A 144,179-nucleotide genomic window follows, 5' to 3' on the forward strand; every position below is an offset into this window, starting at 1 on the left:
AGATTTGAGTATGCTTTACGCTTAAAATTTCAAGCCTCTAACAATGAGGCAGAATATGAAGCCCTGCTAGCCGGCATTCGCATGTGTAAGGCGGCAGGGGCCATGAAAATTGACGCCTACTCTGATTCTTAATTGGTTGTTAGCCAGTATGAGGGAAGCTACGAGGCTACTCATCCGGCTATGATTAAATATCTTCAGGTAGTCAAAGAAGAGACCAAGGCACTTGAGGAATTCCGGCTGAGTCAAGTGCCCAGGTCGGAAAACAATCAGGCGGATGTATTGTCAAAACTGGCGTCTTCCGCCTGCCATGATACGCCTCGATCAGTCTTTTGGGAAGTTCTTGAAAAGAGAAGAATCTATGAAGATCCCATTGGAATTCTGGACCGAAGCTCTACCTGGATGGATGGCATCCGGGCCTACCTCTCATACGGTACACTTCCTGATTCGCCACAGGAAGCAGCCGTCCTGAAAAAGCGAGCTACAAGCTTCGAGTTGAAAAATGGAGAACTCTTCAAGGCGGGGTTTCTGAAGCCCTTGTTGAAGTGTGTCACCCCACAAAAGGGGAAAGAAGTTCTCGAAGACTTGCACTCGGGATTCTGCGCCTCTCACATAGGCGGCAGGTCCCTAGCCGTCAGAGCCAGACGACATTATTTTTGGCCCACTCTTGAGGCAGACGCCAAGGAGTTGGTAAAGAAATTTGATCTGACGGCCATCAACACCCCAATCCCGTTTGCGAAATGGGGCATGGAAATTCTAGGTCCTTACACGCCTGCTCCAGGCGAAAAGCGCTACATCTTGGTGGCTGTGGATTATTTCACCAAGTGGGTGGAGGCTGAGGCGGTTAAAAACATCAAGACCTCAGACGTAATTTCCTTCATTTGGAAGCACATTATCACCCGGTATGGGGTACCTATGTCTATGGTGTTTGATAATGGTCCTCAGTTTGAGATGCCTCAGTTAAAAACTTGATTGGGAGATCAGGGGATCTTAACCTATTTTGCATTTGTTGGCCGGCCCTAAGCAAACAGCCAAGTTGAAGCCTTCAATAAACTCATCTCAGACGACATTAAGAAGAAAATAGAAAGAGCCGGTGGCTTATGGGCAGAAGAGTTAATCCATGTCCTATGGGACATCCGGACAACAGCAAAAGGGGCAACCGGTGAAACCCCATTTCTCATGGTTTACGGTGTTGTAGCCGTCTTGCCTATCGAATAAACTGGGAAGCAATGCGCCTGGCATTGGATTCACTCCTAGAGCGCAGGGGCAATGCCGCCTTACGTCATGAGATTTACCGTCTATGAATGACTAGATCCTACAACAAGAAAGTACACAAGCGTCCTTTGAAAGTTGACGACTTAGTGTTACGAAAAATGGAGGCAACCGATAGGGCCAATGAGCTGGGGAAGCTAACTCCAAATTGAGAAGGCCCCTACCGTATCTATGAAGAAGTAAGAGATGGCACCTACCGCCTGGAAACTCCAGACGGCAGGCGCCTGCCTAGAACTTGGAATGTAGACAATCTGAAAAAGTACTACTTCTGAGAATGTAAAGTTTTTGTAAACAGTGTCAGTTAATAAAAATTCATACTTTGTTTGCAAAATTGTTTTGTTGCTTTTTATTATCCGCCTGGGTAATACTCAGACGGATTCTTCACCTACCTAACTAAGCCTGATACTTAGTTGGTTTGCTTGACCGCCTAGGTAATACTTAGATGGATCCTTTGTTTATTTACTTAAGTTTAAAACTTGGTATGATTTAATAAATGCCCGTCCATTTGGGTAATACCCAAACAGGCTTTTTGGTTTAACCGACTAAGTTCGACACTTAGTGTAAATTAACTCATTAAAAGCTAAGCACAAATACACTTGGCGGCTATACAACCGGTCCTAAACAAGACCAAAGGCTAAAATGGCCGGATGATTGCTCATTTTATAAAATCGCCTGTCCCAACATGGACAAAGGCGTCCGGCGACACCCCTCCGGGTGTAATCGTCGCAGAGAACAGAGACGTCTGACCGAAATGATCTATGAAGAATGATAAAGTTCTCAGATACCGGATGCCCAGAGGCATCAGTCGGTCACTGGCTGAAATTCTCACATGTTATTTATGCCAAAATTGCACTTCCCACCCCAATTGGGGCAAAAGAGTTGTTCAATGGCTATGAAATCTCTACCAAGACGGACAAACGCCGTCTAGGTAGTGACTGGAACGCCTGTTGGTGTACGGCTGTGCACTTGGTTTAAGGCAATCACTACTGTGATTGATTGACTTACAAACATATCATGCTCTTTGCAGCATCAGACGTTTTCAAGTCAATCAACCAACTCCACTTGAAACCAATCACACAGCCGTCCAGGGGCAAGGACAGTCGGACTATTGATTAGTTAGGCAAAAAATAGCCGCATGCTTTTGATAAGTTGGGCAAAAATGAAAAATTAAAATTCGCAAAAATTAAAATTCAAACGCAAACACAAAATGATCAAAACCGACTCAGTCGGTGCATTCATAGAAGTGTACCCAACCAAACGGTTGTAGTGGATTAAATGTTAACCAGACCCCGTCCGAGAGAAAGAGAAATTGTTACTTAACCCGGCTCCTTAGCCGGTAAATACAAATATACTCGGCACGCAGGCCGGAAAAAACAAGTTTTGACATACTGCCGCTGAATAAATAAAAGAAAAAACAAAAACAGAGATTGGCATGCTGCCGCTGAAAATTCACTTCTGGCCTGCAGGCGGCTCCTCCTGGTCCTCTTCCTCATCGTCTGAGGGAATCTCTTGCGCTTCACCCGGACCAGGTAGCTGAGGCACGAGAGACACATTGTTGGCCTTAACCCAGGCGTCGAAGGACGCAGACTCTGGCTCACCTCTCTCTCTCAAGTACACCACGTTCTCGGCGTACCTGTGAGCTAGTGCCTAGACGCCATAATCCGCGTCTGGGTACAAGGCAGTCCAGGCGATCTTCATTCGGGCGTCATTGTCAGCGTCACTTTCAGCAACTAGGCGGTTTTGCTCCGCCTCCAGGGTTGCTGCAAAGTTCTTCTGAGCCTAAGCAGCCTCCTTTTCCAGTTTCTGAACCTTGGCCTTCATTTTGGTGTTCTCTTCAGAAACACCCTGAAGTGTGCCAAGGTCCATCTAGGCCTTCTTAAGCGCCTCATCAGCCTTTTTGGCGCTTTCATCCGCCTTCTTCTAGGCCTCCTTCGCCTCCTTTCGGGCCGTCTCAGCATCAGTCGCCCGTTGTTTGGCCGTCTCTAGATCCGCCTCCAGCTGCTGGATTTTAGACGCCTGTGTCATAATGATTTCTTTAGTTTCAAGTTCATTTACGATAGTCGAGTGTAAAGCAATATTGTCAGCGTCTATGGCGGACTTCTTGGCCCTTTTTACCTCTTCCCGTTTGCGGGAATAAGGACGTTTGAGTCCGTCCACCCGCAGCATGGACTGCAAAAAAGCAGGCGATATAAGTATAGCAGGCGGGATAAAACACTTGGAAAAAATAAAATTGAATTGACAAGTGTCTTTCCTCAGCCAGAAGGGATAGAATGCGTTCAAGATTGAACGTCTCTATCCCAGGGATACTGTCTTTATCCCTCTTCCGGACGGCTTCCAGCATGGCCTTGGCATGCTTCTGGACGTCTGGCCAGCGGGGAGATTGATCTGCACCACAATCAATACGTGATGAGTGCAAAACTAAGGCAGCACCTATTTGTTGCCGGCCGTCTGAAGATGACGTCTGTTGAGAGTGGAATTTCACCCGCAAAGGCCACCTCAGCTCAAGCGGGGATTTAAAAGGGTTCTTACCTTAAGAGCCAACCAAGCGGGAACCACTTGCAGGCGTAGAGAACCCCCCGGTCGATGTTACGGGGTTAACGAGGCTGAGGCCCAGGCTGCTGCCTACCTTCTCGTTTCGCCCCACTATCCGCATCTGCTGATGCCCGGCTGAGGCGCCAGGAGTGGACGCGGAGGTGGATTTTTTTTATTTTGTTGAGAACGGAGGGGGTCTCCTCCCTAGGCCATTTGAGTTGTTTCTCAAACGTCTTTCCAACCTCACCCCCCCTGCGAAAATAACCAAGTCAAAGATAGCATCCGGGAAAAATAGTTTTAAAGATCAATTTAAGAAAGGGTCAGGCGTTTATTACCTTGGCCTTGACCTCAGCCGCAGATTTTTCCGCAAGCTGCTTGCGGATGAGTGTAGAGGACCGCTTGGGAGTTTTCTTCGTCTACAACATGTTTAATGCTTCCTCTACAAAAAGAAAGAAATTGGTCAATATCATAAATCAATTTCGATAAAAAAATATTATAGACGGATATAAACTCAGGCGCATACGTTTGGTAAACATGTGCCCTAGCCCGCAGGCGGCTAGAAAACACTCGTCCCTGAACCAGGCGCTCTTGGGGATCCAGTTCTTGGGAACTTTTATTGTTTCCTCGGTTGACAAGGTCGCGTTTGTGAGGCCGAAAAAGTCTGCCTCAATGATCTTGTCAAAATCTTCCTCTGGGATCCGGGGAAGAGCGCACATCCGACCCATCAAGTCGGGCTTCTTATTATACAGACGGAATTCATAATTCTCCCGTCTGGTTGGAGCTGACATCATATATTGGGGATGCGTGGTTAGAGTGTACCACGCCCTCCAGCCGCCTGGGCTTCTGCTAAGATAGTGCATACTAGCAAAAGCCTCCCAACCGGGGTTAAGCCCCTGGAACTCGTAGGCGACAACATACCCCAGAATGTTTGTCCAAGAGTTGGGGGTAAGTTGCTAGACTCCGAGGCCGTAGCCTCTTAAAATTGCCTTCACCGCCTGGTGAAGGGGGAAGCGAAGGCCAGACTTGAACGCCGCCTCATAACAGCCGAAATAGCTGTTGGCGTTCTCTTGCTCGTCCTCCCAGGCGATGGTGCCATTCTCAGGCTGCACCCGAATTCTATACCCGTCTCCTAGCAGGTGCATTTGAGTAAAATTCATTAAGTTTTCTTCCATTTGGATCCGATCCTTGGAGGAGACGTGGATATTGAAGGGATCGTCCTTCTCGTTCCACTTTTTCCTTCCCTCCTCCTCGCTATCCTGAAGCGTGGGTAAATCATCACTGCTCTCAGAGGTAGAGGCGGAGCTGTCGCTCTCCGTCTCTTCCTCATCTTGGGTTAAGGGGGCAGAGACGACCTTGTCGCTGCCTTGGTCACACTCTTCCAAAGCCGTCTGGTCTCCCTGAACAAACGTTTCTCCCTCAGGCGTTTGGCCGCCTGAGCCTTCGCTCTTGTATTTTGGATCAGTCGCTGTCTGCATTATCCGAGCCATTGTGTCCTGCACAGACACGTAACTGGTCGAAATCCAAGGCAAAGGGTGGTCCCAACACCCCGAGACGGCACTCCCAGTCCTAGACTCAGCCGTCCCTGGTGACCGGCTGGACTCTAACCTAGGCTGTGCCGTGTGTGTTGGTGATGCATCCATTTATTGCAAGAAATATGTACAAACGGTGAAAAAAGAAAAAGAGCTGAGAGAGGAAGAGACGGTACCTTTTGATATAATATCTGGAAACTAAGTGGGTCCGGCTGGGTCGATGGAAAACGAGCTTGCTTGCTTGCGCTTGACTCAAACGGATGACTTCTGCTCTCTCAAAGTTCTCTCTAGAAATTTTTTTGTAAATGTACCAGATTATGAGGGTAAAACGGCTATATATAGAGGGTAAATACGGGGGCATTTCTGTAACTTACCCGGAAGGTGAACGGTTACTCTTTAATGGTAAAATTACCGCCAATCAGAGCGTGACGCATGTCACAAATGCCACGTGGCGTGCCACGTCACATTTGTGAGGGGCAAATGTTTAGGGTAATTTTACCCCGCCACATGGTCCAATCAGAGGATGACACGTGTTAGCCTCAAGATGGCCCAAAGTGGACCAATCCCTGCTTGACACGTGTCACTCCAGAAATTAAGGGAAAAAGGCGGCCTTCAGGCCCAAATCCCGAGAAAGCCGCAAAGCGGCGCAGCCCACCAATGATTAGGGTTCAATGACCTAATTAGGGGCACAAATCCCAAAGACCCTATAAATAGGGAAATGTCCCTCTTTTTGATGGCACGTTTTACCATTTATTACACATTTACTCTTTGATAGAGACATCCTGAGCTTGGAATCCGAAAAGAACCCCACCTAAATTTCCGCACCTTTTTCTCCCTTCAAGTTTCTAACTTGTGCGTCGGAGGCGGAGCACCACCGAACCGGTGTCTCCGTTTGTTTTGCAGGTACAGCTCACTCCGGATCAGTCTTTGTGTTGTAACTCTCCCGAGGGACAAAAACACCCAAAACATGCCGGATGGCTTTTCTTGTGCTCGTTTCTGGGAAACGAAGCCTGGTGAGGTCAAATTGGGGCTGAGCCTTCTCAGGGTGTGGATTCGGCTGTCAGTCCCTGATCGACTTCTGTTTGCCAGCTTGGGCTGACTTCTTGGCCGACTGCTCCTTTCTAGGAGTAGACGACTTCTTAGAGGCGAGTTGTTTGATTTCACCCCTGAGACAGCTTACAAGTCTCATGAGTTCATCTCGAGTGACGGGAGTCGATCCTACCGCCTGGGAAGGATCACCCGGCCGCCCCGAAGGCTTCTTTGGCTGACCAACAGTTTTGCTTGGCCCTGCATGGTCAGTGTGACGCTCTCGCTTTTCCTTACTGCGGATGCGTCTACAAATGAGGGATCCGTTTGGATCCACATAGGTTTCGACATCAGCGTCGTCACCTGAGTCATGGTTCGTTTGAACCAGTATGTCTTCTGGAGGCCGAATGGCCTCTGGATTCGGTATAGGGACTTGCGAAGCCATCTCAGAGGTACTCTCCCCACAGACGGCGCCAAATGTTTCGGGGGTTTTTGTCCCTTGGGAGAGTTACAACACTGAAATTGGGTTCAGCTACGAACACCTGTACCTGCAAAGCAAACGGACCGCCGGATGGTCGGTGGTCCGCCTCCGAAGATTAAGTTAGTAAATGTTCGGTAATAAAACGTGCGGAAGTAAAGTTATCTGGTCGGATTCCAAGCTCAGGTAAAGTGTTGTCTGTTCCTTGAAAACGACAGCTCTGTAATAAATGCGAAAAGTGACGTGTTGTCTTGTATTGCATGTATATTCTCCTCCGTCATAAATGTAAGAATGGAAAGTGTGCCCTCCCTAGGATCTGGTGACCTAGGATTAGGTCACGCCGTAAAACGGCGCCTCAAGGTTTGGGCCCTTAAAGGCCGTCATTCCAGAGGCAATGCCTGAGTGACACGTGTCACTGAGCCCAAAAGGCCTTTGGGCATCTTTTTGGGTGACACGCGTCACCTTCCGATTGGTCCATGCTAGATCATCAGTTTGTTTAGGGCAGAGGAATGTCTGCCCTCCACGTATCATCATCTCAAAGGTCCAATTGACACCTTTACTGAGGACACGTGGCATTTTCTGATTGGGCCAGCTGGCCGGATAAAAATACCCAAATCAGTTTCCATAAGTATATGATGTGTTTATTGCTTTAATTATTTCATCATATTATGCTTGTGAGACTAACGCAAAGATTTTTAAATTTGTTTGGTTTGATAAGGGCCTACAATGGTTCCGAGTTGTAGGTTGACTTCGTTTGACTTTGGTTTGATTTTTTTTTTTTTTTTTACTTTCATTTGGTAGACTTTTCAAGTTGAATTGTTTCAAATTTTTTTAAAGATAGCCTTCCACTGTGTGTCATTAGTAGTTGCCTTAGTCGTTTTCACGGTGGCGGTAATTCATTTGATTTTCCTATTTCAAGTTTTTAAAAGAGCAAAACATGAATTTGAAAAGAAAGAAATTTCTAGGGTGTTACATTGAAGGCCGCCAAATCCTAATGCGTTATACCAGACGAAAAGTGATAGCAAAGTTAAAGTTGGAATTATTAAAAATAAGTCGCCCAAAATTTGGGATTATTAAAAGTGATATGTATATAGGATAGCTCCTGCTGAACTATCGCCCAGCTCCCAGGGTGCGCACTCATTGTCGAGAGGACAACTAAGGGGCTCACCAGCCCGGTAGAGTCAGCTCGTAGACCTGACCAAGCAAAACTCTCCACAAAGGATATCGTACACCTATAAATAGAGGGCAAAGTACAGCGGAAAAGAGGTTAGACACACAAGTTATTACACACCCTACATCTCTCTTTGTACTCTTTCTCTCTCTAAACACTCTCTAACTAAGGCATCGGAGGGGGGTTCCTCAAGCCACGCATGAGGGAAGTTTATGTGTGTTGTCTTGTGTAGATTGTCAACGAGACCCAGCTCACCCAGGAAAACCCTTGGATCCATACCTGGAACAATTGGCGCTAAAAGGAGGGGAATGATCATCCAACCTGGGGTTCACCAACTGAGTGAGGGACTAGTTGATAAACCACCATAGCCAGAGAGGAAGCTGTACAAGCACCCATACCTAAGGCCAATGATGCCAATCAAACACCACAAAAAACATCACCACTAGCCATCGATCCTAAAGGATCTGCCGAGAAACCCAAGTCCACCATCTCACAAAAATTCAATCCCATTGGATCAACATCTACTGCAGTTAAAGCAGCGTCCGAAAACAGTCGACCCGATAGGATCTAGTTTTGTTTTCAAGTACAGTATGCCATTGATAGGCGCGAACAATGAACACATTATTTCCACACCCATAACCTAGAAACCGCAACCCGTAAACATGCTAGCCAATCTGCAGAACCTCTCTAAGTGCAGTAAGGAGCAGTTGGCAGCGATGACAGCAGTCCTTGCTAACTTTGGTAAGGGAGCGAGCTCGTCACCAATAGCAACAACTATGGAACCAGCGGTGAAGAAGGCAACACCCGCAACCCTCACTACCGAGCAAAAGGAGCTCATGAATAAATCAAGAGGGGCAAGGTCAGCTGCGACCTCACCGGAATTATTTGGGGTAGAAAGAGAAGACTCAACAAGAGAGTTAGGATTGGACTCTATAGCAGAAAGAGGGTCGGCCTCAGACCCTAAGGACTCGTCTACAGACTCGGACTCAGACCCGGACTCAGACCCAGACGACTCAGACTCATCAAACATAGGACCTTCGCCAGCGGTTATTTCCAACTTCTCTCAGCTTGGTGCAGTGATTCTCAATGTCTTGCGCCATGCCTTTGAAATATCATCAGCCTGGACGATTAACTCGGAGGGGTCAAAATCCTTGTTTGATATAACAACTTGAATGAGCTCGGAATCATCAGTGCAGGTAGACTTGGATTCATTCTTTTCTAGTCCTAAAAGAAGGTTAATGTTTAGATCATCAGAGCTTGGACTAGCTGGTTTCTCAGTTGTGAAGAGTTCTTCACCTTCATCGACAAAGTCACAATCGAGGAACATCTCGAATCCTGGTTCACGCTTCCCATCGTGGACAAAAGGCTCAGGGAATTCATAGCATGGGAAGTCTTCCCCTTCTTTGATGTACTGGCCATTAAGGGTGAATGGATATGGATCCATGGCCAATTCTGTCTTCATGATTCGAGCGTTATTGTGAGCCTTCATTTTCAAGAGGGCTTGTTTCACATCTTCTTTTGTTGGCTTGAATCTCAAGCCAAAGGTATCTTTCTTGAGTGCACCAGGATGGCCCCAAAGTTCAGCCATTTTCTTTTTGAGCCCGAGGGTCGTTCCAGGGAAATTCCCTTGCTTCTTCATAATGGCATTAATCTTGGTGTTTGAATAAGGATCGAAGTCGAGATGACACTTCTCCTCTTCTTCAATCATGAGAACATCATCGAGTGAAAACCCCGAAAGATCTTCATCTTCTTCGTCATGTTCAACATGGACGATAGGAGTGTCGATAACTTGAATGCGCATGGGAGAGGCATCAATGGTAATTGGAACCCCTCCAAATATGGCCTTCACTTTCTAGTGCAACGACGATGGGATCGCCTTTAGCTCATGAAGCCAAGGACGTCCTAACGACAGATTGAAAGAAGCCTTAATGTCCACCACCTGAAACTTGGTGCGACGTTTAATGGATCAATTAGTTATGTTTAGTATGATAGTATCCACATCTTGACGGCGAGTATTATCATAAGCGCGAATCCGTTGAGTAGAGGGAGTTAGTTCTTCATTCTTAATGCCCAACTTCTTTGTAGTGCGGAGTGGGCATACGTTGATTGCAGAGCTGTTATCAACCAGGCTCATAGGAACATTCATCTGCCTACACACCACAGTGAGGTGTAAGGCCTTGTTATGTTGGTCCCCTTCCGGGGGTAGATCCTTGTAAGAAAAGGAAATCAAATTGTTAGTACTTGGCAACTTAGTAGTGAGAAAGTTGACCAGTCCTTAAGGAGTCATATCATCATCAACTTTTATTTTCACCAGGTGAAAATAGGCCTTTCGATGCTCGTGAGAGGTGGCCAAAAGCTTCCATACATTAATTTCCACCATGGTCTTTTGTAATTGTGTGACCACATCGTTGTTCACATTGTCGATGGGATCAACTATTGGATGTGATTTCGGTGGAGGTGGAGGTGGACTAGGTTGTTGCAACCGTCCACTTCTGGTGAGAACCTTGACCTCAAGGTCTCCCCAAAACTCTTCACTTGTGCCAAGGGACGAACATGCTATATCCTTGAGATAGACGTCTTCAACATCACTAACCCAAATTCCATTCACTTCTTCATAGCTTGAGACAAATACCACTTCCGGCAAAGGTTCATTCATAGGTTGAATGAGTATTGAAGGATCAAAGGAGACTTTATCTCCGATGATAGCCAAAGCATCAGAAAGAGGACATGTTTGAATGTTAGGCTTCTTGCCCCCTGGAGGGACAGGACGTTGATTAGCATCAATTAGGTCTTGGATCGCATCCTTCAACCTCCAACACTTCTTAGTATTATGACCTTTGCCTTGATGAAACTTGCAATAAGCATTGGGGTCATAGCTAGTGGTTCTATTCTCTGGTCAAGGTTCTTGAAATGGTCCAATTGGCATAATCAGTCTTTGACCATGCAAACGGTCAAAAGCAGCATCATAAGTCATTCCCAAAGGCGTGTAAACCCTCCTTTGCCTTTGGAGTCTTTGTGGAGGATCGTTAAGGGCCAGCACATCATTGATATTGATATTTTTGGTAGCATTATTTGGCTTGGAAGACAAAGAAGAAGGAGTGTCATTCTTCTTGTTTTTCCAAGTGTTGTTATTATTGTTGCTACCAGCAGTCTTCATCAGTTGGTCCTCGATATTGATTCCAATATCGTATACAGCTCCGAAGGTACTCAGAGGTAGAAACTTTAAGTGTTTCTTGTACTTATGAGTCAAATTGGCAATGAACAAGCAAACCATCTCTTTTTCCTTGGGGGGATCCACTAAAAGCGCAACTGTTTCCCTCCATCTGCTTAAGTAAATGGTGAAGCCTTCATTCTCTTTTGTTTGAGAATGGAGAGTTCACGTTCAGAAGTCTTAGCCTGAATGTTACACTTGTAACGATTCATGAAGCTTTCAGCAACATTATCCCAGGTCGCAACATGCTTGGATTCCAAAGAGTAGAACCATTGTTGACATGCGTGCTCTAAGGAAAGAGGGAACATTGTAAGGAAGACTGTCACATGTACTCCCTTAAGAGCCATGGTTGCAGAAAAAGCCTTCAAATGGAAAAGCGGATTATCAGTAGGCTTGAACTTGGGAATGTCAGCAGTGGAAAACTTCAAAGGAAGCTTGTCCCTTACGGACGAAGAGGCGACAGGTTGTTCCACAAAAGTGAATTCTTCAGAAATCTTACTCATCTGTTCCTTAATCTTGTCCATTGCAGCGACAGTGACACTTTTCTTATTGTCTTGCTCTAATGTGTTGACTCTAGTAGTGAGTGTTTGCATCATGTTAGACAACATTTCAATTGTCCTGTTGATGTTCTCGATATCTTCCTTAGTAGCCATTGATTAAAAATAGACTGGAGATGGATCTTGTGGAGATGATTGTGGTGGTTTCCTTGTATGCCTATTTGGTATAAGAGGTTGTTGAGGTATTGACCCGAACCGTAACAATCTCCCCCTGCTCCTTGATCAAATGCTATGACACCGAAACAAACACACCTTTAATGACCAAACTAAACCTTAACCCATCCGGATAAAAAAAAATTGAATTTTAAAAATCTATAATTTTGAAATTCTATTCATTTTTTGTTTTTTTTTAAAAAAAAAATATATGGGGAGGATACTATCCGACTTACTCCGAAAAAAAACGACGCAAAATTCTACCCTAAAATACGGTCATGAAATGGTGCACGACTAACGGAATAAAGTGTGTGAACACGACATGTGAGTGATTAAGTGAGGTTATGGACGCGTGTTATGACCGTACAGCTAGGCATGACACAAAACTGGACACATAAACCACATACGTACGCTAAAAACCAAAAAAAAAACTAACAGGACAATTCCCCTGGGCACCGCGTCACGGTACTGACTGTCATGACATTCCTCCTCTCATTCTCACTCCTTCACACCGACAACAAACCCACCAAGTAACCCCCACCAAAACCGAATCACCGAGAAACCCCAACCCACCATAGCAAACCACGACCGTACGTGCGTCGCCAAGCAACAACAACACCGATTTTGACCCTTAAAGCCCAAAATTTAAGCGTCCTTTTTTGGGGTTTTCATGAAATTTAATGTATGTTCCTTTTTTCTTTCTTGGGTTTTTTTTTAGCTATGCCCCTAAGGTAGTCGAGTTTCTAAGGTGTACCCATGCTTTTTCAAATTTCTAAGTTGTGCCCCTCAACTCACTACCATTAATAAATGGTATCCTCCTTGGGACTTCCACGTCACCTAAAGTTAACTATAAATTTGATAAAAAGATGATAAAAGGTAAGGAAATGATACGAGAAAGAAATCTTAACCACAACAACCCTAATAACGAAAACTAAAGCCACGAAATCACACTCTCAATAAACTTTTAAATAACTAACAAGGGTACATTTTAGTATTGATAAGAAGTTGAAGGGCACGGCTTAGAAACTTGAAAAAGCATGGGTACACCTTAGAATCTCAACTACCTTAGGGGTATAGCTTAGAAAAACCCTTCTTTCTTTTTATTTTGTTTTTTTTTTTTGAGGCTTTTTTTAATTGTAATTTTGATATCGATTTTGTGGGTTTTGATTTTGGGGTTCAGATTTTTGGGATTTTGATGCAGTTTTTTGGAGTTCGATTTCGTGAGTTCATATTGGGGTTTTGATGTAGATATTTAGAGGTCGATTTCATGGGTTTGGGTTCAGAATTTCATGAGGTTGTCCAATTGTAGTGGTAAGCACCACCAACACCAACGAGCACCACCAACACCGACAACAACAAGAACACTTCCTGTATTTAGATCTAGTTTTTTTTTTAGTCAAATTTCAGATTTTAATCTTTTGTATTTTTTTATATAATTGTAATTTTTAATTATATTGAGCGTATAATTTTTGCTGTTAGATTTTTGTGCTTTTTGATGCAGTTAAAGATTTTTTTAATTATTATTAATTTTTTTTATAAAAATGTAATATTATAACAATTGATTAATGAAAATATTTATGTTATTATGTATGTTTAGTATTTATATTTCAATTTAAGTAAAAAAAACCAAAAATAAAAAAGAATTATTTTTTATAGCCATAATGGGCAGTGGTTTGGCGCTAAAACTATTGCCCTTTTACTACAAATGGCAAGCGGTTCTGAACCGCTTGCCATTTAAAAGGCCAATGGCAATCCCCCCAAGGGCTTGCGATTCAAAACCGCTTCCCATTTGGGGGTTTGAACTGCTTGCCATTAAATATTTTCTACTAGTGTGTTGATGGAGAAAAATCTTCGTACCTTACCCCCAACATCCTCGTAGTTCGTAATGGGAAAACATTAATTGCTGGCCCATTATCTACAAGAGTCATTGGGACATTCATCCTCTTGCAGACTACTTTGAGGTTCAAGGCTTTGTTGTGTTTATCACCTTCTGGAGGTAAGTCTTTGTCAGAAAAGGTGATTAAGTTGATGGGACTTGGAAGGTCACTCGTGAGGAAATTAGCTAATCCCTCAGGAGTGGTTTCTGAATCTATCCGTACTTTAGCCAAGGCATCCATTACCGCGATTGTATGTTCACGCGATGTGGCCAATAGCTTCCATACATTCAATTCGACCTTAGTATTCTTTAGTTGTTTGACAACGTCATTGTCTTCTATGATCGGTATGGGAACTTGCTGAGTGGTAGGGATAGGTTGTGTAGCGATAGGAGGTTGCACTCTCCCTGATCTCTTGAGGACATCTATGGATGGATCCTCTTCACCCGAAATATCATCTACTGGGTATATTGTGGAAAGTGGAGTTTCCTCCATATCTTTGAGGTAGACATCCTCATCATCACTTCCCCAGACTTCGTTGATGCTAACATCCCTTTCTACTCGGATTTGGACCAACTTCTTATTGTTGATTAGTTTCGGGATGAGATCTTTGAATTTAAAACAGTGCTCTATAGTATGTCCTCCTGATTGATGGTATGGACAATAGAACATGTCTGTTCTCTTCAATGATTCAAATGGTCTTGGCTCGAGAGGCATGATCTTCCCACTCTAAAAGAGCATTTGGAACATGTTAGCGTAAAAGGTCCCAATTGGAGTGTACGACTTTCACTCCTTTTATGTATTTCGAGCACTTGTAGAGAAAATGGTTTTCTCTTGATGGCCTTTGGTGTCGCCTTTTGAGTTGTCTTCATGTAATCAAGGGCTTTGCTACAGACGACCATCACTTTATTCATCAGTTGATTAAGGGCCCTTACTTCCACTTTTGTGCCGAGTTGTTGAGTTAAAGGAAGGTCACTCGTGGCGTCGAAGAAGGTTCCTCCTCTTCTTCAAGGACATGAGTTTCTTTGATTGGTTTGATGAGGGATGATGGGTCAATGTCATTTTCCTCATTGGAAATAGCCTAGGAATCTGAAAGTGGAGCATTATTAATACTTTGCTTCTTGCTTGCAAGAGGTAGTGGAAGCTTGTTGCTATCAATTAGATCTTGAATAGCTTCCTTTAACTTCAAACAGTTTTTAAAAAGGTGACCCCTACCTTGATGGTACTTACAATGTGCATTGGGGTTCTAGTTAGCCGTCCTCCTTTCGACCGGTGGATCCCAAAATGGTCCAATGGGAGCTATAAGACCTTTTGCATGAAGGCGATAAAATGCGGTGTCATAACTCATGCCAATAGGAGTAAAATTCTTCCTAAATGGCTTCTTTTATCCTTGATTATTCATAGCAAGGAATTCATTCAGATTGAATGTGCTAACATTGTTTGAGTAGGTGGTTTTGGAAGAAGAAGGATTGTCGTTCTTATTTCCTTTCCAACCACTGTTGGAGTTGATAGCAGCTTTCTCCTTTGCAAGTTCGTCTTCAATGTTGATTCCTACGTAAACGGCCTTTAAAGTACTCAAATTACTTTGGTACTTGAGATGCTTTGAATACTTTTCCTGGAGATTCTTGATGAACATCCTTACAAATTCTTTTTTGCTAGGCACCTCAACCATTTTGGCAGAAGTTTCCCTCCACTTATTAAAGAAGGAGGTGAAACCTTTGTTCTCTTTTTTCTTTAACATCTCAAGTTCTCTATGACCAGTCTCAACTTGAATGTTACTCTTGTATCTATCATTGAAAGCGTTCACTATCCCATCCCAAGTAGATATCATTTCTTTGTCAAGGGAAAAGAACCATTGATGGCAAACGATTTCAAGAGATAGAGAGAACAAAGAATGGAAGACTTTCCTATCTATCCCCTTAATATTCATTATAGTTTCGTAAGCTCTTAAGTGGAAGTATGGATTGTCGGTAGGTTTGAACCTAGGGATTTCATTGGAATTGAACTTCTGCGGAAGAGGCTCCTTATCCACCGAGACCCCTTGTGAGCTAATGCCCTGGAACTTGTAGTCATTGGAGAGAGTTGACTCAAACTTTCATCCATTTTTTGCATTTGTAGTTGTCTCGCAGGGTCATTGACTTGAAGAGCCATAGTCTTCATCATTTCACTCGCGTTAGCCAAGTCTTGCCTAAGCTGATCGACTTCTTCTTGAGTTGCTATTATCCTCTTAGCCTTTCTCTTTTGACGGATCGGTTTATCAAAAAGTAGTACTTGGATGAAAGTGTTGTCCTTGATTAGCCGGCCTTCTCTTCTGGCCTATGTTCTGTAAATTAAATCATTTATTTTAATGACTTAACTCAAATTGACCTTGATTTTATTGGTTTTTTTTAAAAAAAAAAAAAGAATCAAAAATAGGGTGTATACTTTAGGGAATCAAGTTTAAGGTTCCACAAGTATGGTTTAATTGGAGGATTAATATCCAACTTACCCCCAAAAAAAAGACGAAAACACACGCACACAAGACTCTCTTGACATGGTCAATGTGAAACATAAGGTGTGTGCTTTTAATAGTGAGTGAGAGTGGCATGATTTGACACTTGTGTAAGACCATGGGACTATATGCTTAGAATCAATTAAGGACTAAATAAATATTCTTATTTTTAATAAATCGATTAATTAGACTCAACGTGAGGACTAGAGCAAGATACTGGACTGTTGTTGAAGCCCATGGGACTACACGCTAAGAGCCAGCGACATGCGACAGAGTTGTCGCATAGCGCTAGACACTAGCGTATCGTGCCACAGTCAAAACTTCTACGCCATTACTGGAGCAGTCGTCTGGGTCTGTTTCCAGTATTTTACTCTAAAGGGACAGCCTATAGTCGTAATAAGTCCGATTTAATCAGTTTATTTAGACTCGTATTAATTAATTAATTAAGAAAAGTCCTTTAGTCATCAATTAATTTTATTATACTCATTCACAATCAAACAAATGGTTAGTGTAAGCACACATAGGCTATGCACAAGTAAGAATGCACAAGTAGTCAAGTAAGCACAATATGATGCAATGAGTTCGCAACCTAACCATGGCTCTAGTTCTCTAAAATTCGAGATATGGGTTAGTCAAAGAGGGTCCATGGTTATGAGTCCGAATGCATCGCGCGGAAGTCTTACCTTTGGAAGGGTTGGCGCGAGAGGATGGGACCCCGCGAGTTAAACTTGCTTCCACGGTTAGGTGAATTCAACAAACTCAGATGAACCCTTCATTGCCATGAGCGTGCGGTTGGGTAGATGGATCGTGAATTCCCAAGGGTTATGGCCATATGTAGAGCACATATGGGTTTAGTAAAGTGAGAAAAACTCAATAAGGAAGTAGAACCGAGCGAACAGTACTAGAATCGGTCGAAACAAAGAAGGTAGATTTTTGGCTCAGTATTGGAAGAACATGGCGCGAGACAACAGAGTCTGGCGCCAAGAGATAGCTCTGTCGCCAAACGAAATTTCTGTCGTGTAGCGATAGAGCAATCGCAAGGCGCTGGCTCTGTTTTCTTGGCACTAGTTCCTACATGCCTCAATAGCTTTCTGTCCTTTGAATTTTTCGATTTTTCGTAGCGTTTTTTTATCCTAGTTGTCAAAGATATTTCCCAAATTTCCTACGTGTAAAAATCCTATCTTTTTGACGCATTATGGATGGTATATCCAATGCGGACCTTTTTTATGCATATGTCAATAATGTCAATCAAAATTACGCACATACTTATAATGTTTCGAGTCTCATCCACTCATTCTAAATTATTGCCAAAATAAATTTTAGGAATTAATATAGAAATCCTCCCTAGTGGAGTCGCCAAAAAACTGTAGGGAATATTTCAAGCTTCCCACACTTGAGCCCCACTATTATCATACACTTAAGCATGGTGGCGTCCAAAGGGAAGGAAGCTAGAGCAAAAGAGTCGCCAACAAGATTTAGGAACTTGTAAACCGTTCATAGGCTAAAGGTTACACCCCTTCACGACCCATGAGATCGCTAACTCCATAGTGGTCTGTAACCATGACTGGATATTCGGGGATGAAGGTACAAATCCAACCTAAAAGAGATTGAACCTGCCCAAAAAATAGGCCTCTACTTTATTCTTCTCATATTCACGTGCGCTTTTTGACTAACATACAATCATTAGATTAACCCTAAACCTGTTTAATTTATGTTGGTTAAATATTAATGCACAAACAAATCTATTATTGGCGATCACTTGAATTATAATCAAATTAACCTAAACAAGATTTAATTATCTTATTAAGCGTGGTTACAAGTACAAATTCCCTTAAAACATGCATAAAAGGCTTGATCAAGCAATAAATAATAATATATATCAAGCAACATATAAATAATCATCATCATAATAATATCAATAAAGCATAATAATAACAGCAAGATCCTAGGAATGATACTGAAAAGATTAATAACAAATCCTAGCATGTCACTAAACATTAAAGATCAAAGCTTTAACCCTAACATGATACTAATCATGATAGAATGAAATAGGAAACATCCTAAACATGATACTAGAAAGAAATAAATAACATCCTAACATGATACTAGGAATTAATAAAGACATCCTAACATGATACTAGGAATTAATATAAAATTATAAACACGTATATCAAAAGAATAATTAAAGTAATTAAATTACTTAATAGGATTCCTCGTATCTTTTTCTTTCACGTCTAGGGCGAAGGCAACTTCGAACTTGGCTAGGTGTGTATAGAACTCGTGAATGTGGAATTTTGTAAGAGGGAAGGTTTAGAAAAAGAATAGAGAGAGAATAAGCTTCTAGATTTTTAGAGAGAGAATAGAGATTAGTTGGTGATTGTGAATGATTGTTTATGATTAAAGACAGGGAGATACGACCCCTATTTATAAGAAAATAGTCTAGAATTGATAGAAACAAACCAGAATTTGAATCGGAAAACTGCTCCTTGTCACGAGCGACAAAGCTCGTCGCCATATGCATGCGACAGAAATCACGCATGGCGATAAGCCCTGTCGTTTGGCGACAGGCTTGTCGTTACGCGACAATTTAAAAGATAAAGGCGCTTGTACGAAATCATTTTCTTAATATAATCAAGCAATTTAAACTCCGTTTAATCAATTTTAAATTAGATTTATCATAATAAAATACTTGTTTTATTTCAAACCAAATTCATTATATTTCCTAAAATATTAATTATCAATCCTAATGCTATTAGAATTCAAAATAATCTTCTAGAATATTCTAGAAGACTAGAATCAATCCTAATAATTTTAAGAATAATAATTAATAGGCCCTCCACTAGATCATTGGGCCATAAAACCATTAAATTAGTATTTGGACCATAACTTCCTCATTATTCATCGGAATCGGGCTTATGATATATCATTGGAAAGCTCTTTGCGAGCCCGACCCAAATACACTATTAATGGAACCTTATAATAGAGTTATTTTTCAAAAAAAAAAAAGAAAGATTTTTTTTTAAAACAAACACATCACAAGACTTTTCACACTTTGACCTTATTCGATAATCAAGTGACGTGAAAAGTATTCATCACTGGGTTTGGTTTTTGGGGAGACACAATTAGGTGTCTACTGGAACATACATGATAATTATGATCCATATGAGTCTGACATACGGTAGGGAGATTTGGATAAAGATGATAGTTACTTTAGTAGGCTATACAAGAATGGTGAATTTGTAAGTGAGGTTGAATTTGGGAACATTGTGCTTAAGCCTTGGATGATATTCAGGGACAAGGCACATTTTATGTCTATTCTGAGAGATTACTGCATACAATGTGGATTTGCACTAGTTGTTGATATGAGTAGTCTAAGGAGGTTCACAGTATCTTGCCTTGACTTACATTGTTTGTGGAGAATTCATTCAAGTTTGTTACCAGATGGAGTAACTTGGGCAATTAAGAGAATAAAGAACTCTAAGCATACTTGTATGGATCTTGATGAAAAGAATCCTTTAGTCAATGTCAAGTGGGCTGCAGAAAAGTTAATGGATGATATTAGAGCCAATAATGATATCTTTGGAAAGTCATTAAATGAACTCCTTTGGATTAGATATGGAGTTAAAATGGCAACAAGTACATTATACAAGATGAGAGGGGTTTCTTTGAGGGAAATAAATGGAGGTAATGACAATTCATATGGACACTTACCCAAATACTGTGAGAGGGTCAAGGAAACCAATCTAAAATTAACAACATACTATGCATGGAAATAAATCAATCATCTAGAACCTGTCTTGACATTCTCAAGCATTTTTATCTCCTTTAAGGGAGCAATTGATGGTGTTATTACAGGATGTAGGAGTCTAGTTGGAGTTAACGGTGCTCACTTGAAGGGAAATTATGCTGGAGTACTCTTGTTTGTTGTAGCTATAGATAGAAACAATTAATTATTTCCTTTTGCTTGGGCCATAGTATCTGCGGAGGATGGAGAGAATTGGAAGTTTTTCATCTGGCACTTAAAATCTATATTGAGAGAAAGTATAAGGGGTGATAATTGGTGTATCATCTTAGATAGAAAGAAATTAAGATACATTAATCTTTATGTTTGAAAAAGTTGTTATTGCTTATTGTATTACTAAATCTATAATTAATCTAATTAATATGCAGGGAATTGATCTTGCATTGACGGAGTTGTGGCCAAAGAAATGAAGGAGATATTGTTGTAAGCATTTGGCTAAAAATTAGAAGACTACATTCCCTAGACCATTAATGCATTCCCTTTTTTGGTTAGCTTGCAATGCTACCTCCCTTTTTACATTTAAAAAAGCTATAGATAAAAATGTGAATCCATTGGCTTGCATATGATTGTTAAAGTTAGGGGACCAAAGTAGGTGGACAAGGCATAAATGTGATCCAAAGATATGTAATGATGAGAATAAGACAAATTTTGTTGAAAGTTTCAATGCCACACCAGGAGTAGATAGATGTAGGCATGTACTGACTCTATTGGAAGGTATGATCTACATCTTTTTCATCCATATTTATGATTCATATTAACATTTAGCTTAATTAATCAAAAATATTTTGTCATTGAAAGGTATAAGAAGAATGTGCATGGTAAGAATGTCAACAAGAAGACAAAAATGCAAGGATTGGAATAAGAATGAGCCATGCCCTTAAATAGTGAAGAGGATACAAAATCTGAGCTTTGAATCCAGAACTTGCAAGGCTTTTCAAAGTAAGGAGGGTGAGTATGAAGTGAGAGATGGAAAATCCATGCTTCCTGTTTCCCTGAAAAAAAGAACATGCATATGTGGGCATGGCAACTTTCAGGAATCCCTAGCATGCAAACATGCATTAAGAGCAATTATGTCTGCTGGACTTGAGTACAGGCTTATAAACAAGTATATGGGAATTCAATCAACTCTATTCCTGATTTTGAGAATTGGCCAAAGATTGACCAACCCACCATACTACCACCACAAGTCAAAAGGGGTATAGGAAGGCCATCTAGGCAAAGGAAAAGGATAGCAGATGAACTAGAGAAAGGCAAGAAATTAACAACTGTCCAATGTCAAAAATGCAAGTGTTATGGTCATAATTCACATACCTGCAAATGAGGGCTTACAGCAAATGAACAAAGTGATACCGATGGCATCAATATTGCAAAATCAAGAGCAAAGGAAATGAAAAAGCTTGCTGAATCCTCATCACAATCTGCATCCAAATCCCAAGATGCACCAAACCTTATCAGAGGCCAATGAAAAACTCAAAGTAGAAGGTTCACAAGAAGCTTATTGTTGTCTGCTTCTCAATCAAAACCTACTGTCTGGACAACTCAAATGTCACAAAATGTTGTCCAAGGTTCAATGAGACAACCAATTACTGCTGCAAAGAGGGGTGGTAAAGGGAAGAACAAAGTCTAGGATGTTCTGAATTTTTCTTCTACAAGTTCAAGCTTTTTTTGTGTAATTTTTTGCTGAAACAATGTATAGCAGCTTTACTTAGTTGCTTTATTTTGAAAATTTATATAAAAAAACAAAAAAAAACAACAACAACAACAGTTTGAACATGAGTATGTGCTCAATTGGTTTGTAGACAAGGAGCAATTTATTTGAGAACACGGAGTTGTTCTTTTTTTTACAGTATTTTGTCAACAACTATGTGCTCATTACTCTAATTAGTGCTCAAATGCTTCTAGATTATGTACTTTAATATTTGCATAATTGTACAACTATTATTAAAAGCAAAATGTCATGACTGACTTTTATTTATACATAATCAAATTATACAAATTCAAATACATCCTACATTAAACAACATCTCATCTAACGTTGCTAATCTCCACCATAATTACATCTGCGTTTTTTGCGGGGGTGTAGTAGCAGTGCTTCATATTCACCCAATTGAAACTTTCATTGAATGCGCACATCTTACCTGCAGCAACATCATGAAAATTCATTTTCAAATTGCTTGGAGATTACCAGAAACGAACCCTAAGCAGTAGATGATAAACCCTAAGTCAGAAAATGGAAGAGGGCTACAATATACAATGAGGAACTAAGCAGCCTTTCTGGAAATAGATGATAAAATAATATGGAAGGATTATTTTAAGGGTAGGTTAGTCTTTTTATTAATTTAGGTTAGCAAATGGACAATTTAAGTTCTGGTTATTCGATTTAATGATAATTAGACCACTTAAATGAATTTAGTAAGTATATAGTACCATTTTATAGAATTAAAAAAGGGTTAGTCTTCCACGTAGAATTTTTACTTCTATGAGGCCACCAAGTAGAATTTCCCTAATTAATTTGAGGAAAAATGGAAATGAAAAGTCCAACCTTTGGGCAGTCTGACAATAAAAATCCAACCTTTCATTAATCTCATAAAAATCCAACCTTTATACCCCATCTTCTTTGGCAGATCCATTACCTGTTGATGACCGATTTTTATAAGTTATGTGCCACGTGTCAATCATTAATTGGTCAATTATTTTTTTAATCTTTAAAAAACAAAAAAAATAAAAAATCATAATAGCTAACCCCACCTCCTTCCCTGATCCCCACCGTACCTAACCACCCCATCCCCATCCCCACCGTACCTGACCACCCCATCCCCAACGTAACCCAGAGACAACAACAACCACCGACTCCAAACTGCCCAGCCCCGGCATCCCGAAATCCCAAACCAACCACCAGTCGCAGCACCTGCTCCAACCCACACTCAACCAAATTAGTCGTTGTTGCAGCCACCTCCTCACTTAACCCGTACCAAACAACTCCACCATCGCAACTCCTCTCTTGCACACTCCATTTGGCGGTGCTGCTCCACTATCGCACCACCAATTTCCGGCCCCAATTTACATATTATTTTCGGCCCCAAGTTCGAAACCCTTTAGATGTCGTTGTCGGGGTTGGGTGAGGGAGATGCTGGGGTGATGGTTATGATGGGCATAGAAAAGGGATAGGGAGGTAAGAGAAGGATGCGTGGGAGAGAGGGTTGTGTGGCTTGTGGTTGGGCGTTGGTTTTGAGAGGAGGCTGCGTGGCTTGTGGTGGCAAAGGTGGTGGACTAGTTGTTGTGTAGAGAGGAGAGAGAAGGAAAGTGGTGGCAGAGGTGGTGGTGTGGAAAGGAGAGAGAAAGAAGAGGAGTGGGAAGGAAAGTGAGAATTTTTTTTTAAAAAAAATTAACCTATTTAATAGGTTAAAAGTCAAATGGATCTGTCAAAGAAGGTGGGGTATAAAGGTTGGATTTTTATGATATTAATGGAAGGTTGGATTTTTATGAGATTAATGGAAGGTTGGATTTTTATAGTCAGACCGCCCAAAGGTTGGATTTTTCTTTTCCATTTTTCCTTAATTTGATCATTAAATATGGTGTGAATGTCTACACTCCAAATTTCTTCATGGCATTTAATGTAGTAGCCAACCTTGTTGCCACCCTCTATGTTAGTATCCCACAATGTAATAGTAGTTTTCACTACTATCAATACCCATGCAAGTTGACTTGTATGAAAAATACAAAAATATTACCAAGAGTAATATAGTACAAGTAGTAATTCCACCTCCCTTACCTTCTTCTCTTAATCCTTTAATTTCTGTATATTTCATAACATCTTGTCACCACCATCTTTAATCAGGTAAACTTATATAGATTATCCAATTTTAGAAAGATTTCACGATTTTTTCACCACATACCCCTGTATTTTATTTATTTTCAAATTCACCATATAACCTTAAGTTGTTACAAAAATTCACCATATACCCTTAATGACAACAAGATGAGTGAAATTTGATTAATTATGCATCGACACCACCTTATATCTCTCCTTTCATCCCTGAAACCACTCCTCTCCTTTGTCCAATCCCTGAATTCACTCCAAATCTCAAAAATCATATATGTATAATCGATTTTCAGGAAGAGAAAAAGAAGTTAGGGGTGGTTTTGGAGGTGAGAAAAAGAAACGTGGGTGATTTTGAAGGTGGAGGAATGTATTTAGGGTAGTTTTGGGTCATAATTGATAAAGTTAATAACCATTAGTCATCAAGGTTATATGATATATTTTTTAGAAAACTCGAGGGTATATGATGAAGTTTATAAACTTCATGGGTATATGGTGAATAAACAAAAAACTCAAGGGTATATGGTGAAAAACCCGAAGATTTCAATTTCTTTCACAAGATATATTTTGAGAAGTATGCTCTATAGTTTCCCATACGGATCCCCTATACCAGAAACTCACAATATATTTACCTACAAAATTAGTCATCTTGGTAAATATGAGGAAATCATACATATTATATTAATGATATTTAGTTTGGTTACTCTCATGCATGGTTATAGAAAGTAACATATAATTACTTTTACATGTAGAGGTATTTGTTGCATGCATGTTAATAGAATAAATTTTCATGGTCACACAATTCATGTTCATACTTACATTATTAATAAAGTGAAATAAATATATAAATGATGCAAACTTTATATTTATTTATTTTTAGATTACACACTTTTTATGTTTCTTTCAGTTTTTTGAACCCTTGACCTCTTGAATAGATTAGGGTTCTCGGACCACTATGGCTTGCATCCCAGTGTGATACTTATTTACGTTTATAAATATTAATAGTTTAAATATAATTTTACCAGCAATCCATTAGAATACTATATGATATTTTAACAGTTGTGTAAAACTGCAATGGATAATTCACCCTCTATAAAAGAGGATTGCACCCCCCCCCCCCTTATTTAATCATACAATTCTTATCCCCTCTCACTTTTACCCAAATTATTTCCTCTACTTCTACTTCCTTCATTCATTCCCGACCACGCACCATGTTCCGTGCCTACAACCGACAACCGCCACACTCCTTTACCTTTGAAGAAGATTATTTAAGGAAATAAAATCTATACTTAATTTTAATTATAGCCCTAGTAGTTTTATTAATGGCAATGATGATTTTCATCATTTTACATAAGTAGAGTTCGGTTTTCGACAAAGGGAATTAATGCATGTGATCTCCGTAGTGTAAGACTTTAGATACTATAAGCGGAATTATATAAATCATATTCATAGGCAACTAAACACCAAGATCAATGCATAACACATAAAGAACAAATAAATACCTTTGAAGCGTGAATCCACGTGCAATCGAGCAAGAACTATGGCAGATAAAGAACCTCAAGCGTGATTCCTCTACTTGGTCCACGGGCAAAGATTAAACCTCCACTAATGTTAGTTAGTCGTGATTGAACCCTTTCGATCAACCTTCTACGGAGAGGAGAAGAACAAACCAACAAGAACCACCACCACGAACACCACGCGCCACCCTAGGGTGGCCGGCCGTAAGGAGGGAGGTGAGAGGGGAGGGGCGTGCGTGAGAGTGAGAGAGAAAGAGAGCTTAGGGTTTTTTGGGATTTGGTTGCTTGTTTCTCAATTTACTGACTTGTAAATTATAACTTAATTCAACTTATTGTCATGAACTTTATTTATAGATCATATCTAATATAAGAGTCAATGTCAAGCCAAAAATCCTAACTCTAATCCAACTACTCTAGCCTAACACTAATCATGATCTGTTATATCCTCATAAGGCCCATTAATGGGCCTCTAACTTGTTTAACCTAATACCCTTGTTGTGTGACCTCATAGAATCCATTTTATTGGGCTTTGGACTATTTAACTAGCCTAAAGTTCATTTTTCATATCTAACAACAGACAATGGCGACCCAAAAGAATGAACTTATTATCTCTAGAATAGTGATCTTTAATGTATCTAGTAATTGCACTTATCGAAGGCATAATTCCTTCACATAGTACTTCGAGTTTTTTGTCTTCTAGTTAGATTATAAGTGCGTTTTGTTATAATAAATGTTCATTTTGTCTTATCATTGATGCATATCATTATTATTATTATTGTTATTGTTATTGTTATTGTTATTGTTATTGTTGTTGTTGTTGTTATTGTTGTTATTGTTATTATTATTATTATTATTATTATTATTATTATTATTATTATTATTATTAGGCTAAATTAGAAAATAACACTTGTTAAAAGACCTAATTTTGTTTTTAACACCTTAAGATTTCGAAGTTTAATTATAACACCTGTTAAAAAATAAAAATTTTGCTTTCACCACCAGATAACAGAAACTGTGACGGAATTTTTTAGTGGGGCCCACATAGTCGTTTACCCTCCAAATTCCATCCCCTTCAATTCGAATTTATCTTCTCTGTCATTTATTACCACCAACTAATTTTGCTTCATTGAATTTCGTCTGCAAATCTTGAACAACCAAAATTACTGCGAACATTCAAACCCTATACTGATTGTTGTGATTGAGAAATTGAGTTGGAAGAGGAGGTGTCAATATTGGAGCGAAACAAGTCAGCGAGATTCCGTCAGCCATTTCCAACATCCAAAAAGCTTGGACTTTTTCGTGGATTCTGACAGCAACAGGAGTAAGATTCCAATACAGGTACCTTTCGAACCCTTTAAAGTAGTTTTCAACAAGTACTGTGTGCTGCATTATGCCATTTGTGTGGGTGTAGTAGGGTAATTTGGGAAAAAAAATTAGGAACCCTAAGAACAGTAAAATGGGTTAATTTGTAATTAAAGTTGAATTTGATTAAATTAAGTATGATTTGGTGTAATGTGTGAATTATTTAGTTTAAATCATTGATTTTATTGACTGTTGACTGGTTTGTCATTGTGTTGGTTTAAATATGTTTGATTTTGTTGATTAAAGTATTGCGGTTGACTGTGTAATGGGGTTAGCTATGTTGGGTTTTATTGATTTGCTTTGCATTTGTTTATTAGGTAGAAAAATGGCCGACAACGAAGATGGATTAATTGATATAGTATTTAGAGTAGGGGGTGCTTTTGTTACTAAACAAGTGTCAAAATCAAAGCATTTGCTTTGTTGGTGTGGTGGGTTATGTTATAGGAGGAGGGATGTGGTAGTGGATAAGATAGATTTTCATTATTTGAGGGTAGCTGCTGTGCATGGGTTTATGAACTTTAATGTCCATGTCCCACCTAACTACAGACTTTGGTATAAAGAAAGAGGTAGGACCTTTAACACAGGGAGAAGGGAGTTAGTAAATGAAGAGGAAGTGAAGGGGCTGCTGGAGACAGTGAATGGGGAAGGGTATGTTGAAGTATTTGAGACTGCTAATGAAACATTAAGGCCCATACATGAGATCCAGGCCCAGTCCACTCCAGTAAAGGCTGAGAGAAAGGGGAAGAAAAGTTCAGGTAAGCCTGCTGTAGTTAGGAAGAGCCCAAGAATTAACAAAAATGAGCCTAAGGTGAGGGAGGGTGAAGAATCTCCTAAAACTAGATCTAGACAGGGGATAGAAAGGGTTGAAGGGGTTTCTGCTGAGATTAAGGGGGTTCCTGGTAAAGGGAAGTTGTTGAGTAAGGGGAAACAAAAGGGTAAAGCTAAGCTTGAAAGGGGTTCTGGCAGTGTGAAGGTGTTGGATAAGGGAAAGGGAAAAAAAAATCTGTAGGCAAAGGATTATTCTTTCATGATAATGTTCCTGTTGTGGTTGTAGGTTGAGTTTCAGATAGCCATGCAACAGATTAGGGAGCTTGATGAGGATGCTTACAATTATTTGGAGAACATCCCCACTCATCACTGGTGCAGACATGCATTCAGTGACAGTTGCAGGTCCAACATGTTACTAAACAACATGTGTGAGACTTTCAACTCTGTTATCAGAGATGCAAGAGACAAACCTATCCTCACCCAAATGGAATGGATGAGGAGGTACATGATGAGGAGAAATAATGAGAAGTGGGAGGACTCCAAGGAAATCACAACCAACATCACTCCATATGTGCATAAGCTATTTCAGAGGATGAGCTATGTGGCTAGGAATTGCATAATTGAAGCTGCCAGGGATGACACTTATGAAGTGCAGCTGAATGATGACCAGGTTCTAGTTGACTTGCCCAATTGGTCTTGTTCCTGCAATCACTGGCAATTAACAGGCATCCCATGTATTCATGCATTTGCATGCATAATGGATCAGAGGGTTGATGTTGAGCAGTTTGTCCACCCCTATTACGCTATGGACACTTACAGAGCAGCATATGAGCCTGCAATTCAACCTATGCCAGGCCCAAAGCATTGGGAGAGAGTGAACATGAGAGAGCCTCATCCACCAGCATTCAAACAGCAGCCTGGAAGACCTAAACAGAAGAAGAGGAAGCTGGAACCTGGGGAGGGAACATCTGCAACAGGAGGAGAGCAGGGAAGAAAGAGGAGGAAAAGTCAGTGTAGGATTTGTGGTGGATTTGGCCACTATCCCAAGACTTGCAAGGGCCCACATGAACCTGAACCAACTGAGCAGAGAACTGCAGGAAGGCCTCCTTTAAATTCACCTTGGGTAGTTGAGCAAAGGAAGAAGAGGGAGATCAAAGCTGCTAAGAAGGTATGCTGTTGGATTTGTAACTTTTCTTTTAAAATTTGTGATGAAATTGGATGTTGATACTTGTTTATTGGTATTTGTGTTTTATAAACAGAGTGCAATAGGGGCTGGTCCAAACAGCATTGGGAATAGGACTTTTCCCCAAGAACAACAAGGGCAGCCACAAGCCAAGCATCACACCACCCCCTCTTCCAGCCAACCTGAACCCAATGCTACTGGAGTGCAGACAAGGAGGGCTAAGCTGCTGACTTCCAGACAAGGAGGGCTGACACAATGATGTTTGAATTGTTTTTCTGAACTTTAGTTGTTGGTTGTATTTTCTGAACAATCAGTTGCAATATTTGTAGCTTTACTTTTGGGTTTAGGACAAGGATCCTGTTTTGTTAAATTAATACTTTGCTTTAAGGCTTTACCAGCCAATTTTGTTAGGCACTGCAACAACAAATTTGATCAACAACTTAAATGCAATATCAACTACTTAGGTACTTACTTAATTCATTGCTTTCATAATTGTGTACATTAGTTTGCTTGCAATAGTGGTTCACTGCCACTTATAAATCATTACATTACCATATTACTGTTTCATGCAATTACTAGCATTAAAAGTTATACTTAATGCATTACAAACCCCCTAATAAGAAGGATCACTAATATGACCAAACTAATCCCAACGGCAAGACTAAGAACAGAGTGATCTGATCTAGCATTCCTTCCATGCATCTCTCTGTTCATCTTGTTCCTGTCAGAGTTTAAAGCCTTGCATTTCATTTTCAGCCTGTCCACTTCATTCAGCAAACACCTCAACTATCCACCAAGATCATCAACTTCCCTCTTGTAATCACTAATTTCCCCCTTCAACAGTTTCTTATCAAACAACAAATTGTTGATCACCTCTGTTTGCCAGGCTGTCCCATCTTGTTCATCCACCCATTCAAATGCTTTACAACCTCTGCTCTCAGTTACAGGATCGTAGAACTTGCATGTTCTGAACTTACGACCAGGGTTCTCCCTTGTCCAACTGGTAAGCTTTGCAAAGGGAACACCACATTTGCACTTCTTCTCCTTTGAAGGTGAGAAACTTGTAGAAGACATTTCCTGCACCAATTTGCCATCCATAATAAGCAAAACCATTCGTACTATGAAAAAAATACAATTGAACCAAGGGAATTAAATAGTCACTCCTACAAATCAAAACCCCCAAATTATTTCTACAATGAACCCTAATTTCATTTTCTCGCAAATTACAGCACAATTAACACACAATGAACCCTAACTATTTACGAATTACATGACTATTGCCAGATACGACCTGAATTATGCATTTAAGTCAACAACATATAGATTAATTTACGCCTTATTTTTGAAAGATAAATTAGGGTTTCTAAAGTGCTATTGACGCAATTACCTGATTTGATATCTACGTCCCCCAAACAATGATGGTAAAATCAAACAATTTCGCCAATTTGTTAGTCAGAATTCGCAAAATGTGAAGCAGTTTTGTGTAATCAGCTCAACAATTCTACATTAGTGAAGGATGTCGTAACTATATAAAGCAGTTTGGAAAAAATAGTCGTTATTGTGGGCCCAGCTAACAGATCCTCTAACGTTGTTCCAATTTAGGTGGTGAAAGCAAAATTTTTATTTTTTAACAGGTGTTATAATTAAACTTCGAAATCTTAAGGTGTTAAAAACAAAATTAGGTCTTTTAACAGGTGTTTTTTTCTAATTTAGCCTTATTATTATTATTAGGAAAATTTGTCTGGAAGGGACTTATATTTTCACTCTTTTGTCTAGAAGGACTTTATATGTTCAAAGTGGTCTAAAAAGACCTTATAAATATGTTTTGTTGTCTAGAGGGACCTTGACGTCATATTCCGATGTTTGACTTTTTTACTCCGGCGTTGACCAGTTATGTGACTAGCTGTCACATGACTTAAGAAAATCACCCTCCCTCTTTCTTTTTTCACCTTTTCCCTCCAATTCACATTATATGCTCAAAATTTTCCCCCAAATTGTTTCTCTCCTCACGAAACACATAACTTCACCACAATCAAACTACAAAGAATAGACAAGATCACACAAATCAATATCAATCCCCAATTTTCAGTCCTGATCAAAGTTTTATGAACACCTTCCTTGCTCCTCATCATCTTGTTCTTCAAGTTCTCATGTTCATCAATCAACCTTATCTTCTCATTTTCCATACAAGCCACCACAATTGCACTTTGATAACTTCCTTTTAGTCGAAAACATCCTTAAACAACCAAAAAAAACATGATTTTAGAACCAATTGAGTTATAAACCCTAATTTTCCAAACAACTAAACATAAGAATAAAACATTGGGATTGGGGAAAAATATTGTACGAATTGTTCTCACCTGATGCGAAAAGGACTTAATCGAACGCTCCTTGCTTGAATTTCTTCGAAAATTAAGGAAATCCAATTGATTTGATTTAGTCAACTTGTTTCGTTAGGAGAGAGAAACAATTTGGGGAAAAAATTTGGGGAGTAGAAGAGAGAGAATGTGATTTGGAGGGAAAAGGAAAAATAAATAAGAGGGAGGGTGATTTTTTTAAGTCACGTGACATGTCAACGCGGGAGTAAAAAAGTCAAACACCGAAATCCGGCGTCAAGGTCCCTCTAGACAACAACACATACTTATAAGGTCCTTTTAGACCACTTTGAATGTATAAGGTCCTTCCAGAGAAAAGAGTGAAGATATAAGTCCCTTCCAGACAAATTTTCCTTATTATTATTATTATTATTATTATTATTGTTATTATTATTATTATTATTATTAGTATTATTATTATTATTATTATTATTAGTATTATTATTATTATTATGTTATTATTATTATTATATTATTATTAGTATTATTATTAGTATTAGTATTAGTATTGTAAACACCCATTTGTGTCTCCCCAAAAATTAGACCCGGTGATGAATACCTTTCGCGTCGAATCATAATCGAACAAAGTGAAAGTGTGTAAAGTCTAGTGCTGCGGTTAGTTTTTATTAAATTCTCTTCTTTCTGTTTTCAAAAACCTATTCTATTTTATGAAAATAGCCAATCCAGTTCAGTTTGGTCCATAACAAGGGTCCAATAATAGTGTAGTTTGATAGAGTTCAAAAAGAGCTTTCCAACGATATATTATAAGCCCAATTCCGATGAATAATGAGGAAGTTATGACCAAATTACTAAAATGGGTCTGTTTTGATCTTTATATGCGGCACAATGATCTAGAGGAGGGCCTATTCTGAATTATCATTCCTAATGCAATTAGGATTGATCATAGTCTTCTATAATCTTCTAGAAGGTTCTTTTGAACCCCTCGTACGGGCTTTTACGATTTAATTTTATCAAAAAATAGAAAATGTGTGGAAAAATCACCAGCAGCGCTGAACGTCGTCAGGCTGTCGCCTCGCGACAGGCGCAGTTGTATAGACAGCGACGTGTTTTATTCCTTATCAAACTCCGATTCTTTTTTATCATATCCGGACTGTTTTCATTATAAATAGCGTCCTTAGACCTTCATCAACCTCACCAACTCTCATCAAGAAATTCTTGGTATTCTTTCTCTCTTTTTCTAAACCAACCTTTTTACAAACAAAATTCCGCATTCACAAGATCTAGACACACCTAACCAAGTTCAAAGTTGTCTTCGCCCTAGACGTGAAAGGTTTGATATTTCTGGGGTTTTGGTCCCAAATCTCTAATTCAATTATTTAATTTAATTGTTTTGATTTTATTATTTTCCTTGAATCTACTAACGTGTGTATTTTGTTATTAGAAAGAGATACGAGGCATCCAAGTAAGTGCTTTAATTGTTTTACTGATATTTTAGTATAGAAATCATGTTTAGGTTGTTATTTTGATTCCTAGTATCATGTTAGGATGTTTTTTCTGGCCTAGTATCATGTTAGGATGCTTTTCTTAGTATGATGTTTAGGGTAAGAATAAGTTTCTTAATTATATCTATTATGATTGCTATGATGCTTCCTATTTTATTTCCTAATATCATGTTAGTAATCATGTTAGGGCTAAAGCTTTGATTTTTATTGTTTAGTTACATGCTAGGGTTTGTTATTAATCTTGTTAGTATCATACCTAGGATCTTGCTATTAATATGCTTTAACATAATTATTTTCATCATGATTATCATGATTATTATTGTTATAATTTTATGATTGTTATTATGATTATTATTATGTTGCTTTATATTTTATTGTTATTGCTTGATCACACCTTTTATGCATGTTTAAAGGGAATTTGTACTTGTAATCACGCTTAATAAGATAATTAATAATCTTGTTTAGGGTTAATATGATTATAATTCAAGTGATCACCAATAATAGACTTATTTGTGCATTCATATTCTACCAATATATATTAAACATGTTTAGGGTAAACCTAATGATTGCATGTTAGTCAGAAAGCGCACATGAATACGAGAAGAATAAAGTAGATGCCTATTTTTAGGGAAGGTTCTTTCTCCTTTAGATTGGATTTGTACCTTCATTCCCGAACTTCCAGTCATGGTTCCAGAACTATTGGAGTTGACGATCTCTTGGATCGTTAACGGGTGTAACCTTCACCCTGTGAACGGTTTACAAGTTCCTAAAACTTGTTGGCGACTCTTTTACTCTATCTTCCTTTCCTTTGGACTATAACACCCCGTCTAAAATAAAAGGCTAGACGTTAGCAGAAATAACGTCGAGACGGAATGCCACTCTAAGGGATACTAAAAAAACTAAATAAAATAAATAAATAACTGAAATAAAATTTATGAAGAGAAAGAAATCTCAAATGATCAAAGAAAACTTTTAACGAGGCAGAACAACCTCAAATTCGACTATCTCATAAAGAGAGGTAAAAACATCAAAAGATAGCCGATGAAACTACTAGGGGACAAACTAAACACTCTGCTCTCAGCCCAGACTCAACAGACGCTATTCTTCACCTAAAAATAACATTTAGGTTCCACAATCAGTGGGGAGTAACTAGCATTTCTCCCAAAACTTGTAGAAATACAATGCTAAGCATAGTGTAAAGCATAGAAGCATACATATAAATAATACAACATATATACATGTCAAACAACCACTTCATAATATAGACAAGATAAACATGATAAGATACATAGACAGGATTACCAGTTAAAACATGATTACAATACAAAACACAACGAACATGTATATTGAACAAAGTAAAATATATTACCACATGATTATAGAGTAAGAATAACTAGCATCCAAAACACAACAATAAACTCATAAAAACAACAATTAACACTTTTTAAAGATTCTTTAAAAATATTAAGAAAAATCCATGACTTGACTTAAGAAGACTTACTCAAAAGTATAATAATATTAAAATAGAGAATTTTAACTTTTCGAAAACTGATCCATAGTGAGGCAAGCATATAAAATATGAACGCCTATGAATGCCGCAGCCCACCACAAAAGGTTTGTCAGGGCGAACCTACAGACGATTCTGCAGCCGTCTGCGTCTGAGAATGGCCAAACTCCCAGTTTTCCTACTCGAATTCCGCAGCCCGAGTAATTCCGGACAACAACAATTAACCTAGGAAATTACATCTCGAATTTCGCAGCCCAAGATGTTGGCATGTTCCAACCATTGAATTATGCAGCCCAATGGTTGTCTTACAATCACGAATCATATAAAACATTAAAAATACTTCTTCAAAATCATCCAAACACATTTAGGGATCATCAACCCTAATTTAAAATACTGCGGGTCTTTACTTTTAAGACCAAATTTCAACAAAAATCCTTCAAAAGAGTTTAACTTCAAAATTTATCAAAATATACAAAATAGCTCATATATCATAACAAGGTGTCACTCTTATTGTCTGGATTTGAGTACGAAGCTAGTTATAATAAAATATCACAATACACTCCGTACACAACCCTTGGCGAAGCGGTGCTAAAAACAATGTTATTCTACTTTAAAACACAACGACGTCGACAACTTACTTATTAACCAAAAAGAGCAGCAACCATACCACTTCGTCACACTTCATAAACACACTCAAATAATGCCAAAATGATAAAATAAAACTATGAAATATTAATCCACATAAAGATAAGCTTAAATTCATGACTTTAACATGGTAAAAACAACATGAAAATGCAGCAGCCACTAACAAGAATTTCAGCAGCATATAGCACAACAAATTCACACAAAAACAACCTTAAACTCACAATTAACCTTAGCCCATTACTATACACACTCTAAATACATAATAGGTCAGGTTAGGCATAATATTAGGCACAAAAATTAAGCATTTTATCACTTAAAAACTACTCGATTCACACAGTTCACAAACTAATCTGCAGCAGCACCTTTGCTTAGTTTTAGGCATATAATCACAACAAAACTTACCCAAAAACATGATAATTAAATTTTGGGATATACCTAACATGATGCTATACCATATTAGGAACAAAAACAAGCTAAATCAAAGGGAAATAAGGATGAAAACGTACTGCACAAGGTCAGCAATTACAGCAGCAATATTGTGAGCCATAGTGTACATATCATGTATAAAAACCACCAAAACATAACAACAATTTATGGAACCAATCCTTAATATATATACTACTTCTAGGGATGATTATATAGCATAAAAAACAGCAATAAAACATGAATAAGATACCCTCATTTCTCACGCACAAAACAGCAAACAAACATGAAACTCTAGCACCTTGAATTACAACGAATTTCTAATCTAACCAACTCTAATTTGCACCTAGCCTTAACCTATCCTAGCCATGATTTCTAAAGCTTGGAATAGTGCTAGTTACCTCTTGATTTATAGGCAATCGAAACTCAAAGAAAGGGACAAACCACGCACAAACAGCAGGAACCAATACGAACAACACCCACCCAAGTAGCCTTGTGCCTTGCTTCGTTTCCGTGTCTTTTTTATAGGGGAAATGGAGCACGATATTTGCAGAGATTATGGAAGTAGGTTAGTCTTTGATTTCCCTTTGATTCCCACCTTTAATCCCACGAAAAAGATGGGGAGAAGAGAAGTGAGTTGCTGCATCTTTTGGGTGGAGAAAACTGATGAAAGTTAGCCTTGTTTTGTACGTTATAAGAGAAGGACAAGGAGAGGAGTTGGGCAGCCATAATTAGGTGTTATTACCATTGATTAGAGGAGGTTACTTAGGGTAAATCAGTCTAAATTGGGATAAAATGAAGCGCATAAACAAGCCCCATAATACCTAGGTTCAAGGCTTTTCTTTTGGGCTTGATTAAATGATTACTTTAGGCTTAAGAATGGGATTAAGGAATCTAATAAACAAGCATGTCCTAATCTATACAGTCGTGGAAGTTTTGAGGAAAAACCCGACCTATAGATAAATGCTAGTTGGCCCGAAAATAGACTAGAAAAGAAATGTAAAGGAAGGCATTTTAAAACGCATTCAAAAACTACAATATATATTTTATTATTGATATCTCATTAATAATATCAATAATAATAATGAAAATAATAATTTAAATCACAACACTGAAAATATATATAAAGTTCATAAGTACCGGAAGCGACATAAAAAAAAACGAAATGTGAAATCAGCAATATTATTCATTTATAATGACCTAATTAATAAAAGGACATTATAATGAGTTTTATAAAATAAAAGAATTAAAGAACACATTATAAACAATACCAAATTGATAAACGAGTTGACGGAATCACCCAATACAACTTCATTTATCGATATTGACACGATAGCACGTAAAACGTTTTTAAAACTCCAAAAATCATTTTTTATACCTATTAGATTGGTACTTCAGACAAGGAATCACCCATGATGACCCGTATTAATCGCAATAGGTTAAATATCAAAATTATATATATAATTTAGTAACACTTACTGAATTAATGCTTAAGCTTAAGGAATAATCCTTTAAGGCTAATATCAATTCAGACAAGTCAAATACAGTTGAAATGGTTAAAACTTAAACATAAAACCTTTTAAATAACTTTCTATCATTTCGTTAATACATTTTAATAAGGATATCAAAAGCTTGGGATGACCCTTAAATCAAATAACGATTTTAATACTTAAATTAACATTTCAATTTAGAAATTTATATTTAAATTTGAATTTAGGATTTATAGGTTGAAACACACAAAAATAATGGTTCGAAAATACAGGGTGTTACAATCTCCCCTCCTTATAAAAGTTTCGTCCTCGAAACTTGGAAACAACCTAGAAACCCTAGATACCCTATCATGTACACAAATTAAGATAGACGACATATTCTACCTAAAATCCAACAGATAGAGACGCATCCTTTCTTCCTACCTAAGTAACTCTCACTAAGGTCAAGGCTTTTCAAAATCAAGTTTATTGACACAACTACATATTTCTTAAGAAATTGTAGCAACTCTGTGAGAGTTTTTGGACCGTTTGCTCTGATACCAACTGTAACACCCCATCTAAAATAGAAGGCTAGACGTTAGCGGAAATAACGTCGAGACGGAATGCCACTCTAAGGGTTACTAAAAAACTAAACAAAATAAATAAATAACTTAAATAAAAATTATGAAGAGAAAGAAATCTCAAATTCGACTATCTCATAAAGAGAGGTAAAAATATCAAAAGATAGCCAATGAAACTACTAGGGGACAAACTAAACACTCTGCTCTCAACCCAGACTCAACAGACGCTATTCTTCACCTAAAAATAACATTTAGGTTCCACAATCAGTGGGGAGTAACTAGCAATTCTCCCAAAACTTGTAGAAATACAAAGCTAAGCATAGTGTAAAGCATAGAAGCATACATATAAATAATACAACATACATACATGTCAAACAACCACTTCATAATATAGACAAGATAAACATGATAAGATACATAGACAGGATTACCAGTTAAAACATGATTACAATACAAAACACAACGAACATGTATATTGAACAAGTAAAATATATTACCACATGATTATAGAGTAAGAATAACTAGCATCCAAAATACAACAATAAACTCATAAAAACAATAATTAACACTTTTTAAAGATTCTTTAAAAATATTAAGAAAAAATCATGACTTGACTTAAGAAGACTTACTCAAAAGTATAATAATATTAAAATAGAGAATTTTAACTTTTCGAAAAATGATCCATAGTGAGGCAAGCATATAAAATATGAACGCTGGTGAATGTCGCAACCCACCACCAAAGGTTTGTCAGTGCGAACCTACAGACGATTCCGCAGCCGTCTGCGTCTGAGAATGGCCAAACTCCCAGTTTTCCTACTCAAATTCCGCAGCCCGAGTAGTTCCGGACAACAACAATTAACCTAGGAAATACATCTCGAATTCCGCAGCCCAAGATGTTGGCATGTTCCAACCATTGAATTCCGCAACCCAATGGTTGTCTTACATTCACGAATCATATAAAACATTAAAAATACATCTTCAAAATCATCCAAACACATTTAGGGATCATCAACCCTAATTTAAAATACTACCGGTCTTTACTTCTAAGACCAAATTTCAACAAAAATCCTTCAAAAGAGTTTAACTGCAAAATTTATCAAAATATACAAAATAGCTCATATATCATAACAAGGTGTCACTCTTATTGTCTAGATTTAGGTACGAAGCTAGTTATAATAAAATATCACAATACACTTTGTACACAACCCTTGGCGAAGCGGTGCTTAAAAACAGTGTTATTCTACTTCAAAACACAACGACGTCGACAACTTACTTATTAACCGAAAAGGGCAACAACCATACCACTTCGTCACACTTCATAAACACACTCAAATAATGCCAAAATAATAAAATAAAACTATGACATATTAATCCACATATTAAGAAATATAAACATACAAGATAAGCTTAAATTCATGACTTTAACATGGTAAAAACAACATGAAAATGCAGCAGCCCCTAACAAGAATTTCAGCAGCATATAGCACAACAAATTCACACAAAACCAACCTTAAACTCACAATTAACCTTAGCAGATTGGCTCATTCTTTTCAATGGTTGGCTCATTCTTCTTACCAGGTTGGCTCATTCTTTTCAATTTTTCCAAATAAAAAATGCAACAGTTATTGCAAAATAATTTATGTAAGCAGTTATTAGTAAAAATTTTGGCAGTCTCCTTTGTAAATTGAAGAATTCCCTCCTATAGGGTATGGCTTCAAAATAAACCTGTTTCAATCACATTGTGCCATACCACATTAATCATATAATTAATGCCGGCAAATCATTCTCATCATCTAACTCAATTACACAAACAAACAAACAATCTATAATATCTCCAAACATTAACTACCATATATATTTTTTGTAATCTTAGCAAAATATAGAAGTATACTCATACCATGACTTTTTGAGACTTGTCACCCATCGATTCAACTTCATCATTTCCCACACAAAAAGAATGAGTGCTCTCATAAACTTCAGCAGCAGTTGGTAAAATTCCATCCTTTTTCTTTGCCTTGTATTAGAAGAAGTTGTTAGCACTAAAAAAATACAACAAAAAATAGGGGACATAGACTACCGAGCAATTGTAATAAAGACCAGTTATTGTCATCTCTTAGTGGCTAAAAATTTTCTACTTGCTTCAATCTTATATAAAATCATAAGTTTGCTGCTAAAATCATACACTTACCAATTTTTTAACCACTTGTGGAGTAGATACACTACCTTGGCGATGGCCAGGGTCAAACTTCTCTAATGTTTGGCCAGATAATCGATTATCTCTTGCTTGGTTAGAACGTTTCACAAAATCAAGATGCTTACGCTTATTTATGAATTCAGATCAAATAGTGTCTGCCATAAAACTAACTTGCTTATGGAAAGGCATTTTGTAAACTTGGTTCAATGTACCTCTAAGTCGGTCCCCAGCTTTTTTGTCAAATTCTCTCCTAGCCTTAATATCAAACTCAGGTCTCCAAGTATATGTACGCTCCACATAATTAACATGTAAAGCTTATAATTTTAACTCAAATAGCATATTATACATAAATAATTTCTAATTTTTTTTACAAGTACTATCATTACTGCAATTAAGGATTGTATTACCTTTTGTAGTATGCTTGTATATATAATGAAATAGGACATAAGAACCTTTTATTTTTTATTTATTTAACAAAAAGCAGCCCAACTTCAGACTGTTTTCATAGTATATCATTAAATCTGAACAGACAATAGTTGATATTTGCAGCATCATTTATTTATTAGTTAACGAAAATTTTCAAATAACTTTGCCTCAGCTAACAAGCAACAATTATACTCAATTGTTGTAACACCTACATTTGCTAAAGAATACGAAGAGGCAAGCATCTTTGTGACTTAGCACAGAAAATTTGAAGCTATGGGGGTATTCTTTCAAGCTGATTAATTGGTGGAGGACATAATTACCCCAATCCATAGCTGTAGATGAGTTAATATTAGAAGCACAAAAAGTCAGTACATTTGCAAAGAAATGCTCTTGCTGCAAGCCTGTTTTTGCAGCATTATTGAGAAAATAATGGGCTCTAGCATTTTTAATTTAATTGGGTGGATTCAATTAGGATGATAAAGCCAAATATCCTTATGATACATAACTGGTGATGACATAGTCACTTACGTGAATGCTTAAGGTATTGGTGTGTCTTATAGTACGTGACCTGGACTACTATTGGTGTATCCATGGTGTGTTTTCCCTCCCTTAGCTCAACCCTATTATTATTCACCAAATTCCCACCCTTCCTCTACCCTACAAATCCTGCTATCTTAGCACCAGAGAGAGAGAGAGGGCTGACTACTGTTGGAATGACACTAATCTGCACCAAATTAGTAGGACACACAGGCATAGGGATGTTTCCTCATATGGAACTTGTTGTGCCAGGGCATCAGGGAAATTGTTAGCATGTGACAACCTACTCTTTAAAACAGCTTACTATTTCTTCGCCTCCAATGTCTTGATACAAATCGTTTAGGCAGCATTATTATATAGAATTGTCTTTAGAAGTTAGGAGATTTGGGTTTTTTTTTTTTTTGTTTAATTTTTTTTCCCAACAGAAACAACCTAACCTAGTTCAGGGTTTGAGAAGGTTTATTTGGTATGTGTCAAAAAAGAGAAGGTTTATTTGGTAGGGCATGCGAACTCAGGGGATTTGGCTATGGTTGGTGACACAATATCTAGGATTTGTTGGTGTACCTGGCTGTCTTAATAAGGATTATTAACTACCAAGATGATGTTTCTTGGTTTCACTTGTTTTGATTTTTTGTTGCGTAACTTATATATGACTGTGTAATAGCAACTTAAATGGTTTTTCATTTCGTAGAAAATTAAATGGTTCTTGATTTGTAAGAGTAACTCATGTTCAGTTGATTCTTTTGTAGAATACCGTGCTCACATTGTATGTGTTTCTAGTTTGTAAATGAATTATTAACGTGCTCACAGAGCAAGAGACAGTTGTTCAAGTAGAGATCATGTTTAGCATTCAGTACTTTTTAAGGCCATAACAAAAATACAACGATGACAGTTGTTCTGTTGCTGAAGGCTCAAACCTAAGTCTTCTAGGACTAATAGAATTACGAAGTTCATTAAGTCAATGCACAGGACAGAAATTAGTAATCAATCAAGCTTTCCTCTAAATTCTTAGTTAATTTGAGCATAATTGCATTGATATTATCGGTCCTTGATAGAGAGCAAAAGGAACAGCATACAAAACACAATATCAAGGATAATCTAATCTAAGAACCAGATTAAGGCTAATTCAAAGGTCAAAAATAGAACAATAAACGATCATGATCATCAATCATCTAGAGTAACTCACTTCATCTAGATTAAGTACAACTTGTCAATTGGCATTTACTCTGATCTGATTGGTTCATAATACCAGTGCAAGAGGTAAAAAACAGTTAAATCTACTTTGCACTAATATGAAATGCTTTCCACAGAGAATAGGCCATGCTTTCCACAAAGAATTAGAGACTCAAACATGCAACTTCACTAGTTTAAGAGTAATGAATACAAGAAAATGTCTCAAATTCTAAACATACCTTAAACTCAGTGAACCAACGATCCCTAACCATTAGTGGCACCTCAGTCCAATTCATATATGGGTGGTTGTAGTGTGCCTTCCTAAATTTCGTGACATTTCCACTAACGGTATGGTCATCAAACTTGATGCAAGAAAGATTAAGCACAAGCATAAAAAATGATAATAAGCTACTGAGGGAATGATAACCTTATTTCAAATTCAATCCATGGCAAGTGCTCGAATCACTTTATCAATATCATTAGATTCGATAACCTAATTTCAAATTCAATCCATTAATTAATAAAATATATAACCTTAGTTATATTTAGGGAATGATATATTAAAATTAAACTTGATTGTAAAAACTTACAAAATCCTGAAGCCATTTGGAAATTTCATGTGAAAACTTGCTCCAAATATCATTTAGGTCAATGCCAGGATATTTTTGCATCATCGACTCTTCAAACTTCCTATAAACCTTAACACGTTAATTATCTAGAAAATTTCATAAAATAACTACCAATTATATAAATTTGTACCTTTCATATTCTCCTAACACCTCAAAATTAGAAAGAACATAGTGGTGTGCATGCTTGATTTCTTTAAAATCTAAAAACCTTGTTTAGACACCTTTGCCATGACCTTTGCTAAATTGGAATAATTCTGGTATAGTTGAATCTACATCATCATCATCAACAACATTGCATCCTAGATCTCTAGATTTCGTATCAACATGAGGTTGAAATTAATCAGAACAAAAGTTAGAAATCTCTTCTACAAGATAAGCCTTGCAAATTGAGCCTTCAACACGTCCTTATTACCAATTTTCTTCTTCAGATGATTAAGAAATCTTAATCTACAAAATAAAATTGACTCATTAACATATAAAATTATAAATAATATAGAAGAAACTTGAAAATAATGGAGTGACTTGGGAAAATGTATATTACCTTTCAAATGGATACATCCATCTATACTGCACAGGACCACCCACTTTTACTTCATGTGGCAAATGAATAGGTAAATGCTCCATTGAATTGAAAAATGCAGGTGGGAATATTTTCTCCAACTTGCATAAGATTTCTGGAATGTTTTTTTCTAAACGAGTCACATCATCAACTTTAATAGTGTAAAAGCATAGATCGCGAAAAAATTGGCTGATTTCAGTGACTGCTTTCCAAACATTATCCGGAAGAAGTTCTCTCATTGCAACAGGCAACAACCTTTCCATGAACACATGACAATCATGGATTTTTATTCCATGTATCTTACAGGCTTGCAAATCCACACATCTACCAAAATCAGAAGCATATCCATCTGGAAACTTAAGATCTTCTATCCATTCACACAACACTCTACGTTGTGCTTTATCAAGAGTGTATGGTGCTTTTGGGAAGATCAAGCTCCCATCATCAGATTCAATAGGCTCTAAGCTACTCCGCTTACAATATCGCTGAACATCTAGGCGAGCCTTATCTGTATCAACTGCGGTATCTTTCACATTCATTATTGTGTGGATAAGTTGATCAAAAAAACTCTTTTCAATGTGCATAACATCTAAATTATGTCGAATAAACAAATCTTTCCAATAAGGAAGATCCTAAAAGATGCTTTGCTTATGCCACCTTGTCTTAACCTTTTTTTATTTTGTCGAACGGATTTTTGGGTCAATGGACTTTGGAATCTCCTTACCTGCTCCCATAGTTAATGGCCCGTCAATATTGGAGGAGGCAATCGAGTTTCCGCTCTTTTTTTTAAAAAAGCAGTGCAGTGTTTTCTTTAAGGATGTGTAGGTGGGAGAAATTGACGATGACTATCAAACCATGATACTTTTTAGAGCCGTTGTCTAGCAAAAAAATCTATGTTTGTCCATGCAGTATGGACAAGCCATCTTTCCCGATGTAGTCCAACCAGATAGAAATTAAAGCCACTAACCGTCCATAAAAGGGCAGCTCGTAACTTGAAATTTTGCTTTGTGGATACATCATATGTCATTGTACCTACTTCCCATAAAGATTTCAATTCGTCAATCAAGGGTTGCATGTACACATCCAAGTTCCCTTTTGGATTTTTAGGACCCAGAATGAGAAAGGATAAAAACATAAATGGCTTCTCCATACATAACCATGGAGGCAAGTTATACGGGGTAACAATAACTGGCTAACAAGAATAGTGCCTTCCAAATTTGAAACCATCTATGCATAGACCCAATCTAACATTACGGGGCTCACTTGCAAAATCCTTGTATGTGTTATCAAGATGTTTCCATGCTTCACTATCACTTGGATGGGCGAGTGTTCCACTTACCCTAGGACTTTATGAATGCCACTGCAATTCATGAGCAAGGTATTTGGTCTCATAGAGCCTTTGTAACCTTGGCGCGATCGGAAAGTAGAATAACACTTTGGCCGGCACACATTTTCCACGAGAAGTCTTCTTATAACGCCCCCCCCCCCCCCCCCGAAATTTCGAACACTTTTCAAGGTGAGCTTTATCCTTCCAAAATAACATGCATCCTTTAGGGCATGCATGTATCTTCTCATGAGGAAGTTCAAGGCCCTTTACCACCTTTTTAGTGTCATAGTATGTCTTGGACATTGAATTCTCATCAGGAATTACTTCACTAATGAGCGATGAAATACTATCAACACATCTATGGGGCAAGTTGTATTCACACTTCAAGCTCGTAATCCTTGAAGCTATCTCTAAAACAGATAATCGACTTCCTTCATACAATGGTTTTTGTGCGGCCACTAACATCTCAAAAAACTTCTTCACTTGAGGATTAGGTTCTTCTTCAACATCCGAATATCTTCATGCATTGGATCACCATCAACTTGACCAAATGCATCAATAATCATGTCAACATAAGGATTCGATGGCTCATCTGATGCTTTTAAAGAATCAAAATCCTCTCCATGACAAACCCATTCATAGTAGTCATCAAGAAATCCTTTTTTATACAAATGCTCTCTTACACTTTCAACATCTAAAAAAAGAACATTTTTACACTTTGAACAAGGGCATTTTATCTTTGAAGATTCTTGAAAATCACGGTGTTGTTTAGCAAACTCAATAAACCCTCGCACGCCAATTGTGAACTCTTTTCTTAGTAGTCGACCTTCTAATCTCTCATACATCCATTTTCGATTCAATTTATCCATGATCCTAACTATTAAACAACATTGTTAATCATACACACATATGTAATATAGTCTTCTTATATTTGTAATTTATTCTCGTTATATACGTTACTTAGTTATTTAGGCAATTACTTAGAAGACAAAAGAAAGATAAGCAAGAAAAGGTGCAACAGTTAAGCCATATAGTGTATACACAATCCTTTTTCTTTATTTTTGAAACAATGGAAAAAGAAGTGTTCAATATTCATTAGGTAGGACAACATAAATAGAGAGAAAACCAAAAAAGAAACTTAATAGGAACAAAAAAAATGAAACTTAATGCATCTGTGTATGATATCCACGATTTGCATATGCTTATAGTGAAACAAGTAGAACAAAACTATGATAGGTACAACTCAATATATTTTACCAACTCAGGGAACAAAATTTCAGAACAACGGAAACTACATATATCAGAATATGAAGCATCATAAATATGAGAATAGGATATCTAGTGTTAAGGAAAAATATTAGAAAAATAATCTAAAAATATTATATAGGGTCTTAAGTCAGTTTTTGTCAAGTGGTACAGCTGGAATATCTTTAAAACATGGTATGCTAGTAAGGAGTTGACAGTGTCTTTTCTAGTTACATTTTTTAGTTTCAACATGTTTCTATATAGGTCTACTCTTTTAAATAAAAATCATGAGAAATATATATGTTCCAATAACTATTATACTACGTACTTACACCTCATTTTTTGTTGATCTCTCTTTCTCACTCTAAAAAAAAAATCTCCAATGGAGAATTTGGTAACATGGGCACGCTAAAATCACTTGATATGATAAATTATTATCTGAGAAACACATATTTAAACTGATGCCCCGTTTGTTTTGCTAGTGATATAATTTGAATATGTGAAGCACTACAATCAAAGGTGGACATTTCATTTACAACCTCACACTTATATCTATGGTGTAGGACCATTAATTATGAGAAAATTCAAGTCGAATTCATATACAATTACATAGAAAACTAAAGCAACGGACCATGAACACAAATTACAAATCGTATGATTTATAGCTTTGCATACAAAGATTATCAGCATAACTTATCAGTCACACACAACAAATTTAGCAATGAAATACCCACCCTAATTCGCAGACCAATTACAAAATTTCATCCAACAAATTCGTATTTACAAAAGAATTAGCAGCAGGGCCGATATTTAGATTGTTAAGGGTTTGGTTATTGTTGACAAAAATCAAAATATATTCCCAAATTCCCAAATAAAATTGGGAAAATTGCAGAAAAATAATTTCTATTTCACGAGAAGGAACACAATTCCATAATTTGCATAATCATTAACCAAATTTCACGAAAACAGGTTAGTCCAATTGCGCAAAAAACCAACCACACATGATTCTGCCATTCGTTACCAAGAAAAACTAAAGTAGCTCGATTGAAATTTCAGAACAGGATCCAAATAAGCCTTAATCAAGCACACATAATTGAACCCAATCTCGACAAAATAGAATTCTAGCACCACAAATTCACTAATCAAAAGCACGAGTAAAAACCTAATATATCAAAAGCAAAATTCATCTTATGAATTAGAAAACAAACCTTTAATTGATGATCAGTGGAGCACGTAAACTGCACAATAATAGAGATTCAGCGCACGAAATAGCAATGTTATTAGGGTAAATTTGATATTTTTTATGAAGAGAAGTAAAGAGAAGAGTATGTACTGAACCGCCGAACATATTTTCAATAAAGGAATAAGGAGTGATAGTTCTTGTTTTTTGGCGGCAACAACTTTATTATACTAATGGTTTTTTTTTAATTCTTTCTTAATAAATCCTTAACTATTATAAAAGTGGGAAATGCATCTACTGTTCTTAGTAACAGTGACTTATGGGGATATTACATTACCACCCCCAAAATTAATGAATTCCCGAATTTGCCCTTCTTGGGGTTTGATTGAAATTTTGTGTGCCACGTGTAAAGCAGAACCCCCAACATTAATGGTTTTCCTTTCCATTGAATTGAATTTGGTGTGCCATGTGTAGAGCTCTGTACAAATGTTCTACTATTCGAAGTAAATGCCCAAATCGGCACCAACAAATCCTCAAATCTCAACCACACTTCAAATGACCTCCTATAATGAACAGTTAGACCTTCATTGGCTGATGAGGTTTGGTTTGGGGTCTTGTCTTTTGGCGGCTGATGAGGTGTTTGGAAGGAAATTTCCTTTGGCTGACTCTATGTCTGAAAATGGTTGGTATGGTTCAATTCTTTCTTTGTATTTGTGATTTCCATTAGTAGCTTGGGATTTCGTATTTTGGATTATATAACTGGGTGTTGGTTTTTTTTTAAAAAAAAAAAAATTGATTTAAGGCAAAGAGCAGCTTAATTAATTAGACCAGTTTGGGATTTGCTATTTGGGATTATTTGGTGTTGTTAGTTTCTTAGGAGTAGAATTAGTTTGCTTGGTTTGTTGTATTGTATTGCATTGCACTATTGCAGGTCTAGTTCGTTGTTCTCTTTCTGATTAATAGGTTAGGAGTACAATTAGTTTTGGATGTTCTTTAGATTAGAATAGATTAGATTTGTGTGTCTTACTGATGAAGTACAAACTAATTTGTTTATCGTTTTCCCCTTTTTGCATCACCCTACCCTTCGTCAGACCCACAATAGTAACCATACCCCTCTTTGTATTTGTGGTCTCAATCCTTTCCGTGGCTGACTGTTTGTCTGAAAAAGAGTATTTTTTTAAAAAAAAAAACAAAAATGTGATTAATTTGTATTTCTTTTTCTTTTTTTGAAGGGTTATTAATTTAGGTAAAGATTAATTTGCAATTTTTTTATTTTTCTTTTTTGAGGGAGATTAGTTTGTTTACTTAACTATAGTTTACTTTGTACATTGGAGTAGTCCCCAAGGCTTTGTACAATGCCTTAACTTTGAAGAGAAAAAAGGCAAGTCAAAGCCTTGGGCATTACTCCAGTGTCCTTTAGTAGTAAGAAAAGACTTGGAGGCTACTTTGTTGTACTTATTCCTTTGTCACAGTAAATCTTTTAGGGTTACCTTTGTGGGTGTAGTTGTCTATATATAGAGAGAGATGGTGCTAGGTTTTTATTAGACATACCAAGACCTTCATGCCCAATGACAATAATTATTTGAGTTGGGCTAACAAAGGTATTCATTTTAGTTATGTTACTTTGGTTCCAATGACATTAAATTACTCAGTGTACATCCTGCCTCCATGTATGTATTTTGGACAACATTAACAAATCGAACATTGAATTAATCACTGCTTCATATCGCAATTTAGTTATTTGGATTTCATGACAAGTTGAACATTGCACAATTAATTCACACCATTATTTTGATTTCCTGACAAATCGAACATCCGTGTAGATACTTTTGGTTGCGTTGTTGTGTGTTATTGTGCCTTTGTGAATTTTGTTGCGGTGATTAGAACCGTACATTATAGGTTAGAAAAATCTGATGCCATTGGAAGGTTTTGTCTTCTAGACCATTTGGGTTTTTTGAGAGTTGGAAACAAAATTATACAGTGTTAGTTTATTTTACATGTCTTACATTCAGCCACCTTCTGTATTACAGGTTTGCTGATAGTATTTTGCGTTCTGTTTCTACTCGAGTCCAGTTTATTGTGTTGAATGTACAGTGCTTGTTGAGGTAATTCCTTTGACCTTGTTTATACACTATGTGTGTCATGTTCTCCTTATCATGCTTTAAAGATGTTGGTGTGCTGCTGCTTACAGCTTACGATGTCCTGTTCCTTGCAAGTTTCTTGTTTCCTATGTGCATTGACATTTTGTGTAAGCATGAAGCCAATAAATTATCCTATTTTTTTACTTGTTTATATTGAAAGTATTTGTTCAGCCTCAGCTGAAGCTTAATCTTCTAATTGCTGTGGAAGTTCCTATAGATTAGATGTAGAGGTGTTGTTTGGAAGAGAAGCACCTTCCCTGGTCTGAATATTTTTTTCCTTGAATATCGGTTTTGCCATTACAGGTTATGGCTAGACGATCAAACAAAGTCTGTGTTCCTTTTCAGCCTCTTTTGGAAAAGGTTGTTGCTTGGCTGCAGTTTCCACCTCCAGTTTATGGATTCATAGATACTTCTAAGAATAATGTTTTTGTGCTGATTAACCGACCAAATTCCCTTGCAAAGTTCCTTTTCTATGGTGGAGATGCCACTTCAGTCGAAGAATCTCGGGAGAAAGCGGCTCACAAGGCTGTGAAGAGATTGATTTGTCGGTTTAATGTCCGAGTATCTGATTTCACGCATGAACGACTTAAGATGTACCGTTTGTGTGTAAAGCTATATAAGAATAGATGTGCTGAGTTAGTTCAAGATAGAGAAGACTTGAATCGCACACGAGCAGAATGCAGTTCAAGAGAGGATGTATCATTCCATGATGTCCATGTTACAATGGATTTTGCACAGTTTTTGGGCGTTTTGGTGAGAAAAACTGGTGTTACTGCAACTGCCATAGAAACTACTAGGGTAGAAGGACACGGTTATATTCCGCGGTTAATGGTAACCTGTCCTCATAATAACATTGGCATGGAATGCATTTTCAGTGACCCATGTGCTGAAGCAACTGTAGTTGAGCAAAAAGTTGCAAAGAAAGCATCTTTTTTCATCGCTTCTCAGTTTAATCTGGAAATAGTTTATGCTAACTATGGTAGTGAAGCAAACATGGGTGCAGAATGTTCCTTGATAAGAGAAAAGTTTCTGATTCTGAAAGGCCATATTGAATGTTTAGAAAGGAGTTCTAAACAATCTGATTCTGTTAATGCCTCAAGGACTGACACTGACTGCTGTGTTACACCAACTGCTGAAGAATCACAAATTCCGGTTCTCGCTCTTCCACCAAATCGCTCATTTAATCGTAGAGTTGTTGTGCAAGAATGCCCTATGAATGTTGTAGAAGCAGAAACTTCTGCACGCCTTGTCATTGGTCTATCATATTTAGAAACTGTTTTTAAGCGCGCTAAGGTGGATTAGCTATGTGTTATTACACTATCTTTATTTTGGGTCCAGGGGTTTAATGACTTGTACTTGGTTATTAGGGTTGTTTTATGTAGTAGTAAGCTTAGCATCCAGCTTTTGCCTATTGGTTGTTGATGTCTCAAAGACAAGTCCTAGATGGTGTATACCCTATTTATGTATTCCTTTTGATGAAATGAATCTTCTATTTTGAGTATGTTAAATAGCATGAGTTTTATTTACATAGTTCTATATTATGCATACTTTTTGTATTGTATTAGTTAAGTATCTTTATATTTAGTATTTTCTTTTGCCTTGAAATAGTGTACCGTGTTCATTATTTTACTATGGTTTTTTGTTTTTGTTTTTACAGTTTCTATATATCTAAGTTAAGGCAGGCTTTGGGAGATTTGATTGTAATCCAACCATAACAGGCAATCCAATTAGAGCAGGTTTTTCCTTGAGTTGTTACAATGGGTACTATCTGAATTTGAATCATACATAGCTTAATGCATTTTGCATCCTGTCTTTTATGACCTAGGGCTACTTTTATCTGCTATATGATAGATTGTCGTTATGGTCTACCTCAGCTATCCCGCAAGAGTTGTAGTAGGTTGAATCAGGCCACACAAAGGTCGTCCCAATCAGCATTTGCTAGGTACGTATATTTGGTAACCTTATATTAGTTAATAAAACCACTGTCTTGTTTAGAATGAAACTGAAAGTATCTTCAATGCACCCCATCAACACCAGATAACCAGTATCAAGATGTTCAATTTTGTCAAATTCGGACAACAAAAAAACGCAAGTGTATACAGGAACTAGCTACAACACATGAAAATGGGTACAATGTGACAACTTTTAAGACTGTTCCTATATGTATTGTTACTTTTACTAGCTTCTGGGTATTGATTAGATGTCTGTCCTATTTAATTGTACATCTTTACAATTATTTTTGCCAGAGTTTCTTGCTGCTTGGAATTGATTTGCATCCTTAGAATCACATGTGAAACCATACTAAATCAATGCCTTGTTTGTTAGTAGTCAGTGTCACGGTGTTGGTTCAAGGCAGTCACGAGTCACTAGAAAGGTCTGTTGCCCTTAAGGGTTGGCTCAGTCACGTGTGAATAGGTACAAGACTCAGAATTTAAGCTTATTACCACTGATATGAATGGCAATCTAACAAACATGTGTTCCACGCAGTGAATTGGAGTCAAGAATGTCTAGCTCTTGTAAAAAAGCTACTACACAGCGTCATGCAGAAAGTAAGTGGTTATAAAAACGATATACGTTTTAGAAATGACAGTTATCATAGGCGGCAATTAGCTTATATGTTTATGCGCCTTCTTTGGGGTTTCCAGATCTTCTTGGTGCAGCTACAGATCATGAGCTACCGACAGCGCCTTTCAGACTTTTGCCGCCTAGTCACTGTCCTAAATGCGGTGCAAAAACATTTATGTCTGAGCCCCTGCACTTCTACTGTGGGAATGGAGATATTGAAATAGCTTCAAATGAGTACCCTCCGGAACTTGTGTACTTATTCACTTCTAAGGACGAAATTGCTGTCCACTTTCGAACATATGCTAGATTATACAACAATCTATTTGCATACAGTTCTCTTGGGGGTCTTTTTGATGCACACAGCTACAAAGGCATTTCTGTGTTCAAATTGCATGGACAAATGTATCACTATGTTCCAAATTTATTTCCGACTGATGATAGTCCTAAATACCTGCAGCTATACTTCTATGATGGACAACGTGAAGCAAAAAAGAGGTTGGGTTTTTTTCCAGAAGTAAGAGATCGAAGACGTGATAAACATCCTTATGTATGTATCACAACAAAATCCATATGCTGTGTTTTTTCGGTCTCTAAGAGAAAGAGCAATTAATGCGGGCACAAAAATTGTTCTTAATAAAAACCCAATACTAGATCAGCGTGTTTATAATGCTCTTGCTGTTGATGATGTTACTGTAATATGGCCAGAGAATGCTTCATCTAGCCAAAGCTCAGGCCCTCATATAATGGTAACTGGAAGATCTAATAAATCTTACAGAATCTATCATAATTATGGTTGATATGACCCACTTCAGTACCGATTGTTATTTCCTCGAGGAGAATGTGGCTGGACCCAAGGTCTTAAAAAAGTGTCTCACAAAAGCAGGCGAGCAGCAGATTCAATTCCAGATCCTATAATGTCCTGTGCTATTCATACGGCTGAAGACTTTTTGAATCAAGAAGAAACACGTACACTTTTCAGACCCTATATGTCTTATTACCTGTTTTTTCCATGTACCATAGATTCTTTGCAGCTGTGACATAGTTATGTTTTTTCTTATACAGGTGCAAAGAGAAAGAAAGCAGACAAGTTTATTTCTCCTAGAGAATATTATGCTTATAAGTTGCAAATTCGCCCTAACAACATGTTACTGCGAGCAGGTCGATGTTTTCAGCAATACATAGTCGATATGTATGTGAAGATTGAAAATACGAGACTTGATTATTTTCGAAACAATCAGGAAACAATTAGGGCTGATCTATATAAAGTAATTTTGGATTCACTTGATTCTGGAGAAACTGTTGCGTATAATGTTGGTCGTAGAGTGGTTCTACCTACGACTTATATTGGGGGTCCTCGAGATATGAAGAAGCGGTACTTAAATGCTATGGCTTTAGTACAAAGATTTGGTAAGCTAGATTTTTTTGTGACAGTTACATGTAATGTTAATTGGCCGGAGATAAAAGCCGAGCTAGCTTCTGGTGAGACACCACAAGACAGACCTGATTTAGTTGCTAGAATTTTAATTTTAGAGCAAAATTACTTGCCCTGAAAAAAGAAATCATGGAAAAAAAAGGTATTTTTTGAGAAGTTGCTGCCATGGTATATGCAGTTGAGTTTCAGAAAAGAGATTTACCACATGCTCATTTTTTAATTATTCTAAAACCTGAATACAAAATGAAATGTCCGGGTGACTATGATCGGTTTGTTTGTGCTAAAATACCTCCTAAAACTAATGTAAATCTAAGAAGAATTGAGTTAGCGCATATGATGCATGGCCCTTGTGGTTTATTGAATCCAGAATGTCCATGTATGCGAACAAATGGCCTAAAACAAAGTTGCAAAAATAAGTATCCAAAATTTTTTTGCAATGAGACTACTAATAGTAAAGATGGTTATCCTATATATCGTAGGAGAGAAACTGGGGAAAAGGTACCTATAAGGAATGCAGAGCTAGATAATCAGTGGGTTATTCCTTATAATCCATATCTTTCTTTGCTATTTGATTGTCATTTGAATGTTGAAGTATGTTCGACAATTAAAGCAGTAAAGTACCTATATAAGTATGTGTATAAGGTTCATGATAGAATTTCATACAATGTAGTGTCTTCTAATAGTGAGGTTGTAGATGAAATCAAACAATACCAATCAGGGAGATGGGTATCCCCTTGCGAAGCTGCATGGAGAATATTCAGTTATGATCTGTTTAAAATGTATCCTCCGGTTCTACCTTTACAAGTTCATTTACCTAATATGCAAACTATTCACGTTCGCCCTCATGAAAGGCTACGTTCTATTGTTTCGAATTCTAAACGGTCAAGGACTCAGTTGACTGAGTTTTTTTCAATGAATGCTGCTTCTGAAGGTGGGTTAGGATACTTGTATGGTGAATTTTGTGAGCATTACACATGGGATCAGAATGCTAAAGAATGGAATCAAAGGGTTTAGAACAGGATTTCAGTTGGGAGATTAGCATTCGTTTTTCCTGCAGAGGGTGAACGTTTTTTCCTTAGGCTTTTATTTCTAAATGTGAGAAGTCCTACGTCATTTGAAGATTTGCGCACTGTCAATGGCTGTGTTTATCCAACTTTTCAGGAAGCTGCTCTAAAGCTTGGACTTATAGAAGATGATGATGCAGCTGGTTTAACATTGTTTGAAGCTTGTGAGACTCACATGCCCGCTGCCTTACGTTGTTTATTTGAAACAGTTCTTATGTTTTGTCAACCAAGTGATCCTTGTGCTCTATGGGTTAAATATTATCCTTTTCTTGCTGAAGACTTTTCTCACAGATTTCCAGATCGCTTGGACAAAGTACAGCAGCTTACTGTCAGAGAAGTTGAGCAACACCTTGAATCAATGGGGAAATCTCTTGCTTTCTTTGGGTTAGAACATTTAAATTCCCAAGTTGATGATGATTTTAGGCGTACAAAAGACATTCTAGATTCCCTTGATGCACCAATCCCAGATGAATGCTTAAGTTGTCGTTCTAAGTTGAATTCTGCACAGAATGCTGCTTTTGTGCGTATAATGGAACATGTTATGCAGCAAAAGGGCGGAGCTTTTTTTTATTGATGGTCCTGGTGGCATAGGGAAAATTTTTCTTTACAATGCTTTGTATGCAGAAATACGGTTAATGAACAAAATCGTTTTACCAACGGCTACATCAGGAATTGCCGCAGCAAACATCCCTTCCGATAGAACTGCTCATTCACGCTTTAAATTCCAATAGATAGTGAGGCTTCTTTAGCGTGTGATGTTCCGAAACAAGGTAGTTTAGCGGCACTGTTAAGGGAAACTACATTGATAATATGGGATGAGGCTTCAATGGCTAAAAAGAAAAATCTTGAATCTTTAGATCTTTTGCTACAAGATATATGTGGGAATAAGATAACATTTGGAGGCAAGGTTATTGTTTTTGGAGGGGATTTCAGGCAGGTTTTACCAGTAGTGCCTCATAAAACTATGAAGGAAGCAGTAGAAACAAGCATTGTTACTTCTTAGCTATGGCCAAAGTTTATCAAATTTAGGCTGACAAAAAACATTAAAGCAAGAGAAGATCCTGTATATTCTGGTTTTCTACTTGATTTGGGCAACGGCAAATTACAAGAAACAGAAAATGCCTTTATTGAGTTACTAGAAAAGATTGTTCACTGCACCAACAACTTAACAGATTTAGTATCTACTCTTACAGAACCAACATTTCCAGAAATTGTAGAAGGTCAATTTTATAGTCAGGTTTTCACCAAAAAAGCAATTTTGACACCCATGAATGAAGACGTGGATTATATTAACACATTTATGATTGATAAGTTCCCTGGACAGGCTATTACATACAAGATTTTTGATGCCATACTGAATGATACATGTAGTATATATCCTACAGAATTTATCAACAAACTATGCCCCGGTGGAATGAGTCCTCACGAGCTTATCTTGAAGGAAAATTGTCCTGTTATACTGTTAAGAAATTTGCTTCCTTCTTCAGGTTTATGCAATGGCACAAGGCTGATTTGCAAGAAATTTTTTCCAAATGTCATTCAGGGTATTATAGCAGTTCGCCATTATAAAGGAGAAGAGGTATTCATACATAGAGTCAACCTAAGGCCTTCTAACTCTGTCAACTATCCATTTCAGTTTGAAAGGAAACAATTCCCTATCAAGTTGAGCTTTGCAATGACAATCAACAAGTCTCAAGGGCAAACTCTTAGCCAAGTATCCATTTATCTTCCACGACCATGCTTTTCACATGGACAACTTTACCTTGCATTATCACGAGCTAAGAAAGCAAAAGATGTGTGTGTTTTTACAACAAAAGCTACATACTAGAGTTCTGCAAATGCTGTTAAAAATGTAGTGTCTTATGATCTTTTACAGCTAGCAGGTATTATTGAAAATGATACACAGCAGTGCACATAATTAGTTATCTTCCTAGAACGTCAGGAAAATGCATAGAGATTCGTTCAAGTAAATCTGTACAGGTAGGTTATGATCTTGCTTTATGCATTCTTCTAAAATTAATACAAGATTTGATATTATTAACAGGTGCATCCTATTTTATGCAGGCAGCACAACCTTCAGGTGAGGCATCTGCTTTACAAGTGAACAATGTAGGTAAAGTTTAAAGTTCTACTCTGAATTAACGACCTTGATATCTAATACTTTCTATATTGTTTGTCATCTTACTACAGAACGGCCACCATATAGATGTGCATGTGCCTCTGATCATATCAGCCACGATTTGCTGCGCACTCTTTATGAACAAGATATGAGGCATAATACTCAGTTTCTGCGGAATACTTTGCATTGGACCTTATAATGGATGATGCAGGCAAGATACTGTCAAAATAATTTCTTTTATGCTGATTTTAGTTTCAATATTAAGTATGGCTCAATGGAATTGACTTCAGCAAAAATATAACATACTTTCCTGGAGAATTATCCTTCTGGATGATAAGCTTGAATAGATAAGAGTGCTCTTGTTGAGACTATGAGCTTGCAGCTAAATGAATAAAAACCTGTAATTTATTGAAATATCCTTCTAACATGTTGTCAAGTTTAATGTGTGCTATCACTTTGCAATTTGTGATTGAACAAATTAAACGATCATCATCTCCTTTTTGTTATATTTATCTTGTGGCCACAACATTTAATAGCCTTTTATTCCTCTTTTTTGTGGCAAATCTTTCTGATTTTGGATATTATGCTTAGGTTCTTACGAAGGTGTACTTGCTTTTAATATGGAAAATGGGACGTTGCCTAAATTCCGTTCCAAATGAAAAATATTGGTTACTGAGGTAGCTTTATCTTATCAATTTACAAAAACATTCCTCGTTTTGCATAACACCATGTCCATTGAATTTTTTTTTAAACAATCAATTCACTTCTCCTTTTCCTTTATTTAGGGATAGGGATGAGCATATTTCTATGCAACTTCTGCACACACATTACTGGAGATGGAAATGCAATAGTGACACATGATGGACTTCTATTGGAGGTAATATTCCTTGCCAACCTTAGCATCATTTTCCTATTCATTTTTTAAAATAAAATTATAGATTGGTTGGCGTTATGTTGTCTTCCTGGGAATCTTTTGTATAAAGAACGTTATATTTTTAGGTTTTGTCTTTCCTACTTAATCTACAATTGTTTATGATATTCTCACGTGGTTTGGCTTTTGGTTTCATTGCAGGAAATCACTGACACTGATACTTATGACTTTCCAAGGGTGCCACAATAATACAGGTATATATTCTTATATTTTCATTCTTGGTTTATCTTTAAATGGATTATAACATATGTATCCAGAATTAGCTCAGCATATCCTAAATTGGAAATACGGAATAAGCCCCATTGTCCCAAAAGGGTGCATAATAATTTGTCGTTCTGCTATTTTGGTTGTTGATCAAGAATATGTTTGTAGGTCAAGGAACATCACCTTTTGTGTTTTGGAACATGTTTTGATATTATATTATACAAGACTACCAGTTTGATGTATCTGAATGTTTGCAGTTTTGGTCATATTCTGGTTACCAGTGCGACTGTGCGAGGCATAAGATTCTTTTCAAAACAATCCAAACCCTCACCGATTTTAGTTTCATAATGACTATAGCTTCTGCTTAAAGCAAAGATGGATGGTTCATGGATTATGAGTAAATACCCAGCTTATTTACTTAGTAATGAATTTTCAGGGTTTATGATGCCCTTCTAGATATACTTGTGATTTACCAGTCTTTCATGTCAAGGATGTGTATGGGCAGGAAATTCAAGATGAAGGACTTATTGACCATTTATGCCAGGCAAGATTCTAAACATTCAATTTTTGCTACAAATTTGCTTCTTAAAACTAATATAATAATGATCTGACCTTTTGCCATTTCTTAGTGTTGTAAGAACAAATCAATTGCTGAAGAATAATAGCGTCATATTTATTGTTGCTAGATGATTGTCATAGTTGATTCTTTCCTATTTAATTTAAATTTATTTAATATTATTTTTTTACACTTCCTTGTTATCTGACAAGTTTCTTGTGTTTTTTGGCATCCGTTCCTTTTGGGTTCTTTTATGGATATGGAAAGAAATTCCGGTTCTATCATTGATTTGGTTGACTTAGGTTTTTAAAAGGTATTGCCTTAAATATTTTTTTGTGATTGGTAAAATTCAGATTTTTTTATTTCGAGTTATAAAATTTTTTATATTTTTGTTCTTGACTTGATTGGTTGGATACACTGAGTTCAAATTAGTTTAATGACAAGTGTTGCGTACTTGAGGTCATGCTCTAAAGTTATTTAGTGTTTTTGATACTGTGTTTTGTCATATGCAATGTTCCTAAGGTTGGATGTGGTGCTGCTAAGGCTCTTTAGAGATATAAGGTTTACTAATTTGAATTCCATTATTATTTACATTAAGCAAGAAAAGTTTGTGTTTATAAGACTACTCTATCTAGGAAATTAGGTAATCATTTGTTTAGTTTAGTTTTTTTTTTCGAAATTTCCTTGGTCTTTTGTACGATTTTTCCCGTTCTTAGTTATGCCTCTAACACCGCACAAGGTATAAAATCCTATTCAGCCCCTTTTGGGCAAGACATATAACTAATTGCCTTAAGTTTCCTAAACCAAGATATGGTTTATTAGATGCTGCCAGGAACAATGCTTTGATCCGTGTTATTTGTGCTAATAATCCGGATGGATTTTTTTATTTAGAGACATGGCTAATTTAATAGAGGTCTTTTGTGAAAGGGTAGCACAAAAAGGTGTACACAAAATGATTTCTTGGTTTGGTGTTTAGATCGCTCATATATTCAAAATGTATTAACTCAGTGAATGGCTCAACAGACATAAGTGTGTTGAATTCTGAAAGAAAAGGGCATATAGTAAACCAGCTTCAGTAGATAGTGTGAGGAAAATTTTAGTATTGACCATGCACATTGTTTCTGTTGGTTATGTTCATTTTTTAGGTGTTTTAATAACTGGTATTGAAATTATCTGGATCAAAGGTGTTGGCTATATTTCTTGGGTCATGGTAACTTGCTCTCATAAAAATATGGGTATGGAATGCATCTTTAGTGACCTGTGTTCTGAAGCCTGGAAAAAAACTTTTTTAAAAAAAAATAGCAAGCCTATACAGTTTAGGGATAGCTAATGCAAACTATAGTGCTGCAGCAAAGAAAAGTAGACCTTGTTATTCATAAGGGAGAAGTATTTAGCTTGTCTGCCTCCTACAAATGAAGATTCAAGCATTCTTGCTGCTGTTATTCCTCCCAGTGCACCAATAGACGCAGAAACAGTCCACAGATAGCTAATTCAATTCCTTTGGTGTTACCTACCTCAGAACAGTCAGCTACTGCGGTGTCAGAATTAGAAGTGGTTTCACAGTGGCCCAAATTCGCTTAGCTACGGGAGCTAAATATGAAAATCAGAATTAAGACCATTGTATGTTATGTCTGCATGATCTTGCGCTTGCATGGATTAGTCAAGTATGATGCCACTTGAGACATTAGCTTGTGCGTATATAATCCTGTCATGAGAGTATAGATTATTACATGGATTAGACATTAGCATGATGCCACTTTAGACATTAGCTTCTCATGTTTTACACAGAGATAGACAACCCATTCAACTCTACTAACCAAATTTTGTGAAGACATAGCCTGGCTTCCTATCATGAAAGAAGATATGGAGGAATCCCTTTCCTTGCGTAAAGTTCTATTTTAGGTTATAGCCCTTCAAATTTGGATGTTAGTACCTCACCGGTGTGACCTTAAACATGTAACCACCATCTGCTTTCCAAAGATCTTGCTCAAATCACTTGATGTTAATTCTATATGTAAGTCACTTCATGTGAGCATGTTAAAGCTTCACTTTGATTTGAAGAGGTTCAGAATCTAATCACCATAATCTCTGATGCTATCTCACCTAACGCAGGACACCTCATTGCTGGGCCAAAGAAACCACTCTTCATCTAATGCAGGGCACCATTTTTCTACTCCTAATAGTCAGATTACAAAGAGATGGATACACATTCAATTATAGTTGTTCAAGGTTTATATATGATTTCTATTTAAAGTTAGTGCAATTATCTTTGCCCGTCTACTAATTCATAGTCTATTGCATAATATTAAGCCTAGGATACATATAGTATAATTAATCTAACATATATACCTAACAACAATAAAATTTCGTGTGGATTTTTTAACTTGAGGTTTTGGACTGTGTTTCTTATGATAAATGGGCTTCGTAGAGTCTAGCCCACACAATCACCATTAACATTCATATTTTACAATGAAATCATCTTTGCTAATATTTAAATAGTAGTACACGTTGCTTCATAGGAACAGCTACACATTACAAGTCAAGTTACTGTTTACAATAAACTTATTATTTAATAATCTTAGTTGTTGTACTTGATTACTGCTTTAACCATAAAAAAGTATTTGGTTTTTTTTATAAAAAGTATTTCATTATTGCTTTAACCACAGAAACTATTTCCTTTTTGCTTAATTCCCAAGAAAAAAAATACTTAGTCACAACTCTTACCCAAAGTGCTTTCTAGATGTACGAATACAAGGATAGTTAAAGTAATTTCACTGTTCACAACAGTAAAAATGTTAAAAGGTTTAGGTTAACTTCTACACAGACTTTGGCTATAAATACCCAATCATAATCTTCTTTATGGAGCATCAATTCATTCTCTGCATTCCATTCTTTTTAAGGTATACTTTCTCCTTTGTCTGAGAATTCATTCGTTGGTTTTGCAACTGTAATTGTTACTATCACTGAAATGCTTAGCTTTATTTTCCTATGAAAAAAGTTTTATTTAAAAACACTTTTACCGGTATTCTTGCTTTATTTGTTTGTTAAACTAGGCCCTTGTATTTAACATTATCCCATTTTCTTCGACTATTACCTACACTTTTTGTAATCTGTCAATTTCTGCATTTATTAAACTTTACCCCAACTATTGTGCATACATTATTTATACGATTTTATTTAGAATGTGTACCATAATTACAGTTGCATGCTATTTATGAAAACTTTCCTAAAAAAGATTGTGTGCTAAAAAAGAAATTCCTAAGCTAAATCTGAGTACAATATGAACTTTTCTTTGTCTGCCTTTTCCCTGATTCTTTCATGCAACTTGACAGTTATAATATTTTTGTTTTAACATAACTTTCCTTATTAGATCTTTTGATAGACTATACTCTATATCATAATTGGATGCAATTGCTTATTACTTTTTACGGCATGTATTATGTAGCCAAGTCTTAACTTGTCAGTCTATTAACTATTTCATATTTCTGAACAAATCTGTACAGACAATGAATACACCTCCAAAAATGAAGTTGTAACCTCTTTACTTAGACGAAGTTAACAATCAAAGTAAAGACTACAAGGTCAAAGTGACTATGGTTGAAAAAGGCAGAGCTTAACCTTCACCCAAAAAACCTGGTGTGACATTTCAAACAATCATTTTTGGGGATGAAAAGGTAACTATTCTTTGTTAAAGTTTTGTTTTACAAAATTATATGCAGTCTGTCATTACCTTCTGTTTAGTTTGATTACCTGTTAGGCACAAATCATTTTATAACTATGTTTACTGTTATTAGTACCAGAAGAAAAAGGATTCACGTTAAAAGTAATGGATATATTAAGTTTGATAGCAGACTTATATCACAAACTAAGTCACTCTTGTGTTTCAATAGTATGCTCATTGTAGTTTGCCTTTCATTTTATTACAAAGACATATTTTAACACTTTATAAAGAATCATGTGATTATTAATTAAACTACAAACTTAAACAGAAAAACAAGATGCAGTGTGCTCTTTTTGGAGACCAAATTCAAGCATATGAAGAAATTCTAAAGCCAACTGGCCAGTACGAATATCTAAGGCTCCTATAAATGCTGTAGAAGATCAGTATAAAATCAACCTTGAAGAACTTGCATACCAAATGATTGTTGGGCATCAGACTATTATCCAGCGTTTAAATCCAGAAATTGTTCCGATTGAGCCTAAATATCAGCCTTTGTCAACTATTCCAAGATCACCTGATCCAAATGGCAGATATGGTAATGATTTGTATTCATCTGTTAAGGGAAATTTATGTTGCTGTTTGCGGCTTTTACGTTTATACTATAGTTTATGCTATTTCAAGTCATTCTTTTTTATAAAACAGACATAGTTGGTGACGGTGTGGTTCTGTTTGTTGAAGAGGATCCACGACTAATACCTAACATCTGTGGTCGTGATAGTTCAGTTCGTGAAATCTCTATCACTGACACAAGGTACAACTAACTACAACTTCAAAAGATACTAGCATATTTTACCTTTTACACACACACACACACACACACAAAAAAAAAAAAAAAAAAAAAAAAAAAAAAAAAAAAAAGAGAGATTGAAAAGCTAACAATATGTAATGTATGGTGAATCAGCCAAGACCATGCTATCATAATTTCAGCATGGAATGATCTTACTGGTAAACCTTGTGACGCTATGAAAAATTGGGCTGAAAAATTCAATGTTGTGGGATTCACTGCACTCAAGACCCGCCATACAAGGGGTAAAGTTATTAGTTATCCTTTACGGTATAATTAATATCAAAAACCAAATATCTAATCACTCTTACACTTGCTTACAGGATTCACTCTGAGTACAACTATGTCCACTCGAATTATTATAAATCCTAAAGGACCAAGAGCAGACATGCTTCGAGAATGGTAATTAGTGCATAGAGTTTATTGTCAATATTAAATCATACCTTGTCAAAATATTCACCTAACTCAGGCTTGCTTTCTGTTTCAGGGTCACATTGTATCGGCATGTCCTGCTAGACAGACAAGAAAGGATTTTGAATGTTAGATACCCGAGCACTGAAAAAAAAATTGTGACAATAGCTGAACTGAGAAGCAAAAAGGTTCTCACTTTATTACTTACACTCAGAGTGATTGAGAAATATGTCGTGCTCACAAATTAGCAATTTTCATTGGACGTGTTTTAAGCAGCCAACAATGCAATTTCAGCCTCAGTGAAAAAAAAAAAAAAAAAAAAAAAAAAACTGAACCAGGATAACTTCAGTATATGCTGACTAAATAAACAATGTGATTATCAAACTACTATGATTGAAATAGGGCATGTTGCTTTTTCATAAATTCACCTACATGATTAAAGTGCATGTTTTTGGGATTGAATTTTTAATGATTTGTACATTTTACTTTATTGATATACACTTAATTTGAATTCATTTTCATTCTTAAATTCAGTGCATTTTTGCTGATTTTAGACGTCATATTGCTATTAAAATTGCATTTTTGGTGCTTTTTAAATCCAATTGGGTATAAGTCTTTGACTCTAACTCCATGTTTTGATAGAGATCTTACCGATAATATACTTGAGTGTAATTTACATTTCTTACTAACATATTATTTATTTTCCACATACCCTAATATAGTAGTTACAGGATGTCTAATACACGTTTGTTTAAATTAATGCAGGCAGCAAATGCAACTCCCGATGAAATAGCTTGGATTCGAGTTACTATACCAGAACCTGACTTGCAAAAGGTTAATGCATACACTGGTTGCCTTGGTTGTGCAAAGAGAACACATCTCCCTATTGGAACTCACTTTCCTTGCATTTCTTGCAAAAAAGGAGACACTGTGTCTTCTCACAAGTAGATTACTAAACCTTATCCATGTATTATCCTTGACATTGTAAATGTATCCAGCAATTCCGACTTACTCTAATGTATACTTTTACAGAGTCACATTCAATTTTGATGCTGCTGATGAAAGTGGGACAATGTCATTTACAACCTTCAACGATGATACAAAAAAGCTTTTCTAAGTACTAGCAACTCAAATCTACCATATCAAAACCACTGTAAGAATAAATATCAATGTTGTGCTCACGAGTTGTTTGCAACTTTATTTGAAATGTAGATAATTTTATTTACACTACAATAGTTTGATTCAGTATACATGTCACAGTAAGATAAGCTGATTAATGGTATAACAAAGCTTTTACTGCATAATTCACCCTTTGTTATTTTATTTATTTATTTATTTTAAAGTTTATTTGCTGTTTCATATAAACAGTTTGAATGGTATGCTAATCAACTATCCTTGACTTACTATCTGTATGCTACTTTAACATTTTAGGGGAATTGGGAAGCTTTCAAAGCAATACAAGAAACACTTTCCACTAAACCTTTCTACATCCAAGTGACCCCTACTCACGAATTAGCTATAAACAGTGTGCTACTTGGAACTCTCAAAAGCATTGAATTAGAGGATACAGAAACACATACTCAGATTCCAGGTTCATCATCTACTGATCAGATCACAAGTCTGCAACAGGAATTCAGGACCAAAACTAGGGCTCATGGCAAAGCACCTGTTGTTTCTGAACCTCAGCTCAATGTTGATGTTAGCCAAAACACTACATCAGCAAATGATGCAGTTCTTGCTGAAATAGCTCAGTTCCAAGAGTTCAGGTTAGCTTCTCAAGAATTCGACAGAGATTGCTTTGATGCTCCAATACAGCCATCAAGCAAAGGAATTACAATTTCAGAACCAACGGAACCAAGCACTAACCTTCCTACATGGACCAAACTTGCTCGCACACGAACCAATGTCAAGAACAAGAACAAAGAGGCAACGTCTGCTGATCTGCACCAAGAAACAGGTGATGAGGACCATGTTCCTAGGAAGAAACTCCGAACATCCCTTTCTGAAGAGACTACTGATATGGAAATTTCTGAGAACAAATAGTCCTCTACAAGCATCCTCAATTACCCATGAAACAGCTTAAAGTATATAGATATGCAACATCTTCTGTTTCTAAAATGTTACCCTTAATCACTTATGGTATGCTAATTTGCTAGATACGAAATATCTTTTGGGTGTTTAAAAGGAACATTTTGCGCATCCTATGTTCCCTATAAACATCAAGCACGTATATAGTGATGTGGCTATGTAGTAAAAACTGGTATGCAGTAGCTGTAGTGTCTTAGACACCGTATTTCAAGACAGCTTAAATCTTTTGCAATGTACATAGTAATGGTGGGAGGTAGAGCCTTATGAGATGACTATGATGTATGAACTTGTATCCTTAAATCAGGTTACCCACTTATAATATAAAGTATGTTATTATATTTTCTGGTCCAAGTTCAAAGTTATTGTTACTTAAAAAACTTTTATTCTTTCAATCTGTTATAAAGACTACATCAGTTCATTACTTATCTATATTACTTGTTTCTTTTTTGTATATATTTCACTTCACTTTTGTCTGTCTATCATAAAGTTAGCATTATGCTTTCGGGTTCATGTATTTTCCCTCTTATTAAATTTGATACACTATTTCCCCTTTGCTAGCCTTTTTTTTTTAAAGCAATATGAGAACCATTATTAAACATCACAGCCATATTACAAAAGATAAATTTCCGTCAAGTCAACTAATCCTTGAAAGGAGTACAGAAAGACCTGCTCAACCCTATTACATGGATTTAATCTAGCTAACAGATGCGCTACAACGTTCTTATTTCTCTTCACATGATGTTAGAAATCCAGAATATTCTATACTATTCTGTAATGTTCTGTAAATCTCTCCTCTTTCTATACTTAGGATAATTAAATCAAATCACTCTGATTCTTAGAGTGATTACAGGCTGTGATTAAGGAGTGATTACAGACCGCAATTGTAGCCCAATTAGGCAAGTAGAACTTGTATAAATGTTGTAACCCGAGCATTTTTGAATACATAGAAAACCATTGAAAACCTTAAAACAGTGTAGTTTATTTTTAAGTTGGTATCAGAGCCAGGTTCGTTTTTCCGGTAATCGGAGACGATCAGGCAACATCATCTACCATGGAAACAGACAGCAAAGAGGTTGTACAACAACCAGTGACCATGGAAGCTTTAATGCAACTTTTATCAAAGTTAAACACCACTAAAACAACCACAGACATTCCAAATCAACCCATCCAAATCCCAGAAAAACTAAACCATAAAAATTTTATGAAATGGTCCAAACTGATGCAGTTGGAACTCGAAGGCAGGGGGAGGCTCAGTCATATCACAGCCTCACCACCGCTGCCTGAGGACCCAGAATACACCAGATGGACTCAGCGGGACTCGTTGGTAAGGTCATGGATTATCGTAAACATTGATCCAGAACTGCAAAATCAGTTTTTGGATTACCCAACCGCAAGAGACTTGTGGAAGGGGATTGAAACTTTGTACGGAGGCAGCAAAGACGGACTCCAAATCTTCGACCTTACGGTCCGGGCAAACAAGATGCAGCAAGGGATAGACCCAGTAGAGGTCTATTATAGCAAGTTTACAGCAATATGGAAGGAAATTGATAGAAGAGTTCCTAATCCAATGACTAGCCCAAATGACAAAAATACCTTTAATCGAATAACCCAGAACAACAGGTTATACCAATTTCTTGCCGGACTTGATGACTCATTCGACAAAGATCGGAGGGACATCCTCAACAGAGAACCCCTTCCAACCCCTGAAGAGGTGTTCGCCACCATCAGAAGAGAAGTGGCTCGCCGCGGAATCATGAAATCAACCGGAACAACCACCCCGATTTCCTCATCTACCCAATCATCGGAGATCGGCAGTGGTTTTGCGGCCAAAGGAAGGGCAGAGAAACCGGTTTTCCGGCGAGAAGATGAAAAATCGGGACTCAAGTGTACTCATTGCGGCGGTACTCGCCACACCAAGGATGGGTGCTTCAAAATAATAGGGTACCCGGAGTGGTGGACTGAACGAAAGAAGAAAGGAGGAAGAGGTAGTACCGGTAAGGCAGCTCTGAGCACCGGCGAAGCAGGTGAAGGAGGAGTAACGGCAGCAACAGCCACCACTGCTACAAAATCAGGTTTGAAAGAAAATAAAGAAGAAGGTATGAAGGATGAAACCTTAGACTCCTATTTATATGACTACAAAAATCAGGAGAGTATACCTCTTAAAAATTCATTTCAGCCCATTTGTGTTAAGCCCAAAACCGTGTACCTAGAACAACAGATTGAGCATGTGGACTTAGAACAGAAATTTAGTGAACCTACCCATTCAAACTCTCATAAAAAATCTGTTGGCTTAATGTGCAAACCCAATAAAAATAATAGGTGGATTTTCGATTGTGGAGCAACAGACACTATGACTTTTGATATCAACGATCTCGAAAAAATCCATACATCAAAAAAGGACCATATACAAACAGCCAACGGAGAGGTAATTAAAACAAAGGGGTCGGGTGTTGTCAAAATTTCTGATAACATCAAACTACCTAATTGCCTCTTTATACCGGACTTATCCCATAAATTACTTTCTATTAGCCAATTGACAAAGGACTTAAACTGTACTATTCTTATGAATTCTCGTGGATGTACTGTTCAGGATTCTCGGACAAGGAAGATTATTGGGCATGGTACTGAAGAAGGCGGACTGTATTATGTTACTCGGATGCCTCAACATGGTAAAGCAGCGCTTGTTCGCGGGACGGTTGAACAACAGCTTTGGACTTGGCATAGGCGTTTAGGTCATCCGTCTCTTGGGTATTTAAAAAAACTCTTCCCTTCCCTTTCGAGTTCGAATTTTGTTTTTGATTGTGAGGCTTGTATTGTTGCAAAGAGTCATAAACATTTTTATCCAACGAGTCGAACTGATAAACCGTTTATTTTAATCCATTCAGATGTATGGGGTCCAGCTCCAGAGTTTAATAAACATGGTTTTCTATATTATGTTACCTTTATCGATGATTGCACTAGGATGAGTTGGGTTTATTTTCTTAGAAATAAGTCTGATGTCTTTAACACCTTTGTCTCCTTCTACAAAATGGCCCAAACACAATTTCAAACCCAAATTAGAATTCTCAGGTCTGATAATGGAACCGAGTATAAAAACATTGATATGGAAACCTTCATCCAAACAAATGGCCTTATTCACCAAACCACATGTCCTGACACTCCACAACAAAATGGAGTAGCAGAAAGAAAAAACCGAACTCTCCTGGAAATGACTCGGGCCATGATGATAGAATCTTCTGTTCCTGCTTATTACTGGCCTGAGGCCATTTCCACAGCCAATTACCTCACCAACCGCCTACCTACAAAAAGCCTACATTTTTCTACTCCATTAGACACCCTTAAAAACCATGTCAGTGTTCCTACTGCCCACTCATTACCACCTAGAGTCTTCGGTTGTGTTGTGTATGTACATCTACCCAAACGGAATAGAAATAAGCTAGAACCACGGGCTGTCAAGTGTGTCTTTGTGGGGTATGGAACTAACCAAAAAGGATACCGCTGTTACGACCCAGTTGCAAACCGATTGTATACTACTATGGATTGTGACTTTGTCGAAACAGAATTTTATTATCACCACCTTCGATCTCAGGGGGAGAGCCCTAGTGAGGATCTAAGCTGGTTGGTCTATCCAGAACTGAATGTTCCTGACCCAAAAGAACAGGTAGGCGATACCGCCGAGGCAACTGATAACACTATACAGCTCGATCTTCCTAATATCATGCCTACTAATCCAAACATGTCTGAGTCTCCAGTTTAAAATGAAATAGAGGTATGTACACCAGAATCGAGCCATATTTCTGAGTCTAGGTCACCTGAATCTACTAATGTACCTTCTGAAAGTGAAAATGTAGTACCAGGTGCAAGGGAAGATCAGTCGTTGAGTCCTGTACATGGCAGGTATGAGTTGCCACCAAGGAGCACAAGAGGTGTTCCTCCCAAGAGGTATGATCCAGAATTTGAAGCCCAAAGATCAAAATATCCTGTGAGCAAGCCAGGAGAGGGAAATCTATCCCAAGGAGTAAAGAGCTACAGTGCAGCCTTATACTCTGAAAGCACTCCCGCCACAACAGAAGAAGCTCTTAGAAGTAAAAACTGGAAATCAGCTATGGAGGAAGAAATAAATGCACTGGTCCGAAATAAGACTTGGGAAAAGTGTACCCTACCTACTGGGAAAAAACCCGTAGGCTGCAAATGGGTCTTTACAATAAAACGTAAAGCAGATGGCAGCATTGAAAGATATAAAGCAAGGCTGGTAGCTAAAGGGTACACGCAAACTTATGGGATAGATTATGATGAAACTTTCTCTCCAGTAGCGAACTTCAACACTATCAGAGTGCTTTTTTCAGTTGCAGCGAACAAAGATTGACCCCTGTATCAGTTCGATGTAAAAAACGCATTCCTTCATGGAGATCTTTCTGAAGAAGTCTATATGGAAGCTCCACCAGGGTTCTCACATGGCTTTGGTAAAGGTGAAGGTTGTAGACTGAAGAAAGCCTTGTATGGACTGAAACAGTCACCAAGGGCGTGGTTTGGAAGATTCACTGTGGCAATGAAGAAGTTCGGATACAAACAAAGCAATGCAGATCATACCTTGTTTCTCAAAAGAAGAGGTACTGCAATTACTTGTCTTATCATATATGTTGATGATATGATAATAACAGGAGATGATACAGAAGAAATAGAGCAATTGAAGGAGAAACTTTTCAAGGAATTCGAAATGAAGGATCTTGGAAATCTTAAGTATTTCCTGGGAATAGAGGTACTCAGGTCAAAAAGGGGTATCTTTATATCTCAAAGGAAGTATATCCTGGATTTCTTGACAGAGACAGGTATGATAGACTGTAAACCAGCCGACACTCCTATGGTTATGAACCATGGGCTCCAGATTATTGAAAGAGCTAAATTAGTAAATCAGACGCAGTACCAGAGACTCGTTGGAAAGCTAATATATTTGTCTCATACTCGGCCTGATTTAGCTTATGTAGTTGGAGTTGTTAGCAGATTCATGCATAAACCACAGAAGCAGCATCTTGAGGCAGTTTACCAGATTCTGAGGTATTTAAAAGGGACTCCTGGAAAGGGAGTTATTTATGAGAACCATGGCCATTTAGATCTTCACGCCTTTACAGATGCAGATTGGGGAGCAGATCGTGACAGTCGAAAATCGACTTCTGGTTATTTGACTTTTGTGGGTGGAAATTTGGTTTCGTGGAAGAGTAAGCGACAAAAGGTAGTTGCTATGTCGAGTGCTGAAGCAGAATTTAGGGGAATTGCAAAAGGAATTACTGAAGTGCTATGGATCATAAAACTCCTAAAGGAGCTTGGGTATGCACCAAAGAAAAGTTGTAAGTTGTACTGCGACAATATGGCTGCCATACGCATATTTGAAAACCCGGTCCAGCATGATCGAACAAAGCACGTGGAAATTGACAGACACTTCATCAAAGACCATCTAGATGGAAAAGTGATAACTCTACCTTTTGTTCGATCAGAAGATCAACTAGCAGATATCTTAACTAAAGCTGTTTCTACACAGGCGTTTGGGCAAGCATTGAGCAAGTTGGGTGTTAGAGATCCTACCATCCAACTTGAGGGGGAGTGTTAGAAATCCAGAATATTCTATACTATTCTGTAATGTTCTGTAAATCTCTCCTCTTTCTATACTTAGGATAATTAAATCAAATCACTCTGATTCTTAGAGTGATTACAGGCTGTGATTACAGACCGCAATTGTAGCCCAATTAGGCAAGTAGAACTTGTATAAATGCTGTAACCCGAGCATTTTTGAATACATAGAAAACCATTGGAAACCTTAAAACAGTGTAGTTTATTTTTAAGTCATGACAACAAGCAGAAAAGAAAAAAATCATTCATAAGAAAATTAATATCTTCCACCACCAAATCAAGAGGATTTCTACCATACTTCTTCGAGCAGATAGCCTTCACAAGCTCCAAAGCATCACATTCTAACTCTATATGCGTCTGACCCAGTTGTTCAACAAGCAAGCTAAGATACCAAGTCTTGCAGCAAGAGCCTCAACCAACACTACACTTCCACCCCCTATAACCCGTCAGACATCAACAACAATCAAGACACCCTTGTCATCACGAACTGCAACCCCATCACCCCTCCACTTAGCATAGCCGCATCAGAGTATGCTAACATTTCTTTTAGCATTATCTGATAATTCTGTTTTTTAATTTTTTTATTCTGCATAGGCAGAACAAGAATGTTATTGACCAATACTACTCAGACTTGCAACTTATACAATTTATGATGCCTTTTGTAGAATGGTGAACCTAAACCTGCAATTTCAGAAGAAAAAAAAAAAAAGGAACAACAATAATTGGTAATCATTTTTTCGTTCTGGTAAACCAACTTGAATTCACCTATTTATAATAAAGTGAGCACCTACCTTGACATAATTTCTTAAACATATATCAAATTCATTCTATCCAATACAGTACACACCTGAAACTTTAATGTTTAATACTATTCCTACCAATTACTTAGAAATTTGTGTATCCAAGCTATAACAAAACTTAAACCAACCACGAATATTGCAAATCCCAAGCACATCCACGAAATTTACTTATCCTACCGTCAGGGGCACGCGCGTAGCGCGTGCTTCAACGACTAGTTTTTTTAAAAAAAATAGTAGCGACTACAGTGTTAGTTGCAATAGTAGTGCAATTTTTTAAAAAAAAAATTATTTCAAAATTATTAACACTGGCAACTACAATTTAGTCGCAAATTATTATAAGAGCGTCGCAAATTAGCGACCGCATAGCAACTATTATAAAATCGGTTGCAATTTTTGCGACTACTCATCTATTTCAGTTGCAAAAATTCTTTTAGCGGCTGATTATTATGGTAGTCGCAAAAATCATTCGCTAATTAGTGACCGCATAGCAACTACTGCAAAATCGGTTGCAAAATTTGCAACTATTTGTCTTTTTCAGTCGCAAAAATATTTTTTGCGACTAATTATTATGGTAGTCGCAAAAATCAGTTGCTAATTCCCCTTTTTCTTGTAGTGAATAATCCTTACTAAAAAAAGTATAAAGTAAGGTAAATTATATAAAGTCATAAAACTATATATATATATATATATATAGTTGACATGGTTTAGAGTAAAAATTATTCCCTTAATCGGGTAACCTTGAAAAGTATAAAAATATAAACTTTTAAACTATCTTACCCTATTAAATTAAAACACAAATTTACACTTATAACGGTCGTATTATTTCACTATTGGCGATTAAAAAAATTGATAAAAAGATACAAAACTAGATCAAAACAACTAAAAAGCGAATAAAATAGAGATCTAAATTCACGTCAGTGACAAAACTAATCATAATGGTGAATACAGTGTTTTAAAAAGTGTCAAATAGGGTTTGAATGGTATAAATAGTGTTTGAATAGTAATATGCAATATGTAATGCATACGAAATCCAACCGTTTCAAATAGCGTCAGAAAAATATTGATACAATTGGTTCCATTTTGAAATTTATTGGATACAATATTAATCATGGGAGATAATAAAAGGTAGCAATATTTCACTATTGACGATTGTACATCAAAATTGACGAAAGAATACAAAAACTAGACTAAAATAAGCAAGACTAAATAAAATAAAAAAAATTGGAAAAGAAAAAATGAAAAAAAAAAACAAATGACAAAGATGAAGAACATATCATGCTGCAACGAAACAAAAGAAAAAACAAAACAAAACAAAATAAATAAAGATAAAAATGAAGTAAAAGTATGACAGAAATTCGGATTTTTTCCCAAATTGAGCTTTATTGGTAAATTATTTACCAAATTAGTCTCGTGGGAAAAGTATTTCCCAAACTAAGCTTCTGGGGTTAAATGATGTCTCGGACAGCGTTTTACACCCAGTTTTTTTTTAAAAAAAAATTTAAGAAGTAAAACGCTGTCCGAGACAGCGTTTTACCTTGTTGACCTGTTGGTATGTATTTTGGCAAAATATACTAGTATATTTTGCCAAATTATACTGGAATATGTATATGGGCTTTAAAACACTGCCTGAGGCAGCGTTTTATGTTGAAGCATAAAACGCAGCCTGAGGCAGCGTTTTAATTGAAGCATAAAACGCTGCCTCAGGCAGCGTTTTTCTGCTGGACTGCATAACCAGCAGCATCTGCTACACTACATCAGCAGCAGTTTCTGCAATCTGTTGCTGCCCCTACACATAACCCTCACCCAGCAGCATCAGCTCAGCCCCACCATGAACCACCACCCCCACCACCATCCACCACCATCAACCACCTCCCCCACCACCACCGGCCGCCACTCTCGACCACCCCTATGCAATGCAAAACACCCTAAACAACGCAAGGACATTCCCACCACCCCCATCATTAACCACCACCCCCACCACCATCAACCACCTCCCCCACCACCACCGCCCGCCACTCTCAACCACCCATAAACTACCATAAAACACCCTAAACAACGCAAGAGCATTCCCACCACCAGCCCCAACCTTTCCACCACCATCGACCACCACCGACAACCATCAAACACTGGAAACAACCCCAATAGCATGATAACCATCGTGAAACAGCACTTTAAGTGCAGGAGACCAAATATATGCTGCTTGATACATATAACGGATATAAAAGATATAGTTTCACTAACAAAAATCAAATTCGGACAAATAAGGGAAATAAACTTCAAATTGTACAGAGAGACATTTAGAAAACATTTCTTGTATTAATAATGTAAGCGTTATATACAACATTGTTAAATATCTGAGTACCACAAAAGGATCAACTAACTAATACTATCCGGACTCATGTATTGGAGTTAACTGATCTCCATCCTGTGTGTCCTCCGTCCGTCTACGAACACACCTCGGACGCCTCGTGTAATGCTGAATGGTGGTGAATGGGCCTCGGGACGATGGAGGAGTCAGCTGGCGAGACGATGAGTCACCCTAGATGTGGCCGGGAGCGGTGTTATAGATGAAGTAATCCTCTGCCTGTGTAGAGCCCGAAGTATGACCTCCACCACTACTCTGTCCGAAGTCGAACTGTGAATGGAAGGAGTTGGGGTCATGATCGTCCCTGGGGTGGACGAGATGGCCATGGCCATATCTCTGCAAGCTATGTATGCTCATATCTCGCACCCGCTCAACCTGGGCTCTGGTGGGTACGGCTGCTAAGGCATCTGAAAGTGCATCAACCATCGCACCCATATCCCCCGCCTGCAGTAATCATCCATGAATTAGTAATATGATATAGAATTTCAAATAATTTTGGAAAACAAGAAACTGAAAAAACTCACAAGTCCGCTGATAACATCATAAGCTGGATGGTAGTGCGTGGACGGTGGGGTGTAGGTAGGGTTGATGAAAAGGCGTGTAATCTGCCTGTACCATACCATGTAAGGATCACGCGGATCCATAACACCCTAAAACAGGTGACCGTCAACGATGGACTCCAACCGCTGGTCCCAAAGCTCAATGAATTGATGATGCTCCAGTGCCCAGTTTGTCTCCAACTTTCCACGACGGTCAATGCCGTGGAGGCGAATACTAGTGTCACAGGGCATGGGGATAGGCTGCTGAAGTCCGAACTGTCGCAACACTCGGTCTGGTAGGTGGCTCTCCACGACCTCAAAACAGATCATGGGGGTCCTGGCAAGCCACTCAGCACGATACTCGAGCAAGTGTTCCGGCATGGCCTCTACCAACACAGCAGAATAGGGATCCCATGTCATCTGCAACAAGGATATATCGTGAAAAGGTTAGGGCAATGCCAATAAACAGTATAAAGAGTAAACAAACGATTACAAATGTAGTGAAAGATTCCACCTGTTCATCCGAGAGTCGATCGAGGGCGTCACGGTAGTAGAGAAGACCTCTCGCTGTATGCGCATGTGTTAGTCTGGGAACCACCCACCTGTGGCAACAAATTATTTAAGAAGTTGTACTAGCTAATTATAACAAAATTTTAGTACACAAGTATAATGTTACGAACCTACAACCGTATGCCTGATCGGGTTCAGGGAGCGGGGGAGCATCGTATGCTGCGTACTGATCGTCCTGGTCCAGCTGCCCTGGACGGTGTACAACAGGCCTACCTGGTCTCCCTACATGGATGTGCTCCCAAGCCCATAGCTGTTTTAAAAATCAAATAAAAGGTAAAGCATAAATAACGTCAAGTCATTATCAGACTAGGCTTAAGGATAATGATGAGGTTTACCTGTAGCACAACCAAAGGACCTCCAATCAGCTGTGCTCCACGTTGTGATGCTCTACACAGATGGCGATACAAGACCGCCAAACAAGCACTACCCCAACTGTATTCACGGATCTCATCCCAGTCGTGGTCTAACAGCTGCAGGTAATAATCTGAAGAGGGCTTCCGCTCTTGTTTCCAAATAGCACGCCCGAGATGAGCAGGAACAAGTAAGCTCGGGCGTATCTCTGCATTGTGGCGTCGTCAGCGTCCTGAGGTAAATGTCCAAAAGTGTCGCGTAGCCAACCGGTCCTCAGCGCGCTGCCCCTGATCTCGTTTGGCTCTGGCTGAACCCCTAAAACCCGACCTACTAAACCTGAGGGGTCAAGTACCACACCCCCTGTCACCGCATTCCCATGGATGGGAAGGCGTGTGAGTATCGCGACGTCCCGCAGCGTGACTGTCGCCTCCCCCACAGGAAGATGGAAGGAGTGTGTCTCCTGCCTCCATCTCTCAACTAATGCTGTGATAAGCCCTCGATCTATTTCTCTGTAGCCCACGCGATGAATACCACCAAAGCCAACCCAGTCGACGTACTGAAGAACGCGTGGATCGACTGCCCAGCCGGACCTCAAGTGCCTGCACCCCAACATTTCCGCTATGTCCACCTGGTAATTCATTTAAAAACTGTAAATAAGGGTCAAGTATACAAAAAAAACAAGACAAATCTGTATATGAAATGGCACGTGAGAAATTACCGTCTGCTCCCATATATCCTGCAGTGTAAGGACAGAAGGGTCAAGTGGTCCTGGTATCCTATCGTGTCCGACCATGATATCTGTTCATTCAAAACAATATGGCCAAACCAATTAAAAAACAGAATTACTAGTCAATGAAATTGACATGACTGTCACAAGTAAAAGACAAGTACGAAATATAAGTCACCAAATCTCAAATATAATCCAAGCGTTACAAATGTTACATAACGTCATTAATCAACTACTACATGAATCTACTGTTCTACTACTATAGCTAAACAATTACAAGCTTATGTTTCGGTTGATCTAGCTGGGCACGTTTTGCGATTGTGACCTTGTTGGTGACAGCGGCTGCATTTAGTCCTAGGTCGGTTAGTGTCATCCATTTCATTGCGTATGCGCTTTGACTTTGGCCGACCTTTTCCTCTTACCATGCTGGCGTCCGGGATGAGTCTAGGTCCTATGTACTGCGTCCAAGTGGTCTCACATGGAATAGGCCAGAACTGTGGTGCATACGTGTTCATATACGCATCCGATTGTAGGAAAGGGTCCACCCACGGCCTCTCGGACAGTGAATAAGTCGCACACACTGCTAGAACATGAGATCATGGAAGGTGGAATATCAGGGGTTTGTTGCATGTACAGGTTCTCAACTGGAAGTTAACAGTGTGTCTATGGCCTCCCTTTCTACCAACTCGCTCCCCCTTATGTGTCGTCACTTGGTAAATGTGCAGCCGACGGTTATAGGCATCCACCTTGTGGTATCTTGCTTTTGCTGTGTTCTTCTCCAAAATAGCAGTGACTTTTGGGGGATATGCAAGTCCCTGTTCGGCCCTGGTCTCAGCAGATTCTCTTCTTAAGGTGAAGTACCTGTTAACTCTGTGGAAAGTTAACTCAACAAGGGACATAACTGGCATGAACCGAGCACCTTTCAAAACATTGTTAAATGTCTCAGAGAAGTTTGTTGTACATATCCCATGTCTGCGACCACCGTCGTGAAACAAAGACCACGTAGGAAACGGCACTTGGGCAATATACTGTAACGATTTCGTACATGTCTGACCAATCGAAAACAAGTCAGCTTGCAGTTTTCTTTCTTGTCTTTGGTACGCAGCAGCCTTGAACGTATCTCTCATGATGGTTCTTCGCACGTGAGATTTTAAGTTTGAAGCCAAGTGACGAACACAAAACCTGTGGTAGGCTCGGGGTTGAGTGAATCCAATGTTAGGATCATTCATTGCTGCAATAATCCCTGCATGTCGATAAGATATAACACACAAGCCATCTCGTGTAACTCTATCCCGAAGACAGCTCATAAACCAAGACCAGCTGGAAATGTTTTCCCCCTCAACCAACGCAAATGCTAGTGGAAATACTTGGAAGTTTCCATCCACACCTGTAGCAACCAAAAGTGTTCCTTTATACTTCCCGTACAAGTGCGTCCCATCGATACAGATGACAGGCATAAAATGTTTGAAACCATCGATACAAGGACCAAATGCCCAAAACACTCGTTCAAATACTTCCATGTTGCTGGTATACCTACCCTCCACTAGAGCTTTGTGTTTCCATATGACTACAGTTCCCTGGTTTGACTGTTGCAGTGCTTGCATGAACTGAGGAAGTCTGCTGTAAGAACTCTCCCAATCACCAAAAATTTGAGTGATGGCTTTGTCCTTGGCATACCATGCTCTTTTATACGGAACTTCAAAATGGAATTGCTTGGAGATGAGTTCCTGAATGAATTCAACTTTTAGAGTCGGATCTTTCTGCACAAAGGACTTCACAAACTCAGATATTATGGACGAATCCAAGTGTGGGTGATCATTAGATAGTAATTCGGTAACACAGTTCTCCCGATGCGGGCCTTTGTATGTGACTATGGTGAAGCCACGCGAGTGCTCACTTGTCCTGGTACCCCTTAGAGACCATCCACATTTCTTCTTGCAACGCAGATGAAGGACACTCTCATTTGAGGTCACTGTGGTGTAGAATTGATTTCTCTGTATAGAATACATCTTCACCATTTCTTGAAGCGTTTTCTTACTGTCAAAGTACATCCCCTTCTCGAATTCTCCCCCTGGAACAAATGATGTATGACTCCCTGAATTGGCCCAATACTCATCAACTTCATAATTCTCATTAATCTGACTAAACCAGGGTACTGCATTTTTAACCAAGGGCTCATCAATTTCCATCTGCCCATCTTGAAGATCCATGTCATCAAGCCTATCATACTCCTCCCCATTATCATCCTCATCATCTGTATCCGCATACACATCGTACATCGACAATTCGTTATTCACAATATTATCAAAATGACTTGGGTCTTCTTGAGACGGTGATTCTTGAACCTCATCTCGCATCGGTGACGGAGCCACGGTGTTTGATGTTGAAGGACCGGATTGGCCGAACATTGTCACACAGCCCCCCGCATGTGCAGGTGATGCTATATGAGGACCAAACGGCATCTGAAATTGATCATCATGCAGCAAGCGACTGAAAGTTCCCATCCCATATTCATTCGATGGAATGTGGTTTGAAGGGCCTTGGAAGGACGCGGTGTTGTAATCGGAGACATATGTAGGATGTTGTTCTGCCCAAGTACTTTGTTGGGTACATATAGGCACTGTTTCTACATATATCTCATTGGGAACACCCTTCATTGTAACAATGCTTCTCAAAGCTTTTAAATGTTTGTTTGTGGAGACAGGTAACACTTGAACCCCATGCCCAGTCTCACACCTCATTTTAAGGTTCAGTTCAGCATTCATTGGGTTTGAGCCGATACTACTGTGAACCTCATTCATCAGATCATTCACAGTCATGCTCGGTTCAAGTGTTATAAGTTCCATATTCCCTCCACTGTACTCAACATTTGATCCATCGCACATAATTTCACCTCCCCACCGGCATAACAACACTACATTTTGTGAAGCCATATTCTACATACCAACCAAAACACATTTAAGGATAATCGAATTCTAAAACAACGTCAAAAAACCCTAATTTAACAATACATAACATACATAGCTTCGATAATGGAAAGTTATATCAAATTTCGAGAACCTACATGTGTAGCTAATATGACAACAATGAAACAAGTCCATTCTCATTATCAACATTTTCATCACCAATTTCATAAACTCTTAGTACCGCATACAACTATCAACATACTAATACCGCATTACCATCAACAATTTTATCATTTTTTTCACAATAATAGACCACATTACCATCAACAATTTCATCAAGAATTTCATCAAAAACAAACCACATTATCATTGACAATTTCATCAACAATTTCGTCGACAATTTAATCAACAATTTCGTCTATATTTTTCCTCAACAATGTACCACATTATCATCAATAATTATCAACAATTTATCACATTTCATTACTAATTAGCAACAAATTAATACAATTTACATCACAATTTGCTACAACATACAACAACTATCTACTACCAACTATTCAATGTAAAATTCAACAATGTACTACGAATTTAGGGTTTACCCGGATTTAAAGAGTGAGTGAGACAATGTCGGCAACAACTTCCGTTCACTTTGGCGGCGACAGGGGCGGCGGCACGGCAGGGGAGGCGTTGGCAACGCCTGTGGTTCTTTGTTGCTGACAATGAGAGTTAGTGAGAGAGAAAGTGTAAATTGTGTGAAAGAGAGGAAAGAGATTGAGAAAAAAAGGCCTGGAATTCGTTATAATTCCCGCAAGAAAAGGCAGCGTTTAATGTACAGATAAAAACGTTGCCTCAGGCTGCGTTTTATGCTTGTACATTAAACGCTGCCTCAGGCAGCGTTTCATTTAAAGATATAAACGCTGCCTCAGGCAGCGTTTATTTGTATAAAACAGGTATGAAATACGAAGTTTATGAAAAAGTCAAACTACCATAAAACGCTGCCTGAGGCAGCGTTTTATGTCTTGATTTTTTTTTTAAAAACTGAGTGTAAAACGCTGTCCGAGACAGCGTTTCACCTCAGAAGCTTAGTTTGGGAAATACTTTTGCCACGAGACCAGTTTCGTAAATAATTTCCGTATAAAGCTTAATTTGGGAAAAAATCCCAGAAATTCAAGAGTAAGGCACAAGATCCGAACTTTGCGCCAATATCATTATTCTTATATAATTAGGACTATTTATCAGCGCGTTGTATTCATACATCCCAGAAGTATCTCTTTAACTCTCGTCCATACAGCAACACTCAATTATCCTTAGACAAATATTGATGGGTTTGGTCCGAACTTATATTTATCGGATCAAGTATTAATTGCGGGACAAAAAGTGTATATCAAAAGAGATCCCTTTAGTACTATGTCGTGTAGTATTTTTTTTTTAGGTGTGGACAGGAAAGGGAATATTTGTCATTTCCCTACCTTTGTTGTGCATGAGTCTTTGGATTAGTGGACTTTATAAGTAAGCTAGCCAAATAATTGAGTATTGTACAAGTCGTAAAAATCACTAGACAAAATAAAAAGTACTCTAATACTCTAAATGAACATACCAATATACTTATTATATTTTAAAGGGTTAAACAATACTTGTTTATTACGAAAATGACAAATTCCCCTGGCGAGACAAAAAAACATTGTACTTTTATACTATACGATTGTTATACTGATGCAAAAAATACGATATAAAATACCCACTTTTACTATAAAAATAAGATTACCCTTATCCAAGTCTTCATTCACCACTTATTTCTTATGTTTTATCTCCCTCCTTACCCAAAAAAACAAGCAAAACCACAATTAATTTCGACCATCTTGTTTCAAGATAACCAGGAAGATCATCTTGTCTTCTCCTTCGAGAAAGACATGAGGATGATACGGGTGTACTTCATGTATACAGTGAGTCTAGTGGTCCTTCTAATGGTTGCATTAATTTACTTGCTAATTAACAAGTGAAGCCCGAAATTACTTTGGTGGAGCAGGATAAAAATACATATGGTATTACCTGTACTTCAAAGTTTTGTAATTTAGTAGTTTAGAAGTACAAATTGTAACATGTATTTTGGAATTTATGAAATAAATTATTATTATTAATCGTTTTTTCCATTTTAAATGGTCTTTATAAATTATTATTAATTTTATAAAAATATTTTAGCATATACTTTTGTTATTACCACATAATGATAAAAAAAGGAAAAATAATGATAATTGTTGCAAAAATAACAATAATAATAATAATAATGATAATAATAATAATAATAATAAAGATAATAATAATGATAATGATAATGATAATGATAATAATAATAATAATAATAATAAGGAAAAATGGAAAAGAAAAATCCAACCTTTGCAATTTTTTCTCCTAAAAATCCAACCTTTAATTTATTCCTCAAAAATCCAACCTTTATACCCGACCTTCTCCAACAGATCCATTTGACCTTTAACCTGCTAAACAGGTTAAAAAGATTTTTTTTTTTAATTCTCTCAATTTCCTTTCTCTCTCCTCTCTCCTAAAAAATGGAAACAACCCAACAATCCACCAATGACACCGCCAGCACACCACCAACACCAACACCAGTTAACCACCGTACCACCAGAACACCGCCAGTACACCACCAACACTAGTCTCTCTCCTCTTCTCTTTCTCCTGCTTTGTTTCACCCAATTTCCCAAATCTCTCTCCTTTCTTCTTCCTCCTCCCCCCATTAATCCAAACCCCAGTTGAAGGAGGAAGATCACCATTAATGGTGGGGGCTTCTAGAAGGTTATGAGACCTTCAATCACAAACAGGGAACAAAACTTGTGTTGATTGTTCCCATAAAAACCCATTATGAGCATTTGTTTCTTACGGGATTTTCATGTGTTTGGAGTGTTATGGGAAGCATCGAGGTCTCGGTGTTCATATTAGTTTTGTCAGATTTGTTACCATGGATTCATGGTCTGAGATCCAGCTTAAGAAGATGGAGGTTTGTGGTAATGATAAGCTTAATATGTTCTTACAACACCACCACCCCAAACAACTGCACCAACACCACCATCCGTAACCACCGATGGTCAGAGAAGAGAGAAGAAAGAGAAGCAATGTTTGGGTTCGGGGTGGGTTGTCAGAGGTTTTCTGGTCAGACTTTCAAGGGAGATGGACATCGCCGGCGATTGGGGGACGACTGGGCGCGGACATGGGAGCTTTGCCGTGCGCCGGCAACGAAGGGGAAGGGGGAAAAGGTGGCTGGCTGGTGGAGGGGTGGTGTTTGGCTGGTTTTCTTTTTTTATTATTATTATTGTTTTTAACAATTAAAATTTTAATTGACCAATTAATAGCTAACACGTGGCATATGACTTAAAAAAACCGGTCATCAACAGGTAATGGATCTGTCGGAGAAGGTGGGGTATAAAGGTTGGATTTTTGAGGAATAAATTAAAGGTTGGATTTTTAGGAGAAAAAAGTGCAAAGGTTGGATTTTTCTTTTCCATTTTTCCTAATAATAATAATAATAATAATAATAATAATAAATCACAACAATAAGATCAAAATTTGGTAACTACATGTTGATGACTTGAATATCATTGGAACTCCAAATGAAATTGAAAGAACTGCAAAATACTTGAAGAAAGAATTTGAGATGAAAGGTCTTGGACAAACTAAATTTTGTCTTGGGTTGCAAATTGTGCACTTAAATAATGGTAGTTTTGTCCACCAGTCTAACTACACAGAAAAAGTGTTAAAACGTTTTTTCATGGACAAATCAACCCCAATGAGCACCCTGATGATTTTTTAGTCTTTTAACATGAAAAATGATCCATTTAGACCTTGAGAAAAAATGAGGAAGTTCTTGGTCCTAAAGTACCATATTTAAGTGCAATTGGCGCTTTAATGTATCTTGCTAACAATACTATACCCGGCATAGATTTTTTTGTGAATTTGTTAGCCAAGCATAGTGATACGTCCATTTAATATAGTGATTTACCCCCGTCCCTTGGTCATAATTAGGAGTATTAAGAGCCACTTTTATTACTAATATGTGTTTTCTACTGTTTTCGTAGTTGTGGTATTGTTTTATAAGAAATTGCGAATTTTGAGCATTTTCCTGGAATTAATTGGAGCCACTACGAGCATTAGAGAAGCATGACCGTATTTCATAGCCCAATACCGGTTAGAGTCATCAAACCGGTGATTAAAGACTTGTCATAAAAGAAACCGAGGCAATGGACCGAGTAATCAAGCCCCGAAGAGTTATGGACTTGGGCCAAGAAGTAGCCCAAGTCGGAAGTCCAATCCTTGCCCAAGAAGGTCTGCCCGACCGGGCGAGGCGGAAGAAGAAGAAGCACCCTTTGCCAGAAGGCGTGCCTGTTCGGAGTGTACTAGACAAAAAGGCGGGCCCGGTCGGGCGAAGCTCCGCCCGATCGGGCGCGTGTTTTAAAGAAGTATTTCGGAGATTTTTTTTACTTAGATTTTAATTAGGATTTTTAGCTTTGTATAAATATGTTTTGCTTAGCTTGATACAATATCTATCTTCATTAGTTAAATTCTCATACTTAGTTTTAAGCTTTGGATTTTTTTTTTCTCTTGTTTTCTCTCTCTACACTTTTGGTTTATGCAATTCATTATTTTCATTTACTTTGGTAACAATTTCTTCCCTTTTCATTTCCAGTAATTTAATTGCTTTGATTTATCATGACTTGTTTACTTGCTTTGTTTAGTATAGATTATAATATGTGTGAGTAGATTTATTTCTAGGGTTGTGGGATCCATAAATAATATAAAGGGATAATTTATTATTGTTGATTATCAATGCTTGATTAATTTCCTATTGATTGATTTAATGCTATGCAATTAGATTAGGCCTGGTTTAATTGTATGAATTTTGCAATATTGATTCGAGAGAGGAAAACTGATTTTAGGCTTATTTTCAATAGGCACATTAATTTATAAATGGATAAGTCAAGATTCGAGATATGTGATTTAATAATATCGGTAGATTAATCTTGTGATTGTAATACCCAGCGAAAGCCCTTTATGATCTGATTAATTATTGTATTGGTGATTGATTATATTTTACCCAGGAATATAATATTATTTATTGGTGAACCTATACCCTAGACTTTGTTTAATTGTTATTTCTATAATTCTTAATCGCTTTAGTTTATTTATTTTCATTAGTTTATTCTTTATAGAAAATAATTTGGTTACTTAATAATTTAAATTATATTAATTTTTTAGGATTAGAAAGATTTGTTTCCCTGGGGATTCGACCTTACTTCCCTACGTATTTTAGTTAGAGGACTTTGGTAATATTTCTGATTAGGTGATACGACTTTATCCTGTCATATAGCAACGCACCAACGAACATACACTGAATAGGAGTAAGACACTTAACTACGATATGTACGAGTAACGAAAGATCTTAGTTTGTTTTATCAATCAAGGCAAGATGCCAACCTCATCGGATATGCGGATGCTGGATATCTATCAAGCCCATAAAATACCATGTTACAAACTGGATATCTATTCACCTATGGTGGAACTGCAATTTCTTGGAAATCAACGAAGCAAACCTTGACTGCAAGGTCTGCAGCATCATCAAATCATGTTGAGCTGATTGCCCTTTATGAAGCAGGACGTGAGTGTGTATGGCTAAGGTCAATTATCGGCAATATCCAAGAAGAATGTGGGATGAGAGGAGTAATTGAGAATCCAACCATCATCTACGAAAACAATACTGCATGCATCACATAAGTAACCGAAGGATACATCAAAGGTGATAGGACTAAACATCTACCCCAAAAATTGTTCTTTACAACGATTTGCAAAAGGAAGGGAAGATAAATGTCCAACAAATCCAATCATGTGATAATCTCGCAGACTTGTTTACAAAGTCCCTACCTTCGAAGAGTTTTGAGCGGTTGGTCCACAAGATTGGGATGCGTCGTATTCGTGAGCTACGTTAAGATTCAGGGGAGTATTATATGCACTGCACTCTTTTTCCCTTCGATTAGGTTTTTATCTTAATGAGTTTTTCCAGACAAGGTTTTCAATGAGACTATACACTAAAGCACATAATAAAAATATTGTTTTACTCTTTTCCCTTAGCTATGGCTTTTATCCCGAAGGAGTTTACCTTACAAGGTTTTAATGAGGCAACAAATACCATATTTTGTATGGACATTCAAGTGGGAGCGTTAAGAGTTAATTAATTTAATCATTAAGTATGGTGTGAATTTTCCACACTCCAAATTTCTTCATGGAATTTAATGTAGTAGCCAACCTTGTTTTCACCGTTTGTAGCCCACAATGTAATAGACTAATAGCAAGTTCACTTGTAGGAAGCACGAAAAAATTACCAAGAGTAATATATACAAATAATAATTCTACCCCTTTTACCTTCTTATCTTAATCCTCTAATTTCTTCCTATTTCATAACAGTAATTACTAATTAGATTTTTATTTTTATTTTTATTTTTTATTTTTAACTAAGAAAAGAACATTTTGAAGGAAAACAAAAGTCAACACTCAAAAGACCAGTCTCCAGTAGTCCAGTGCAAATGTTATGGCTTTATCAACAGTAGTAGCCACTGGTCTAACTAACTCCCTTCTCTATTCATCTCGTCTCAGCCATTCTCTTTCTTCACTCACTTTCTTCAACTTCGCTCGCACTCCTCTCACTCGTCAACGCCGTGTCACCACTCTGTTTTCCACTACCTCTCGCCGAAGCTTGATAACAATGGTGGCGAAGAATACGACGCCTTACGGCTCTTGGAAATCGCCGATCACCGCCGATGTTATTGCCGGCGGTGAGAAGCGTCTCGGTGGAGTCGCCGTTGACGGTCATGGCCGCCTTATTTTGCTTGAATCTCGTCCTACTGAAGGAGGGTAATTCCTCTTGCCTTTTATCATAATTTAATCTGTATTGCATTTTTTTTTTAATTCTAATTGTGATTTTAATGCTTAAACCCTAAATTTTGGTGTGTTTAGGATTAGTGAGACAGATATTGATGTTATTTTATATGATCATGTAGCTCTATTACTTGGAATTCGTGAATTGATAATCTATGAAGTTTACAATGTTCTGGAATTGATTCTAAGGAATGAAATTAGTAGAACAAGGAGTTTAGTTATAATTACATCATACGATGTGATTTAGAGCCGTTTCGGTTAATTCTGTAAACTCTAATGTACTGCCTTTATTTTTAATTAGATTCAAATGAGCCATACTTATGAAATTATTCTTCATAGATGAAGTCGAAGCTCGTTATTTTCTTTTCTCATCATAGCTTATGATTTTTTTTTTTTTTTCGGAGGAAAATAGCTTATGATTTCTTTAGTGTAGCTAGTGAACTCAGAATGATTTTAACTCCATGTGATGTTAATGGGACACCACTGTGTTGTGATGAATCGATATCCTGTTGTTTCTACCCCGTCTAGAACTCTAATAATTTACAAGCACTGATTAAAGGTTGTAGAAATTTCTTCAATTTCTACCCCGTAGAATATTTTGTGGAAATTGTTTCTTTTGCTAAGCTCTTGGATGATTATTTGGTGCTGCATTTCCATCCTTCTGCTTGAGGCTCGTTAGGACGTCAATGAATTCAATCAGCATTTTGGTCATTAGAATTGGGATGGAGAAGTGAGCTAAGGGGGTAAGTGTATTATAAAATGTGAGATCCATTTCCTACTTTGAGGGCCTAACATATTGCTTTATAAGCTTCTACTAAGTTTTGTTTGCCAACTTGCAACTCCCTAGCGCTCCTTTTGGGCGATGTGTTCATTAGCTGTTTTATTCCCATTAATCAGATTATCTGCCCCAGTGATTCAACAAAATTCATCAGCCAATGACTTTAATATGATTTATCTTTGATTACATATAGGAAGAACAAATTTTATTTAAATAGGATGAGCTATCATCTATGTAAGCTCGGCATTACAGTTACACTCAGTCCCTTCACCAAAGCACTGCACCTTCACTGTAACCTGTTTCTTATCTCCTATACACGTAACATGTTGATGCTTGGATTAGCCCTTTAGTTGCTATCTGACCTGTGCTTTCACATTGTTTTCCAAATGTAAATTGTAAGGTATTGTAAGATGGTTATATAACGGCATGGAAATATGGGGAAATTAAGGGTATTTTATATGATAAAGGTAAAAAAATAGGTGTACTATGGTAAAATTACGTGAATAAAAAAAGGCTTATTGGAAATAGGCATAACATTTTAGGACATCTGGAAATGAATACACGCACTGTACTACGGGACGGGAGTTAGTAATTTAAATGTCGAAGTTTATCTCTTTCACATCTTGAAATCTGTAGCATTGAAATTATGGTTTTAAGGGTTGCCTTTGACAAAAACAACTTTATACTCCCTCGGTCCACAATTAATCTTCTTTTTAGGTTTGGACACGCAGATTAAGGAGTTTGAAAGGGGGGTTAGAATATGAGAGAAAGAAAGGTAGTGGAGGGGTCCACATCACCTGGGCTGAGTGTAACAATTATCCAATTTATGTAACATGAAATTTTTTTTGGACATTCTAAAAAGGAATAGGAAGATCATTTTTGGACAGAGGGATTACTTGCTATCTATTTATGCAAATGAGAAAGAAGATTATTCCATGTTTCTCTGTCGAACGGTTTTCCTTTGTTACTTAAATAATAATGCCTTACATGTCCCTAATAGATTGCGTTTAGTGGCATCACCAGCATGTATGGCAATTGTTCAATCTTTGATAATAATTTTAATTTTGGTGTTAGACGAGGTGTCCTCATTAGAGAAGCTGACAGTGACGAAATGGCGTCAGTTGACATCACTCCCAAAGAGTTTTCTGTTCGCTCGCGTGCTCAGGAATATGGAGGTGGTGCCTTTGCAGTTTCTGGAAATAAAGTAGTATTCTCGAATAATAAGGATCAAAGACTCTATCTGCAGTCAATTGGTCCTGGAGGTAATGTGCTTATGTAGTTACGTGAACATCTTTTAATTTGTTTTTTTTTTCCCCATGCATTGAGGTTACAACTTATAACAAGTTAGATGGAAATAGTTATTTTCTTAATGTGAAGATTATTTTAGATGCATCAGTAAGGATGTAATGGGGAGTGAGGCGAGTGAAACATGGAGAAGTACCTTGTGATTGTTTTGGGCTTTAGGAATTGTATAGATATGCTCCTATCACACTGTAATAGATCAACCTAAGGGAAAACTAGGTCGTTATCTAATCTTCCCTCGATCAAACTAAATTTATAAACACTTAACAAACCCTAATACGAGTATAGAGGCAAGTCAAGGGTCGAACCCAAAGGAACGATAATGTTCAAGCACTTTCAATTATGCGCCTAAGCTAGGTCGAAGACGAAGGTAAGAGAGAATACTAACAACTAACAAAACAAGTAACCAAGGAAATAAAACACTAGGAACGGGGATCAACAAGTAATCATGTCAATTGCCACAACTTGGGAAGAGCATGCCAATCAAAGGTTGTGAGGACTAATGATAAGAGTAATCAATAGGAATCAAAGAGCTATCTCCTAATTGTTAAGCTAGGGTTCACTATGAATAGCAAACTAAGAGAATCACAATCAAAACCAATCGATAATTGCAATTCCTAAATCAATTGTTCATGTCATTAGCAATTACAATGCAATCTAGCATAATTCTCAAGGCCTAATTGAATTACACACATGCAAACCTTCACTAATCACTTTAATCTCAACAATCAATCAACACAATTCCCAAATTAATCACAATTAATCAATCATACAAGTTTCACCCAATTCCTAGCCAAACAACTATTCAAGAATCATCATCTATCAACTTACAACTATGGAAATCAAGAATCAACAAAATACCAAGAACAATTACACTAATCAAGAATCAAACATCAAAATTAAACCAAACAAACATGAAATTAAACTAAGCAATAAGGTGAGATAGAGTTAAGAATGCTCATTGATAATAGAGAAGATCTTGAACACAATTGTCACCCTTGTATCTTCAATCTCTCAATCACCATTGAAATCCTTCACTTTCTCTCTCTAAAACTACTCCTAATCTAGCCTAATCTAGAGAGAGAATCTCTCAACCTAAGAGAGAGAACTATTCTAAGACTAAGAATTATGTGAATGAATGATAATAAAAACCCCCAAAAACAATATATAAACAAAAGGAGAAAAGAAACTTAAAATCGTAAAGACCCAGAAGTCCGCGCACTCGGAGAAATCGGCCGCGCCCGCGGAGAGTTACTGCCCAAAATCGGCAGAAGTGGGTTACGGCAGATTTGCAGGGCCAACTTTGGAAGGATGTAACTCACGATCTAGGAATTGTATGAAAACGTGCGACCTATCATTGTAAAGCTCTTCAAGTCTAGTTTCCAACCCAACTTGAATCACCTCAATCCGATCTGTAGAACTCGAGATATGGCCGAAACAATGCACAAAGGTCCTTTTTGATACTTTGTAAGCCTTCATTTTTCTTTGTTTCTTAGATTGGCTTGACATGCGTGCTTGGATTGCCTAACTTGGCTCCGTTAAATTCCTTGAATGCACTTGAGCTCCCTCCTTGATGATTAAATCTCGGGAAGCTCGACACACCTACAAAACAAGTCAAATAAACGGAGAAGCGAGGGAAATAGCCGAGAAATGAATAAAATAATAAGAAAACCACTAAAAGCACGCATTTCTCTAAACTAACACACAAACACGCAAATCAAGCATTATTCCCTAAAAACACGACATAAACGACTAAAAACGAGCATAAAAATATAAAGAAAACATAGCCTAAGGGTGCCATAAATGGCACGGATCAAATTCCCCCAAGCTAAACTTTTGCTCGTCCTCGAGCAAAATAAAATCCAACCCAAGGGAAAAATGATGAATTTATTCAAGCAAATAAAGAAACAAGAAAGATAGAGGATGAGAATATACACTAACTCACTTTCGTAGGAATCACGGTCAATTTTAGCAACTAAAGACAAGCCATTTAAACCCCTAGATCGCCCTAGAGGACGAGTGATGCTCTCGTAAAGGTTTCCTAAGAGATTAACCCATAACTCTCATAATAATACAAACAAGGCAAAGCATAAAGAAGGAAATCAAAAGAAAAGAAGAGCAAACACATGTTCATGAAAGGACTTTTTAAAATGTACGTGCACAAATGAATGCAAATCTTTCTAAATAAGTAAGGGAGTGCACGCTCCAAAATACCTAAGGTTGATTGAAACATAAATATGCTAAGTATAGGAACTAGTTATCACACTCCACTTTCATCCCAAACGGTCTTACCGCGTTCCCCCCTACTAATCTCATATTTCCCCTTAGTGAGCGTCTCATAGATTCCACGAAGGAACCGGAAAAAGATCAAATTTTTGGCTTACTCGACATCTTGACTTCGCATCCCCTTTCCTTAGGCTATAACCCATGATTCCCTCCACCGATGAATGACTCAACCCCTAGGTCAAAAGGTCTTCCCAAAGGTTGTAACGTAAAGCAAAAAGGGTTAAGGTAGGCTAAATTTAAAATTTGGTGGTTAACCTAAATTGTGAAGCAAAGATTGCGCATTTCTTTACACCATAACCAAGTAATCACCAAACAAAAATACCAACACCCCCAAGCTTATTCAAAGCTAAGATCACAAACATATACACAAAAAGCATGAGAACGCTTCCCCCCAAGCTTAAATGGAGCATTGTCCTCAATGCTCAAAAAGGAAGAATACTCACATAAAAATATTTTTGCATTTTTCACTTTTTTTTTCATATTTCTTTATTAGTGCTTTGTCCTCGCCTCTTTTAACTTTGGACGACTTTTTCAAATTTGCACTTGCTTTGTCCTTGCCTTTTTTTTACTTTGGATGGCTTTTTCATTTATTCATTTGCCATTATTCACAAAATATACACAACACAAACTTGCTTTCAAGAGAACCAAATATCCAAACTCCTCCACCACAAACTCCAACAATAATGAACAATTGCTTCACAAAAACCAAGAATGGAAACGAAAATGAAACAAAAGGCTCAAGATCTAGAGATGTGGCTTGAAAAGAAGGGAAAAAGGCTCAAAGGGTTAGCAAGTAGGCAAATGTAAACCCAAAAACCGAAGAAAATGAAAACTATCCTAGAAAAGAAAAATTACCACCCCGAAAAGATGCCTTTGTCCTCCTTAGGGGGTTCGGTCTCGGTCTTGGGAACCATAAGTCAAGATTCTAGATTAGGTCCGCAATAGTCAAGGATCCATGCCGCTCATGCAAGTAAATGTTGAAGGCTTGAAAAATAATGAACCTCACACGGATGTAGCCAAAAACTCAATATGGGTGTCAAATCGACTATAGGGAGCAACTACCAATCATGCCACAAACAAGTAGAATCCGGCTTCATGATCCCCCTAGTTCTAGACAACTACCTTAGCATGCTTTATCCTAGTAATCAACCAAACGTAATCTCAAACCGTGCACACCACTACCATTTAGGAAGAAAAGCATTCAAGTATACAAGTCCAATTGTTATTATGTCCAAAGCAAGAACAAAACAAAACACATTGAAAATTTGCCTTGACAAAAACAAAAATCTTTTTGGAGTTTTTCGAAATATGAGAACATGGAAAAGCATATACAAAGGTGCATGACATATATGAATCAACATTCCACCAAACATGATAGAATACCCTCCCCCAAGCTTGAATGAGACAACATGCTCAAACATAAATCAAATATTCCACGGGAGAGGAAAAACAAGGAGATTAATCCAATCAAACCAACATATGTCCAACAAGTCATCATCCACTAGAGAAAGAGGAAGGAAGGATATTACCGGATATTAGGTGGGTGTAAATACCCGCAAATGACCCAATTTTAACCTTTCAAAGCTAACAACCTCTAATATTGAATCTTGCCTTCTATATGCTAGCAAATGTGGGGCCAATCTTCCTTGATTCTTGATCCAAATAGAAGCACCAAAGTATATCAAGTCATGTACCTAGCAAAAGGAACACAAACATTTCCATGAGAGAAAATCTATTCTAAAAAGAAAAGAAAATGAAAGCAATAAAACACGGGTTACTTCCAGAGAAAGGCTTGCTTAAGGTCCAAGCTTGACCGCTCTAGAAAATAATAATTCAACGCGCGCAAGAGCTTGTCAAATGCACTACTACACATTTCATAGGAGAGAAGGTAGGCAAATGACGCGAAGAGTACGTGCAACAAGGATAGTGCACGCAAATGAGGAGAGAGATGCCAAGAAAAGGAAGAGGAAGAATCAAAAGAAAATTCTACAAAATATGAAGAAAAAGAAAAAGAAGAACAAGAAGAAAAAGAAGGCAAACTCTCCTCAAAATATTTTTGGGTGGCAACATCACCCTTTTCCTCAATTGGGGATAAATGAGCTACATACAAATCATCATAGACAAGAGGGTCCCCAATACCACACTAATACCGTACTGCTCTGATACCATTTGTCATGTACCGACATGGCTAGGTATTAAACAGTAACTAATGGCAGAAAATTGCAGATTAAAGAAGGAATAATAAAAGCTAAATGTGAAATAATATAATTGATGAGATGAAATGACACACACTAACACACTAAACAAACTACTCGTAAGATAGATTATCAAGCTTTCGAGAGGCTTGATTCTCTCCCAATCGGTAACTTTAGGTTACCACTCTCCAAGTGACTTGAGGTCACAACTCTCAACAAGTTTCATCCAATTTTTGCCTACCCATTTCCTTTCCTTCCCTCTCTATTTATACTAAGGACTATTAACCTAGTGAGCTAATATTAGTAGAATACCTATACTACCCTTCCTTAGGTTGATCTATTACACACACATAGGTCCCTAATGGTGGGGCATAAACTCTTGTATATATTTCCAGTTCTAGTTGATAATCGAAAGCTTTATGCTATAGGTAATTAGGTGTTGGTTTCTTTTGTATTCTTGCTGTACAAAATTATGTTATAATATGTCAAAAAAAATTGGTATCAGGCAATTAGAGGGGATGCCATTTCCTTTGTATTATGAATTATGGTTGGATGTAATGATGACTTTTGCTTGTGTTACTTTCTGATGGACTGGGATCTAGTAAGGTGATTGGTAGCATTTGCTTCTGTAGATTCTTCTCCGTCTCCAATTACTCCAGATTATGGTGGGCCAACAATTTGCTATGCTGATGGAGTGTTTGATCCTCGTTTCCCTCGTTTTATCAGTGTAATGGAAGGTATGTTATAATTTTTTGTGTCTACAATATTTGCTTTTTAAAAAAAAAAATATATATTTTTCGTAGGTTTCTTTATTTCTTTTTATTTTTATAAGGGGTGGGGGGGGGTCTTAGATCATGATTTACCCAAATATAATTATTTTCCTTCCATATATTGTCAGATCAACGTCTAAGTCACTCAAATCCAGTCACCACAATTGCAGCAATTACCCTTAGAGATCATGACGTTCAAGGTAAGAAAGGAAGGAACATACTCTTTTGAAGTTTTGGTGGATTAATCATGGTCTCTCTTTCTGTATGTGTGTGTGCATGCACAGGTTGCGCGCACTATACATTCATTTACTGCATGTATTATTAGGTTGTTTATTCCAGAACCTAAAATTATCCCATATCCTGTGCCATGTTCTGTTTCTGGTCCGCCTTTTCAGTCATTTAATATTTTTTTTATTGAAATCAAGAACCATGTTGGATATTGAGTCATTGACTATCATTCTACTGGGCTGTCATTTTCAGAACCTAAAATATTAGTTAGTGGGAATGATTTCTATGCTTTCCCACGTGTGGATTCCAAGGGGGAGCGAATAGCTTGGATTGAGTGGGGCCATCCCAACATGCCGTGGGACAGATCAGAGCTTTGGGTTGGCTACATATCTGAAAATGGGTGAGTAAGATGCCACTTTGTTACCTCTTTTTTTAGTAGCACATACTCAAGCTTGTTTTTTGCACATTGATTGTAAATGACTGTTACTCAGAAACATGAAATTACTTTTTAATTTTGATAGATGTCGACATATGAACATTTGTGCAATTATGGTCAAAATATTTTTATATAAATCTTGATAATGATGTCTACATGCTGTGGTGGATCAAAGATTTTATGGATAGTGGGTTACTATTAATGGTGAGATTTCCATAAATTCAAATTTGGCAAGATATCGTCCTGTAATATTTCCTATTGACGACACCATATTCCCTTAATATTATTGGTTAATATAAAAATAACTTGAGACTTATAACAATGTCATAACAATGTCTCTATCTTGTTGTTGGTTACATCTAGCTAGCTAATGTGCTTTTAACTAAAGTTTATTAGTTTTGCTCATTTGATGAACATTAAATGAGGAGAAAAAAATGATATGGTAAAAATTTGTATACTTATGATGATTATTATTAACGTAATCTTATATTTATTGTAAATAGATGAAAACTTAGTGCATAAGACAATTTGATTGGTTACATATAATTAAATGTAACATCAATCAATCAATCAAAGCCTTAATCCCATATAAGTGGGGTCGGCTAACATGAAACATATTTGATTATTCCGTGTAGTCATCAACATAAATCTTCCTCCTCAATCCCTTATGATCCAATGCTTCATCCTTATGCAAATCCATATACTTCATATCCTTCCAATCTCCTTCTAACCAAGTCATTTTCGGTCTCCCTCTCCCTCGTTTAACCCTTCCATGGTCCTACTCTTCCACTCTTCAAATTGGTGCACCCTCGGGTCTCTGTCTTACATGCCCAAACTAACGTTTACGATTTTCCCTTAGTTTATCTACAATGTCTGCCACACCTACTTACTTGCGAATAACCTCATTTATGATTCTATCTCTTAGAGTGTTCCTACACATCCACCTTAACATGCGCATTTCCGTTACCTCCATCTTTTTAATGTTCTCCTTCTTAAAAGCCCAACATTTTAAACCATAGAGCAACACTGTTCTTATGGCAGTCTTGTAGAATATTCCCTTCAACTGTAAGGAAAAACTTTGGTCACATATCACTCCCGTGGCTGCTCTCCATTTAAGCAACCCCGACTTAATCCCGTGGGCTACGTCTTTATGAATGTCACCATTCACCAGTGTGTTTTCCTACCCAAACTATTCCGACTCCACGGTAAAGCAAAGATCGGGCTGGCTTTTCAATCAATCTCTGGCCGCTACTAGGAAGTCTATGACTTGTTGTGAATGCAGTCTCGAAATGGTTCATTGATCACTTATGATTTTTCCGAAACTAGAGAATTGAACATCAGAAATCTATTGGTGTTTTAGTTCCTGGAGTGAGTGAGACCGGGGCGGACTCACGTACGTAGCTACTAGGGGACCTGCGGAATTGTTTCAACGAGATACCGTTAACAAAACGGAGCCTTCCTTAGACCTTGAGTAGCTAAAGGAAGGGAAATCAACCGAGACCCCATTGCTTAAAATCATTGACATATAAAACACCAGTCGTCAGCTGGTAACCAACCTCGGGATTGATTGTTGACGGATGGCAGATAAAGGAGGAAGGTTTCGGTAGGCCAGTGACACCGAGTTTAAAACTTTGAGTATGCTTTGATAAAAATCTTAAGAACAAGAAGTTAGAAATTTGAGATTCTTCTTCCTTATGGAAGTTTTACCACTAAAACTCTTAGTTGGCAAACTGTGGTCCACTCGTTTAATTTTTTAATTCTACTGTAAATTTATTAACCTGAATTTGGGCTCAATTGAGTAGTTTAATTTTTTAATTCTACTGTAAATTTTATTAACCTGAATTTGGGCTCAATTGAGTAGTAAAGTACCTCATAATTTTTGAAGTATGTAGCCCAGGGTTGTGTGTTATTTATTTAATTATGCATTTATCTGTTTCTTCTTATTTCTAAAGTTCTAAACTTATTAAAGGCACTTTTGTTGTTAGTTAAACTATACAGGAGAATGGTTCAAAAAAAAAAAAAAAAAAAAAAAAACTATACAGGAGAAAACGAGAGGTTTTTTTACGATTGACCATACCGTTTAAGATAAATGGTACGGTTGACCATAATAGCAGTTATTCAAATTTGGTGACTGCAAGCGTACCATTAAAAAAGGGTTGGTTATAGGTTAACCATTAACGCATAATAATTAAATTCCTTTCAACAATACGTTAGTTTCTTTTTGGTATTTTCCACAACTGCTTCTTCTTCATTCCCGATTCAAGTGATTGGTTCTCCAATTTGTTACTGTTAGAGTCTAAGGCAACAAATTTTCATCAACAACACTCTCCATTAACAATAATCTGCAGGAACAAAGAAAACATATGAGTACAACAACCAAGTGCAAATATCACTCAATTAGGGCTGAACTAGAAGAAAATCAAGACTAAGTGAAGAGACTAGCATTAAATTAGAAGCAAAAAACAAAAAAAAATCCATTGGTTTTAATTAGGACGAAATTTTTGTCAAAAAAAAAAAAAATAGGACGAAATTTAAAGACTAAGTGTGAGATAAAAAACACAACAATAATTTCATGAAAAAAGACTTAAGTGAGAGAGAGAACCCATGAGAAAAACAGATTGAATGAGGGCAGGCATACTTGAAGAACAACAGCATTTTTTGATGGTGTAGCCTCACTGCTCCAGTGAAGAGATGAAAAGGATTCTGGTGAAGAGATGAAAAGGATTCTGGTGAAGAGAAACAGAGAAAGAAAATAATGAAGAGGTTGGAGGCAGCTGAAGAGTGTTTGGGGAATTGTGATCTTTATAGAGGAAAGGATAGTTGCATTAATTTAGTGAAAATTAAAAAAAAACCTATTTAATTTGTTGGTTAGCCATTTACTCAAAATAATAACCATGACCGTAAAATTTAACTACTATCTTTATCAGTTTGGTTAACCGTAACTGTTAAAAAGTCAACATACTCCATGTTGTGACTTTTGGATGCACTGGGTCACTGCCATACGCAGGTTCTCATTTATGAGAAGGTTATACTACTGATACATGAGCATTAATTTTGTATAGTGTATTCATGTCCTACCTGATCTATCCCTTCCTTATTTTTTTTGACAAGTCCCTTCTAGGCTTGGGCTTGTGGCTCTATTGATAGAACTATCTGGTTGACAGTTAAGAGTATTGGGAGGTTGATTAATGCATTAACAAATACGAAGTTTATTATGCCGATAATGTAATGTCATGATGTAGTCTTTCACAAAAAAAAAAAAAAAAAAAAAAATCATTATCTCGTCTTTTTATTTTGTTGAGAAATATTGAATTAACGAATCACTACCATATGCTTTTTTCATTTTCCATCATGTACAATTGTAATTTTCTTATTTATAATGTTCTATTCTTCATCTCAAAGCTACTTTTATACCTATTGTGTCTTCATGGTTACTTAAATTGCTTGTTCAATACTTTTTGTGTAGTGATGTCTACAAACGCATCTGTGTCGCTGGTGGGGATCACACCCTTGTTGAGTCTCCCACCGAGCCCAAGTGGACACCAGAAGGTACCATCAATGAATTTGTTTATCAAGTTTTGCACTGCCAAAATTCTAATTATTATTACAATGTTACTACAATAATTTGTTTAGCATGTGAATTGCAGTTTAGTAAGTGACAAGTTTTCATTTATTTCATCAATGAATTTGTTTATCAAGTTTTGCACTGCCAAAATGCTAATTATTATAACTATGTTACTACAATAATTTGTTTAGCATGTGAGTTGCAGTCTAGTAAGTGAATGGTACATTTCAAGTTTCCATTTCATTTGATCCAATATGCATTCAAGGCTGATAAGCTGCTTGCTGTAATCCTCTATTTGTTTATTTATATCTATTTTTTATGGCGAAGGAAAAAATTTCATTCATGATAAGCCATATGGCATCTAAAATGGAAATCAACCTAAAACAATACAAATTCAAGAAATATTACTCATTATGTTTCAAGTTAAATGCAACATTTTGACTGCATACTGGCCAATGCACATTTAAAAAAAAATAATATCTAATTATCAATTAGTAAATATAATGAAAATATGATATGTAGAAAATATACATTGACATAGATCTAGAAACATCTTATGTTCTTACAACATTTTTTTAATAATAATATAATGTGTTTTTATTATGTAAAAATGTGTGTATTTTTTCTTTCATTTATTTTTATTTTTTTTTGTATTGGTTATTATTTTTGATTTTTTTTAATGTTATGTGCTTTTATTCGTTTCTAATTGTCCATGTACTTTTATATATTACCAATGTTCTTTTATAATATGGAGTAATATTTGTGCTTTTATTGTAGTGCTATGTGCTTTTGTTCAGTTTGTATGTGGTATTATCATACAAAAGTACTTTAGGAAAAAAATCCCGGTCGCATGTAGATTTACATGTAACCAAGTGTATGTTGTAATTTGTAGTTGTCGATAACTGAAAATCCGGTTGAATGTGAAAGCTCCCAAAATTTGGTGGAATCCTAGTGTATATATATACCTTTCCTGTTTATAGAAATAGCCAAACATTACAAACAGATGACAGATCCTGCTGCATTGTCTGAAAGATCTTGTTTGTAATGGTGATGACTGAATGACTGATGAGGTATTCTTTGGGTGTGCTTTCGTCTGTTGGTAAGCTGAGTGCCAAGGACCAAGGTGCTGTTGCTGATGATATAGTATTAAACAATGAGCAAAAGTTTGGGTGAAATTACAAAAAAAAATGGACTTACACCAATGAGAAAAAACAAATTTGCTCATGAGCAAAATGAAAAATGCTCATGAGCAAAATGAAAAATGCTCATAGGATGAGCAATTTTTAAGGTGAATAGTAACTATGTGGGGTCCACAAGGTAAGTAAAAATAAAAGATAAAAATAATATAGTAGAGAGAAATATAAGTATGTGTTAGTAAAAACTAAAAAGTAAGAGAGAATGGTGAAGAAATTTTTTTTGATCATTGGTGGGATAAAATTATGATTACAAAAATGCTCACGAGTTGGAGGGGAGAGAAAGTGGGTAGAGAGAGAATGGGGAAACCATTTTTTCTTTTTCTTTTTTTTTTTTTTTTTGCTCATTGTTGATAGTGCTCTTATATGTTAATCTAGCATTGTGAGAGACCATCCATCTAGACTTTTCACTGCAAGACCACTAAAATGATTGCATTGCTTGGGACTAGGGAGCTCCACCTTCAGGCAGTTATTACAAGTGGAATGTAGACATCTTATTCAAAATATGATCTATGTGGCAAATTGGGTTCAAGTCTAATGACCTGTTTTTCTTCTTAATCAACAGAGGAGAAATGATGAGAGAGTGGAAATCAATCATATCATACCTTCTGAATTATTACTGTCATTATTATTAGTAAGTATGTTGTTGGGGAGGGGTGGGAGTCATAATGGATTCTATCCAATGTGTCATAGTATATTCTAAGAGGGTTTTATAGTTGTTGTAGAGTTCTTATTATAATGGCACTATTTGGGAGTCATATATTGTTAGAATTCTGTATTTATTTATTTATTTTAGAGTTCTTATTATATTGGCATTAGGAAACTATTGGGCTTCTTGAATTTTGAATTAAATCAAGAATTCTCAATTGTTTTCTCAATATAACTTGAACTATATTTAAAATATTTCATATAGCTTTATTATTTTATGATAGTGCAAGCGCTAAAGTAAAGCTGATAATATTATTGTGAATCTTGAGATAGTTGTAATTCGTCTTTGATTTGTTGAAATGCATGAACTTTTTTTTTTTTTTTTTTTTTTTTTGTGAAAACGAAATGCATTAATTTCAGGCTTTTCTTGTAGTGTTCTAAGCAAGCCAAGCTCGTTTGGTTACTAAAGTTTGATTTTTCCTACATGTTCCCTTTGGTAATTAATAGAACCACAAGATGTTTTCTTGGTTGGTCTAGCACTTGTATATAGCTGTAGCCCTAAATAAAGTCACTCTTCATTTATTTTTTTTATTTTTTTTTTTGAGGAAAGCCACTCTTCATTTGCACTGGACAAAAGTCTATATGCTAGAAAACTTTCAAGTTTTTTAATTTAAATGTTAATTCTGTATATTGGTTTGCACAGGTGATCTACTTTTCATCACTGACAGGAAAAATGGATTTTGGAATCTCTATAAGTGGGTAAGGCTTTTAGATTTTAATCCTGATGCATAACCAGTATAAGCTGAGTAGCTTGTTTACTTGTTATAATATATCTCTAGACTCCCTTCTTGTGCTTACTGGAGACTATATTTGTGGGATGTGACATTAGGGTCGCTGAAAAAGATGAAACCACTATGACAGTATTGCCACGAGGCCCACAATGCCACATCTCTTGGCACACTGTAGATCACCCTTTTGGTTTGGGTGGTCCTTTCTTAAAGCAAAAAAATTTGAAATAAATTATGAGGGAGAAAGTTATGAGTGAATCTCAGCAGTTTTTTGGCTTTGATTGTGAGGTAGAATGTGTCACAGCAAAAAGAGGCAACTTCAGGGCCATCTCCCTTTTAATGAGTAAAGGGTATCAGTTTGAGGGACCCTAGATGATCTTGCCCATGTTTGGCTATTGAATAGAAATGTGACATTCGGCACTTATTTCTTGTCAATGACTGTATTAGGAGTCATTGACTGTATGTTTAGTGAGTTAAGTTTACTTGGGCTGGTAACAACTAACTAGTGCCTTTAACCAAACCAGGCATGGTAGGATTAGGTGACAATGATGTACAAGCTAACTCGTGGCTCTTGCTTTCTCATGATGTAGAGGTATGGTGGGCATTAGTTGAATTTGATGTACAAACTGAAATTGAGAAACTGGAGATAAAGAAACAGTCTATACATGTCAAACATGTGTTATTGAACGTTTGGATTGAGAATTTCTTGTAGTTCGGTTAGATCTAAGGTGTTTATAATTCCTTTTTCCTATTTGTATTGTTAAATACATGAAAAAGTGATACCACGCATTTACTTAATGGACGCTTTTTGTACCACAAACCTCCTCACATTCTCACAAATAATTCAGTTCCTTAAGTTAAAAATTAAATACTAACTGGGGAGGTATAAAGTGTGTTATTGACAAGGAGGATGAAAGGAGGGTAATTAATTGTGATGTCCCTTTAATATCATTTCCCGTCAATAAAGTTGAATAACTATTTCGGTACCTAGTAAGAGTGTAAGAATTATAACATGTTTCCTTTATTTATAGGTCCTTATAACGATTTATGTTTGTTGTGGCTGAACTTCAACTTCAACCATATTCAATTAGTGATTATTTTGATTTGCTATTGTTTGGACGTTGATGCTTTTGGCAATCTGGTACTAAATTAGCAATTTTCGAGTTCAAAGCCTCATTATGTCAAGAATTTCAGTTGGAATGGTACTTGATTTTCTCAATTATACATGTATAGCTGGAAGATAGAATCTGAACAATGCAATGTGTTTGAAGTGATATGTTTAGTTGCTTAATTCAATACTCCCTCCGTCCCTTAATACAAAGCCTCTTTCTAGCATTTATTACTCACATAATAAAGAGAAAGAGGCTTTTAATTTAGGGACGGAGGGAGTATACTTAATCGAAAGATGGAAATGTTTGATACCCGCATAATCCAACAAAATAAAGGAATGGACCATTATTTCTCTCTCAAAGACCTTATATTCATTTGTTATGTGGATATATACTATATATTGAATTGTAGTTCATATCATGGATAAATATTAATTGTTGTGCCCCACTTTTCATTTGTAGCAGCTGGTATTGATAATTGTTAATGTGTATACTTGTTGATGACAGATTGAATCGAAAAATGAGGTTATTACTCTTTGCACCATGGAAGCTGAGTTCGCAAGGCCTTTGTGGGTTTTTGGCATGAACTCTTATGAAGTTGTAAACAGTCATGATCAAACAAACTTAATTGCTTGTAGTTACAGGTATGTTTTTAATGTTGGTGCGGAGAATTATTTTGGTGTATGCACATTAATTCATGTCTATCCTCTATAACAACATTGTTCTGTTGGAAATTTAGATTATACTGTCTTGCAACAAATGTAAAAAGCAATAAACTCTTTAAACCTTTGTAACTTTGTTTGATGGTTGGGTTTCACTTTTTACCAAGAATTGTATGATTGTCTTTGGGTTTGACTATCTTGTCTTTTTGAAAAATAATGCTTTTAGTTCTTGGTATTGTGTTTCAGGTTGAAAGGTAGATCATATATTGGAGTCCTTGACGATGCTCAGAGCTCTTTGTCTCTTCTTGATATCCCTTTCACAGATATAAGCAATATTGTAATACCTAATTCCTCTACTTATTCTTTTTTGATGATTGAGAAGCTCCATCTTGAGCAATTGTATGATAGTTTATAAAATTTGCCTCTTTCTTATGCAGACATTAGGTTCCAATTGCTTGTATATTGAGGGTGGATCTGCTTCGCTTCCACTATCGGTGGCTAAGGTGCACTAACTATCATTTGAGCATTTCTTATGATCTTCCCACCTTTTTCTATGTAATTACAAGAGTGCTGCTATGTTGGGTTACTTAGATTATTGATGGATCCTGTTTGTTTATTTACCATGTTTGCTTGTTTCTTTTTTTGTGCTAGTAGGTGTCCTTGGATGATCAGAAACGAAAAGCAGTAGATTTTAGCATTATGTGGTCCTCATCACCAGGAAGCTCAAAATATGACTCATATTTTAGCTTACCAGAGTTGATTGAATTCCCTACTGGGATAACGGGACAAACTGCTTATGCATACTTCTATCCTCCCACAAACCCTGCACATCAAGCTGTAGGTGGGGAAAAACCTCCACTTTTGTTGAAAAGTCATGGTATGTGTAATTTTCTTTGCATATACTATATGAAATATACTGATGTATGCAATGTGCTTATACACTATTAGCAATTGTGGCATTCCCTTTCTTCCCTGTATAATTAATCAATGTTCAGACTTAGGGTAAATATGTCGGACAAGGGTCTTTATTTAATAGCCTGACAGAATATTCTTCTGTTAAAGATTCTGGACAGGTGTGTCTTAATATAAGATATAGTCTGGTAGAAGTATACTTTCTTCTGTTTCATATGTATTATTATTGGGAAAGTATCTATAGATTTTTGCCAAATTTGAAGTACTTAAATATTCAAATGAAATAAAGTGTCAGGAGTCTAGTATATATATAATTGAGCTAATTTAAAGAGTTGGAGATTAGGTTTTGGCTACCAAGTTCATAATTCAATATAGTTTCGAATAATGATCTGCTTGAGCTATGTTCAACCTAAGACGCAGTTTTTATTTTATTTTTTTCAATTTGTAATTGGGAGAAACTTTTGTGTTGTTTCTTTTAGCAAGTATCCTAAAAAAACAGAAGAATGTTAAGGAACAGATGGTTTTTCTTGGTTACACATTGAATACTTTTTGGTTTATATAAAACAATCAAATCAATTTTGGGAATAATAGGCTTATTATTGCTCCGTTTGGATGTCAGAAGCTTATATTTTTTGACTCTGATCAGTTCCATTATATCCAAACTTGTTTAGGAGGACCCACTGCGGAGACTCGTGGAATCCTTAATCTTAGTATACAGTACTGGACCAGCCGTGGCTGGGCATTTGTGGATGTTAATTATGGTGGAAGTACAGGTTAGTTCTACCATTTCTCAATGTTTCCTTCATAAGAATGCCAGTTAAATTTTTATGCTTGCCCAGAAGAATTTATGCATCCTTTCTTGTCAATTGTTGACCTTTTATAAAAAAATACTCTCAGGACTTGAGAGTTCTCACTATCGGTCTCTTACTCTCATCTCATATACATTGTAAATTTGTAACTGAGAGCAATTTTTTGCAATTTTAATTTTATCTTTCCTTTTTGTATAGGCTATGGAAGAGAATACCGAGAGCGCTTGTTGAATAACTGGGGCATTGTTGATGTTAATGATTGTTGCAGTTGTGCTAAATTTCTGGCAAGCTCTATCCTTAGGTCTTTCAGTCATTGTTACCTGTTGTCCAAGAAGCTTTAAAATTAAATTTTATTTGTTTTATTTGGCAGGTGGACAATGGAAAGGTAGATGGTGATCGACTCTGTATAACTGGGGGTTCTGCTGGTGGATATACAACATTAGCTGCTCTTGCATTTAAGGAGACTTTCAAAGCTGGTGCATCATTGTATGGTGTAAGTATGTCAATTTTGTGATAACAACAGGTGCTGATTGTTGACCAACTTTGGAAAAATTCATATTTCTTTTATTTACTTGCTTATTCAATTTGGAAGTGATGTTAGTTTTAGTTCGACTTTCATAAAGATGATCTTAGATAATATTTTGGATGTTTTTATTGTATCTTATGTACTAAATGAGTGACATGAGAATATGATGCTTGACTCTGTTACTGAGAACACAGATTAAACAACTGAGTATAATTTAGTTAATGCTCCCTAAGAAAAGTAATCAATTTCAGAGTGGTTCTGTCTAAAATTTATTAAGGCTAAAGGAGTATATGTTGGAACCTCGTAAACAAATTTGGGTTCTTTGTCGTAGGGACTGATATCATTCATCCTTAGTTCATGCAAAGACTGTGATACAATGCCTGTAATGAACTGAAGAAAATAACCCTAACTCACCTAGGACTAAAATATAGAACAAAAGCTGAGAACATTTCCAAGTGCAATGCTCCCAGCCACTCGTAACATAAATTATTATGACCAAGAATAAAATCATTGTACAATTTTGAATGCTAGCAGGCTCCCATGTCACTTGAAAAACTCTAAATTCATTAAAAATAAATAAATAAATTAATTAAAAGAGCACTGATTTTGGACTGCATAGTTTAAGTATTAAATATAATAGCAGTAAGCTCTTGTGACTTCTTTGACATCAAAGCATGTTTACAATGGTATCTTACCATGATTCCAGAGTTGGACACTTGTACATGAGTATGCCTTTATTTTGATGTTTTGGCAAATCAGCTTACTTGTTTTTAAAGATTAATACATATTTTTTTAAAACTTTATCAAATGAAAATTGAAACAATAAAGCCTCTCTCCTCATCCAAACATAATTGATATCTTTTTTTGGCTCACTAACCTGTTTTACATGCCTCGGTTGTTGAACAGGTAGCTGACTTAAACTTACTCAGAGCTGAAACACACAAATTTGAATCACGTTATATTGACAATCTTGTTGGTAATTATTCTGTTCCACCTGAAATAGAAAGTTTCAAAGAGTTTGCTTTCCATATCATTGGTTTTTTGTTTATTAGTTTGATTTAACTCAACTAATTTAGTGTACCCTTTATGCTGTTGTAGGGGATGAAAAAGCTTATCATGAGAGATCACCCATTAACTTCGTTGATAGATTTTCTTGTCCAATTATCCTTTTCCAGGGATTGGAAGATAAGGTATTTGTGATCTAATTTCCTCTGCAAGTTACTAGGGGTGTGAATTGGGGCATTGGGCAGTCTGAAATGTATTAGTACAATTTCGGATTCAGGTCCCAATCGAAAATTTTACTTACCAAATTAGTTCAACTTCAATATGATATTAATTGTATGACACAAAACACATGGGTTTCCATCGACCATGAAACACTTGACTGTACCATGCACACATTACGTCAACAGCTGGGGTATTCAGGTGACTATAATTGAAACTGCACAAACAACACAACTCACCGCGTTAGCTGTGGATTTTAATATTTTTATACATGCTCTCATATTGAAATTGAACTATCTTAAAACTTACATGGTATTATTTTAAGATTTAAGAATTAAAATAGTACACTTGTTTAGAGCCTTTTGGTATCTTCATAAATTATCAGAGTAAAATACGGAATGTATGATTCTTTTCTTTTTTGTAATGAAAAAATTTACATTTACAAGGATATAGTGGAATATGATGGTCATAGCTTGCAACATAACACATTGTTGGATCCTGAAAATTTGGCTTATGGGTTCGAATTCATTGAAGGCTACTCTTTTTGAAAATACAAGTATAGCTTATGGGTTCAGATTCATTTTGCCTAAGCTACTGATAAATAAAACTAAATTATTTTGTGCAACAAAACAACATAATATTCTTTTTTTTTTTTTTTTTTTACCCCAATTATAATTTAACTAATTTGGGGGTTTGATTATATACTTCATCCGGTTAATACTTGCAAGACACATTCACTGTATTTAAGAAAAGTGAGACTTAAACGATTTCATACACTTAAATGGGGTTGAGAGATTGTTAGGAGCAAAATTAAGTGGGCCATGAGCTTTAAGAGAGGGTAATGGTACAACTTTCACTTAAAAAGTTACAATTATAGTATGGTGTAAGTATTGTGACTCTTCCATTTTAGAGAATTGTTGCAAGTATTAAAAAAGTATCTTGTAAATATATAGCAAATATTATTTTATCTGATAATAAAAAAAATGAATAAAATAATGAAGCTATAAAGACCTGTTGGCACTATCGTTATTAACTTGTGTATTGGATAGGAATATAGGGTGGAAAGGGAGGCTAGGGAAAGTGAGTGATAAAATTTCCCTTATTTGGATAAGGCATAGGGCAAGGAAAGGGAAAGGAAATGGAGAAATTCATTTTCCTTCATATTTTAATAAACCGAATCCCTCCATTGTTGAGATATTAAAGATAGGTCACTCTCACCCTCCCCTTGCCTCCCTTTCTCTTCACTCTTTTTCCTCCTCCTCCCCCTCCTTTTCCCTTCTTAATTGTTATCCTAACATAGAGTAAGAAAATTGAAATGAGAATGAAAATAAACAAAAAATGTCTCTCATAGTGCTTGAACCCGCGACTTAAATCACACCTTTGCATGCTAGTTGTTCCAGAAATCATTACTATCTTTTTTTTTTCCTGCTGTTTTTTTCTGATCATTTTTTTTTTTACATTCCAGTACAGATTCAGTTGAACCTATACTAGATTTGCCTCTGACAGAACACCCCTTGAGGTGTTTTTATTTTTTATGGTTCTAAACTTCTAATAATTATCAAATTGAGACCTCAACTTTAAGTACTCCTTTTTTCCTACTGGTTTTAATTAATTGTTGAAACTTAAGAGTGATGGGAGTGATTTTCTGGTTATTAAATTTATCTCTTGAAGTATGAACTAGGCATTGTTTATTTACTCTTTTAATTAAAAAAAAAAAAAAAAAAAAAAAAAAAAAAAAAAAAAAAAAAACCTAAAATTGTACTATATATCATGAACACTTTTCAGGTTGTACCCCCTGATCAAGCTCGAGCAATCTACAAAGCATTGAAGGAGAAGGGCTTGCCTGTTGCCCTTGTTGAGTATGAAGGTGAACAACATGGGTTCCGAAAGGTAGATGATGGTCTTTCATTTTAAAAAAAAAATTGTTTTCATATAAAATGTAACTATGCATACCCAAATGGGAATTTTTATACTTCGAATAATGCACAGGCTGAAAACATCAAGTTCACCCTTGAGCAACAGATTGTCTTCTTTGCACGCACAATAGGAAACTTCAAAGTGGCTGATGATATTACTCCAATCAAGATTGATAACTTTGATTGATCAGCAATTGACAGTTTGACACCCTATTAATGCACTTTGGGCCTATTTGAGTCAATCATGGCTTATGCATTGATCATGATGATCCCATGATAACAGCTGTTGTTGATGTTTACTTGCGTATGGCACAGTTTATTGGCGCGCATAGATGCATGAGTGTATGACTCCAAAAGGTTGGCTAGACAGGCGTATATCTGTAAGGAGAAGTTTCCTTTCCTTTTCTTTTGGGCGATGGAATTGTTATACTGAAAATGCTTCCCTTACTAATCTATGGTACTTTAGCGGATGTAGTTGGATGATCATCTGAAGATTGCTTTTTGATTTAACAGTTTTTCTTCTGATGCTTGTTGCTTGGTTAGAAATATACAAAGTACTAGTATGTAGTACTCGTGTAACTTTGCACTTGTAGAATAATTCTTGCTTCTCTATTCCCGGGGACCTATGAGTACATGACTACATGTGGGAATTTTTTTTTTTTGGAATTAGCTAGCTAATGCTCTATACAGTTATCTGAGAATCTTCCCACTTATTCTTTTGAAATGATTTCAAGTTTCGGTATGGACTTCACAAAATTGGGGAGGTCTAGGTCTAATTACAGACTAGTTATCTTATCTTTCATTCTTAACTACGATGAGCTAAAGACCATAACCATGTGCTAGTGCATGAACTGTTGGATTGATTGCCAAGCGACCTAAAATCCCTTGTTTGTATGGGAGGAATGACTTCTTCCTCATATCTTGTGAGATAGCCTTATTTACAGTATAGTGCAGCTCGTGAGCTGACATCGGTCCTCTTCGAGCAGGAATTATACTCGAGGAGCCTTGTGCTGATGATGGTGATCCTGGGTTATTGGCAACTTCGTGTTTCCTATGCACATATGAATATTTCTTCACAAGATCTTTCTCTGATGCTCGTCCTTCTGATGCACTACGAAACAAGAACAGATCTTTTAACCTCCACTTTTTACTTCCTTTAGAAGAAGTGGACAATGTTGATGGAGATGAAGTTGGCTTTGAAGCGGAGGCGATTTCTTCTGTATTCTGCTCTTGTTCCCATGGATACTTAGATTCCCGTGGTGGAGAAAGTGACCTTATCACTCTCCTTCCATTCCTAGAGTCAGATAAAGCTGAAACCGCTCTCTCTCTTGCTCGTTCTCTTCCTTTCTTTTTAATTCTTGTTCCCTCATTGTCAACTGCAGGTTTATCAGGTTCTGATTCCTTCTTTCGCTTTGGTGAAAACACGCTCCAAAAACTCTTCTTTTGCTGTAATTTGGTTGAATGTGGAGATAAAAGAGGACTATCTATGGATTCTAGTTTGTGCCGTTCAAAAGGCAGAGGCTTTACAAGGGATTTGGATTCTGTCTTTGTAGCAAATGGGAAATCAAATGATAAATCAGAGGTAGATGTATCACCTCTCGTGTAGTTACTAACCTTGGAAAATTGCTCAACTTCATGATAGATCCCTATGGATCGAGCTGGACTTGTTGGCGCACTAAAGTAGTAATCTCTGAACCCCTTAGGAGTCGATGGAGAGCTTCCACAGGGAGATGCCCGGCTGCTGTTGAAATCAAACTCTATTGATGAAGGCGATTGCATTTGCAATAGCTCCATTTTTCTTTGGTATAATTTGGAATAATATTTGTGATTGTTGGCCCTTAAAATTGATATTACAATAAGATTGTATTTGTTGTGTTCTACCTAAGTTCTCAGCATAATGCTTATATTTTCTTCGCTTGATTTCTATTTATTGAAAAAAAGTTTGACTTTTAACAATTTAATTATAATGAAAATACGTTTACATAGTATTAGAATTAAAGGAGGAAGTTGGTTGATGTTGAATTGTAAGCGTAATGGGTGGCATCATCTTTAGCTTTACCCCCACGTTTTCTAGCTAAATATAATAAAGTCAAAGATTTACATTCTAGATGCATAACATCATAATATCTTTTGTCGCATTTTTTTTCATTTAAAAATTAACTTATGGTCCAATATTACGGTATCAATAAATTAGGTATGTATTTGATGGAAACAAATGCACTCCATCTAGCTCCCCTGTACTCGAGCTGCACGGCTATAACAAGCAAATCTTGATGTAGTAAAAATTTTAACTTCTACTCCCTCCATTTTTAAATACTTGCTCTAATTCTATTTTTTGCACTATTTATTTGTCATACTTTGAATAATGTTTGTAATTTATACATAAGAAAAAATATAGTGTTGTGGGTACTTGTTGGAATCATCTCAATGAATAGATTATTAATTTTCAATTGTTAGAATTTATACTTTTTGGTAATTAAAGATATTAGTGATCAAAGATTAGCATCGACATGCGTGTCCAAGAGAAATGGAGCAAGTATTTAAAAACGGAGGGAGTAACAATTATGAAGTTAAGAGATCAAATTTTATTGGTAGTTCTTTAAAATTGGACAATTTGGGGATTCTTATTTCCTCCCCCTATTCTTCAGTGGGTGGTTCCTGCAGGCGGATGCACGATCTGTATGGTGCATCCCCTGAGGAATGTACATTATGTTGTGTCATAATGTACATGGTTGTAGAAAGAACATATTGTTCAATTCTAATGTACACGAGTTATATTGAGCTTCTTTTTTGTAAAAAAAAAAAAGATAAATAGTAATTATTTTTTTACCATACAGTAATTTCAAATCATTTTATAGTATACTCTTTCTCTCTCTACAAGATTTCTCTTCCAAAAAAGAAAAAAATTGAAAACCACTTCAAGTTCATCAAACCTTAACAAAGAAATCGTTAATTTCAAACTTCTTGGTGCAAAATTGTTCAAGATGGCTGACGAAAACAAAAGGTAAGTACAATTTCGACATGCATAGTTGTTCAATTTGAGTTCGATTGGTAGTTTTTTTTTGCAAGTTCTTGGTGTAAATTTGTTATTTATGTGGTTTTGGTGTTGCAATGAGAAACATATGAAGTTCTTGAAGAAAACCTACCAATTATTACATTTTGAAAAAAGAAAGCAAACAAATTAGCAAATTCAGAAAAAGTTGTAGATCTAAATAATATAATGTACATTAAAATACAGTAAAATGTTATTTTTTATATTTTATAAAGCGGATGAACATATTATAGAAACATTATGAACATATATATAGTTACAATGAAAAGAACATACTATTAAAATACAATGAACATATACCTTAAGTGAAAAGAACCTACTATTAAAATATAATGAACATATACCTAGAGTGAAAAGAACATGTGTGCTATTTAATAATGTTCTTTATCTTCATGTTCTTTGATTGTCGGTATAATGTACTTTTATTAGTGACATAAAATCAATTGTTTATTTTGAAATGTTCTTTAAATTTTGTTTTTAGATTATTGTGGTTGAATACAAATAATATTCATTACGTTATATTATCATGTTCTTTATTAATATTACAGATGTTCTTTAGATATAAATAAAGAACATAAAGCTATATATTCTTTACAAAACAACTATATATTCATTACAAAACAATTATATGTGATTTTCTTTATAAGATAAATATATGTTCTTTACAAAATAACTAAATATTCTTTACTGAACAACTATATGTTCATTTCGCCTTTTTTTTATAAAAAAAAAAAAAAAAAAAAAAAAAAAAAAACTGGATGCACGAAGCATCGTGCATCCGCCTGCAGGGAAAAAATTTCACCTATTCTTTGTTGGGACTCATGGAAACTTGGTCCCTACCTACTATTTAATACATGAATAAACTATTATGAATTATAAATTAACAGCTACTCCCTCCGTTTTTAAGTACTTGCTCTATTTTTCTTGGACACGCATGACGATGCTAATCTTTGATCACTAGTATCTTTAATTATCAATAAGTATAAATTCTAACAATTGAAAATTAATAATTTATTCATTGAGATGATTCTAACAAGTACCCACAAGACTATATTTTTTCTTATATATAAGGAAAATTTGTTCAGACAAACCTTTTAAAGTGACTTTTTTGTTCAAAAAAACCTTTTAAAAATTTTTTGGCCAAGAGAAACCAGTTTTAAAATATTTTTTTCAAGACAGCCAAGTCTCACTTTCCAACGTTGACTGATGTTTTTCCGGCATTGACCACGTGTTTTCCCACATGTGCTTGTCACATGACTTCTAATTTTCTTATTACAAACCTCCTTTTCTAAATCAACTATCTTTTCCCTCCAAATAAACACTTTCTCTCTTTCAATCTCCTTCTTTGTATCCTATTTCCCCTCTTTCCCTGCTCTGTGTTCTCACACCATTGTTGGAGTGCAGATAATTCAAGCAATAGAAGGTTTTACCAACAAGTTTCAACTAGAGGTAAGTGTTTAATTTGTCCATCTTTGAGCTTTTCGATACTTGAATAGAATTTAGAGTTTTCCCCCCTTTTAAAGTTTCTCAATTATGCAACAATTATGGTTCGAGGAGGTGTGACGAGGTGTGAGTGTGGCTTTCCTATTGCGAAGAGGACTTCATGAACCCATGACATGAAAATTTTAAGGAAACAAATTAAAGAATCGATTTTCAAAAGAGAACTTATTGCTTTGGGTTGGTGAAAATGCAGATTCAATTCCTCACTGATGATGTTGTAGCCATGCCAGAGAGTTATGACTTTGTTGCTAGAGAGAATAGAGAGAAGGAGAGTGAGATAGAGGAGTAGGAGAGAGAGTGTTTAATTAAAGGTTTAATTGGAGGGAAAATAGAGTGGATTTAGGAAAAAGGGGGTGTCATTAGGAAATGAGTAATCACGTGACATGCACATGTGGGAAAGCACGTGGTCAACGCCGGAAAAATATCCGTCAACGTCGGAAAGTAGGACTTGGCTGTCTTGAACATAAAAATTTTTAAAACTGGTTTCTCTTGGCCAAAAATTTTTTAAAAGGTTTTTTTGAACAAAATGGTCACTTTAAAAGGTTTTTCTGAAAAAAATTTCCTATATATGAATCACAAACATTAGTCAAAGTAGGACAAATGAATAGTGCAAAAAATAGAAATTGAGCAAATATTTAAAAACGAAGGGAGTATTATACAATAATTTTAAGGGTGCTTTGCCACACCATGTGACCAGAGTTACTTTTTCAGGAGTTACTCAGTCAGCCACACGGTATGGTCAACCACATATGAAAATTATTGTAGTTCCAACTAAAGGTTAAGGTTGAACTAATGGTTTGATGGTTTCCCATTTTGGAATTCAATTGTTTAATAATCTTCTTCTTATGTCCGTAATTAGGGCACGTGCTGCTGCCCATATCTTCATTATAATAGGATTTAATATAGTTAAAGGAGTGGAGCCTTAGATAGTATTTCGGCTCTACACTAATTTTTTTGTAACTTGTATGATTTTCTTTGTTTTTCGTTTATCATAATATTAAGGATATTGTTAACGAAATCCCCTACGGCGTTAGAAAAGAATTTAAAATACTCTTTAAAGTAATATTAATTTGGAAATGTATGGCAAAATTATGCGTCGATCAATGTAATTAATATTTATTTTAATTTAATAGATCTACTTTTGCCTATCGTATCCAACACCTCGGGACGTTCATTAGCTTTTTCCTGATAATAATTATTATAATAATAACACCCAAGTTGCATGTGAAGTCTTTGATCCGTTAGCATAATTAATGGAAATTCGATGCTTGTTATAAATGACGGTTTCTTATTGGTGCCCATCTATAATAAACTAATAACTTACACTTCTAGATAATAGATGAAGACTTCTTCGTGTTTAGTCATTATTTTGGTTGGTGTACTATGAGGTGTTTCTATTATTCTATTAATGCAATTTTTGACGAATTTTGTTCTATAAGTTGAATTTAAGAACCTTACCGTCTAGAAGGTGTGTGACATCATAATTTATACTTCTGTTATTTTAGTATTGCAGCATTTACAAGTTTCACACAATTCACTACTTCTTTACATTAACATACATTGATAGATAAAATAAACTTTTGTAAAATCTTACTAGTTAGTCGTTTCATCTTAATACATAAATTCACAAAATCGACTTTAATGAGTACCATTACACCGTTAACACAAATTTTTTTATGTGGCTAGCCCATAGTGTAGCCATTTCACATAATAACATACAAGATAAGTAATTAATTAATAGGGAGTTACGGTAATGAGCAAATGGGGATACCTTAATGCATATGTAAGTTATGTAAATGAGAAATAGGGGTTACTTTCTTAAGTAAGTGGAATTATTCTTTCATTTTTTAAAACAAAATAATAGGGGTTACTCGAATGAACAAATGGAGTTACTTATTTCTAAATGACTTGAATTCACTTGTATAATGAATTTAGGTTACTTTTATGGACAACATAAGGTTACTTTTATGAAAAATTGAGGTTACTCATACGTATAAATGAAGATTACTCTTATAAACTAATGTGGCAACACCGTATGGCTAACCAGATACAAGACTTATCCCCATAAATAAAGATTAAGTTTTATATGTCTAGCTCCTCGAAGACATCTAATTAATAAAATTGTAACAATAAATTAAAAGCGTAATCAATCCCTAGCCTGGTGTTGGAACGAGTTCCTTACGATGGTAAATCATAAATTTATTCTTTATTTGCGTGGGTCTCAAACTAACACCTCACATACTATCTAATGTGGATGTTATTTGTAGTAGAGGTTTTAGTTGAAACAAACCGCTAATACCGTTGTTGGTTTTATTATAACTAAATATATTACATATAGATGATTAAAGATTTACTAGCATACGTGTCTAAGGGAAGTAAATCAAGTACTAAAATAAAGAGGGGGTGATTGAATATATTGATAGTCTAAGTTGAAAAAAAAAAAAAAAGTCAAGTACCTAAATACAACCCAAAAAAGTCCGAAATTTTGTTTTAATCCAGCAAGTCCGCTAATTTAGTCCCTTGTGAAGAGTGATTCCTAATGTTTATTTCTTCTTACCTTTTCAAAAAAAAAAAAAAAAATCAATTACCATTGACCATTGTTGATCACCATAGATAATTCATCTCCTCCTCTTACAATTCATAAGTTTTTTATAGAAAATGTTATACATAGCCCTTAGGGCTAAATATAAGCGTTAAATTTACTCTTGAAAATCGTAAAAAGTTAAGAAATCATCAAAATATAAACACTAATAACACTGATTTACGCGTGTTTTTGTCATGAATTCCTAATTTTATACAATTTCCAAGAATGTATTTAATACTTATATATAGCCCTTAGGGCTATGTATTTCTCCTCTTTTTTTTCTCTCTCATCTATTATTCTTTTTCTTGAATTCATTCTTTATTTTGTTTTTGATTTAATTCCTTCATCACCATTGTTGATCACCATAAATTAATTTCAAAGTTCATTTTCTTCAACCTTCAATTAGAAGCTTTGTTAATGGAGTTTTTGCAATGAAGTGAAGTTAAAAATGACGGATTTGACAAGGAGAAGGTGGTTAATATGACGGAGATGATTTTTTTCCGATGAGACTCCATTATTTAAATCACTATGGCTAGGTTTGAGTTTCGAATATGTAGCTTTCATATTATTTTGATTTTTTTATTGATATTTGTGTATTCTATTATGAACAGTTCTGTTTTTGGTTATATTTTGGTATTTAAACATTTTAATTTTAAAATATGAATGTAGGATATGTTTCCTATAAATATATATTTTTATTGACATATATTTTTTAGATTTATGAACATCTTAGTTATAATTCTGAACAAGTGATACATTACATATATGAACTTTTTTTAGATCAATGTATTTTATAATCATTTTTTTAAAAAAAATATTGGCATTATGTACGTACTTTATAAGGAAAGTCTAAAGGATGAGCAACATTCTAATAAGCAGTGTCTTCGGGTGCAGAAGTTTTTTAAAGTGTCCAGTGGTTTATGGTTGGGGTTCAGAAGTTTTTGTAGGGAGTTCATAGGTATTTATAGGGTGTTCAGTGGTTTGTGGTTGAGGTTCAGAAGTTTTTGTAGGGAGTTCATATGCTTTTGTAGGTGTTCAATGGTTTATGGTTAAGGTTCAGAAGTTTTTGTAGGGGGTTTAGAGGTTTTGTAGGTTGTTTAGTGGTTTGTGATTATGGTTCAGAAGTTTTTGTAGGGGGTTCAGAAGTTTTTGTATGGGGTTTAGTGGTTTGTGGTTGAGGTTCAAAAGTTTTTGTAGGGGATGCAAAGGTTTTTGTAGGGTGTTCAGTGATTTGTAATGAGGTTCAAAAGTTTTTGTAAGGGATTTAGAGGTTTTTATAGGGTGTTTAGAGGTTTTTTTTGTAGGGTGTTCAGCGGTTTGTGGATGAGATTCAGAGGTTTTGAAGGTGGTTTAATTGTTTTTAAAAGGGTGTTCAGTGGTTTGTAATTGAGATTCAGAAGGTTTTGTAGGGGGTTCAGAGAATTTTGAGGTTTTTGTGTTATCAGAAGTTTCAGGGGGCTTTGTGTTGCTTCTGGTGTCTTATAAGAAGTTTTTAGTGGCTTTTTTATTGCTTCTTGTGCCTAGGGCTGAGCAAGACTATATGAAAATCCGAAAATTCGATGATCCTATCCGCATCCGATCCGAAAATAATAGATACCCGATTCGAAAACATTTTTGGATCGGATATCCGATAAAAAAAAAATCGTATATCGGTTATCCAAATTTTGGATTTCGGATATCCGATTATCTGAAATCCAGAAAAAGACTTACGTAGTATTAATGTATTATTGTCAAGTTTGTTTTTTTTGTACAATGAACTGAATGAAGCATGAAGTAGCCAATTCAAAGGCCCAAACTATTTAACCTTAAACAAAACTCCCCCCACCGCCTCTTTTTCACCCATAATCTCCTTTACTCTAAGTACTTTCTCTCTCCTCTCCTCAACTATCACTCTAACTTTCTATCTCCTTTCCTCTTAAATATCAATCTCAACATCTCAGATTTCATCAGTTTTGCGGTTTCATTCATTAAGTCAGGCGGCTTCACTCGATCGTTTAGGTGGCTTCTTTTGTCCCCACCTTCGTTCAGGCAATTTTGTGGTTTCGTTTTCACCGTTCGTTCTCAACCCATCTGCTTTGAGAACCGTGTGAATGAAGAGTGGGCATCTACGCTTTTTTCGATTTTTTATGTAAATTAATTTAGTTTTTCATAATTTGTTATGTAATTTAGACATTTATTTTTATGGGTACTTTGATTTTTCAGTTCTATTTGATTTTTATCATCTAGATTTTGAATTTGTTGGATAATTAGATTAAAAAAAATAAGGAATTGTACTCCGTAGTTCGTAAATATTGTACTTATTTTTTTACAAGATAATTACTGTACTAATTAAGTTACTCTTGAAGTTCAATAAGATACCATCAATTTGCCTCAATATTTTGACAATATTTTTAAAATAATCGGATATTGGATATCCGAACTATTCGATTCGAAATTTTTAGATAATTTCGGATCAGATACGGATATCAAATATTTGGATTTTCGGATACGGATATCCGATCCGAAATCCAATTTCGGATCGGATATTCGATCCGTGATCACCCCTACTTGTGCCTGATCAGAAAGTTCATGTAGATAATTTGAACAATAAATTACTTACACATTTCGTCATCCTTTTTAATCGGAGTAGATAATTTCGATTTTCTACTCCAAAAAAATTGAAAGAAAAAAAATCAAAAAGACAATTATATAGTAGAATATGGTATCAATTTTACAATTTGTTCATCTTTTTTAGTGATGTTTTTGTGTGTTCGTCTTTCGCTATGGTAGATTGTAGTTTTCAAAGAGAGAAATATGGTGAGTGGAGAGAGAAAATATAAAAGAATTAAGGAGGGTTTTTAATTTATGAGAGGAGAAAGAATTTTTTAAAAATGTAATAAAAAATAGATACGGTTATTTAAAAAAAAAATGAACTCTATGTGGGCTTCTTTCGTCTAGGCTTCTTCAGTTGGGTGCGAATTGGGCTTGGTGCACCTATTTCCAAATGGTGCACATAATACTTACAAATTTTTGCCTAGACTCTAGGGTAGCCAGCTTCTCCTACACCCCCATGCTACTACGTCGTTTTATATTGAACCATTCCGCCATTTTTTTTTCTTCATCTTTTTTCATTTTTGTTAACTTTCTATTCAAGCAACTATATAATGATTTTCTTAACCTAATTTCCATTTTATTTATCTCATATTTTACTTATTTCATTTTCTCTCTCCTGCATTTTTTATTTTTCCCCCAATTTTCTCTCTCTTCTTCCATGGAAATTTCTAGCTCAATTGCGTTTGATCGTGACAATGATTCTAGCTTAATTGCTTTTGATCGTGATTGTGATTCTATTTTTCCTGCTGGAGTTGGTTTAGTCGACTCGTTTTCGAAACAATGTGAGTAATTTTTTCCTCAATCATTCGATTTTGATTATGCTCTGTTTTTCGCGTGTAATAGTTCGATTTTGATTTTTGATTTCATAGTTTTGCTATTTGTATGAACTATAGTTTATATAATGCTCAATTATAATTTTTGATTTTATTGTTTAGCTAATTGTTATTGCTTATTGTATGAATTAAGACCAAAATTATGGTCGATTATAATTTTTGATTTCATTTTTATTTATGATATTTTTAATTTATAGTTTGTGATGTATTGTTGTGATTTTATTGTTTTTATTTGTAATGTTGTTATTCGATTGATGTTTTTTCTAGTTTTCTGCATTTTAATGATTAGCTATAGTTTTATAAAATTTGCTATTCAATTAATTTCTTTAGAGTTTTTCGTCGTATTAAACTAATGCTCATGTATGTTACATTATATGTACATTTACGTTTACATAGGTGTAGTTACTGTAATTTATATTTATCTATGTAATCATAAATGTTCATTTATATGTTTCATTATCATTTTGATATATGTTCATTTATGTAATGATAAATGATCATAAACATTTTACATATGGTTATTGTACTGTAATTTATTAAAATCATTATTGTAATTGTACATTATTGCTATTGTTTGTGTTCATCTGTTACATTTTAATATTGCAGTGGAAAAAAAGGATGCTATTGTATTTAAGGAAGCAGCTAGTTCTGAATTTTATGGGAAACAATTTCCTTCTGAAGATGTGGCTTATGAAATGTTTAATGAATGTGCATTTAGAAAGGGCTTTGGAATTAGAATTGGAAAAAGTAAGAGGCGAAGAGATGATTCATTCTCTATGAAAAGATTTGTTTATACAAATGAGGGTTTTAAAGATGATAAGTGTAGGAATAATAGGCTTTATGAGAGACTTAACATAAGGATTGGTTGCTTAGCTTTGGTGCAGTTTAGTATTGACTGTTCTGGTGTATATACATGTACAAGACATGAGAGGGTCCATAATCATGAAATGATTCCTGTTGACAAGAGACATTTAATAAGGTCTCAAAGGGATATTTTTAAGGAACATATTAATTTCATTTCTACACTTAGATTGAGTGGAGTTAAAGTTTCTGATTCTTTGAGAGCTTTGAAGAAGGAGGTTGGAGGATCTCCTAACCTTTGTTTTACAGCTCCTGATGCTTATAATGCTATTTCTGCTGAAAAGAGAGCTAAACTTGAGGGAGGTGACAGCAATCAACTAATCAATTTTTTTGCTAAGAGAAATTTGATGAAGCAGATTTCTATTATGATTTTGAACAAGATCAAAATGTGCATTGGTTAGTTTCTTTTGGAGAGATGGAAGGATGATGAGAGATTATCATTACTTTGGTGATTTGTTAGTTTTTGATACTACTTATAGGACTAACAAATATGGTATGATTTGTGCTCCATTTGTTGGTATGAATCATCATGCAAATAATGTAATGTTTGGCATGGGATTTATACTTAATGAAAGAACATAATCATTTGAGTGGTTATTTGATACTTTTCTAACTTCTATGGGAAGGAGAAGTCCTATTACAATAATGACTGATTAAGCTCAAGCAATTGCAGTTGGGATAAGAAATATTTTCCCCAAAGGTGTTCATCATAGATTATGTGTGTGGCATATTGAACAAAATTCTAAGAAACACAATGGGGCGTTGAGAGCTTTGGACGGTTTCACTGATTTATTTGGTTATTTGCTGAAGTATTGTGAAACTCCACCAGAATTTGAGCATTATTGGAAAAGGTACTTCTTTTATATATTTGTTTAACTTGTTAAATATTTGTTTACATACAGAAATGAACATTTAGTTTTTTATAAATGTTTTTTGATAATGATCATAACTTTTATGCTTAATGATCATTTTTGATGTACAGAATGTTGATGAAATATGACTGTGCAAATGTTGATTGGTTGAATGATTTGTATAAAATCAAAGAGATGTGGTGTCCAGCTTTTTCAAAGAAACATTGGTCAGGAGGTGTGCTTTCATTTCAACTTAGTGAGACAAATAATAAATCTGTTTCTCAAAGGCTTAACAAGACACAAGGTCTATATGATTTCTATCAAGTGTTTCTCGATGTGGTCCAAGAGTGGAGAAGCAAAGAAAAAGGGAGAGATTATAATACAATCAGAGGTAATCGTCATTTAGCCTTTGCATACATTGGGATTCTTGTTCATGCTAGATCATTATATACTATTCAAGCTTATGTGCTTTTTGAGGAAGAGTTCATTAAGGGTACTGCTTGTGATCATAAGGATGCTGGTGTGAAAGATATGATCAAGCATGAGGTTGTCTTTAATAAAGAAACACATGCTATATGTTGTACATGCATGTTGTTTAGTGAGATGGGCTTGCTTTGTTCTCATGCTCTTCGAATTTATCACATGAATTGTGTTCATAAGATTCCAGATGAGTATATATGTAAGAGGTGGACTAAGGCTGCCATGTGTAGTCATGGCCTTGATGAACCTACAATGAAGTCCAATGTAGTATCCACAAGTGTTTGGAGGACACAAACACTAAGGAAATTTGTTAAGTTGGTAACAAGTTGTCAACACTCTTTGAATGATAGAGCAGAGGTTGAATGTTATTTCAAACTTTTAAAAGAAAAGATTGAGAGTGTTACAGGTACTATTGATTTTAATGAACCAGTTGAAGGTATTGAAATTGTTGATCATGAAGTTAAGATTCCGCCAAAATCAAGACCTACTGGTGAGAGGAATTATAGGCCTAAGAGTAATTTAGAGAAGGCTTATAATAAAGCCAGGGGTCAGTGGATGAAGAAAAAGTCAGTATACACTCCTTATAAAAGATCTAAAGGTCAGGCAGTAGTTCAGGTAATATAATCATTTATGTTTTTGTTGTTAATTATTTATGTCCAAGGATTGAACATTTTTATTTTGCCTTAGGAATTGGACGAGAATGGGTGTCCTATATCTTATGCTAATTCTTTTACTGATCCCAATGAGTTAATTATGATGGAAGATCCAAGTGGTCAGGTAAATATAAACTTATTTTCTTTCTTTTTTTTTTTCTGTTTTTATTGAATTCTTTAGAATATAAAACATTTTCACTTTTAATTTTATTTCAAGGTTGGTAATAAAAAGTCAGCCATTGTAGAAGATATCCCTTCAGATGATAGTGTTTCAACTGACTTTGAATAGGTATTATGTAAATGATTATGTATGTAATTGTAGTTGTTCATTTCAGTAGTTTAAGTTGTGTTTATAATGTTTTTATAATTTTCATTTTATTATAGGAATATGGAGATATCTCTATGCAATCAAAGTTACTGTTGATCCAGACATATCCTCTATTGTGAAGGTGAAATATTAATCATCTACCTTTTATTTTTCTATAAGTTTATTATTAATTTTGAATTTGATCATTAACTATGTTGAATTTGATCATCAGGGTAAAACAGCTGCAATTGCTCATGATGTTGATAATATTCCAACAAATTCTCAATTGCCACCAAAGAAACCAAGAAATGTACAATTTCCCACAGTTGTGCATGCTCAAACCAATGCTCAAGCTGCTTCTAAAGTTTCTAGCATTGTTCAAAATCATCCAAAAGCTCCAAGAAATGTTCAAGTTCGTCCTAGTGTTCCAAAGAAAGTTCAAGCTGCTTCTAATGTTCCAATAAGTACTCAAGGCCGTTCTCGGAATATTCAAGTTGATTCTAGTATTTCAAGAAATGTGCATGATGCTCCTAATGTTTCAATAAGTACTCAATGCAATTCAAGGAATGTTCAAGTTTCTCCTAGTGTTTCAAGGAATGTTCAAGTTTCTTCAACTTTTTCAAGAAGTACTCAAGGCGGTTCTCCACAGATTTCAACCAAATATGATAGGTTATTAGCGTTTTTTTGATACAAGTGTGGCTAAGAGATTGGCTACAAATGGTAAATAAGAGAGTAAATCAGTACACAATTATGTATTGGTGTTTAACTATCAACATTTTTAATTGTCTAAAGTTGATCCTTTTTTTTTTGATTTAGTATGTAATCTGAACGTTTTGAGTTTAAAAATATTATTATATAGTCTATAAATGATTATTAACGCTTTTGGAATTGATCATTTACTGTTGTGAATAGTAATTAGCTTAACATTTTTATTAGGCTTTAGAAGTGATCATTTATATTTGAAATTGATTAAAATTGGAAAATATATTATATCATATAAAACTTGCAATTTTGATGTATAATATTGTAACAAATATGTAAAACTAAAGTATCTTGCAATAAAAATAACTTATGTCTATAAGAAACATCACACATGTATGATCATATATTTGTCTATATGTGAACATATTGTATTAAGCTTTTGCAAATCTTCTTGCTGCCCTTCTATTATTCTGTGACTGCATGTTTCCTTCATTCAGCATTAGTTGAGCAGTGTATTGTACTATGAGCTTCCTGATTTGGTTCACCTGCTTAAGGAAAACATTTAATTATAAACATAAACATAAATTGTGATATAAATGATCATTATGTCTTATAAAGTGATCATGTAGTATATTGTTTTTTTTAAAAAAAAAAAATATTTTACTTACATTGTTTGCTTTTAAGTCACAAACCCATTCTTCATTTGGATCAGCAGTGAAATTCTCCATATGTTTCATAATGTATACTCTGCAGTTGGTGTAATCTTCGTTGCTCCTCCACTTCATTTTTTGCAAAACCACCTTATAATTCTCAATAGAATTTGCATCTTCATACCCCAAATTCTTCAAGTATTCTACATACCCTTTTAACTGCAACATATATATATATATATATATATATATATATATATATATATATATATATATATATATATATATATATATATATATATATATATATATATATATATAAACGATCCAAATGATCATTATAGAATTCAATATTGATCATCTTTTATATTGAAAATGATCATTTTATAATCAATTAAATAATATACTTACCACCAATTGGGGTTGGTTTTCATACTTTGTTGCAACTGTTTGATGTTGTGGCAGTTTTCTGTTGTCAATTATATGCATTGTCTCATTGACATGATCAATGCATAGAAGATAGAAATGTGCACATATGGCCACTGGAAAAAAAAACTGTACATAATTGACAATATTATTAAATATACAAATTATTGTAAATAAACATATTATAAATCCATAATATCCAACTGTTTATTAATACCCGTTGAAATCCAACTAGGCTTTTGATTTTGTATATCCTCAATTCATTATTTATTCTTTCTCTGAAGTAGTCAAGTCTAAACTCCATTGTTGATCCTTCAGGACACACTGAATTTGCACACATAATTTGCTGCAAATAATACAAAGGATCATTTTAATAATCAATAATGATCATCTATTATAAGTATAATGATCATTTTAGTACTTATGTGTAATTTCATTAAAGACTTACATGTGGAAATGTTGAGAAGTATATCTTGTTCTTTGACCTTTTTTGGTTCATTATTGTGGCCCATGAATCAATCACATTGTTAACTACTTGTAGGGAATATTTTCAAGCATTACCCCTATCTTGAACCCCACTGTGATCATACACTAAAGTACGGTGGCGTCCAAAGGGAAAGAAGATAGAGCAAAAGAGTCGCCAATAAGTTTTTTTAGGAACTTGTAAACCGTTCACGAGGTGAAGGTAACACCCCTTAACGATCCAAGAGATCATCAACTCCAATAGGTCTTGAACCATTACCGGTAGTTCGGGGATGAAGGTACAAATCCAACCTAAAAGAGATTGAACCTGCCCTAATAATAGGCCTCTACTTTATTCTGATCGTACTCATGTGCGCTTTCTGACTAACATGCAATCAATAGGATTAACCCTAAACCTGTTTATCTATGTTGGTTGAATATTAATGCACAAACAAAACTATTATTGGCGATCACTTGAATTATAATCACATTAACCCTAAACAAGATTATTAATTATCTTATTAAGCGTGATTACAAGTACAAATTTCCCTTTAAACATGCATTAAAAGTGTGATCAAGCAATAACAATAAATATCAAGCAACATAATAATAAGTATAATAATAATAGCAAGATCCTAGGCATGATACTAACAAGATTAATAACAAACCCTAGCATGTCACTTAGCAATAAAGATAAAATATATAGCTCTAACATGATACTAACATGCTATTAGGAAGAAAATAGGAAGCATCATACTTTTAATCATACTTGATATTAAAGTTACCCTAGACATGATACTAGGAATTTATTGTTGTCACCCTAAACATAAAATTAAGGAAAACATCTTAACATGATACTAGGAATCATAATAACAACCTAAGCATGATTTCTATATCATAATATCAATTAAACCATTAAAGTACTTACTTGGATGCCTCGTACCTCTTTCTAATAACAAAATACACACGTTAGTAACTTCAAGGAAAATAATAATTAAAACAATTAAATTAAATAATTGAAATATAGATTTGGGACCAAACCCTCAGAAATTAAACCTTTCACGTCTAGGGCGAAGGCAATTCGAATATGACTAGGTGTATCTAAGTCTAATGAATGCGGAATTTTTGTATTTGAGAGAAGGCTAGTTTAGAAAAGAGAGAGAGAGTAATCAAGAAAATCTTGATGAGAGTTGGTGAATCAAAACAAAGTTTTTAGAAGGCTATTTATAGAGAAAATCAACCAAAAAGATAAAAAATCAAAATAGAGTTCTGACGCGTAAAACCAAGTTAGCGCCAGACGCTAACATTAGCGCCAGGCGCTAACGCTAGCGCTAGGCGCCAAGCTTAGCGTCAGGCGCTAATGCTGGCGTTTGGCGCTGACTAAGATTTTGACGCGTTTTCTAGAATCAGATAGAAATTGACCATACGGGAGAATAAAATCGTATTTTCCTCAAAAACGTTCTTTTATTCTGATAAAAACTCTAAAAAGTCAACAAAAGTCAATTTATCAATGCTAATTGAATTAGGAATGAAAAGAACCTTCTAGAAGAATCTAGAAGACTAAAACCATTCCTAATTGCATTAGGAATGATAAATCCATATTAGGCCCTCCTCTAGATCATTGGGCCGCATATATGGCTCAAACCGGGCCCAGTTCGGTAATTTGGCCATAACTTCCTCAATATTCATTGGAATTGGGCTTATTATATATCGTTGGAAAGCTCTTTTCAAGCCCCATCCAACTACACTAGTATTAGGCCCATGTCATGGACCAACCGAACTGGATTGGCTGTTTTCTTAAAATAGGTTTTCAAAAACAGAGAGAAGAGAAAAGAAATTAAAACTATCCGCAACACTAAACTTTCCACACTTTCACTTCATTCGATTATGATTCGACGTGAAAGGTACTCATTACCGGGTTTGGTTTTGGGGAGACACAAATGGGTGTCTACAGAAGCCCCCACTTTGATTGAGTTTGGAGAAATGCAAAGTCAAAGTAGCAATAGGGACGGAGAATGATTCAGAACGTTCTGCGATCCTAAATCATTCTTGCAACGCCGATACCTGCAAACTAGTGTTAGTTAAACAGATAAAAGAGTTAAGAAACGCGTATCTTGCACCGTCGAGCACACGTCTCTGAAAGTAACCAATTTGCTGCTGCTTTACTGTTGTATTTGGCGACCTCCTGCAAGCTAGAGATTGCCATCCCGCTTGAAGACTCCTACGCTTGTAACTGTCTCCACTTCCGCTGTGATAATCTTCCGCAAGCCAGGGAATCCTCTTCCGCTTTGTGACCATCTTCCACATCTTAGAGAACACGATCGAAGACAACTTCACTTGAAATCACCTTCAGTTGTTTGTGATAACTCTCCGCAAGCTAGGGAACGCTGCCGAAGATATCCTCGCTTGAAGCTATCCTCATTTGTTGCGATAATATATTAAAGAAAATTATCAAAGACCTCCGCTTGTCGATCTTTTAAAAGCCCGCTTGAACTTTGCTTCCGCTATGCCTGTACGTCAGTGCTTTTGCTATTTTGAACCTATATGTCGGTGCCTCTTGCCGAATGAACCAGTACGTCGGTGCTTTTCTGAATGAACCAGTATGTCAGTGCCTTTTGCGACGAGCCAATGATTAGGTGCTTTAAGCTAAGTAAGACGATCTTTCATCAGGTCGATCACTTTATGTAATCAAGCCGATTTACTAAAAATCATGTTAAATTTCTTAGAGGGGTTAACTGGCATACCAAGGAACCCGAAACATGTTGCATAAAGTTGGAACAACCGTACTGAGTGGCTGAACATTCTGGCGCCGCTGAAATAACATCAGCGCCACTTATCTGGCTGTAGCGCCAGACGCTGGAGCAAGTGCCAGACGCTAAGCTTATCGAATGGCGCCAAAGTCTAGCGCTTGGCGCTAGAGTCGGGTTTTCCTTAAATACCCTTCTCTTCTTCATTTCCGCTGCTGTTGCTCGCGTTTCTAGCTTGAGAATTCTCATAACTTCAACTCACTCGTTCTTGCTCGTTTCTCAACCAAATTCGCTCAAATTTGTTTCAAATCAAATCTTATTCCATCCATTTTCCCGATCTATGTAAGTTTCCTTCAAACTCACACCAGTTTTAATGAATTTTACATGTATTTGTTCTTGAATTTCTTGAAAATTTGAAATTTAAGTTGCTCAATTCTCTTTGTTTGTCAAATTTTATGCCATGAAATTGCTTGATTATGTTTATATATTGCCTTGGGAGTAATTTGAGACTTGTTTGACTCAATTTGGTGAAAAAATGAACAAATCACCATTGTTGAACCTCTTAAGGTCGGGAAGACAATGTGGCTCGTTCTTGATGTTTTTGCTAGCAATTCTTGTCCAATTTGTCACAATAATTACTATAGTATTGCAAGAAATTGTTTGGTTGCTTGTAAAATGCCGTATATGCTCAATTTGAATTTGTGCTCTTTTTTAGTACTACGTACTCTGTTTTCTGCGAACATAGTATCATGAGGCTAGGCGAAATTTAGATACTATAGAACCTTAATTTGTGATAATTCTGCACAATGTAGCATGGCTAGACAGCTAGGTTCGGGTTCACGGTCCCGAGACGTTCGACGGGAGCACGAGCCCGTAGAGGAAGATGCTAAACCGTCCACTTCGCTTGGTCGACTCCCTGAGTGGGATGAGCGGACCTTGTACTTTTCCCCCGTCCATCACATTTTTGAGAGGGTGAGACGGGGCATCACAGTTGGGAGGACACGCTGTCATGGTTCCGGCTATGACGGCTTGGGAGTCTTGCGGGCTTTCTGCACTGTTCGAGACCTCCGAGGCCATGGTTGCCTCTAGCGGGGGTCACCATGTAGTTCGTGCTCTGGTGGAGTTCTTTTGGGACACCACCAACACTTTCCACTTCCCTTAGGGTGAGATGATGGTCACTCCTACCGACTTCAGTCTCATTACGGGACTGGAGTTTAGCTCTGTGCCACTGTCGTTCGACAGCGAGATCGACGTCTTTTCTCTTGAGGTCGAGGAGCTGTTGGGTCCGATTGCTATTCGGGCTCGAGCTGAGGTAGATTCGACTTAGTTCAGCGCTAGGGAGATTTGCCGCTCGACTCTAGCAGCGGCTTTTGATGATGGTGCGACTACTCGAGAGCAGCGGGTATGCATCTTTGCACTCATCCTGTTGTCAGGGATGTTCTCCCCTGACAAGGGTAGTAGGGCGCTGCTTTACTACCTTCCCGGCGTCCGCGATCTGCACCGGTTCGGGACTTATGACTAGGCTAGCTTGGCCTATGCTGATTTCATTAGAGCGCTGCGGGACTCGTGTTGACATGAGTCCTTCGGGGCGAATGTTGCTCTGTTCGGCTTTTGGAGGGTCGTAGAGGTATACTTTATTCTCTATAAAGTTTAGCTCTACATTTTAGTTAGCACTTGCTGATAACTTTAGCTTCTTGTAGATCTGGTTCTACGAGTACTTCCCCTCGGTTGCGCCGGCGTGACCGTCGTCGCGCAGGCTTCCTGTTAGTGCTTCCTGGGGCAGCCGCCGTGTGGGGATGTCCACTTCCTATGTCCGAGATTGGATCATCTCGGTATGATTCTTTTCTTATTTGATATTTTTTGATGCCTTAGATAGATTCTTGCCTGATTGACGCTTTTTGCAGGAGCCTGAGGTGCTGTACCGACCGTGGGTCGACTTGGCAGTTCCTGGGTTAGCCGCGCAGTATTCTGCAGAGCGTCGCTATTTCTTGGGGACCTATGGAGAGGCTGCATATCTTGGAGAGAGGGTTGCTATTCAGCATTCCTCCGATACCTTTGTCGTTCCTGCTCCTCCACCGTGTCACATGTTTAACGCCACAAGGTTGGTGAGCATGTCAGAGGGAGCTGGTACCCCTTGGCGATCTTACACAATCCTTGGGCAATGCTATGGAGAGGAGCTACTGCCATTGTTAGCTCTAGTTCCTGTACCTGCTGAGAATGTGCATTTAGAAAGGGCTTTGGAATTAGAATTGGAAAAAGTAAGAGGCGAAGAGATGATTCATTCTCTATGAAAAGATTTGTTTATACAAATGAGGGTTTTAAAGATGATAAGTGTAGGAATAATAGGCTTTATGAGAGACTTAACATAAGGATTGGTTGCTTAGCTTTGGTGCAGTTTAGTATTGACTGTTCTGGTGTATATACATGTACAAGACATGAGAGGGTCCATAATCATGAAATGATTCCTGTTGACAAGAGACATTTAATAAGGTCTCAAAGGGATATTTTTAAGGAACATATTAATTTCATTTCTACACTTAGATTGAGTGGAGTTAAAGTTTCTGATTCTTTGAGAGCTTTGAAGAAGGAGGTTGGAGGATCTCCTAACCTTTGTTTTACAGCTCCTGATGCTTATAATGCTATTTCTGCTGAAAAGAGAGCTAAACTTGAGGGAGGTGACAGCAATCAACTAATCAATTTTTTTGCTAAGAGAAATTTGATGAAGCAGATTTCTATTATGATTTTGAACAAGATCAAAATGTGCATTGGTTAGTTTCTTTTGGAGAGATGGAAGGATGATGAGAGATTATCATTACTTTGGTGATTTGTTAGTTTTTGATACTACTTATAGGACTAACAAATATGGTATGATTTGTGCTCCATTTGTTGGTATGAATCATCATGCAAATAATGTAATGTTTGGCATGGGATTTATACTTAATGAAAGAACATAATCATTTGAGTGGTTATTTGATACTTTTCTAACTTCTATGGGAAGGAGAAGTCCTATTACAATAATGACTGATTAAGCTCAAGCAATTGCAGTTGGGATAAGAAATATTTTCCCCAAAGGTGTTCATCATAGATTATGTGTGTGGCATATTGAACAAAATTCTAAGAAACACAATGGGGCGTTGAGAGCTTTGGACGGTTTCACTGATTTATTTGGTTATTTGCTGAAGTATTGTGAAACTCCACCAGAATTTGAGCATTATTGGAAAAGGTACTTCTTTTATATATTTGTTTAACTTGTTAAATATTTGTTTACATACAGAAATGAACATTTAGTTTTTTATAAATGTTTTTTGATAATGATCATAACTTTTATGCTTAATGATCATTTTTGATGTACAGAATGTTGATGAAATATGACTGTGCAAATGTTGATTGGTTGAATGATTTGTATAAAATCAAAGAGATGTGGTGTCCAGCTTTTTCAAAGAAACATTGGTCAGGAGGTGTGCTTTCATTTCAACTTAGTGAGACAAATAATAAATCTGTTTCTCAAAGGCTTAACAAGACACAAGGTCTATATGATTTCTATCAAGTGTTTCTCGATGTGGTCCAAGAGTGGAGAAGCAAAGAAAAAGGGAGAGATTATAATACAATCAGAGGTAATCGTCATTTAGCCTTTGCATACATTGGGATTCTTGTTCATGCTAGATCATTATATACTATTCAAGCTTATGTGCTTTTTGAGGAAGAGTTCATTAAGGGTACTGCTTGTGATCATAAGGATGCTGGTGTGAAAGATATGATCAAGCATGAGGTTGTCTTTAATAAAGAAACACATGCTATATGTTGTACATGCATGTTGTTTAGTGAGATGGGCTTGCTTTGTTCTCATGCTCTTCGAATTTATCACATGAATTGTGTTCATAAGATTCCAGATGAGTATATATGTAAGAGGTGGACTAAGGCTGCCATGTGTAGTCATGGCCTTGATGAACCTACAATGAAGTCCAATGTAGTATCCACAAGTGTTTGGAGGACACAAACACTAAGGAAATTTGTTAAGTTGGTAACAAGTTGTCAACACTCTTTGAATGATAGAGCAGAGGTTGAATGTTATTTCAAACTTTTAAAAGAAAAGATTGAGAGTGTTACAGGTACTATTGATTTTAATGAACCAGTTGAAGGTATTGAAATTGTTGATCATGAAGTTAAGATTCCGCCAAAATCAAGACCTACTGGTGAGAGGAATTATAGGCCTAAGAGTAATTTAGAGAAGGCTTATAATAAAGCCAGGGGTCAGTGGATGAAGAAAAAGTCAGTATACACTCCTTATAAAAGATCTAAAGGTCAGGCAGTAGTTCAGGTAATATAATCATTTATGTTTTTGTTGTTAATTATTTATGTCCAAGGATTGAACATTTTTATTTTGCCTTAGGAATTGGACGAGAATGGGTGTCCTATATCTTATGCTAATTCTTTTACTGATCCCAATGAGTTAATTATGATGGAAGATCCAAGTGGTCAGGTAAATATAAACTTATTTTCTTTCTTTTTTTTTTTCTGTTTTTATTGAATTCTTTAGAATATAAAACATTTTCACTTTTAATTTTATTTCAAGGTTGGTAATAAAAAGTCAGCCATTGTAGAAGATATCCCTTCAGATGATAGTGTTTCAACTGACTTTGAATAGGTATTATGTAAATGATTATGTATGTAATTGTAGTTGTTCATTTCAGTAGTTTAAGTTGTGTTTATAATGTTTTTATAATTTTCATTTTATTATAGGAATATGGAGATATCTCTATGCAATCAAAGTTACTGTTGATCCAGACATATCCTCTATTGTGAAGGTGAAATATTAATCATCTACCTTTTATTTTTCTATAAGTTTATTATTAATTTTGAATTTGATCATTAACTATGTTGAATTTGATCATCAGGGTAAAACAGCTGCAATTGCTCATGATGTTGATAATATTCCAACAAATTCTCAATTGCCACCAAAGAAACCAAGAAATGTACAATTTCCCACAGTTGTGCATGCTCAAACCAATGCTCAAGCTGCTTCTAAAGTTTCTAGCATTGTTCAAAATCATCCAAAAGCTCCAAGAAATGTTCAAGTTCGTCCTAGTGTTCCAAAGAAAGTTCAAGCTGCTTCTAATGTTCCAATAAGTACTCAAGGCCGTTCTCGGAATATTCAAGTTGATTCTAGTATTTCAAGAAATGTGCATGATGCTCCTAATGTTTCAATAAGTACTCAATGCAATTCAAGGAATGTTCAAGTTTCTCCTAGTGTTTCAAGGAATGTTCAAGTTTCTTCAACTTTTTCAAGAAGTACTCAAGGCGGTTCTCCACAGATTTCAACCAAATATGATAGGTTATTAGCGTTTTTTTGATACAAGTGTGGCTAAGAGATTGGCTACAAATGGTAAATAAGAGAGTAAATCAGTACACAATTATGTATTGGTGTTTAACTATCAACATTTTTAATTGTCTAAAGTTGATCCTTTTTTTTTTGATTTAGTATGTAATCTGAACGTTTTGAGTTTAAAAATATTATTATATAGTCTATAAATGATTATTAACGCTTTTGGAATTGATCATTTACTGTTGTGAATAGTAATTAGCTTAACATTTTTATTAGGCTTTAGAAGTGATCATTTATATTTGAAATTGATTAAAATTGGAAAATATATTATATCATATAAAACTTGCAATTTTGATGTATAATATTGTAACAAATATGTAAAACTAAAGTATCTTGCAATAAAAATAACTTATGTCTATAAGAAACATCACACATGTATGATCATATATTTGTCTATATGTGAACATATTGTATTAAGCTTTTGCAAATCTTCTTGCTGCCCTTCTATTATTCTGTGACTGCATGTTTCCTTCATTCAGCATTAGTTGAGCAGTGTATTGTACTATGAGCTTCCTGATTTGGTTCACCTGCTTAAGGAAAACATTTAATTATAAACATAAACATAAATTGTGATATAAATGATCATTATGTCTTATAAAGTGATCATGTAGTATATTGTTTTTTTTAAAAAAAAAAAATATTTTACTTACATTGTTTGCTTTTAAGTCACAAACCCATTCTTCATTTGGATCAGCAGTGAAATTCTCCATATGTTTCATAATGTATACTCTGCAGTTGGTGTAATCTTCGTTGCTCCTCCACTTCATTTTTTGCAAAACCACCTTATAATTCTCAATAGAATTTGCATCTTCATACCCCAAATTCTTCAAGTATTCTACATACCCTTTTAACTGCAACATATATATATATATATATATATATATATATATATATATATATATATATATATATATATATATATATAAACGATCCAAATGATCATTATAGAATTCAATATTGATCATCTTTTATATTGAAAATGATCATTTTATAATCAATTAAATAATATACTTACCACCAATTGGGGTTGGTTTTCATACTTTGTTGCAACTGTTTGATGTTGTGGCAGTTTTCTGTTGTCAATTATATGCATTGTCTCATTGACATGATCAATGCATAGAAGATAGAAATGTGCACATATGGCCACTGGAAAAAAAAAACTGTACATAATTGACAATATTATTAAATATACAAATTATTGTAAATAAACATATTATAAATCCATAATATCCAACTGTTTATTAATACCCGTTGAAATCCAACTAGGCTTTTGATTTTGTATATCCTCAATTCATTATTTATTCTTTCTCTGAAGTAGTCAAGTCTAAACTCCATTGTTGATCCTTCAGGACACACTGAATTTGCACACATAATTTGCTGCAAATAATACAAAGGATCATTTTAATAATCAATAATGATCATCTATTATAAGTATAATGATCATTTTAGTACTTATGTGTAATTTCATTAAAGACTTACATGTGGAAATGTTGAGAAGTATATCTTGTTCTTTGACCTTTTTTGGTTCATTATTGTGGCCCATGAATCAATCACATTGTTAACTACTTGTAGGGAATATTTTCAAGCATTACCCCTATCTTGAACCCCACTGTGATCATACACTAAAGTACGGTGGCGTCCAAAGGGAAAGAAGATAGAGCAAAAGAGTCGCCAATAAGTTTTTTTAGGAACTTGTAAACCGTTCACGAGGTGAAGGTAACACCCCTTAACGATCCAAGAGATCATCAACTCCAATAGGTCTTGAACCATTACCGGTAGTTCGGGGATGAAGGTACAAATCCAACCTAAAAGAGATTGAACCTGCCCTAATAATAGGCCTCTACTTTATTCTGATCGTACTCATGTGCGCTTTCTGACTAACATGCAATCAATAGGATTAACCCTAAACCTGTTTATCTATGTTGGTTGAATATTAATGCACAAACAAAACTATTATTGGCGATCACTTGAATTATAATCACATTAACCCTAAACAAGATTATTAATTATCTTATTAAGCGTGATTACAAGTACAAATTTCCCTTTAAACATGCATTAAAAGTGTGATCAAGCAATAACAATAAATATCAAGCAACATAATAATAAGTATAATAATAATAGCAAGATCCTAGGCATGATACTAACAAGATTAATAACAAACCCTAGCATGTCACTTAGCAATAAAGATAAAATATATAGCTCTAACATGATACTAACATGCTATTAGGAAGAAAATAGGAAGCATCATACTTTTAATCATACTTGATATTAAAGTTACCCTAGACATGATACTAGGAATTTATTGTTGTCACCCTAAACATAAAATTAAGGAAAACATCTTAACATGATACTAGGAATCATAATAACAACCTAAGCATGATTTCTATATCATAATATCAATTAAACCATTAAAGTACTTACTTGGATGCCTCGTACCTCTTTCTAATAACAAAATACACACGTTAGTAACTTCAAGGAAAATAATAATTAAAACAATTAAATTAAATAATTGAAATATAGATTTGGGACCAAACCCTCAGAAATTAAACCTTTCACGTCTAGGGCGAAGGCAATTCGAATATGACTAGGTGTATCTAAGTCTAATGAATGCGGAATTTTTGTATTTGAGAGAAGGCTAGTTTAGAAAAGAGAGAGAGAGTAATCAAGAAAATCTTGATGAGAGTTGGTGAATCAAAACAAAGTTTTTAGAAGGCTATTTATAGAGAAAATCAACCAAAAAGATAAAAAATCAAAATAGAGTTCTGACGCGTAAAACCAAGTTAGCGCCAGACGCTAACATTAGCGCCAGGCGCTAACGCTAGCGCTAGGCGCCAAGCTTAGCGTCAGGCGCTAATGCTGGCGTTTGGCGCTGACTAAGATTTTGACGCGTTTTCTAGAATCAGATAGAAATTGACCATACGGGAGAATAAAATCGTATTTTCCTCAAAAACGTTCTTTTATTCTGATAAAAACTCTAAAAAGTCAACAAAAGTCAATTTATCAATGCTAATTGAATTAGGAATGAAAAGAACCTTCTAGAAGAATCTAGAAGACTAAAACCATTCCTAATTGCATTAGGAATGATAAATCCATATTAGGCCCTCCTCTAGATCATTGGGCCGCATATATGGCTCAAACCGGGCCCAGTTCGGTAATTTGGCCATAACTTCCTCAATATTCATTGGAATTGGGCTTATTATATATCGTTGGAAAGCTCTTTTCAAGCCCCATCCAACTACACTAGTATTAGGCCCATGTCATGGACCAACCGAACTGGATTGGCTGTTTTCTTAAAATAGGTTTTCAAAAACAGAGAGAAGAGAAAAGAAATTAAAACTATCCGCAACACTAAACTTTCCACACTTTCACTTCATTCGATTATGATTCGACGTGAAAGGTACTCATTACCGGGTTTGGTTTTGGGGAGACACAAATGGGTGTCTACAGAAGCCCCCACTTTGATTGAGTTTGGAGAAATGCAAAGTCAAAGTAGCAATAGGGACGGAGAATGATTCAGAACGTTCTGCGATCCTAAATCATTCTTGCAACGCCGATACCTGCAAACTAGTGTTAGTTAAACAGATAAAAGAGTTAAGAAACGCGTATCTTGCACCGTCGAGCACACGTCTCTGAAAGTAACCAATTTGCTGCTGCTTTACTGTTGTATTTGGCGACCTCCTGCAAGCTAGAGATTGCCATCCCGCTTGAAGACTCCTACGCTTGTAACTGTCTCCACTTCCGCTGTGATAATCTTCCGCAAGCCAGGGAATCCTCTTCCGCTTTGTGACCATCTTCCACATCTTAGAGAACACGATCGAAGACAACTTCACTTGAAATCACCTTCAGTTGTTTGTGATAACTCTCCGCAAGCTAGGGAACGCTGCCGAAGATATCCTCGCTTGAAGCTATCCTCATTTGTTGCGATAATATATTAAAGAAAATTATCAAAGACCTCCGCTTGTCGATCTTTTAAAAGCCCGCTTGAACTTTGCTTCCGCTATGCCTGTACGTCAGTGCTTTTGCTATTTTGAACCTATATGTCGGTGCCTCTTGCCGAATGAACCAGTACGTCGGTGCTTTTCTGAATGAACCAGTATGTCAGTGCCTTTTGCGACGAGCCAATGATTAGGTGCTTTAAGCTAAGTAAGACGATCTTTCATCAGGTCGATCACTTTATGTAATCAAGCCGATTTACTAAAAATCATGTTAAATTTCTTAGAGGGGTTAACTGGCATACCAAGGAACCCGAAACATGTTGCATAAAGTTGGAACAACCGTACTGAGTGGCTGAACATTCTGGCGCCGCTGAAATAACATCAGCGCCACTTATCTGGCTGTAGCGCCAGACGCTGGAGCAAGTGCCAGACGCTAAGCTTATCGAATGGCGCCAAAGTCTAGCGCTTGGCGCTAGAGTCGGGTTTTCCTTAAATACCCTTCTCTTCTTCATTTCCGCTGCTGTTGCTCGCGTTTCTAGCTTGAGAATTCTCATAACTTCAACTCACTCGTTCTTGCTCGTTTCTCAACCAAATTCGCTCAAATTTGTTTCAAATCAAATCTTATTCCATCCATTTTCCCGATCTATGTAAGTTTCCTTCAAACTCACACCAGTTTTAATGAATTTTACATGTATTTGTTCTTGAATTTCTTGAAAATTTGAAATTTAAGTTGCTCAATTCTCTTTGTTTGTCAAATTTTATGCCATGAAATTGCTTGATTATGTTTATATATTGCCTTGGGAGTAATTTGAGACTTGTTTGACTCAATTTGGTGAAAAAATGAACAAATCACCATTGTTGAACCTCTTAAGGTCGGGAAGACAATGTGGCTCGTTCTTGATGTTTTTGCTAGCAATTCTTGTCCAATTTGTCACAATAATTACTATAGTATTGCAAGAAATTGTTTGGTTGCTTGTAAAATGCCGTATATGCTCAATTTGAATTTGTGCTCTTTTTTAGTACTACGTACTCTGTTTTCTGCGAACATAGTATCATGAGGCTAGGCGAAATTTAGATACTATAGAACCTTAATTTGTGATAATTCTGCACAATGTAGCATGGCTAGACAGCTAGGTTCGGGTTCACGGTCCCGAGACGTTCGACGGGAGCACGAGCCCGTAGAGGAAGATGCTAAACCGTCCACTTCGCTTGGTCGACTCCCTGAGTGGGATGAGCGGACCTTGTACTTTTCCCCCGTCCATCACATTTTTGAGAGGGTGAGACGGGGCATCACAGTTGGGAGGACACGCTGTCATGGTTCCGGCTATGACGGCTTGGGAGTCTTGCGGGCTTTCTGCACTGTTCGAGACCTCCGAGGCCATGGTTGCCTCTAGCGGGGGTCACCATGTAGTTCGTGCTCTGGTGGAGTTCTTTTGGGACACCACCAACACTTTCCACTTCCCTTAGGGTGAGATGATGGTCACTCCTACCGACTTCAGTCTCATTACGGGACTGGAGTTTAGCTCTGTGCCACTGTCGTTCGACAGCGAGATCGACGTCTTTTCTCTTGAGGTCGAGGAGCTGTTGGGTCCGATTGCTATTCGGGCTCGAGCTGAGGTAGATTCGACTTAGTTCAGCGCTAGGGAGATTTGCCGCTCGACTCTAGCAGCGGCTTTTGATGATGGTGCGACTACTCGAGAGCAGCGGGTATGCATCTTTGCACTCATCCTGTTGTCAGGGATGTTCTCCCCTGACAAGGGTAGTAGGGCGCTGCTTTACTACCTTCCCGGCGTCCGCGATCTGCACCGGTTCGGGACTTATGACTAGGCTAGCTTGGCCTATGCTGATTTCATTAGAGCGCTGCGGGACTCGTGTTGACATGAGTCCTTCGGGGCGAATGTTGCTCTGTTCGGCTTTTGGAGGGTCGTAGAGGTATACTTTATTCTCTATAAAGTTTAGCTCTACATTTTAGTTAGCACTTGCTGATAACTTTAGCTTCTTGTAGATCTGGTTCTACGAGTACTTCCCCTCGGTTGCGCCGGCGTGACCGTCGTCGCGCAGGCTTCCTGTTAGTGCTTCCTGGGGCAGCCGCCGTGTGGGGATGTCCACTTCCTATGTCCGAGATTGGATCATCTCGGTATGATTCTTTTCTTATTTGATATTTTTTGATGCCTTAGATAGATTCTTGCCTGATTGACGCTTTTTGCAGGAGCCTGAGGTGCTGTACCGACCGTGGGTCGACTTGGCAGTTCCTGGGTTAGCCGCGCAGTATTCTGCAGAGCGTCGCTATTTCTTGGGGACCTATGGAGAGGCTGCATATCTTGGAGAGAGGGTTGCTATTCAGCATTCCTCCGATACCTTTGTCGTTCCTGCTCCTCCACCGTGTCACATGTTTAACGCCACAAGGTTGGTGAGCATGTCAGAGGGAGCTGGTACCCCTTGGCGATCTTACACAATCCTTGGGCAATGCTATGGAGAGGAGCTACTGCCATTGTTAGCTCTAGTTCCTGTACCTGCTGAGGATGTGGCGGTATGATTTTCGGCTTTTACCTTTCGTTAAGTAGCCCCCCAAGTGGTGCTTTACTGATTTTGTTTTGCGTTGTTAGGATGATGCTGCTGAGTTTGTGCCACCCCGTATGTCTATCCATTATCAGGGGACATATGGGCCGATTGAGGAGATGATTCCTCCGGCTCCTGAGGACGAGCGCTTTGTGGAGCGGTCGATTCCTCGTCATCAGACTCGGGTAAGCTTGTTTATTTGCAATTTTTGTCCATATATGTTATGCATGTTTACTGACTTTATTTCTTTGACATTTCTCACGTGAGGTGGTTTCGGCGATGGCACGATGCATAGATGCCTTCCGTAGCCAGCTCGTCCGGATGAGGAACGTGGCTACCTGCCGTCAAGACGACGCTGTTCAGGAGGTAATTTCCCTTCTTTTGTTTTGCATTACCGCTTCTATTTTTCCTGTTTCTGATTTTAATTTCTTTTGCAAGGTCAGCCCATTCCTTCTCGTACCCGCACGAGACCTGAAGTGCGGAGGGATCCGGTGAGGTCTAGCTCGAGATGACGCCGCACTGCCTCAAGAGGTCGGGGCGGTCGTTCCGAGGCTGCTCGTACTGAGGCGGTAGAGGGCTGAGGCTCTTCATCTGGGGGTGCACATGCTGCGCCGGTAGGCCAGGGAGAGGCTACCTCGGCTCTTAGAGGTGGTGGGATGTACGAGATCGGCTCGTCATCGTAGCAGCCTCCACAGCCTCAGCCTCAGGCTGATCTTGGGTGGACGGATCCCGTGTTGAGTTTTCCTCCTCCCGAGGGAACTGGAGCTGGTGCTGGAGCTAGAGCTGGTGGAGAGGTTACTCCTCGTACGGCGGAGTTTTATGAGATGATGGGTATACGTCCTCCGGTGCCGTAGTTTATTCCTGTGCTTTTTATTATTTTATTTTGACTTTGTGTAGTACTTTGCCTTTTAGTTAGACTCATTACTTAGAAATGTTTTGTATATACATACTATTATGAGTTTATTCCTTATTTATCATGTTTTTCATTTTTTATTATTATGTGCATGTTTGTGTGTGCAAGGAAAATGTGAAAAAATAATTTTGCGCAAAAATTCCGTCATTTTTGTTATTATTGATGGAGGGTATCCGACTTTCAATTCTCCCCCAAAAAAGAAAAAATGAAAAATAAAATTCAAATAAAAATATTGGATTTATAAAAACTTGGAAGTTAGTCTAAATAAAATCAGAAAAATAATATAATTACTATAATAGCTATATTAATTAAGAGGGAGGAATAGATGATTTTTTAGAAAAAGATAAGGAAACCGTAAAGTCATTTAACAGACTCGAATCAGATTAAAAACACGGTCTTTAGAAAGCGCGTACGCTGAGACATATTAGCGCCAGCTGGCGCCATGCGTTTTGGTGTAGCGCCAGGCGCTACACTTAGCGTTTGGCGCCAGGCTCTGGCGTCAAGCGCCAATATTGGCGTCTGGCGCTAATGAGCGCTGACTCCGAATCCTTCGTAGATTAAAACTGCTCCGATTTTGTGCATAAATATCCCCCTGCCCAGTCGATTCTCTTCATAATTTCAGCAGATAAAATATTTCTTAGCTTTTAGAAAAATAAAATCATGTCTTTAGTCTCCAAAAGTTTTACCAACTACACCCATGAATGGTGTCGGTCACTTAATGCCAAACAGAGAAAAGAATTAGATGTTTTTCACTTGGGGGTATTTATGGTATCAAAGGGGTAGATCTTGATTTAGATTTTATTCATATCGCTCTAGAATATTGGGATGTAGATAATCATTGCTTTAGAATAGGGTATGATGAAATTAGCCCTTTGCCGGAAGAATTTGATGCTATTTTAGGCTTCCCTGCACTAGATCTTGTAGTAATCCCTAGAATAAATGAATATTATTATAAGGATTTTGAATGCTTCTTCAATTTAAAAGACAAAGATCTATAAAAAAATAGTAGATGGTAGCATAGTTAATTTGAAAGAATTTGCTCGACATTATTTTGATAGGCCTTATTCTGAATCTTTCCATGTTTATAGAAGAAGGGCTTTCCTGTTTTGCATGCTTAATCAATTTTTTCTTACTAGTGGTCAAAATAATGAGGGTCAGTCAATTATATCCACTGTTTTAGAACAAATTGAGTCTGGGAGAAATCCAATGCCTTTAATAGTTTGAGAGACTATGCTTAGTCTCGATGAATTGAAGAGGAATCCAAAAGCACCTTTTCGGGGCTCTCCAATTTTATTACAGGTAGAAAAATAATATTTTTAATTACAGAAATCAAAAATATATTTTTGTATAGTAATAATAATTTATTTGCATTGCAATTTTTTACAGATGTGGCTAATGGAAAGACTGGATTAATTAGCCCTCCGGACAACATTGAGAAATATACTCCAAATTGCTTTGTGAGAAGGAAGAAACACTTCTCTAAGATGGGGCGCCAAGAATGGAAGAAGGTCTTCGAGTCTTGTAATTTTACCATCAAGTGGGTCATCCCTTGGTGGAAAATAGAAAAGATGGTTGGTGACAATAAGCAGCCTTTCTGTCGTCTTCCAAGCTTGTCCCGTATGACTTTTTATTATCCCTGCAGGGTAAAATGACAATACGACCTACTTCAGACTATTCCTTCCGGTGATCTTCGTCGTCCCTACGAGTTCCCTGTCTCTCAGGAAGTAGACAAATTTGATTCTTATTGGAGCGCTAGACCTTTATGGGAAGTCATTACCCTAAAGGTTCCTCCTTCCTTGCCCAATGATGTGAAAAAGTGGCTTCTAAAGAAACCCTCAAAGGACGTGAAGAAAATTCAGAGTAAAACTGATGTGAAGAGTCGTCTAGGTGACAAGGTGATTCCTGCTAAGGAACGCCTGGGTGAAAGGATCGAATTCAAGACACCGATAATACCTAAGAAGAAGAGCACTGCAAAAGATAAAGGGAAAAGGAAAGCTGACACCACAGAAAAGAAAGCTTAGGTAGAAAAGAAGCACGGGGTCCTAGCTGAGGGGGAAACTATTTAGTCCAAGATTGAATGTAGGTCCTCTAAAGGATGCCTACTAGCTAAGGTTATGGATGAGGAAGAAGAAGCAGACAAAAATTGGAAAAGGGCTAAGAAAGAGAAAGAAGAGTAAGAGCATTGCTTAATTTCCAATTATTAGACTTAGTTTTTATATTTATTTAAAGCTTTATTTAAACTCCATCAATAATGTAGTTTATTTTATTAATGAAATTCCAGCTTTTTAGTTAAATTATTTACTTTAATTTTATTTTATTAAAGCAATAAAAACCGAAGAATTAATTTTCCAGAAATTTTTTCGAGTACAGAAGTCGAAAATTTTCCGAAAAACAGCGAAATAATCTCAGAAATTTAACTGTAAATTGGCGCCACGATTTTGCGACTGGCGCCGGTTACGGCAGTCTGGCGTTAGGCGACGGATGCTGTCGTCTGGCGCTGATGTTCATCGGTTGGCGCCAGAATTTTTTCTGTGACGCCGATATTACGTCGATCTTCTGTCGAATTTTTTATTAATTTTGGGATGCGAGATTTTTAAAAAATAAAGTGGCCGCACCCGTAAAGGGTTGCCTACGTGGCTACGTATCCTTTCTTAAGGAATCAGGCCAAACGTAGCTCTCTTGAGTACCCTACTCAAGTAATTATGGGTAGTATTTCTTAAGTTGGTCAAGATTTGTCATGTTCGAGAACTTATTGCCATCCATATCAGTTAATTTTGCTGCACCTCCTGACAGGATCGTTTTGACAATGTAGGGTCCAGACCAATTAGGTCTAAATTTTCCCCTTGGATCTATAACATTTTTCCTTAATGCTTTTAACACCAAGTCTCCTACTTTGATGTTTCTTGTCTTGACCTTCTTATTAAAATGCCTAGACATACGAGTCTGATAACATTGAGAGTGATGTAGAGCTTCTAGTCATTTTTCATCGAGTAGAATTAGCTCTTCATATCTTGCCCTAGTCCATTCAACTTCATCGAGTTTGCTCTCTAACGCGATGCGTAGAGATGGAATTTCTAGTTAGACAGGTTGTACGGCATCCATTCCATAAACCAAGGAAAATGGCGTATTTCCTGTTGATGTGCGAATTGATGTGCGATAACCCCACAATGCGAAGTGAAGTTAGTCAGATCAATCCTTATAATTTTCCGTCATTTTCTCGATGATAGTCTTTAGATTTTTATTAGCTGCCTCGACTGCTCCATTTGCCCGAGGCCTATAAGGGGAAGAATGATGATGTTGAATGCCATATTTTTGTAGCAATTCTTCACATTCGGCTTGAAAGTGAGTTCCATTGTCACTTATCATTTCATGTGGGACTCCGTATCGACAAAAAATATTTCTTTCTATAAAGAGTGCTACATATTTTGCAGTGAGTTTAGCGTACGATTGTGCTTCAACCCACTTTGTGAAGTAATCAATTGCCACTAGGATATATTCGTGGCCTCCTGTTCCTGGGGGAGTGATTTTGCCGATGATGTCAATTCCCCATGTACAGAATGGCCATGGCGACGTGTAGGTATAGAGCAAGGATGGAGGAACATGTTGTAAATTGGCATAGATTTGGCACTTAGGGCATCTTTTTACGTATTGATGGCAATCCCTATTCATTGTAGTCCAATAGTATCCTTCTCGCATTATCTTTTGGACTAACATTTTGCCATTTATGCGAGTCCCACAAATTCCTTCGTGGACTATCCTCATTTCTTTTTGGGCATCCTTTTTTCCTACACATAAGAGAGATCGACTCTTAGGTACCCTTTTATGTAGCTCGTTGTCTATGAGTACATATTGGGAAGCCAAGAGTCTTAATGCTCGTTTTGCTCTTTTGTCAGCATGGGGAGGGTATTCTCCTTTGGTGACGTAGTTGAGTATATTCGTGTACCACAGTTCTTCTTCTTCTTCTTCTTCTTCTTCTTCTTCTTCTTCTTCTTCTTCTTCTTCTTCTTCTTCTTTTCTTCTTCTTCTTCTTCTTCTTCTTCTTCTTTTTTCTTTTTTTTTTTTTTTTTTTTTTTTTTTTTTTTTTTTTTTTTTTCTTCTTCTTCTTCTTCTTCTTCTTCTTCTTCTTCTTCTTCTTCTTCTTCTTCTTCTTCTTCTTCTTCTTCTTCTTCTTCTTCTTCTTCTTTCTTCTTCTTCTTCTTCTTCTTCTTCTTCTTCTTCTTCTTCTTCTTCTTCTTCTTCTTCTTCTTCTTCTTCTTCTTCTTCTTCTTCTTCTTCTTCTTCTTCTTCTTCTTCTTCTTCTTCTTCTTCTTCTTCTTCTTCTTCTTCTATAGCCTGAATATATGCTGGTTTGTGCCTTTTTTCTATAGTTAGAGGCATTTGTTCGATTTCCGTAGGAATCCTAACCATTGAGGCTAGTCTTGCCAAGGCATCAACAAATTGATTTTCTTCTCTAGGTAGATATGTGTATTCTACCTTCTCTAATTGATTAGTAAGAGTTTCCAGATAGGTTTGGTAAGGATCTAGACTTTTGCTCCTTACTTTCCACCTTTTGGAGATTTGATTGATGATTAATGAAGAGTCCCCGAATATCCGTATCTTTTTTACTCTCAATGCCAAAGCTGTTTCAAGGCCTACCACGCATGCTTCGTATTCAGCAGCATTGTTGGTAATGTCGAAATAAAGCTTTATGGAGATTGGAACATGCTCTTCTTATGGAGATTGGAACATGCTCTTCTTTAGGTGATACTAGTAGTACTCCAAAGCCACATCCCTTTTGGTTTGAGGCTCCTTTGAAGTATAGGGTCCAAGTATCATCTTCAGTGACCATCAAGTCTTCATCTGGAAATTCGTTATCTTGTATTGGCGTCGAGTCTTCTATTGAAAAGTCTGCTAGAAATTCTGACACCACAGATCCTTTGATAGCTTTTTGCGGCATAAACCTTACATCAAACTGGGCTAATTGACTATCCATCTCGATATGCGTCCATTGAGTGTAGATTTCTCGAATAGATACTTAAGTGGATCTAATCGGGAGACTACGAAGACTGTATGCACTAGCATGTAACGTCTTAACTTGGTTGTGGCCCACACTAAGGCGAGGCATAATTTCTCAAGTGGTGTATAACGTGCTTCATATTCGAGCATTTTCTTGCTTAGATAGTAGATTGCGTTTTCTTTGCCTTCTACTTCTTGTGCTAGCATAGCTCCCATTGTCTCTTTGGTAACTGTTAAGTACAACCTAAGTGGTATTCCCGGAAGTGCTGGAGCTAATACGGGAGGATTTGCGAGATAGGATTTGATCTTTTCAAAGGCTTTTTGACACTCGTCATCCCATAATACTGGTACATTCTTCTTAAGCTTTTTAAAGATTGGTTCACATATCGTTGTCAATTTTGATATGAACCTACTTATGTATTGCAACCGGCCAATAAATCCTCGAATTTGCTTCTCGGTTTTGGGCGGTGGCATTGACATGATTGCTTTGATTTTGGTTGGGTTTATCTCTATTCCTCTAGAGCTTATGACATAACCCAAAAGCTTGCCTGAGGTGACTCCAAAAGCACACTTAGATGGGTTCAACCTCATACTGTATTTTCTTAGCCTTTCGAAAAATTTTCTTAAGGCTACTTGATGGCCTGGACGGTCTTTTGATTTTACAATCATGTCATCCACATATACTTCGACTTCTATGTGCCTCATGTCATGGAGTAAGGCAGTCGCTGCACGTTGGTAAGTGGCACCCGCATTTTTCAACCCGAATGGCATTACCGTATAGCAGTAAGTGCCCCATGGTGTTATGAAGGTTGTTTATTCCATGTCTTCTTCTGCCATGAGAATCTGATTATAACCTGCGTATCCATCCATGAATGAAAGAAGTGCGTGATTTGCTATGTTATCTACCAGAATATCGATGTGTGGTAAAGGGAAGTCGTCCTTTGGACTTGCCTTATTTAGATCTCGATAGTCGACACACATTCTTACCCTTCCATCTTTTTTTGGAACTGAGACGACGTTGGCGACCCAA

At 36.6% G+C, this 144,179-nt stretch overlaps 6 protein-coding genes across 14 annotated transcripts; 5 read left to right on the forward strand and 1 right to left on the reverse strand.

Moving 5' to 3' along the window:
- The first annotated feature begins 26,544 nt into the window (after window positions 1-26,544).
- Window positions 26,545-29,219, forward strand: LOC110690102. Its single transcript, XM_021866924.1, has 3 exons — window positions 26,545-26,768; window positions 27,847-28,728; window positions 28,820-29,219. Exons 2-3 carry the CDS (start codon window positions 27,865-27,867, stop codon window positions 29,000-29,002), a joined length of 1,047 nt encoding a protein of 348 aa, XP_021722616.1. The 5' UTR covers window positions 26,545-26,768; window positions 27,847-27,864; the 3' UTR covers window positions 29,003-29,219.
- Window positions 29,220-46,022: 16,803 nt separating this feature from the next.
- Window positions 46,023-52,853, forward strand: LOC110690103. Of its 9 annotated transcripts, none has more exons than XR_002505008.1 (8): window positions 46,023-47,162; window positions 48,507-48,581; window positions 50,275-50,559; window positions 50,655-50,745; window positions 50,943-51,032; window positions 51,105-51,166; window positions 51,263-52,148; window positions 52,245-52,853. XR_002505008.1 is itself a non-coding variant. In XM_021866926.1 (3 exons), exon 3 carries the CDS (start codon window positions 48,924-48,926, stop codon window positions 49,917-49,919), a length of 996 nt encoding a protein of 331 aa, XP_021722618.1. In that variant the 5' UTR covers window positions 46,023-47,162; window positions 48,507-48,581; window positions 48,921-48,923; the 3' UTR covers window positions 49,920-50,263. The 9 variants fall into 9 exon arrangements, 5 of the variants coding, with proteins under 5 accessions (XP_021722618.1, XP_021722619.1, XP_021722617.1 ...); XR_002505009.1 differs by having other exon boundaries at window positions 50,275-50,353; window positions 50,469-50,559; window positions 50,655-51,032; XR_002505007.1 differs by having other exon boundaries at window positions 50,655-51,032.
- Window positions 52,854-52,857: 4 nt separating this feature from the next.
- On the forward strand, window positions 52,858-59,069 carry LOC110690153. The gene is made up of 10 exons (XM_021866982.1): window positions 52,858-53,545; window positions 53,672-54,202; window positions 54,410-54,611; window positions 54,708-55,473; window positions 55,555-55,561; window positions 55,723-55,791; window positions 55,869-55,950; window positions 56,870-56,922; window positions 58,634-58,698; window positions 58,941-59,069. The coding sequence occupies exons 1-10, from the start codon at window positions 52,858-52,860 to the stop codon at window positions 59,067-59,069; spliced, it is 2,592 nt and encodes an 863-aa protein (XP_021722674.1).
- Window positions 59,070-60,615: 1,546 nt separating this feature from the next.
- LOC110690105 lies at window positions 60,616-63,955 on the forward strand. The gene is made up of 8 exons (XM_021866931.1): window positions 60,616-61,162; window positions 61,478-61,960; window positions 62,111-62,238; window positions 62,317-62,395; window positions 62,481-62,592; window positions 63,170-63,348; window positions 63,437-63,557; window positions 63,836-63,955. The coding sequence occupies exons 2-7, from the start codon at window positions 61,818-61,820 to the stop codon at window positions 63,519-63,521; spliced, it is 726 nt and encodes a 241-aa protein (XP_021722623.1). The 5' UTR covers window positions 60,616-61,162; window positions 61,478-61,817; the 3' UTR covers window positions 63,522-63,557; window positions 63,836-63,955.
- A 20,969-nt stretch (window positions 63,956-84,924) lies between these two features.
- On the forward strand, window positions 84,925-107,376 carry LOC110690106. Its single transcript, XM_021866932.1, has 18 exons — window positions 84,925-85,293; window positions 87,170-87,357; window positions 92,511-92,615; window positions 92,777-92,848; window positions 93,129-93,276; window positions 96,779-96,861; window positions 99,422-99,477; window positions 101,123-101,259; window positions 101,524-101,614; window positions 101,715-101,780; window positions 101,932-102,154; window positions 102,861-102,962; window positions 103,197-103,282; window positions 103,369-103,491; window positions 104,431-104,500; window positions 104,623-104,714; window positions 106,534-106,638; window positions 106,738-107,376. Exons 1-18 carry the CDS (start codon window positions 84,971-84,973, stop codon window positions 106,849-106,851), a joined length of 2,184 nt encoding a protein of 727 aa, XP_021722624.1. The 5' UTR covers window positions 84,925-84,970; the 3' UTR covers window positions 106,852-107,376.
- A 91-nt stretch (window positions 107,377-107,467) lies between these two features.
- Window positions 107,468-108,725, reverse strand: LOC110690107. The gene has a single exon (XM_021866933.1). The coding sequence runs from the start codon at window positions 108,456-108,458 to the stop codon at window positions 107,484-107,486; it is 975 nt and encodes a 324-aa protein (XP_021722625.1). The 5' UTR covers window positions 108,459-108,725; the 3' UTR covers window positions 107,468-107,483.
- Between the last annotated feature and the right edge of the window lie 35,454 nt (window positions 108,726-144,179).

The sequence above is a fragment of the Chenopodium quinoa genome, unplaced genomic scaffold, assembly GCF_001683475.1.
Source record: "Chenopodium quinoa cultivar QQ74 unplaced genomic scaffold, ASM168347v1, whole genome shotgun sequence".
NCBI lineage: Eukaryota > Viridiplantae > Streptophyta > Magnoliopsida > Caryophyllales > Amaranthaceae > Chenopodium > Chenopodium quinoa.

Coding starts and splice junctions, on each gene's coding strand:
- LOC110690102 (XM_021866924.1), top strand. CDS start 27,865: ATGCAACAGATTAGGGAGCTTGATGAGGATGCTTACAATTATTTGGAG. Junction 28,729..28,819: donor AGATCAAAGCTGCTAAGAAG/GTATGCTGTTGG, acceptor TTTTATAAACAG/AGTGCAATAGGGGCTGGTCC.
- LOC110690103 (XM_021866925.1), top strand. CDS start 47,108: ATGAGGTGTTTGGAAGGAAATTTCCTTTGGCTGACTCTATGTCTGAAA. Junction 47,159..48,920: donor TGACTCTATGTCTGAAAATG/GTTGGTATGGTT, acceptor TTGCCATTACAG/GTTATGGCTAGACGATCAAA.
- LOC110690153 (XM_021866982.1), top strand. CDS start 52,858: ATGAAATGTCCGGGTGACTATGATCGGTTTGTTTGTGCTAAAATACCT. Junction 54,612..54,707: donor GTTTTTGGAGGGGATTTCAG/GCAGGTTTTACC, acceptor TATCAAATTTAG/GCTGACAAAAAACATTAAAG. Junction 55,792..55,868: donor TTTACAAGTGAACAATGTAG/GTAAAGTTTAAA, acceptor ATCTTACTACAG/AACGGCCACCATATAGATGT.
- LOC110690105 (XM_021866931.1), top strand. CDS start 61,818: ATGCTATTTCAAGTCATTCTTTTTTATAAAACAGACATAGTTGGTGAC. Junction 61,961..62,110: donor ATCTCTATCACTGACACAAG/GTACAACTAACT, acceptor ATGGTGAATCAG/CCAAGACCATGCTATCATAA. Junction 62,396..62,480: donor GCAGACATGCTTCGAGAATG/GTAATTAGTGCA, acceptor TTTCTGTTTCAG/GGTCACATTGTATCGGCATG.
- LOC110690106 (XM_021866932.1), top strand. CDS start 84,971: ATGGCTTTATCAACAGTAGTAGCCACTGGTCTAACTAACTCCCTTCTC. Junction 99,478..101,122: donor TTTGGAATCTCTATAAGTGG/GTAAGGCTTTTA, acceptor TGTTGATGACAG/ATTGAATCGAAAAATGAGGT. Junction 102,155..102,860: donor ACTTTTGTTGAAAAGTCATG/GTATGTGTAATT, acceptor AAACTTGTTTAG/GAGGACCCACTGCGGAGACT.
- LOC110690107 (XM_021866933.1), bottom strand. CDS start 108,458: ATGGAGCTATTGCAAATGCAATCGCCTTCATCAATAGAGTTTGATTTC.